Source organism: Piliocolobus tephrosceles, chromosome 5 (genome assembly GCF_002776525.5).
Source record: "Piliocolobus tephrosceles isolate RC106 chromosome 5, ASM277652v3, whole genome shotgun sequence".
Taxonomy (NCBI): Eukaryota; Metazoa; Chordata; class Mammalia; order Primates; family Cercopithecidae; genus Piliocolobus; species Piliocolobus tephrosceles.
This window is the reverse complement of record NC_045438.1, coordinates 5,401,849-5,546,027: the sequence shown is the minus strand read 5'-3', so window position 1 is coordinate 5,546,027 and position 144,179 is coordinate 5,401,849. Positions and strand designations below refer to the sequence as shown.

Here is a 144,179-nt window from a genome sequence, read left to right as displayed (position 1 = left end):
AGGAGGTGAAGATAAAATACATCTCTATTATCTTCAAGAGTAAGGCACTATGATAGAAATGCAGGTTATTTAAACACTGAAAGTGTCTATTTATAAAAGGAATAGGATTAAGAGCAATGAATAGAAATCTTTGCAACTTAAAACAAGGAAGGAAATGCGGAAAATGATGGTAGGAGAGTTTTTCTTGGATATGTGAGTTAGTACCTCCCATGGTTGAAAGGCGTTGGGTTTCTGACAGTCACGAGCTTGACACAGATCCCGAATGGCATAACCAAGGGCAAACACTGCAAGTTGAATACTATGAATGAGTCCTGGCTCAGCATAGTCCCGGAGGAAGTCATTTCTCATGAAGAAGTTCCTTTCTATAGCTGTGTTAGCCTTGTAGGCCAAAGTCCTTTGAGAATGATTGAAAATGCATTGACTCAAATCAGTGTCCTTGACATATGTGCAGGCAGATAAATGCATGGCATATTCATGTAAGAGTTTGTTACTGTCACCGGGAAGCAAGTGCAGATTTTGAAGAAAGGAATGGAAAGAGGATATATTCCCTCTTCTAAAGGTAAAGCCTACAACTTTGCCAATGTTTTTAACATTAGGAATGGTGGTAATCTTGGTGGCAGTTGACCAATTATCACTAGCAATCCACATCTTATTTATATTCATTTCAATGGCTTTATTGAAGAGATCGAAAACATGGAATTGCCTCAGAAATACCACAATGACATTAACCTGGGCTTCTAAAATGATTTTCTCCAGTATCTGATTGATTCTGACTTCAATGGTATTATCTGAAAGAAAGGCTGGAAGAACCTCTTTGAAGGCTATGCACACATTATTTGCTTCAGCCTGAATGATAAAAGTGTTAAGAGCCAATCGTCCATAGTCATCATCTGTGGTTATGATGCCAATCCAGTTCCAACCAGATTTCTGAATCAGGTGAGCCATTGCTTTAATTTGATGGAAGTCACTGGGCACAGTCCGTAAAAATGAAGGAAAGCGAATTTTGTCACTCAGGATTTCTGCAGTTGATTCATAACCCACCTGGAAATAGACAGAATATTTTAGTTATGGTGTTGATGAACTCCACGTGACTTCACGGTAGGTGCTCCTCTCTTTGATTGCTGTAAGTTTTCACGACTTTCCTTAAATTCTCTAGTCTTTTTCATCCTTCTTCTATGAATTACTACTTTATAAACAGCTTAAATCATGATACTTAGCCCTGATGATGGTTTAGAATCATGACTTTCTAATTATTTCATACTGTGTTTAGTACAGGCCTTTTGAGAATTCAGGCTCTATCTCATTTTTCCATTTACACCTCTATATTCCTCTATGTCTACCTTGTATCTCTGACAGGGGGTCAAGAGTGGATATTATTCAAATACTAAGAGGTAAATACAGGAAAAATGCAGTTCATCACATAAGCAAAATGCAGTTTGGAACATCAGTGTGTTCAAAATCTTGTCTAATGCATAATTTAGGTGATTTTATTCTAGGCAAAGTCAATCAGTCAAATAATCATCTTGTCCAGGGGTCTGCAAAATTTTCCTGTAAAGAACCAGATATAAAATATTTTAAGCTTTTTTGGTCATGTATAGTCTCTGTCATACCTTTTTTTTGTTGTTACAACGTTTTAGAAATGTAAAAACTATTTTTAGCTTGGAAGCTCAAGAGCATGAGAGCCACATTTGGTCCACAGGCTGTGGTTTTCTGACTCCTGATCTAGTCAAGTAAGTATCAGCATTTTTGGAAGACCTACTTAATGTACGCAAAGTTTTGCCTGATTCATAGCTTTGGTGAATTATTACCTTCTATAGATGCAATAGCAACATGTCACTTGTTCAGCATTTCTTTTTTTTCTTTCTTTCTTTCCTTCTTTTTTTTCTTTTTTTCTTTTTTTAACTACTTGCAGCTGCCATGTGGTGTGGTAGAAAGACAATAGGCTTGGGAACAAGATAAACTGTTAGAATCCCAACCCCAGTGAAGTTGGGAACATTATGTAATGTTTCTTTACTGTAAAGTTATAAGATTCTTGCTAAGATTAAAGGAGAAAAATTAAATAGATATGAGCACACTTTCAGTAAACCTAAGTTACCCTCCAAGTACCTGATGTTGCTATGCTCAGCCACATTAAGAGCTGAACTTTCTTAAAATTAGTGTTACCCATGGAATGTCCCCTTACCTTTTCTGCTGTCTATTACAGAAATTGCATTTTTGCATTAGCCAGTTGTTGTTAAGTCTGCTTTCCTTACTTATCACCTAACTAGTATCATACATAGTCTAGAAATTTTAAGCCAAAGCCTTATCTTTGATGTGTTTGATAAATAGTTCTTTTTGTTTAATCATTTTGGATTACATTTTTTTATTACCCATGTCACTATAATATAATGGAACTCTAAGAGTCTTTATATGTATATGCATTTATTTACTGTACCTCCAAAAAGTTATATATTTTGAATTCTTATACACATTCATTATGTTATATATATATTTTTTCTGTCTGCTCACTTCTATCAGATGGTCATTTCTTAATAATCTGAATATAAACCTTTTTCTTTTCTAACTTTTGGCTTCTCTTCTTCCTTAAGATTAGAAATCAGTGATGTAGAGAGTTACAAAGTAGTGTGATTTCAAAATGAAAGCCAAAGAGACTTAATTGACTCTGAGCAATGTTCAAGAACTTAGTACACAGTGCTCTGATATCTGATTTGTTTTTTTCAGAGAACTTTTTGCTACTTTCTGGTTATTGGCTTGCATTGCAGGGAAATAAATAGCTCTACAGTCTTTGCTCAATGCCTTCCCATCATATTCAGAACAACATGCAAACTGTCCCAGGGCTTACCAGATGCTACATGACCCAGGCTTTGCCCATCTCTAAAAAAGCATCTCTTACTATGTTTCCTTTTGCTTCAACTGATCTAGCCAGACTGGCCTTTTTGCTATTACTCAGGCATTCCAACTTCTTACTTGCTACTTTCTCAGATACTCTTTCTCCCTTCCCTCATCCTCTCTTCACACTCCTCACTCAAGCTTAAGACTAAATGTCACTTCCTCAAGAAGTCTTCCTTTGACCTCTCTGCCTCCTTACTCCTGAGTCTCTTTAGTTTCTTCATAGCATGTGACTGATGTTATTTTAGAAACAAGGCAGTTTAGACCCAAAGATGTTTGTGTCTTATACAAATCAAGCTGAAAACAGTCAGAAACTAGACCTGATAGATTGAGGGGTAATTACTCCCTTAGTACTTTTCCACTATATTCTCTGTAATGGTATGCAACCTTTCTTTAACTAAAAGAAAGAAAGGTTAAAGTAAAAGTGACTCCCTAGCTAGTTTCCTCAGGTTTCCCTGATCCTTTCATAATAACAAATGTGATCAAAATCAATGTATGGAGGTAGCACAAAACCTACCTGTGGCATGAGCTGTAAATTCAACATCCTGGAGACAGCCATTGTTATTTCTGAATACCCAGAACCTATTACAGCCTTAACTCTTGGCATGTAGCTGGAATAGTCACACTTAAACTCCACAGTTTCTTTGGAGCAGTTGAATTTAGAAAGAAACCTCAGAGTGGCTGCCATTGCCACTGTGACTTCTGTACAAGTGTCATAGATTTCATACCCCAGTTTGACTCCAGATAATAGTGTTGAATTGTTGATCATCTCAATGCTGTGTATCATGGCAAGAGTTTGAAGAAAGACTGATATTTCAAAGCTGTTGGGAAACAAGTTTTTTTTGAAATCAGAACATAACTCTTCTATGGACATGCCCATATTTCATTTTGCCTACATCTCTTCATAAAAATTTCTAGATGAGTGAATCTTATCTGTTAAAGGATCTAAATTTTATTTAAAAACAATTTTTCATGAAAGTATTTATAAAGGGTAATATAAGAACCCACAGTTTCTTAAAAGGAGTCTATGCTACAGGATTTAACCTTTTCTTGATGATTTTTTGATCATTTTGAACAATGCAATATGAAGATATGTTTGATTTTTGTTCCTTTTTGTAGTTAGAGATCAGCATTTTACTGTTGTCAATATGCTTGCTTTTTAGACTCATAAGCCTGTCTTTTAGTTTCTGATTCTAATCTGTGGGATTGGAAACCAGATAAATAAGACTCTTAAGAATTACATTTAGACAGCTTTGGTTAAAGCCTAACAGTCTGCTCCTAGATAAAGTGCCTTATTTTAGTTCTGAGGCATAGCTATTTCCACATTCAGAGGATATTTTTTATACATCTTGATCTGTGATTATTTCAGAGCATTGAATTGTCTGATTACTGATTTACTGTTAAGTTTATTTCATCCACCACTGTATACAAAATATTACAAATAGTGCCTAATATATAATAAGGGTTCAATACACTTTTTAAAAATGAATAAAAGGGGATATTATTGTTCAGGGTTTGATATTCTAGTTTCTTTTCAGTTAATTAAAGTTTTGATAATTAAACTATTGGAATATTACAATTTGTCATTGTGAACCATGTTTAGATGGTTCTATCTCTACAAATGCATCTCTTGCTATGTTTCCTTCTGCTTCACTGATCTAGCCAGATTAAATTTTTTGCTGTTCTTTGGACCTTCCAACTTTGCACTTGTTGCTCCTTGGCCAGATACTCTTCTCCCCTCCCTAAAATAATAAAGTAAGTAATAATAAAAATATATCAATAAGTTAAAGTATTTGAAGATTACTATTTGTCATTGTGAACCATGGCTTGCAATGACAAATAGTAATATTCAAATAGCTTAATTTAGCAAAATGTAATGAACTAAAAAGAAACTGTAATATCAAAACCCTGAATAATAATATCCCTCTTGATGTGAAGGACCTCTTCAAGGAAAACTACAAACCACTGCTCAATGAAATAAAAGAGGACACAAACAAATGGAACATTCCATGCTCATGGATAGGAAGAATCAATATCGTGAAAATGGCCATACTGCCCAAGGTAATTTATAGATTCAATACCATCCCCATTAAGCTACCAATGACTTTCTTCACAGAATTGGAAAAACTACTTTAAAGTTCATATGGAACCAAAAAAGAGCCCACATTGCCAAGACAGTCCTAAGCCAAAAGAACAAAGCTGGAGGCATCACGCTACCTGACTTCAAACTATACTTCAAGGCCACAGTAACCAAAACAGCGTGGTACTGTACCAAAACAGAGATCTAGACCAACGGAACAGAACAGAGCCCTCAGAAATAGTATCACACATATACAACCATCTGATCTTTGACAAACCTGACAAAAACAAGAAATGGGGAAAGGATTTCCTATTTAATAAATGGTGCTGGGAAAACTGACTAGCTATAAGTAGAAAGCTGAAACTGGATCCCTTCCTTACACCGTATACAAAAATTAATTCAGGATGGATTAGAGACTTAAATGTTAGACCTAAAACCATAAAAACCCTAGAATAAAACCTAGGCAATACAATTCAGGACACAGGCATGGGCAAGGACTTCATGTCTAAAACACCAAAAGCAATGGCAACAAAAGCCAAAGTTGACAAATGGGATCTAATTAAATGAAAGAGCTTCTGCACAGCAAAAGAAACTACCATCAGAGTGAACAGCAAACTTACAGAATGGGAGAAAATTTTTGCAATCTACTCATCTGACAAAGGGCTAATATCCAGAACGTACAAAGAACTAAAACAAATGTACAAGAAAAAAACAACCCCATCAAAAAGTGGGTAAAGGATATGAACAGACACTTCTCAGAAGACATTTATGCAACCAACAGACACATGAAAAAATGCTCATCATCACTAGCCATCAGAGAAATGCAAATCAAAACCATAATGAGATACCATCTCACACCAGTTAGAATGGCAATCATTAAAAAGTCAGGAAACAACAGGTGCCAGAGAGGATATGGAGAAATAGGAACACTTTTATACTGTTGGGAATGTAAACTAGTTCAACTGTTGTGGAAGACAGTGTGGTGATTCCTCAAGAATCTAGAACTAGAAATACCATCTGACCCAGCCATCCCATTACTGGGTATATACCCAAAGGATTATAAATCATGCTGCTATAAAGACACATGCACACGTATGTTTATTGCGGCACTACTCACAATAGCAAAGACTTGGAACCAACCCAAATGTCCAACGACAGGCTGGATTAAGAATGTGTGGCACATATACACCATGGAATACTATGCAGCCATAAAAAAGATGAGTTCATGTCCTTTGTAGGGACATGGATGCAGCTGGAAACTATCATTCTCAGCAAACTATCACAAGAACAGAAAACCAAACAATGCGTGTTCTCACTCATAGGCGGGAACTGAACAATGAGAACACTTGGACACAGGAAGGGAAACATCACACACCGAGACCTGTTGTGGGGTAGGAGGAGTGGGGAAGGATAGCATTAGGAGATATACCTAATGTAAATGACGAGTTAATGGGTGCAACACACAAACATGGCACATGTGTACATATGTAACAAACCTGCAAGTTGTGCACATGTACCCTAGAACTTAAAGCATAATAAAAAAAATTTAAAAAGAAACAAAACAAACAAAAATATCCCTCTTTACTAAAATTTTAAATTTAATTAAGAAATTTTAATTCCTTAATTAAAATTTTAATTTTAACATTACAATTTCAATTTAAAAAGAGAAGTAAGCCCAGCTTATCATTGGCACAACCAACATTAGCGAGCACCACTCAGGACTCAGAGGGTCATCCTGTCACTGCCATTGCCATCATGCATGCCACACAAGTGTCCCAAGAGCCCAATAAATCACCCACTTGCTGGTTCCATGGCTTCCACTACCAGTATTTGAGTAAGGCACCTGGATGCCCAAGAATTGGCTTGATTTGACCTAACACTGCTGCCAGGGTATGCTGTCCTGGGACACAAGGATGGGCATACTCAGCCCATTGCTAACACCACTGGGGCTCAAAGACTGGCTTACTTGGCATTCCAGTCACCAGCAAAACTGCATCATAGTCCTAAGAATAACTGTACCCTAGGCCACTGAGGAAATGTCAGATGGCACTTATGCTAGTCACAGCCAAAGAAGTCAAAGAAATTATACTACTACTGCAACCAGAATAAAAGTCAACCAAAACTATCTATTCATCCTTAGGAAACGTTCTCCCCCTACAAAAACAAATTTTTAAAAATTGGAAGAAGCAACTAAAACATCAGATGTACATATACTAACATAAGAACACAGGAAACATGAAAAAGCCAGAAAAGATGACACTTTTAAAGGAAGATATACTATAATAATGGTCTTTAAGAAAAAAAATTTAAATAACTTTTTAAAAAATGAAACACGATAATTCTCCAGAAACATATCTCAATCAAAAAGCAATTAATGAAATTCCAGAAAAAGAATCCAAATTACAGATTCTAAAGAAGAATAGTGAGATACAAGATAATTCTGAAAAACAATACAAAGAAATCTGAAAAACAATTCAGAATATGAATGAGAAATTTACCAAAGACATAGATGTTGTGAAAGAATCGAACAGAAATTCTGCAACTGAACAATTCATTGAATGAACAACATAAAACACTTGAAAGCTTCAACAATAGATTAGCTCAAGCAGATGAAAGAACCTCTGAACCTGAAGACAGTTCAGGTTCAACTTTTGAAATAATCCAGCCATGAAAAAGAATTTAAAAAAGCTAAACAGACCTGGCACAGTGTCTCACACTTGTAATCCTAGCACTTTGGGAGGCCGGGACGGGAGGATCACGAGGTCAGGAGATCGAGACAATCCTGGCTAACATAGTGAAACCCTGTCTCTACTGAATATACATAAAATTAGCCAGGCGTGGTGGCGGGCACCTGTAGTCCCAGCTACACGAGAGGCTGAGGCAGAAGAATGGCATGCACCTGAGAGGTGGAGCTTGCAGTGAACTGAGATCACACCACTGCATTCCAGCCTGGGCAACAGAGCAAGATTCCATCTTAAAAAAAAAAGCTAAACAAAGCCTTCGTAATATGTGGAACACCATAAAGTGATCAAATATACAAATTATTGATATCCCAGAAGGTAAAGAGATATTGAAATAGTTAAACATATATAACAAAATAATAGATAAAAATAATAGATAAAAACTTTCCACATCCAGTAAGAGGTTTAGACATCCAGATACAGGAGGCCCAGCAATCCCTAAACAGATACAATGAACAAACTCTGCACAGCACATTATAGTCAAAATGTCTAAAGTCAATGACAAAGAGAATTCTAAAAACAGAAAGAATTTAGTCACCTCTAAAGGAAATCCCATCATACTATTGGAAGATATGTCAGCAGAAACCTTATAGGCCAGAAGAGAAGGAGATGATATATTTAAAGTGCTGAGGAAAAAACCCTGCTAGTCAAGAATACTATATCCAGAAAAATAATCCTTCATAAATGGAGGAAAAATAAAGTTGCTCCTAGACAAGCAAAAACTGAGGAAATTCAGCACAGTTAGACTGGCCCTACAAATGTTCAAAGGAGTTCTATACCTGGAAGTGAATTAGAAATAATAACAAAAGGAACTTTGGAAACTATACAAATCAGCAGAAACCATGTGCTTCTGAATAACCATTGGTTTAATGAAGAAATTAAGATGGAAATCAGAAATCTTATTAAAAGAAATGAAAATGGAAACATGAATGTATTAGTTCCTTCTCACATTACTATAAGGCAATAGCTGAGACTGGGTAATTTATAAAGAAAAGAGGTTTAATTGGCTCATTGTCCTGCAGGCTGTACCAGAAGCATAATGCTGACATCTGCTCAGCTTCTTGGGAGGTCTCAGGACATATACAATCAAGATGGAAGGCAAAGGGGGGCCTTGGCATCTCACATGGCCAGAGCAAAAGGAAGAAAGAGGGAAGATGTAACACACTTTTATATCCTATCCCTGGCTCCTCCCAAATCTCATGTCCTTCTCACACTGCAAAATACAATCATTCCTTCTCAACAGTCTCCCAAAGTCTTAACTAATTCTAGCATTATCTCAAAAGTCAAAAGTTCAAAGTCTCATCTGAGTAGTCCCTTCTGCCTATGAGCCTGCAAAATAAAAAATAAGTTAGTTACTTCTAAGACACAATGGGAGTACAGGCATTTGGTAAATACTCCTATTTGAAAAGAGAGAAATTGGCTAAAGGAAAGGGCCTACAGGTCCCATGCAAATCCAAAACCCAGCAGGGCAATCATTACATCTTAAAGCTCCAAAATAATCTCTTTTAACTCCATGTCTCACACCCAGGGGACACTGGTACAAGCTGGAGCTGGAGTGGCTGGGACACAAGAAGCAGCAGGGCCCTGGTCTCAGCTCAAGAAATCATTCTGCCCTCCTAGGCCTCTGGGTCTGTGATCGGAGGGGCTGCTATGGAGGTCTCTGAAATTCCTTTGAAATCTTCTCATTGTCTTGGCTATTAACATTCAGCTTCTCTTTGCTTATGCAAATTTCTGCATCCAGCTTCAGTTCCTCCCCCAGAATTTTTATTTGTTTGTTTGTTTGTTTTGTTTTTTCTAACACGTGGCTGGGCTGCAAATTTTCCAAACTTTTACACTCTGTTTCTCTTTTAAATATAAGTTCCAGTTTTACATTATTTCCTTGCTCACACATATGAGCTAGGCTATTAAAAGCAGCCAGGCCACTTCTTGACTGCTTTACTGCTTAGAAATTTCTTCTGCCAGATACCCTAAATCATCACTCTCAAGTTCAAAATTCCACAGATACCTGGGCAGGGGCACAATGCCACCAGGTTCTTTGCTAACGCATAGCAAAGATAACTTTTACTCCAGTTCCTAATAAGTTCCTCATGTCCATTTGAGACCTCTTCAGCCTGAACTTCATTGTCCATATATATCACCATTATCATTTTGGCCACAACAATTTAACAAGTCTCTAGGAAGCTCCAAACTTTTCTTCATCTTTCTATCTTCTTTGGAGCCCTCCAAACTGTTCCAACCACTGGCCATTACCCAGTTCTAGAGCTGCTTCCACATTTTCAGGTATCTTTATAGCAATGCACCACCTCTCTGGTATCAATTTTCTGTATTAGCCCATTCTTGCATTGAATACAAAATACCGGAGAATGAGTAATTTATAAAGAAAAGAGGTTTAATTGGCTCATGGTTCTGTTGACTGTACAGGAAGCATGATGCTGTCATCTGCTTAGCAACTTGGGACTTGGGAAGCCTCAGAAAACTTATAACCATGGCAGAAGGCAAAGGGGGAGCTGGCACCTTACATGGCTAGATTAGGAGGAAGAAAAAGAGAGAGGAGATATGCTACACACTTTTAAACAACCAGATCTTATGAGAACTGTATCATAAGAACAGCACTAGGGGGATGGCGCTAAGCCATTCATAAGAAACTGTTCCCATGATCCAATTACCTCCTACCAGGTCCCACCTCCAACACTGGGGATTATAATTTGATATGAGATTTGGGCAAAGACACAGATCCAAACCATATCAACAACATACCAAAGCCAGTGGGATACAGCAAAAGCAGTACTAAGAAGGAAGTAAACAGCAACGAACATCTACAACAAAAAAGTGGAAAGATTTCAAATAACCTAAGAATGTACCTTAAGGAACTAGAAAAGCAAAAACACATGAAACCCAAAATTAGTAGAAAGAAAGCAATAATAAAGATCTAGCAGAACTAAATGAAAAGCAGACTAAAAAAAACACAAAGGATCAATAAAATGAAAAGTTGATTCTTCAAAATTTATAAATCACTAGACTAGACTAACTGAAAAAAGAAGAGAGAAGACCCAAATAAACAAAATCGGAGATGAAAAAGGAGACATTACAACGGATACCACAGAAATACAAAAGATTATCAGAGACTATTAGGAACAATTACATGCTAACAAATGGAAAAACCTAGAGGAAATGTGAAAATTCCTGGAAACATACAGTCTACCAAGATTAAATCAGGAAGAAATAGCAAACCTGAGCAGACCAATAACAAATAGCAAGATTAAATCATCAGTAATAAAAAGCCCCCAGTAAATAATAGCTCAGAACCACATGGATTGCTGCTGAATTCTACCAAACATATAAAGAAGAAATATTAGTAATCTTCCTTAACCTACTCCAAAAAATTCAAGAGGACGGAATTCTCTCTAACTCATTCTATGAGGCCAGCATTACCCTAATGCCAGAACCAGATAAGGACGCAATAAAAACGGAAAACCATAGACCAATATCTCTGATGAACATACATGCAAAAATCCTCAAAAATTACTAGCAAATAGAATTCAACAGTGCATCACAAAGATAATACATCATGATTAAGTGTAATATCAACCATGTAAGGATAGTTTAACATATACAAATCAGTAAAAGTAATACATCACATCAACAGGATGAAGGACAGAAACTCTGTGATCGTCTCAATAGATGTAGAAAAAGTATTTGATAAAATACAACACCTTTCATGATAAAACCTCTCAACAAACTAGGCACAGACGGAACATACTTCAAATTAATAAAGGCCATATATGACAAACCCATAGTTCACAACATACCGACTGGGTAAAGTGCAAAGCCTTTTCTCTAAGAAGTAGAGCAAGACAAGGATGCCCCCTTTCACCAGTCTTATTCAACATAGTATTGGAAGTCCTGGCCAAAGCAATCAGGCAAGAGAAAGAAACAAATGGCATACACATTGAAATAGAGGAAGTCAAATTGTCCCTCTTTGCAGTTGACATTATCTTATATTTAGAAATACCAAAAGACTCCACAAAAAAACCTCTTAGAGCTTATAAACAAATTCAGTAAAGTTTCAGGATGCAATATCAACATATAAAAATCAATAGCATTTTTGTACACCAGTAGTGAAATAGCTGAAAAACAAATCAAGAAAGCAATTCCATTTACAACAGCTACAAAAAAATACATAGGAATAAATTTAACCAAGGAGGTGAAAGATCTCTACAAGGAAAACTACGGAATGCTGATTGATGAAAGTAATTGAAAAGAACACAAATAAATGGAGAGATATCTCATGCTCAAGGATCAGAAAAAATAATAGTGTTAAAATGACCATAATGCCCAAAGCAACATACACAGTCAATGCAATCCCTATTAAATGTCAATATCATTTTTCACAAATATTAAATAATCCTAAAATTAATATGGAACAACAACAACAAAAAAGCCAGAATAGCCACAGCAATCCTGAGCAAAATGAACAGAGTTGGAGACATCAAACTACCTGACAAAATTATATAGTAACCAATTTATAGTAACCAAATTTATAGTAACCAAAACAGCATGGTGTAAAAATAGATACATAGACATGGGAAACAGAATAGACAACTAAAAAATAAATCTACATATTTATTACCAACTGATTTTTGACAAAGGAGCCAAGAACATATTCAGGGGAAAGGACTTCAATAAATTTTACAGGGAAAATTGGATATCCATATGCAGAAGAATAAAACTGGACTCTTGTCCCTCACTGTATACAAAGATCAACTCAAGGTGGATTAAGAACTTAAACATAAGATCCAAAATTATAAAACTATTAGAAGAAAACAGGGAAAACACTTAAGGACATCAGTCTAGGCAAAGATTTTATGGGTAAGACCTCAAAAGCACAGGCAACTAAAATAAAAATAGACAAATGTTACTATATTAAAATAAAAATCTCTGTACAGGAAAGGAAACCATCAAGAGTGAAGAGACAGCCATTGAATGGGAGAAGATATTTGCAAACTATTCATCCAACAAGACTAATATCCAGAATATACACGAAATTGAACAACTCAACAATAAGAAAGCAAAATCTCATTAAGAAGTGGTCAAAGAACACAAAGAGATGATTCTCAAAAGAAGACATATAAATGGCCAACTGGTATATAAAAAATGCTCAGCATCACTAATCATCAAAGAAATGCAAATTGAAACCACAATGAGATATTTTCTTATGCCAGTTAGAATAGCTATTACTAAAAAGACAAACCAAAACCAAAACCAAAAACAAAAACAGATGCTGACAAGGACATGTGGAAGACGGAACTCATCTACACTGTTGGAGAAAATGTAAATTAGTACAACCCCTATGGGAAACAGTATGGATATTTCTCAAAAATCTAAAAATGATAAATGTAATCCAGTAATCCTACTATTGGGTATCCAAAGAAAAGGAAACCAGTATACTAAAGGGATACCTGCACTCACATGCTTACCATAACTAACACTATTTGCAATAGCAAAGATATAGAATCAACTTGTGTCCATCAATAGAAGAACAGATAAAGAAAATGTGCTATACATACACAACAGAATACTACTCAGCCACAAAAAGAATAAAATCATATCATTTGCAGCAACATGGATGAAACTGGAGGCCATTATGTTAAGCGAAATAACTCAGGCACAGAAAGACGAATATCGTATGTTCTCACACATATGTGGGAGGTAAAAACATTGATATCATAAAGGTAGAGAGCTGACATTATAAAGGTACTAGAGGATGGGAAGGTGGGTGGATAAAGATGGGAAGGAGAGGGGATAAAGAGAGGTAGGTTAATGGGTATAAACATATAGTTAGATAAAAGAAGTTCAGTCGTTTGACAGCCCAGTTACTCTAGTTAACAACAATGTATTGTATATTTCAATGTAGCTAGAAGAGAGGACTTGAATTGTTTCCAATATATAGAAGTAACAGTACTCAAAGTGATGGATACCTCAAAAAGCCTGACTTGATCATTACACATTCTAGGCATATAACAGAATACCACATGTACCTCATAAATATGTAAACTAATATGTATCAATTAAAAGAAGAGAAACATAGAAGAGTAAAAGGGTAAACTAATAGGCTGTCTGACATTAAATTGTATAATATTTTCAGAGTCTACCACGTGTAAACTCCATTAGAGTTGGAACCTCCTTGGTGTATTCACGTTGGTGTGCCAGTGCCTATAATAGGGTACAGGTAATGCAGGCAATTAATAAGTAGTTGTGCAATGTTGAGTGAGTACCATTTCTCTTGATGAGTGACAAAAAGGTAAGAGATTTTCAACTGAGTGATTTTTTAAAATAGGAAATTTCCTTATTTGGTCAAATAACTATTCAGTGTTTTCCATCCTTAATTGTTTGCCTGCAACTGTGGGCCTCAACTCTGCAGTCATTCTTTGTGTGCAGACGTAGTGCTCTGAAAGTCTTCATTACTTATTATTATTATTTTTTTTACTATTCTCTGGTATTCCTGCTAATCAATGATTATGATGACAATAGCTAAAAGTGCCTAACTTTTAGGGAGAATGCCAAGAAATCTTAGTGTGACAGGGGATCATATTTTATCTAAAAGTATTCTTAGAGGGTTTGGGAAATACTTCGTTGATAAAGAAAGAAAGGTAAGAGAAAAAACAAGATTAAACTTAGACACAGAAACATAAAAATAGAATGATAATTTTAGAGTTGGAAGGAGGCACGAAGAGCACATTCCGTAGCAACAGCAGCTGATGCTGCCTGTGTCCTTAGATATTATCCAGGCCTTTGTTTTACAGATGAGAAAATATACATGACAGTGAAAGCGGAACTCAGAGTTTCAGTGATCTACCTAAGTTCACAAAATTAGCTTGTCTCAAAACTGAAATGAGAATTAGAATATCCTCTTCTCCTTAAGGAAAATCCATTTGCAACACCTTCCACCCAGCTTTACCTTTCCACATTATACTGTGCCAGTGAAATGTCTTTCTCATAGGTAAGCTCTCATGACACAAAGTTTCATCCAGGAGGAAGGAGCACTTTGAGTTGAGGAGGGTCTTAATTTATCAGGAAAGAGTTAGACTATTTTTGGAATGAAATGAATACAGTATTGAAAAAAAATGTTAGTAAGAAAAAATTCAACCACAGTCTATTTTAAACAAAGCATTAAATAATAGATCTGTGTTTAAAATAAAATACATGTTTTCTGTGATAGAAATACATGTGGGCTATGTATGCTTGTAGTGAAAAATAGGCCACAATGTCTTCTCAAGTGACTTCAGGCATTGTTTTATAGGCCAAAATCTAAATAAATATATTAATGAAAAGCATTCATATCCTCTGTACTTGGAGGTTGATTCATTATACATATAGGGCTGTTATAGTACTCTTTTAAAGAAGGATTGCAAGATTAACCATATGCAACTTAAAATATATATATGAGTTTATTTTTTAAAATCATTTAGATATTAATACAAGTCAACAGTTTATATGTCCTAGTCTCATGTCAGAGTCTTGAAATCTAAATGTATTTTTTGAGACTTTACTCACCCAACACACTTCTGGATTTGTGGTCGTCTGGGATAGTCTTCTGAGGACATTTTTTCATGAATAGCAAACAAACCTCCAATTATGATATGTCCTGGAGAAGTGGCAGCCACAAAGTCATCAGGGGTCTGGCAAGGCTGTGAAGTAGCAAGAATAATCATAAAGCAGGTAATTAGTATAATTAATAACGCCATGTTTCTATCTCATTTGCTCAGTTCATGTGAGTTCTTAAGTGCATGGAGTGCCAACAAGATTCCTGTTTCACCTGTAAACACCTTATAAGATATAGGACAGTGTCCAGGGCCACAAACGCTCAGTATTCAGATACTTGATGATAGTCAAAACAGTCATTTCACCAATAAGAACATAGACTTTTTAACACTGCAGTGTTAGAGATAATGTGATAGCAGTCGTGTGATGTAAAAGCTGATAGAATTATAAATACAAGTCTCACTGTAATGGTACTTTTTCACTCTAGTGATATGTCAAGGGCCCTGAGTCACGTTGGCATTTCTTATGAAGCAGAATGTAGAACTTTCAAGAAGAAGCAGTTTGGAAATGTTTTTCCACTTTAGAAATAGACAATTCTGCATTTCAAAAAGATATCATATTCAAGGCACAAATAATTCAATATAGTTTATCAGGTGTTTAGAAAAAAAATCCTACTTTTATTTTTCCTGAAAAGCTCTATTTAAAAAATGAAATTCAGTTAAATTTGGGTATTTGTCACTTCCACATTAGGTATTTGTCACTTCCAGTTTCTTTGTGTTAGAAATACATAGCTTTTGTGAAGATGGGTAAAACTAAAAACAAGGTGAAACTTGTCTGATACAGTATTTTGCTTTGAACAAGAAAGATCTGTTCATAGATCATTGCCATTTCCTCTATTGTGGGTGTTATATTTTAATAAATTTGGGACTAATTTCAGGCTATATATTCTTAAATACTTAGGAATCTGAACTAACATAATTTGATGGGTGTCTTTTGGAATTTAACAGAGAAACTTCAATGACATAGTCACCATTAAGAAAAAGTTCGAAGTTTTAAAATTTATTTAATAAAATCAGTCTTTTAAAAATATTTTATTAAAAATGAATATCTCATGGGCAAGCAGTTTCAAATCCAATACATCCAGTTTGTTTGATGGGTGGCAGATACATTTAAAGAAATTTCAAAAAATGAAAGAGTGCAATGGCCACTGTGGCATTTTTTCATTATCTAAATTAGCCTTAGATTCCATGGTCCAGTAGGGTTATGCCAGCTGAGGAGTGGAGAAGTCACAGCTCATCATGCAGCTTCAAATGTTTTCTTAAGTCTTAGCATTTTTACTAATGGCAGGATTTTCTTTTTTCTTTCTTTCTTTTTTTTTTTTTTTTTTTGAGATGGAGTCTCGCTCTGTCACCCAGGCTGGAGTGCAGTGGCCGGATCTCAGCTCACTGCAAGCTCCGCCTCCCGGGTTTACGCCATTCTCCTGCCTCAGCCTCCGGAGTAGCTGGGACTACAGGCGCCCACCACCTCGCCCAGCTAGTTCTTTGTATTTTTTAGTAGAGACGGGGTTTCACCGTGTTCGCCAGGATGGTCTGGATCTCCTGACCTCGTGATCCGCCCGTCTCGGCCTCCCAAAGTGCTTGGATTACAGGCTTGAGCCACCGTGCCCGGCCAGGATTTTCTATTAGAATGAAAACCAGTTAACTTCAGTTGCCCAGAAAGTTTAACAAACATACATGAGTCTGAAGACTCTTGAAATATTTAGCAATTACATTTTACTCATCTTAATCATTACTTATTGGTGTATGTATGTGTATGGTGTCGGATGGATTTATATTTTCATGAATTTAGTTATTTTGCTCAGATAACCTCAAATGTCTTATGTAATTACAAGTTCAAAAATGATTTCTGGAAAACTAAACCAAAAAATGAGAAATCCAGATAATTCCCAGCAAAATTATAGTAAGTATTAAGCAACTCAGAGTGATTCTGAAGATGCCTTGTTCAGATGACATTTATTTGAAAAATCAGTGACAAAAGTTATGCCAATAATGTCTTTTAGGTTGCAATTTCAACAATATTTAGGGTCTTCGTAATCTGATGAAATGAAAAGATAAGGCACTTTTTAAATTTTAATAAATATAATCTAAGTTTGAAGAACTATGTCTTTAAAGGAGCCTCCGAAGGTAAGAAAACAAAACATCTAAAAAGACTTTTGCGCTGTAAAATGAAGTATCACGTGGCAGAAAGGGTGCAAACTTTGGAATCAAATAGACCTGGGTTGCTCTGCCCACTACTTAGCTATGTGATGCTGAATGAGTCACCTACCTTCTCTGAAAAATAATTTTCTCATCTATAAAAGAGTTGAGGTACTCTAACGAATATGTTGTGAGACAAGCTAGTTTGATTTGCAAGGCTCCTGTATTCTAGCATGCACTGAATAATCAGTTCGTTTCCCTTCTTTCCCTTCCCAAAACTAAACTGAAAGTTATCATTTCCTAAATTCGTAGAGGTTTCTTTCTTTTTTTTTGAGATGGAGTTTCGCTCTTGTTGCCCAAGCTGGAGTGTAATGGCACGATCTCGGCTCACTGCAACCTCCACCTCCTGGGTTCAAGCTATTTTCCTGCCTCACCCTCCCGAGTAGCTGGGATTACAAGCGTGTTCCACCACGCCTGGCTGATTTTTTGTATTTTTAGTAGAGACAGGGTTTCACCACGTTGACTGGGCTGGTCTCGAACTCCTGACCTCAGGTGATCCATCCGCCTCGGCCTCCCAGAGTGCTGGGATTACAGGCACGAGCCACTGCACCCAGTCAAATTTGTAGTGCTTTCTACAGCTGGCTAAATCATTGTTCAAAGATTTTTCTCAAGCATTAAATGCATGGTAGAAATGACTTTTGTAACAGTACTACTAGCTGGTTGTTGTCACGTTGGAATGCAAATCCATTGTTAAGTTAAACTTGAAGGAAGGTATAGAATATGTTAATTACTTTAGAATTCCACTGGAAACATTATCGTCACTGTTGTAGTTTCCATTATTGGGAATAGAACTTTTAGCCATAATTTAGAATGTATAGTTACTATATTTTTTTCTATTTAAAAACTCATTATAAATGACAGCAATAACTACTTGTATTCCAAAAGATTTTGATTTTTATCTTAACTAACTATTTCTGGAGGGTAAAACCTCTTAAAAAATTTTGAGATATGAATTACTGATAGGACTAGCTTATTGCTCCTTTTGATCTCAAGAGTCTATATTTCTTTGTAACTAGTCTTACCTGGAGGGCTATCTGGTTAAAATAACTTAGAGGGAAGTAAGAAAGTATCACTCCCCAAGTAATTTTCATTAAGATACCATTATCCTGGTTGAACAAGCCTAGTAGGAAAACACCGTCAATGATTAAAGATACTTTATTCTAAAATGGTGAGATGGTAGCACTGAAGATGGGATGGCTTCCCAGTGATGAAAGGCTGTATGAAGAGGGAGTCAGGCTGGAAATGATACTCTGGGAGCAGGGGCAGGGAATACCACATTCGCACTCAAGAAAGACCTCAAGAGGGTGAGCTTTGACACACGTCTTATTTGATTTTAACATTTTATTTTTCCCTCCTGTTATTCCGGCTTCCCACTCACCCTCCTCTATTGCACACCTGTCTTTCATACTTCATTGAATTTCAACTTAACAATGACACTACAAAATTATTTTCAGTGCTATTTGCATCTGCAATAAGATTTTTAAAACAGAAACGTCTTCAAGATTAAAGGAATACATTTATAACAATGGAATTTCAGTTGTCTGCAAGAGGGGGTCAAGGGAGGTAGAGCGTGGCAGGGGCTCACGGGGGATCTTTAGTCCACACTAGGCAGGCAGCTGACTGTGCCCCTGCACACGGAGTCAGCCTGATGGAACAGGTCAGAGTGTGGCCGCTGGAAGGGAAGAAGCCCACACCAATGTTATGAGGGTAGATGCCAATATCTACAGCCTAGGGGGAAAATAAACAGAACTTAAGAATGACTTCTGACCCATCATTCCATATTGTCAAACTGCTTCAGTTTCCTTTTGTTTTTCAGGGCAGCATGAACAAAAATATATTTAGCCAAAACAAGCAGGTATTCAAAACACAATTCTCCAATTCCGTTTTATTTCATCAACATTAAATTTGAATGCATTTTTTTCTGCTTGTGGTGTGCCTGTCTTTCTCAATAATTCCTTATCAAGAAGTCACAACAGGAGAGATTTTGCCCTTAAAAACACAACCATAAGCCCTGAGCCATGAATCCCACAATTAGGCACGTTCAACTGGCATCTCTTGTGTTACTAGCTTACAAGCTTATTTAATCCTCCCATTATTTTCTAATTTTTCACGTGCTTACTATTACCTCTTCAACTAGATTGAAGCTTTTTGAAGATTGAGATAAAAGTTTTATACTTCTTTGTGTATCTCATAGTTCAAATGGCAGGCTTTTTTATTAGGACAACTTTAGTTGTCCAGAAAGTTTAACAAACATATATGAGTTTGAAGACTCTTTAAATGTCTTGCAATTACATTACTTATTATAATGTTATTATTTACTTGTGTATGTATGCATTTAATTACATTACAAATATATTGATCAGTTTGCTCATCTTAACAGATCATCAATGAGCTCATAGTAGATAGATGAACCCCTGAAAATGAATCCAAGCTATAGCTCTCACTAGATATGATCAGCAACTTTTACAGTCTATTGCTATTATCATTTATTTACCCAAGAAAATAAAAATATCAATTCATATTGCTTAATAAGTATTGAATGCTAGAGGGATATCACTGCACCTTAAATAAAGAGTTCAATAAAACCTCTTCTAGAGGTAAAATTACAAGCAAAAGCCTAAATCCCCACTGGGCCCCACTGGATGCATAGCTAAGAAAGTTATTTCATTTAGCTGAATTTCAAATATGTAAAAAAGGGAAAGATTGGTCCTTAACAAGGTCATAAAATAACCAAGTCAGATTTTGTTTCTCTCGTATCCTTTCCCTCACCAGGTGCCCTGTTTCCCTGTACTTGCCCAGCTGCCTTATTATTCCATCACTGCACTATTTAATATTGAACTATCACTGATCACTGCCACATTCTACTTCATCCTGCTCCATTTTCTTCTCCTGCTGTACCTGGTCTGTAACTGAAATCCCCCCTAGCATTTCTTATTTAACATGTAGTTTTAACATTAGGTAATTAATTTTCTTTAATGGGCAACATACAGCATTTTATCTTACTTAGGGTACCCTAGGAGGTCTATGGAGGGACTTCATGAGAGTCTGTGAATCTTTTGAAATTGTATAAAAGTTTTGAGTGAATATGCATATGTAGATTTTTCTGGGGAGAACATTCAGTGCTGTCATCAGATTATCAAAGGGAAATTTAGCCCCAGAAATGTGAAGAACCACTGTCTGTTTTATTAGAACACTGTCAAATCTATTAGAACAGATTTGAAGCCTGCTTTCCAGGAAACACAGGAATGTTTTCTGAGATAACGATCCTGCCTTTGTTGTTACCTGTTTGTAACTCAAATAATCCTCACTAATCTCCCACCAACAACTTCATGTGCCTGATACACAACACTATTTAATACCATCAGCGAAAAGATTGTTAACAATGTATTATCGTCCACAAATCCCTTCTCATTCATCCAAGTGTAGAACTCAGCTAGATCACTACCCTAAGACCAGACCTGCTTACCTTACCATGAAATAGTGAAGGTGGCAATTTTCTGGTGAAGTTAAGCAGTAGTAATAATCCATAAGGTTTTATTAGTACAGAAGAAGTCAAGTGTTCACTTTTCAAAGCTATTTTCTATTTTTTAAAATTTTATTTTTAATTCCAGGATACATGTGCAGGACATGCAGGTTTGTTACATAGGTAAACGTGTGCCATGGTGGTTTGCTGCACCTATCAACACATCACCTAGGTATTAAACCCAGCATACATTAACTATTTATCCTGATGCTCTCCCCTCCCCTGATCCGTCCTATAGGCCCCAGTGTGTGTAGTTCCCCTCTCTGTGCCCATGTGTTCTCATTGTTTAGCTCCCACTTATAAGTGAGAACATGCAGTGTTTGGTTTCCTGTTCCTGTGTTAGTTTGCTGAGGATAATGGCTTCCAGCTCCATCCATGCCCCTACAAATAACATTATCTCGTTCCTTTTTATGGCTACATAGTATTCTGTGGTGTATATGTATCACATTTTCTTTATGCAGTCTATCATTGATGGGCATTTGGGTTGATTCCATGTCTTTGCTATTGTAAATAGTGCTGCAACAAAAAATTATTTTCTAACAATCATACAAAAAATCAATTGTTATTAAAATACTTTGTTATAAATTGAAGATATATATATATACATATATAAATATATGTGTGCGTGTATATATATATGTATATAATTGTGTGTGTATATATACATATATACACACACAATTCACCCTTGGACAACATGGGTTTGAACTACATGGATACATGAATTTTCTTCTGCTTCTGCTATACCTGAGACAGTAAGACCAACCTTTTCCTCCTTCTTCTCAGCCTACTCAAAGTGAAGGTGACAAGAATGAAGGCCTTTATGATGATTCATTTCCACTTAATGAACAGAAATATATTTTTTCTTCCTTATGATTTTCTTAATAACATTTTATTTATTTTATTGTAAGAATATAGCACATAATACATATAACATATGAAATATGTGTTAATCGATTGCTTAGGTTATTGGTAAGGCTTCTGGTCAACAACAGGTTATTACTAGTTAAGTTCTGGGATGCTTTGTACAGGGAAGGTGCAGCACCTCTAACCCCTGCATTGTCCAAGGGTCAACTGTATGATTTTAATATACACATATATACACATATATGTTCCCACCACTTCAGGGAAGAGCTCTAATCTTTTAGGGTACTATCCAGCTCTTTCGTTGTCTCATATAGAATGGCAACATGGTATTCCATCATCCTCTTTCTTAGCCCCGATATTACACTACTAGTCATAAAAATTACTTCTTTCATCCAACTCAGCACTAATTGTAAAACAAGCAACCCTCCACCACCCAAATCCCAAAGTATCTACCAGTTACTCAGCTTAGTGTTTAATCATTGCCTCATCTTCTTTTTGGGTACTGACTGAATCATTCATATTGCAACTGTATTTTCAGTAGTCAGTAAAAAAATACCAAAAGATTTCAGTCTTTTTGTATAGCAAGTTGCATAAGCTTAAAAACCATTTTGATATCAAGCTAAAGTATACATTCAATGAAAAATAAATCTGCCAAATTACTACTTTAGTGCCGTTGATACAAAAATTAGCTGATTGAATTTCTCTTTTCAATTTTCTGATGTATATACACATAGTCCAATTCAACAACTAACTAACTTAGTTGTCTTTTCTATGTAGTAAATAAATAATATAGGATATATAAAATAAACTTTCTTCAGAAATCACAAACTGTGCCCCTAGATCCCCACAATCTGTGATAGAACATTCCACACACAACAAATGCTTAAATTGGCAAGAAACCCAGATTACCGTGTTGGACTCAAAGTTGAGGACACATAAATCCTGCAAATGTTAATACCAGAGTATTTTCACCCTTCTTGGGTTTGATTTTGGCTTCAATGTGACTTTCCTCAGAAAACGTGCTCATTTTCTTCACAGCATTTATCAATATCTATCATTGTTAGTTTTTTGTGTATTGTCTACCTCCTCCATTATTTTAAAGCTCTATAAGGACAGATATTATATGCACATATTTACTAAAATATATCCAGCATCTTAAACAGAACTTATGAATGGTAGACATTCAATAACTAGTTGTCAGATGAATGAACGAGTACATTGAAATAGCACAGGCATGAGTGATTACAGCTTAGACTGCTTTTCTTAGCCGGGTGGATGTAGCTTTAGGAAACCTGCAATACCTGGAACAGCTCTGAAAGCTGAATGTTGGTGAGGAACACTCAGAAGCTAAAAGCAGAAACTCCAAGTTCACACTGGTTTTCTCCAGTCTGTGATGTCAGAATGAGGATTTGTTTGGGAGAATCGGTAACACCTGCTTTCCTATTTATCCATTCTTTGTGCTCCTCTCCTAATGAGACAATATAGTCAGCACCTGCCTGGTTGTAAGCCCAAAAGACTTCCCACTACTTACTTGTTATTTGTTTTCAGCAGACATATCCCATCATCCATCAGGTTCACAGTTCATGTTGTGAGTGTGGCATGTTTATGTTTTAAGGATAAATAACCTTTTATATGTGCTACACATGCCACTTTAGGCTCTGTTCAGTAGCAAGAAACAGGTCAACTCAAATGAAAAGTAATTAGACAACAGATTCAGAAATTCTTTCATAAGGAATAGGCTATCAGTGAAAAGATTGTAAGAGATTGTTCAGGAATAGGAGTACTTGCCATTATAGATTTCTACTTAATGTAAGGAAAAATATGAGGTTGGTAATTTTGAGTGGGCAATAGGACATTGTGTGAGAGACAATATCAGGTCTTCTTCTTTGAGATTTTAGACAACCAACAGATTTAATCCCTTAAACAAATGCAGACAACTATGGTTAGACCAGTTTGGTGAATTATTGATGATCTAGCTGCTTCAGTTGACCAGCAATCATCGAGAGTTTCCTTCGAAAGCTTACTTGTAGGACGAGATACTAGAACTCTTAAAAAAAAAAAAAAAAAAAAACAGGTAGAAAACCCTCTCTATTATGATTGGAAAAGACAGTGTAACAGATAACCAATTTAAAAAGATAACAAATTTACCTGGGATTGCTGTATAGAATTCTGGTTGATTAGATCCTTCAATCAACAGTAGTTTTGTTTAACTGAATCCATCGATTTGTCCTCAAATACTGTAGAAATAAATGTGTATAATCCTTTAAATTGGTAAAGTAGAAAATGCAAGTTGGAAACAAGAAATGAGGTTGAATCATAGATATACTTGTGCTATTATCAAATTTCTTGTGGTACAGTCACAGGTAAACTGATTATGTAGCAATTCAACACTTTAGGAATGTATAGAGAGAACTTGGATCATTTATATCAGCAATTCTGTTGTGAGAATTGCTTACTTTATCTAAATTAGCCTCAGATAATTACCTAGCAGTTGATCAAAGTTACTTTTCATTTGCCTATAGATGCTTTCTTTCCTTGTTGAACAGGCATATTAAACCATGCCTATGATATATTCATTTATTCATCAAATACTGAGTGTCTACTACCTTTTAGGCATTGTTCTTAGTGCTGGAGAAACAGAAGTGAATGAAATAGGATGGAAAAAACTCATAAAGTTTACATCCTAATAGGGAAGGCAGGCAATGACAAAAATATATATTTTGTAACATCTTAGAAGGTATTAAGAAGATTTTGAAAAATAATAAAGCAGTGAAGGGCATAGGAAGTTCTAGAGTAGAGTTGACATTTTAGTCAGGCAAGTTGGTCAGTAAAGGCCTTGTTAAGAAGATGATATATAAGCAAAGACTTAGAGCAGTTCAGGGAGGGAAGCATGTGGATGTGGGAAGTAAAAGTGATCCAGGCAGAGGTGAGTGCAACAACCTGAAGAGGGAGCCCAGCAGAATAGCACAGGGATGGGTGATTTGGAGTAAAGGGAACAAGGGGAGCATAGAGTGAGAAATATTAGAGAGCTGACAGCCATATCATAAGGGCTTTTTCAGAACTTTGTTTTTTACTCTGAAATTGGAAGTCGCTGGAAGGATTTGACTAGCAGAGTGATATATTGTGATTTAGATTTTTATTTTATTTATTTTTTAAATTTATTTTCATTATTATTTTTTTATTTTTTGAGACGGAGTCTTGCTCTGTCGCCCAGGCTGGAGTGCAGTGGCCGGATCTCAGCTCACTGCATGCTCCGCCTCCCGGGTTTACGCCATTCTCCTGCCTCAGCCTCCCCAGTAGCTGGGACTACAGGCGCCCCCACGTCGCCCGGCTAGTTTTTTGTAGTTTTTAGTAGAGACGGGGTTTCACCGTGTTAGCCAGGATGGTCTTGATCTCCTGACCTCGTGATCCGCCCGTCTCGGCCTCCCAAAGTGCTGGGATTACAGGCTTGAGCCACCGCGCCCGGCTGATTTAGATTTTTAAAGATCATTTTGTCTCTGTTGAGAATAGATTGCAGGCTACTTGGTAACTCTTGCAATAATTCAGGCAAGATGATGTTGGCTCTAATAAGGCTGGTAGTAGTAAAGGAAGTGAAAAGTAGGCAAAATCTGGATATATTTTAAAAAGTGGAGCCAACAGGATTTGCTCACATAATGCACATGGGATATAAGAAAAAAATGAGGAGTCAAGGATGACTACAAATTTTCATTCTGAGCAACTGGAAGCACCAAGTTGCAATTACTTCAGAAGAATAGAATGCAGGAGTAGCAGATTTAGAGTGAGAAATACCAGAATTTCAACATTGGATATTTCAGTTTGAAATATTTATAATTCATATTTAAATAAAGGTGTCAAGGCAATAGAATATATGAGTGCAATATTCAGAAGTGATATTTGGGTGAGAAATATAATATGAAAAATCATCATCATGTATATGGTGTTAAGGCCATGGAACTAGAAGAGATCTTCTCATCAAATATTAGTGAAGATGTTAAAGAGATGAGGTCCAAAGTCTGACTCCTGAGACACTCCAGTGTCGAGGATAGAAAAGGCAGAAGAATGAGCCGAAGCGACCAGTGAGGTAGGAGAAGACTCAGGAGGTAAAGAACAGTTTCGAGGATTGATCTATATTGTCAAATGCTGCTTAGGTGAAATAAGATGAGGACTAAAAATTGAGCACTGGGTTTAGTAATGTTAAGGACATTGATGACCTTGACAAGAGTAGTTTTGGTGAAGTAGTGGGGGATAAACTAAATATTTGTTAGTTAGTTAAATGGCCACCTTCAGACTGATGCTTGGGTCACTGTGGATTTATCAGGTTAATATGGTGACGTTTGAAATATTCCAGAGGCTTACCTTTTAGTTCAGTTATTCGGACATCTAAATCTAATTGTTTGCCAATAATGTAGAATGAACAATATTATGTTTCAATCACTATGCTAAAAATCCAAAAGATAGGTTATATTAATAAATGCATTTTAAATAAGAGAAATCCTAGGCTGAAGGAATTTTGTTGCTTGCTGAGAATGGCATGCCCTAAATGCTGAAGCTGGGATTCAGATCCACATCTAATTGGATCCAGAGACTGGGTTTTTTATGTTTTCTACCCCATAGCCCTCTCCTAATAGCCCTCTCCTGAAGTCATAAATGTCACACTGACTTCTGTGCTAGATGACTCCATATGGCCTTCTAGAGAATAGAGTTAGTGGAGCTCATGGGTGAATTTATCATACATCCTAGGAATGCATTAAGAAAAAACACCAGACAACCTCTGGTGAGATTCTTTCTTGTCTATTTCATTTAGCCAATGTGACTCTCATGGTTATTTATACCCATTGAGAAAAATTAATGGCAATTAAGTAATATAATTTTGTTTTCAGAAGTGGGAGAATGGAATGATTTACAATTGTATTCTATCTCTTAAATAATACATGATACTAAAATGTTCACAGAACTTTTCATAATAACTATCATAGTTTTGACAGCTTAACAGTCTTCAAAAGTTTTGAGATATTGAACTTTACAAGCATTTGGAAGTATTTAAAAATTTTTAGTCATCATTTTTATGATTAAATACCTCTATCTAGTACATTAGAATAGAGGGATACAGATTCTACAAAGAAAAAGAAAGAAAGCAGAAAGCAAGGAAATCAGGAAGGAAGAACAGCAGAAGAAAGGAAGGAAAAAAAGGAAAGAAAAGAAGATTATAGGTTTTGAATTTTCTACTCTTTATAATTTTTGCAATATTCATAAAAGAATGTACTGTCGAATATTTAAATTACCTGAGGGCAGGAATTTTTGTCCGTTTTTTTTCTTCCTCGTAACACTGTCACCTGAGTGGCTAAATCAGAGACTTTCATATAGAAGGCTCTCCATAAATATTTGTGGAATGAAGCAATGAACATAAGTATTTCTGAAATTTATTAAATTTAGATCCTAAAAACATAATGTATAGTAATAATGTTTATATTGTTACCACATATAAAGCTATTAGTATCATCCCATCAGAATAAACCTAAAATATAAATTTCAGCACATATTTCTTCTGCATGATTCATTACCCATTGTTTGGACATCTTCAGCCACAAAACTCCTAACTTTCAGTTCCTTAGTGACTCATGCATGACTCCTCACAACCTGACCCCAATCCTCCTCCAGCTTACCCGTGACGATCTCCCTTTGCCTCCCTATTCTGAAGCCAAATCGAATGTGCTTCATACTTGCTGTGCCGTTTTACACATTGTCCCCTGCTTTAGCTACTTATTTTGCATGTTCAAGAAATGAAATACAGTCATGCACAGAATAATGCTTCTGTCAACAATGGACTATATATATGACAGTGACAGTCTCCTAATATTGTGATAAATTATTTTCACTGTATCTTTTCTATCTTTAGATATCTTTAGATAAACAAATACTTCCGATTGTGTTACAATTGCCTTCAGCATTGTAGCTCAGAAGCAATAGGCTGTACTGTATAGCCTAGGTGTGTAGTAGGCTATACCATCTAGGTTTGTGTGAATACACTCTATGATGTTCACACCACAACAAAATCACCTAATGGTGCATTTCTCAGAATATATCCCTGTCATTAAATGATGCATGACTGTACTTAGTGTAAATGTTACAAAACATGCACAGGGCTTGGGGCTTGTATAACAAAACATGCACAGGGCTTGTATACTTCACAGCAGCCTGTGTTATAATTTTTGCTTCATCTGTCAATTGTAATTTGGGGAACTCAAAACAAAAATGATGATGTGTTTTATTTACCCATATGTTTACTCTCCATTGTCCTTTCTTCTTTCCTAGTGTTTCAGGGTTTCTTCTTGTGTTAATTATATATTTTTTTATCTTGATTTTTGTACATTGATATCTTGGGGCCTTGTTGACCCTGGAGAGACTGCCCCTCCCAGGGCTAGGTGATTCCTAAAGATAGCAAAAAATTCACCGTTCACATCCAAACCAACCAAACCAGAGCCCATATCCCCAACAACGTACTTTGTCAGCCTCTCACACTCTGGGCCATTATCCGGTTTCCCTAATCATTCCAATGCCAGGTAACAGACAGCTAGCAATAGATAGCTCCAATTCTCTAGAGCCCACTGAAATTCTGCAAACTAGACAATTCTATACCCATCATCTTACCCATCATCTCCCGTTCCTTCTCTTGGAATCCAGAACAAAGGCCCCAGCTCCTGTTCTGCTCACCCCTAGTCGACCTCCCCCTGCTTACTGATGGACCGCATTACTTCCTCTTGTGGCCCTGCATAGCACGCCAAGCCTCCTGTTTCTAGGAATCTGTTAGTATAAAAAACTTCTTCCTTCATGACAGTCATTTCTGTATCTGTGTGTCTTACCATATCTAATTAAAACAAATCCTGGGTTCCTTTAAAACACTTTTAAAACCACTCCTTTCTATTTGGAGAATTTCCTTCCAGTCATTTTAGGATAGGCCTGCTGTGATAAATTCTGTTTTCCTTCAATTTTGAATGTCTTGATTTTCCTTTCATTCTTGAAAAATATTTTCACTGGTAGATGATTCTGGCTTGACAGTTCTTTTCTTTCAGCACTTGAAAAAAATTATACCACTTTCTTCCCAGAAGTGGAAGCCAAGGCCCTTGTGTTAATAACTGTTGCATATTGTTGTGTCCATTTGCCATCCATCTGTGCTTTCCACTACATTTGAATACCTTGAAGTTTTTATTCAAGTACAACTCCAGTGCCAAACACCCTGCCTGGCCATTAGTAGATGTGCCACAAAGACTTGTAGAACAAATTGATCTTGAAAAAATAATATTCTAATAATTAAAGCAATATTTAATAATTATTCTGTCCAAATAATTTCAAATTGTTAACTTCCTGGGAATAAGCACTTATGATTTGTAAATCACTTTTCTACTAGGATGTACCTTTCTATGAGATGAACAAAATTTACACTTTACCAAAGGTAAGGAGTGAAACTTTAGTTCTGCTTTTATTGAGATCAAGTGTCTATCCTGCCAAAATTACTAGAAAAATTGTCAGCTCTAACATTTATAGATATTTTTTCCTTTCTTAATTTTCATCTACAGATACAATAAGGATTCTGGAGCAAATTCAGGAAGTCAAATTAGTTGCCTATGTATACTGCAACTTTAAGTAGACATAATTTCAAGAAAACTGTGTACTATTTCTCAATATTTTATACTATTAATATATTTATCCTAGAATATTAAGCTAAAATAGCATAAAAGATAAAATGCAAATTGTTTTTCTTTTCTCCTACTAAGTATGTAAATATTGTTTTTAATGAGGTGTTGTTGAAACATTCGGTTTGAACTTCATAGTTCGGCTTTTGTGTTTATCTAATAGTAACAGAAAATATGTATGTTGGAAAACACAGATGATCAAAGGCTTCCCCCATTTGTCTTCAAAGACAGTAAAGGAAAAAACAGGAAAAGAGTAATAATTAACATTTTCCAACTTTGGAACTTTGTTACTATCTTTTAGTGTATTTTTACATTTAACTTTCATAGTTTAAAACCATTATACTTTGCTTAGTAAACAACAGATGATGAAAGCATTTTCTCGTGATCATAAAGTAAGCAAAAAATCCCTAACTTCACTTTAAAAATCCTCCAGGAGATACAAGAAAAACAAAACATTTATGAGTTACAGAGTCAAAGAATGATAGAATGCTAGCAAAAGTCTTCTGATGACTTCAGGTTTGGGTACCAGGAAAATCAGTTAAAGCATTTTATGTGAGCTACAAGAGGAAGAGAAAAATAATTAAAATCTCTAGGTTAGTTTTTCCAAACTGTCCCTTAAGATGTTAATAGCTGTTGTTTGATAAAAGAATTTTTATGTATGAATAAAATGTGAAACACTGGGTTGAATTAAGAACAGTGATCGGATTATTTATTTATTTATTTATTTATTTTCTCTTGCGCTCTCACATCTCAACCTTTATTCAGCCTAGAGAGACACAGCCTGCAGCATTTTCCAAACCTGGAAAATGGATGTGCTGCCACTGATTTTCCGCTAGTTACTTTTGGTCTTCCCACATGCTTCCTCTCACAAAGCCATAATCATGATGGGTAAACCTTTTATAGTCCTAATTTCCAAAGTAGCTTCAAGTCCAGTCATTTATTACACAGCACTAAGGGAGCATTTTTAAAAAACGGGTGTGTTATTGTTGATTTATATTTTAATAGCTAGAAAATATGATCTGATTTCGTTATATGCTGATAACGAGTATAAATCAGTATTGTATAATACTGGCTTTTTAAGCTATTAGGACTTTCTTTGTGACGTGGTCAATTTTTATAAACAGCCTATGTATGCTTAAAAAGGATGCAAATTCTCTGTCAGGCTTAAAAATATATATAATGACGCTCCTAAATATTATTTATTCTTACTGTTTTTGCTCTTTTGCTTGAGATATCAATCTCCCATAGCTAGATGTATCCTACAAAGTATTCATATCTAGAATAAAATTTAAAAAACTCTTATAAATCCATAAAGAAAAAGCAGATAACCCAGGAGGAAAATGGACGAAAGACCTTAAAGAAACTTCACGTAAGAGGATACTCAAAGAACCAATAGACATATGAAAAGAGGTGCAACTTCATTTACTGAAATAAAAGTTAAAGCAAATACCAGTGCTTGCTTCAGAATGGTTAAAAAGAAAACATACTGGGGCCGGGCATGGTGGCTCACGCCTGTAATCCTAGCACTTTGGGAGGTCGAGGTGGGTGGATCACCCGAGGTCAGGAGTTCCAGACAAGCCTGGCCAACATGGTGAAACCCCGTCTTTACTAAAAATACAAAAAGTAGCCCGGTGCAGTGGCGGGCACCTGTAATCCCAGCTACTCGGGAGGCTGAGGTGGGAGAATCGCTTGAACCTGGGAGGCGGAGGTTTCAGTGAACCGAGATCGCGCCACTGCACTCCAGCCTGGGTGATAGAGGGAGACTCTGTCTCAAAACAAGCAAACAAAAAAACAAAAAAGAAAAGAAAAAAAAAAAAAAACAAAAAGAAAAAAAATAAAGAAGAGAAGGAAAAGAATAAAAAAGAAAGAAAAACTGTTGGTAAGGATTCAAAGCAACCAGACTTCTCATTCACTTCTGGGGAAAATATAAATTACTACAACATTACAAAGTTGTTTGCCAGTATGTACTAACGTTAAACACATGCATACACACATTACCCAGGAATTTCACTCCTAGGAAAGCCTCCCAACAGAACTATACATGTAACTTCACCAAAAGGCACTTATAATAATCTTTATAGTAGCTCGGTTTGTGAGATGCAAAACTAAAAACAACTGCAATGTCCACCAACAGTAGAATGTAAACACAAATTTTGGCATATTCACCCATACAAACTGTATCTACATGCAACAATTGGATACAGCTCCCAAACGTAATGCTGCAGGAAAGAAGCTAAACAAAAAAAAAAAAATGCTTAGTATATTATTCTACTTATGTAATGTTAAAAAGCAATCAAAATCATCCTATAGTGTTAGAATTTGAATAATGTTTACCCTTGAGTTCTAGTAATTGGAAGGGGAACAAAGGTATTCTGGAATGCTGATGATCTGTCTCTCAATCTGGATGCCAGGTACAGAATTTGATAAATGAAAATTAATTGAACTGTGCACTTATAATTTCTTTACATCTATGCAGGTATATCATATGTATAAAAATGATGCTAAAAATAAAGCTATCCACCAATGGGAATTTGTTAATGTCATTGTGAAATTCGGCCAGTTTTGCTGTACATATTTCAAGCTACATTACTAGGCGTACATACACATGTTTATGATAGTTGTGTTCTCTTTTTGGGTTTTTCATTTTATCCCTAGTAACATGTTTTGTCTTAAATCCTATTTTGTCTGATACTAAAATTATACTGCCAGCTTTCTTCTGACTAGCACTTACCTGGTATATATTACTCCATAATTTTTGACTTTTGTGTTCTATTTTGTTTTAGGATTGTCTTGTAAGCACATACAGTTAGAGATTTTTTTTTAAATCTACCTGATTTCAAAATTCTCTGATTTTAAGAGGTAATTAATCCATTTACCTGTAGTGTGATTCCCACTACATTTGAAATTACTTCCATCTCTTCTTTTCCTTTGCTTGCCACCCTCCTTTACTGCCTCATATTGAAATGATAAAGTTTTCTTTATTTTTTCACTTTTACTCTGTTGGTTTGAAAGCTTTCAATTGCATATTGAAGAGAAGTTTACCATTAGTCTTTCTGGTTTCTTTGTAGCTAAACAGTGCTTCTCTCAGGTTACATTTCATATTTTCCATTCATCTTATTTTCCATTTTTACTATATTATGCTGAACTGGGGATGTATTTAACTATTTTTATCATAGTGTGATATATGTACAGGTAACAGCACAAAATCTTGATTAATTTTTACAAATTAAGCGTATGTATACCTACTCACATCAACATACAGAATATTGCCATCACTCTAGAAGACTCCCTATGCCTACTGCCAGTCATTACCTTCCAGTAAAGATGGCTACTCTTCTGACTTTTATCACATAGAGTTTTATCTGGATTTAAATTACATATAAATAGACTCATACAGTGTTTGGCTTCTTTTGCTTAGCAATATGCTTGTGAGGTTTATCTATTTTGTCATATAAACTGTAATTAATTTTTTTCAGTGCTATATGGAATTCCATTGTAAAAATATATCACATTAATTTATCCATTCTACTATTGGCTGATATTTGGATTGTTCCTAGGTTGGGATACTAAAAATAATCCTCCTGTGAATATTCTTGTAATATTTACAACATATTTTCGAGGGATAAAATTTAATTGATGGGTCGAAAGGTAAATGTATGTTGAGCTTTAGTAGAAAGTGCTAATCGGTTTTCAACATAGTTGTATAAATTTTCAGTCTCTCTAGTAATGTATGCGAGTCCCAATTGTTTCTTTTCCTTTTTAGTACTTGGTATCATCATCTTTTTCATTTTAGCCATTTTAGTGGGTGTCTCATAAGTTTAATGTGCATTTTACTGGTGAACAAAATGTTGAACAACTTTCTAATGCTGATTAGCAATTTGGAAATATTTTTCATGAAGTGCCTTTTCTAAGTGTTTTACCTTAAAAACAGAGTTTGTCTCTTTTTCTTACCAACTTAAAGGAGACTTTTGTAATTTTGGATGCAAGTTCTTCGTTAGAGACATGTTTAAAAATATTTTCTAGCACTCTGTATCTTGTTTTCTCAGATTCCTCTCCATCGTTATTCCCTAAAACATCAGGGAACAATAGTGTGTCTTTAGGTGAGAATGACTTGTCCAAGAATATAACTTCACGGATAAGTTAGGAAAGCATAGTTCTTTTGTTGCTAAACTGGAAACTTCCATAAATGCTAGTAAAACTTCACAATGAGACTGAAGCTGCATTTGGAGAGGGGTGAGCAAATGCTATAGTTTCGGCACTGAGGGAGATATTTGCTAGTTTTACTTAATCCCTAGGCTCCTGAGTTAGAATTAACTCCTAGGACAAAACATAGGCTGGCCATCAGTTGGATACCTTAATTCAGGTATGTTTGGCTTTAGTATAAAGTGCTAAACCAGCAATGCACATTTTTAAATTAGTTCCTCCTTTAAAACTTAGAAAATGCGTTTTGATATTAGGCAGATAAGCATCAAAACATGAGTTAGCCAAGGCCGGGCTCAAATTCTGTCTTTATTACTTACTAGTCAAATGAACATAGTCAAGTAACTTAATGTGTCAGTTCCCTTATCTGTAAAATATAGTTGATAATGCTGACTTCTTAGAGCTGCTATGAAAATTAAATGAGGCCTCGTATGGAAAGCACCTATTTCAGCACCAGACATCCATCAGTAGTTGCTTAATAACTTTATTAATAGTAGGAGAATAAGTAGAATCAGCCTCTCCCTCATACTTGAAGTGTGTGGGTCAGGCACTCCCCCACCATTTATAATCTGTAGTTCACTCTGAAAGCATTGGGTCCAAAGTTTAGATGAGATTTAAAGCCCCCTAAGCAGCTCAGAAGCAAAATGCTGCAGTGTTGACCCTGTGTGGTGAGAAGACCTCTCTCCAAAAGTTCTAGATTTCACATTCTAGGCTGAATCCAATCATTTTTTCAGTTATTTTGAAACATTTAAAAAGTTATTTATGATATTTGAAAAAATTTTCTATTAAAAAAGAGATTATATAATGGGACAGATGTTTGCTTACAGGCCCACATTTTTTTCTTGTTGTTAGGAACAAGGCTTGTGAAAATCGAGAAAAATATTATTCAACATCCCCACCTACTGGTAACTGGAAATAATATATTCCATTTTCTAGCACTCTGTGCTTCTGCATAGCCACTTGGTGAACCCCTTCACCTCCCTCAGTATTTGCTCAAATGTCACCTTCTCAAAGAGGCCTACGCTGATGACCTTCATTAACACTGTTATCCTAGCCTCCTGGCATTCCCACCCCCAAGCACTCTTGATCCCACTTATCCTGTACAATTTTGACTTTATTCCATATTCATGTCCTTTTAAACTGTTGTATAATTTATTCATTCATAATGTTATCTAATTGTCTTGGCTAAAATATCAGCTCTCCAAAGGCCGGAATTTTTTGTTTTGTTCAATGAATCCTAAGTGCTGACACATACTAAGTGCTCAGTAATATTTGTTGAATATTTGAATAACTGCATTTACCTTGAATTAATAAGGTTGCATTATCACTCCTGAGTAGATATGGGGTCTCGAGGAGTCAGTTTACTTCAGTTTTAGAGAAAATTATGTTCAACCTTAGCTCACCTGAATTCTATAAATGTGAAATTTCTTCTTTGCTGTATTCATTTGGACCAGACATTCTAATCAAGTCATTGAATCCTGAGAACAAACGAATTTTCTAAACAAAATGCAGTCACCATCATTGTTGTTGTTATTGTCCTTGTCATCAACAACATCATCTTTGTGACTGTTTGTAAACCCAAACTGAAAGGCAAGAATAAACTTCACCAATGCAATTTTTGGAGTGAGGCAATAGACAAAGCATTATTTCAGCTTATTTTCATTCATTAATTTTGTAACAGTTTTCCTTTTTGAGACTGATATAGTTTAAATATTTGTCCCCACCCAAATCTCATGCTTAATTGTAATCCCCAATGCTGGAGGCGGGGTCTGGTGGGAGATGTTTGGATCATTGGGGTGGATCTCTCATGTCTTGGTGCTGTCTTTATGATAGTGAGCTCTTGCAAGATCTGGTCATTTAAAAGTGTGTGGCACCTCCCCCTGCTCCACTCTCTCTCCTTGCTTTTGCTTTTGCCGTGTGACATTCCTGCTTTCCACCATGATTATAAGCTTCCTGAGGCCTCTTTAGAAGCTGAGCAAATGCCAGCACCATGCTTCCTGTAAAGCCTGAAGAACCTTGAGCCAATTAAACCTCATTTCTGTATAAATTACCCTGTCTCTGGTATTTCTTTATAGCAGTGCAAGAGCAGCCTGACACAGAGCCCAATTAAGTTTCCTTCTTTTTCTAGTCTGCTGAGTGCTTTTACATGAGTGGGTGCTGAATTATGTCAAATGCCTTTTCTCTGTTTATTGAGGTGCTGATTTTTCTTTATTGTATTAATGTGATACATGATATTGATTAATTTTAGAAAATTATGGTATTCTTGCTTTCCTGGAATAACCCCCTTTGCATAATGTATTATCCTTTTAATATATTGTTGAATCCATTTTGTTGAGATTTTTGCATCTATGCTTGCTTATAAGTGATATTCTGTAATTTGCTTTTCTTGTAATGTCTTTGTCAGTTTTTGACAGGTGGGTTATGCTGACTTTATAAAATGAGTTGGAAAGTGATATGGTTTGGCTCTGTGTCCCCACCCAAGTCTCGTGTCAAATTGTAATCCCCATATGTCATGGGAGAGACCTGATAGGAGGTGACTGTATCTTATAAGAATGAGAGTTCTTACAAGATCGGATGATTTAAAAGTGTGTAGTAGTTCCCCCCTGCTCTCTCTCTCCTATGCCATTGTAAGATGTGCCTTGCTTCCTCTTTGCCTTTTGCCATGATTGTAAGTTTCCTGAGGCTTAGAAATTTCTCCCAGCCATGCTTCCTGTTAAACCTGCAGAACTCTGAGTCAATTAAACCTCTTTTCTTCATAAATTACCTAGACTCAGGTAGTTCTTTATAGCAGTGTGATAATGGACTAATACATAAAATTGGTACTGGGAGTGGGTCACTGCTCTAAAGGCAACTGAAAATGTGGAAGGAGCTCTGGAACTGGGTAATGGGTAGAGGTTGGAATAGTTTGGTGGGCTCAGAAGAAGACAGGAAAATGTGGGAAAGTTCAGAACTTTCTAGAGACTTGTTGAATGGCTTTGACCAAAATGTTGATAGTGATAAGGACAAAGAAGTCCAGGATTAGGTGGCCTCAGATAGAGATGAGGAACTTATTGGGAACTGGAGTTAAGGTCACTCTTGCTATGCTTCAGCAAAGAGACTGGTGGCATTTTGCCCCTATACTAGATCTGTGGAACTTTGAACTTGAGAGGGATGATTTAGGGTATCTGACTGTGATGGTTAATATTAAGTGTCAACTTGATTGGATTGAAGGATGCAAAGTATTATTTCTGAATGTGTCTGTGAGAGTGTTGTCAGAGGAGATTAACATTTGGGTTAGTGGACTGGGAGAGGAAGACTCACTCTCAGTGTGGGTGGGCACTATCCAATTGGCTGCCAGCTTGGCTAGAAAAAGCAGGTGGAAGAAGGTGGAGTAAGCTGGTTTACTGAGTCTTCCAGTTTTCATCTTTCTCTTATGCTGGATGTCTCCTGTCTTTGAACATCAGATTCCAGGTTCTTTGGCCTTTGGAGTCTTGGGCTGATACCAGTGGTTTGCCAGGGGATCTCAGTCTGTGGCTGAAGGCTGCACTGTTGGCTTTCCTACTTTTGAGGCTTTGGGAGTCAGACTGAGCCACTACTGGCTTCCTTGCTCCTCACCTTGCAGATGGCCTAATGTGCGACTTCACTATGTGATCATGTGTGTCAATTCACCTTAATAAACTCTAGTTCATATATACATACATCCTATTCATTCTCTCCCTCTGGGAACCCTGACTAATATACTGGTGGAAGAAAACACTATAAACGGCAAAGCATTCAAGGGTGACCTGGCTGTTTGTAACAGCATACAGTTATATGGGTTTACAAAATGATGGCCTGAAATTGGAACTTATGTTTTAAAAGGAAGCATAAAAGTCTGGAAAATTTGTAGCCTGACCACGTAATAGAATAGAAAATAACATTTTCTGAAAGAAATTAAAGCTGCTGGCTGCAGAAATTTGCATAAGTAAAGAAGAGCCAAAACTTAATCACTAAGACAGTGGGGAATATGTCTTCAGGACACTTCAGAGATCTTCATGGCACCCCCTCCTCTCACAGACCTGGAGGCCTTAGGAGGAAAAACTGGTCTTGTGGGCCAAGTCCCTGAACCTACTGTTTTGTGCAGCCTTGGGACACGGTGCTCTGTGTCCCAGCTGCTCCAACTCCAGCTGTGGCTACGAGGGGCCAAAGAACAGCTAAGGCTGTTGCTTCAGAAAGTGCAAGCTCCAAGCCTTGGTGACTTTCATATGGTGTTGGGCCTGCAAGTGCAGAAAAAGCAAGAGTTTGGGAGCCTCCACCTAGATTTTAGAAGATGTATGGAAATGCCTGGATATCCAGGAATAAGTCTGCTACAGAGGCAGAGCCCTCATGGAGAACCTTTACTAAGGCAATGAGGAGAAGAAATGTGGGGTTGGAGCCCCCACACAGAGTCCCCAATGGGACACTGCCTCGTGTACCTGTGAGAAAAGGGCCACCATCTTCCAGATCCTAGAATGGTAGATCCACCAACAGCTTGCACCATGTGCCTAGAAAAGCTGTAGGCACTCAATGCCAGCCCATGAAAGCAGCTATGAGGGCTGTACCCTGCAGAGCCACAGGGGTGGAACTGCCCAAGGCATTGGAAGCCCAACCCTTGCATCAACATGCCCTGGATGTGAGACATGCTGTCAAAGCATATTATTTCAGAGCTTTGGGACTTAATGATTGCCCTGCTGGATTTTGGACTTGCATGGAGCCCATAGCCCCTTTGTTTTGGCCAATTTCTCCCATTTGGAACAGGAACAGGAGCATTTAGAGAATTTATCCAATGCCTGTACCCTCATTGTATCTTGGAAGTAACTAACTTGTTTTTGATTTTACAGGCTCATAGGTAGAAGGGACTTCCCTTGTCTCATATGAGACTTTGGACTTGGACTTTTAAGTTAATGCTGGAATGAGTTAAGACTTTGGGAGATTGTTGCAAAGGCATAATTTACTTTGGAACATGAGAAGGACATGAGCTTCGAAAGGGGCCAGAGGCTGAATGATATGGTTCATTCAGCTCTGTGTCCCAACTCAATTCTCATGTCAAATTGTAATCCCCATGTGTTAGGAGAGGGACTTAGTGGCAGGTGATTGGATCATGGGTCAGTTTCTCCTATGCTGTTTTTGTGATAGTGGGTGAGATCTCATGAGATATGATGGTTTAAAAGTATGTGGCAGTTCTCCCCTTGCTCTCTCTTTCCTGCTCCACTGTGGTAAGACATGATTGCTGAAATAACAAGTTAGCATCATTATGATAGGAAAAATTCCACACATGACAATACTAACCTTAAATGTAAATGGGCAAAATACCCTAGTTAAAAGGCACAGAATGGCAAACTGGATAAAGAACGAAGACTGACTAGTATGTTGTCTTCAAGAGATCCATCTCATATGCAAAGACACACATAGGGTCGAAATAAAAGGATGGAAGAAAACTTACCAAGCAAATGGCAAACAGCAAAAAACAGGGGTTTCAAGCCTAGTTTCTGACAAAACAGACTTTAAATAAACAAATATAAAAAAAGACAAAGAAGGGCATTACATAATGACAAATGGTACAATTCAACAAGAAGAGCTAACTATCCTAAATATATATGCACCTAGTACTGGAGCACCCAGATTCATAAAGCAAGTTTGTAGAGACCTTTAAAAAGACTTAGACTCACATGCAATAATAGTGGGAGACTTTAACACCCCACTGATAATATTAGACAGATCATAAAGACAGAAAATTAACAAAGATATTCAGGACCTGAATTCAGCACTGGATCAAGTGGACCTGATAGACATCTACAGAATTCTCCATCCCAAAACAACAAAACATAGATTCTTCTCATTGCCACATGGCACTTACTCTAAAACTGACCACATAATCACTAGTACAACACTCCTCAGCAAATGTGAAAGAACTGAAATCATAACAGTCTCTCAGACCACAGTGCAATCAAATTAGAACTCAAGATTAAGAAGGTTACTAAAAACCACACAACTACATGAAAATTGAACAACCTGCTCCTGAATGACTTGGGTAAATAATAAAATTAAGGCAGAAATCAAGAAATTATTTGAAACTAATGAGAACAAAGATACAACATACCAGAATCTCTGGGATGCACGTGAACTAAAAAAAATCTAGGAAAAAAAGGCTAAATTCCTAGGCACACACACCCTCCCAAGACTGAACCAGGAAGAAATTGAATCCCTGAATAGATGAATAATGAGTTCTGAAATTGAGGCAGTAATAAATAGCTTACTAAGAAAAAAATGCATAGGACCAAATGGATTCACAGTTGAATTCTACCAGAGGTACAAAGAAAAGCTGGTATAATTACAAAGAAAAGCTGGTATAATTTCTACTGAAACAATTACAAAAAACCGAAGAGAAGGAATTTCTCCCTAACTCATTCTATGAGGCCAGCATCATCCTGATATCAAAACCTAGCAGAGATAAAACAGTAAAATAAAACTTTCGGCCAGTATTGCTGATGGACATTGATGCAAAAATCCTCAATAAAGGATGGGTGTAGTGGCTCACATCTGTAATCCCAGCACTTTTAGAGACCAAAGCATGTGGATTTCTTGAGGTCAGGAGTTCGAGACCAGCTTGGCCAACATGTTGAAACCCCATTTCTACTAAAAATACAAAAATAATTAGCCAGGCATGGTGGGGAGTACCTATTATCCCAGCTACTCAGGAGGCTGAGGCAGAAGAATCACTTGAACCTGGGAGGTAGAGGTTGCAGCGAGCTGAGATCATGCCACTGCACACCAGCCTGGGTGACAGAGTGAGACTCCATGTCAAAAAAAATCCTCAATAAAATACTAGCAAACCAAATCCAGCAGCACATCAAAAATCTTATCCACCATGATCAAGTAAGCTTTATCCCCTTAGTATGTAAGGTTGGTTCAACATATCAAAATCAATAAATGTGATTCATCCCATAAACAGAACTAAAGACAAAAACCACATGATTATTTCAATATATGCAGAAAAGTTCTTCAATAAATATCAATATCTCTTATGTTAAAAACTCTCAGTAAGCTAGGTATTGAAGGAACATACCTCAAAATAATAAGAACCATATATGACAAACCCACAGCCAATAAAAGCTGAAAACTTTCCCCTTGAATACAGGCACAAGACAAGGATTCCCTCTCTCACCACTCCTATTTAACATAGTTTTGGAAGTTCTGGCCAGGGCAATCAGGCAAGAGAACAAAATAAAGGGTATTCAGATAGGAAGAGAGGAAGTCAAACTACCTTTGTTTGCAGATGACATGATCTTATATCTAGAAAACCCCATTGTCTTAGCCCAAAGGCCTCTAAAGCTGATAAACACTTCAGCAAAGTCTCAGGATACAAAATCAATGTGCAAAGATCACTAATATTTCTATACACAAACAACAGGCAAGCCAAGAGCCAAATTATAAATGAGCTCCCATTCACAATTGCTAGAAAGAGAATAAAATACCTAGAAATGCAGCTAACAAGAGAAGTGAAAGACCTCTTCAAGGAAAACTACAAACCACTAATCCAGGAAATCAGAGTGGACACAAACAAATGGAAAAACATTCCATGCTCATGGATAGAAAGAATCAATATTGTGAAAATGGCCATGCTGCCCAAAGTAATTTATAGAGTCAATGCTATTCCCATTAAACTACCATTGACATTCTTCACAGAATTAGAAGAAACTATTTTGAATTTCATATGGAACCAAAAAAGAGCCTGAATAACCAAGATAAACCTAAGCCAGAAAAAACAACAACAACAACAAAACTGGAGGCATCACACTACCCAACTTCAAACTATACTACAATGCTACAGCAATTAAAACAGCATGGTACTGGTACAAAAACAGACACATAGACCAATAGAACAGAATAGAGAACTCAGAAGTAAGACTGCACACCTACAACCATCTTATTTTCAATACCTGACAGAAACAAACAATGGGGAAAGGATTTCTTATTTAATAAATGGTGCTGGGAGAACTGGCTAGCCACATACAGAAAATTGAAACTGGACCCTTTCCTTACACACTATACAAAAATTAACTCAAGATGGATTAAAGACTTAAATGTAAATCCCTAAACTATAAAAACCCTAGAGGAAAATCTAGGTAATACTATTCAGGACACAGTCATGGGCAAAGATTTCATGATGAAAACACCAAAAGCAGTTGTAACAAAAGCCAAAATTAACAAATAGGACCTAATTAAGCTAAAGAGCTTCTGCACAGCAAAAGAAACTACAATCAGAGTGAACAGACAACCTACAGAGTGGGAGAAAGTTTTTACAATCTATTCATCTGACAAAGGTCTAACATCTAGCATCCACAGGTACTTAAACAAATTTACAAGAAAAACACAAACAACCACATTAAAAAGTGGCCAAAGGACATGAACAGACACTTCTCAAAAGAGGACATATGTGGCCATTGAACATATGAAAAAAAGCTCAACACTGCTCATTAGAGAAATGCAAATCAAAATTATAACAAGATATCATCTCACACCAGCGGAATGGCTGTTACTAAAAAGTCAAAAAAACAACAGATGCTAGTGAGGTTGTAGAGAAAAAGGAATACTTTTGAACCGTTGGTGAGAATGTAAATTAGTTCACCTATTGTGGAAGAGAGTGTGGTGATTCCTCAAAGACCTAGAGGTAGAAATACCGTTTGACCCAGCAATCCCATTACTGGGTATATCCCCAAAGGAATAGAAACTATTCTAACAAAAAGACACATGCATGTGTATGTTCACTGCAGCACTATTCACAATAGGAAAGACACAGAATCAACCTAAATGGCCATCAATGATAGACTGGATAAAGGAAATGTGGTACATATATACCATGGAATACTATGCAGACATAAAAAGGAAATGAGATTATTTTCTTTGCAGGGATGCAGATGGAGCTGGAAACCATTACCCTCAGCAAACTCACACAGGAATAGAAAACCAAATATCACATGTTCTCACTTATAAGTGGGAGCTGAATGATTAGAATGCAGGGACACATGGCAGGAAACAACACACTAGGGCCTGTCAGAGGATGTGAGGAAGGAGGAGAGCACCAGGAAGAACAACTAATGGATGCTGGGCTTAATCCATAGGTGATGGGATGATCTATGCAGCAAACCACCATGGCTCATGTTTACCTATGTAACAAACCTGTGCATTATACACATGTACCCCTGAACCTAAAATAAAAGTTGGGAAAAAAAAAAGATGTGCTTGCTTGCCCTTTACCTTCTGCCATGATTGTAAGTTTCCTGAGGTCTCCCAGTCATGTTTCCTGCTAAGCCTGTAGAACTGTGAGTCAGTTAAGCCTCTTCATAAATTACCCAGTCTCAGGTAGTTCTTTATATCAGTATGAGAACAGACTAATATAGAACGTATTCCCATGTTCTTTTTCTGAAAATTTGTGTAAGAATGGTATTATTTATTTCTGAAATATTTAGTAGAAGTCACTAATGAAACCACTCAGACCTGATGTTTTCTTCATAGACAAGTTTTGATTGTGATTTTAATTTTTAAAAATAAAATAAGGCTATTTTTATTTTTGATATTTTTTATCAAATCAGTGTTAATAAGTTATGTTTTGATGAAATTATTCTTTTCATCCAGGTTTTTAAATGTATTGGCCAAAAGTTGTTCATTAATTGTCCTTATTCACCCTTTCTTATATCTAGAATCTATAATGACATCCTCTCTTTTATACTTGATACTAATAATTTATGTTTTAGCTTACTCATTAAAATAATTCTTGCCTTGCTAGAAGTTTATAAATTTTACTCTTTTCAAAGAACCAACATTTTGACTATTCTTTAATTTTTTATTGAAATGATTTTTTCTCTTCTCTTTATTATGTTTTTCCTTTCACTTGCTTGGCTTTAATCTGCTTTTCTTTTGCTAACTTCTTTTTTTTTTATTATTATTGTACTTTAAGTTCTGGGGTACAAGTGCAGAATGTGCAGGTTTGTTACATAGGTGTACACATCCCATGGTGATTTGCTGCACCCATCAACCTGTCACCTAGTATTTCTCCTAATTCTATCCCTCCCTTAGCCCCCAACCCATCGACAGGCCCTGGTGTGTAATGTTCCCCTTCCTGTGTCCATGTGTTTGCATTGTTCAATTCCCATTTATGAGTGAGAACATGTGGTGGTTTTCTGTTCTAGTGTTTATGAGAATGATGGTTTCCAGCTCCATCCATGTCCCTGCAAAGGACATGAACGCATCCTTTTCGATGGCTGCATAGTATTCCTGGTTTATATGTGTCACATTTTCTTTTTCCAGTCTATCATTGATGGGCATTTTGATTGGTTCCAAGTCTTCACAATTATGACCAGTGCTGCAATAAGCCACGTGTGTAATGTGTCTTTATAGTAGAATAATTTATAATCCTTTGGGTGTATATCCAGTAATGGGATTGTTGGGTCAAATAGTATTTCTAGTTCTAGATCCTTGAGGAATCGCCACACTGTCTTCCACAATGGTTGAACTAATTTATCCTCCCACCAACGGTGTAAAAGTGTTCCTATTTCTCCACATCCTCCCCAGCATCTGTTGTTTCCTGACTTTTTAATGATTGCCATTCTGACTGGTGTGAGATGGTATCTCATTGTGATTTTGACTTGCATTTCTTAATGATCAGTGATGCTGAGCTTTTTTTCATATGTTTGCTGGCTGTGTAAATGTCTTCTTTTGAGAAGTGTCTGTTCACATCCGTCACCCACTTTTTGATGGGATTGTTTGTTTTTTCTTATAAATTAGTTTAAATTCTTTGTAGATTCTGGATATTGGCCCTTTGTCAGACAGATAGATTGCAAAAAGTTCCTCCCTTTCTATAGGTTGCCTGTTCACTCTGATGATAGTTTCTTTTGCTGTGCAGAAGCTCTTTAATTAGATTCCACTTGTCAATTTTGGCTTTTGTTGCCATTGCTTTTGGTGTTTTAATCATGAAGTCTTTGCCCATGCCTATGTCCTGAATGGTACTGCCTAGGTTTTCTTCTAGGGTTTTTATGGTTTTAGGTCTTACATTTAAGTCTTTAATGCATCTTGAGTTAATTTGTGCTAACTTCTTAAGATGGTAACTTAGATCACTGATTTTAAACATTTTTTTTTCTTAACTAGTTTAATTACTTAAAGCTACAAATCTGCTTTCAAGTACTGCTTTAACTGAATACCTCAAATTTGGATCCAAATCAAATTTTAATAGCATATGTTTTTATCATCATTCAGTTCAAAATATTTTTTCTTGTAATTATTTTCCTTTGACCCACATTAGAAGTATATTGTTTAATTATCAAATACATGATAATTTGCATAACTTGCTGTTTTCAAATTTAAATTTAATTTCCTTGAGAGAACATAATCTGTAGGATTTCAGTCTTTTAAAATATACTGAGATTTGTTTCTTAATAACTCAGCATATTTGATAAATGTTACATATGCACTTGAAAAGAGTGTGTTTGTAGTTGTTGGGTGTAGTGTTTGTAAATATCAGTTAGGTCAAGTTGCCTAATAGTTTTGTTCAGACCACCTATATCTGTAATAACTTTTTGTCTACTTATTCTTCCAACCATAAAGACATGAATGTCAAAATCTCTAACTTTGATGATTGATTTTCTGCTTTTTCCTTTAATTTTCAAAGTTTTTGCTTCATAAATTTTTTTTTTTTTTTTTTTTTTTTTTTTTTTTTTTTTTTTTTTTTTTGAGACGGAGTCTAGCTCTGTCGCCCAGGCTGGAGTGCAGTGGCCGGATCTCAGCTCACTGCAAGCTCCGCCTCCCGGGTTCCCGCCATTCTCCTGCCTCAGCCTCCCGAGGAGCTGGGACTACAGGCGCCCGCCACCTCGCCCGGCTAGTTTTTTGTATTGTTAGTAGAGACGGGGTTTCACCGTGTTAGCCAGGATGGTCTCGATCTCCTGACCTCGTGATCCGCCCGTCTCGGCCTCCCAAAGTGCTGGGATTACAGGCTTGAGCCACCGCGCCCGGCCTGCTTCATAAATTTTAAAGTTTTCTATTAAATGCATACATATTAAATCTTAAATAATTGACCTTTTTATCAATATGAAATGTCTATCTTTATCTCTCATAATATTCCATCCTAAAGTCTCCTCTGTTTTAATCTAAAGTTCTTCACCGCCTTATGATTTGTGTTTATATGATAAATGTTTTAGTTTTCTTATTTATCCTGAGTTTTATAGCACTTCTTGAATTTGTGGTTTTGTATCTTTTATCACTGTTAGAAAGTACTCAAACCATTATATTTTTAAGTATTACTTTTGATTTATTTTTTCTCTTTCTTCCTCTTGGATAATAATATTTCTAACTATGTTCCCTAGATCTCTGTGGGGAGATTTTATGTCAACTTCACTGGGAGATAGGTGCTTAGATATTTGGTCAAGTATTATTTTGGGTATGTCTGAGAGGATGTTTATAGATGAGACTAACATTTGAATTGGTAGACAGAGTAAAGTAGATTGCCCTCCCTAATGTGAGTAGCCTTAATCTACTCAGTCGAGGACCTGAGCAAAACAAAAAGGCTTAGCTTTTGAGAATAAGAGGGAACTCTTCCTGTTCGGCTTCCTTGAGCTGGAACATTTTTTTTTTTCCCTATCTCAGATTCAAACTGAAACAGTGGCTCTTTCTAAGTCTCGAGACTGCTAGCATTTGGTCCGTAACTATACCCTTGGCTTTTCTGGTTCTCAGGCCTTTGGTCTTGGACTGGAATTACAATATAATCTTTCCTGGTTTACCAGCTTGCTGACTGCAGATCTTGAGACTTGTCAGCCTCCACAGTTGTGTGAGACTTGTCAGCCTCCATAATTGTGTGAGCCCAGTCAATTTCTTTCCAAGTTACCAATCTTGTATTTTACTTATTAAGTATATTAAACATGATAATTTTAAGTGTCTGATAAACCTCTTCTTGCATATTCTGTGAATTTGTTTCAGTTGCCTTTGTTCTTGTGGTTTTTAAAATTATACTTTCTTATTTCCTGTGGTATCCAGATTTATTTTGGTGGAATGCCAGTTATTATATAAGAAAATTTTATTTTAGAAATAATGGAGGCTGAGGGTAATGTTTTCTTCCCCCAGAAGGGATTTAACTTTGTCTTTGGTAGTTGGATAGGAATAAATAGCAGCAATTCAAATAATTCAAATTTATGGTCTGAGAATATCTGAAATTGACCTTCAGTTTCTTCTGGGGCCAGTCGATATTCAGTTTACCATTTCTTTAGGGTAAATGGATCTTCTACTGTACCTCAACAAGCCTCTTGGTCAGGAACTTCTTTCTTCAGTAGGATCTGAACTTTAGTTTTTGTTCACTGAGTTTTGTGATACTGTCAGTACATTATCCAGCTTCTTAGACTGTCAGGCATCTCTTCTTCAACCATTAGACATTCCTGGGGAAGAAGCAGCTCTAAAAGTTGAGCTTTCTTCTCTGGGTTGCTTCTTCCCTTGAATCTTATTCAAATTATCTTCACTATATTGTAAGGTCTCCAATGTATTTAAAGAGATTTTTCTAAAGCTTTAAAAATTTTGTTTTGTCTTGTTTTAGCTTTTCCACTTGTTCTCAGTGGAAAGGTTTATTTGAATTACCTAATTCATCATCCCTGGAATAAGTTCTTCCTATTTGATTTTTTAGTTTTTGGTGTAATTCTGTATTTTTTCACTTTAGTCTGTTGTTATTCCTTTCATGAAGAAAATAGTTGGAAAATTTGATACTCAAGGAAGAATTATAGGACCCTCCCTCCCATTGCCTTACTCCCTGAATTAAGACATTTTTTTGGTATGTACATTCTTATGCAAAAAAAGAAAGAGAACTGTGGCTGTTCTTTGATTTTCCTTCCCCATTTTTCTTATGTTCCTTTCTTCCTTGATAATACATAGTAAACTGAATAATTAATCCCAAGTAAGATAAACAGCTGATTTACCTAGTAAAGTATTAACAAAATACCTAAACTGTAGTCATAAATTCGTTTAACCATAAGGATATGCAAAAGTGTATCAGAACCTTAATATAGTTGATGGGTTATTCTTCTGAAAGTCTTTCAATCTAAAACCCTGATATCCTGCAGGCCAGATTTATTTTTCTTGCCCTTTCTAAATAAGGAGAATATGCAACTGTTTGTAAAATTAAACCTCTATTAATTATCTCATTAAGGGCTTAGCAGCACCCCTTTATTATTATTATTATTATACTTTAAGTTCTAGGGTACATGTGCATAACGTGCAGGTTTGTTACATATGTATACTTGTGCCATGTTGGTGTGCTGCACCCATTAACTCGTCAGCACCCATCAACTCGTCATTTACATCAGGTATAACTCCCAATGCAATTCCTCCCCCCTCCCCCCTCCCCATGATAGGCCCCAGTGTGTGATGTTCCCCTTCCCGAGTCCAAGTGATCTCATTGTTCAGTTGCCACCTATGAGTGAGAACATGCGGTGTTTGGTTTTCTGTTCTTGCGATAGTTTGCTGAGAATGATGGTTTCCAGCTGCATCCATGTCCCTACAAAGGACACAAACTCATCCTTTTTTATGGCTGCATAGTATTCCATGATGTATATGTGCCACATTTTCTTAATCCAGTCTGTCACTGATGGACATTTAGGTTGATTCCAAGTCTTTGCTATTGTGAATAGTGCCGCAATAAACATACGTGTGCAAGTGTCTTTATAGCAGCATGATTTATAGCACCTTTTCTTAAAGCCTACTTTTCTAAAATTAAATTACTTTACTGATATTTTTTTCCATGAGACCTTATAGCCAAGCACTATGGGGGATGCTATACATATTTTCTGTAATTTATTATTCAAATCAGATATTATTTTCATGATCCCCATTTTGTAGAAGAGAAAAATGAGGCTTAGAGAGGTTAAAACATGTGAACAAAGTCACATGGGTACTCAGCGGTAGATTGTGGATTATCATCCAGGTCTACCTGAAAACAAAAACCTTACCCTTAACTTTTATACCATATTGCTTTCATTTCATGGCTTAGTAGAGTGTATACTTCATTTGAGCAGGGCTAAGTAAATTAATTCTGTTGTAATAATAGCAAATACACCTTAGTAGGTACATAGCATTTGGTAAAAACATACTTACTGATAGCTTTACTGACTAATACTGACTAACTTTACTAAATAATATTTTATGATTTTTATTAAGACACTGGACTAATTTTCTTGCTATCAAGAACCTGTCTATCAGAGACTAGTCAGAAAAATGAACCAATGATAGGTAGGTTCAAAGAGGAAATTTAATATAGGAAATGAATTATAAAGATACTGGAAAAGTTAAAAAGCCAAATAGAATCGTAAATTAACTTAGAGATCAGCAACAGGAGGAAGCTGCTATTGTCTCCCGGGGTGGAAGAACCAAGTGGGGAGAGGATGTTACAGAGCCTAGAGCCATGCCATTTAGTGAAAACTGGGCCCATGAAGAGAGGGCTGCCTGCCAGGAGCTGAATCCTGGCAGAAAATGTAGAAATGGCAGACACACTCCCTGAGGAAGAAAGGGTGTATACTTTGGCTTCTCTTTTCCCCACTTGTGTTAGTTTCCCCTTGGTTAATTCTAAACAAGGTTTATCCTGTATTTACATGACCTTTTTCCTGTTGGTTTTTACATTTTCCATATGAGTATTTTACTCCTGGCTAGTTTCATTATCTTAATCCAAATATCCCCAGTTCCTGAAATTGTCACAGAGCCTAGTTTAAATGTTTAAATTTTACATGCATTTAATGTGTGTAGTTGAATTAATTTGTTATTTTTGCTTATAGTAGTGAATCTTGTTTAAAGGTTTGAATGAATGGTTTTCATTGGGAGCAATTTGTAGCACTATCAGTGGGGTTTTTGGTTTTCATTATGATTGGGAGGAGAGATGCTATCAGTATTTAGTGGGTGGGACCAAGATGCTTAACATCCTATAAAGATATTCCACAAATGTTTTTCGCATGACTTTTAAATACCCCGCTATACATCAGGTAGGTGAAACAGCTGTGTATAATTCTTTAAGCCTAGAAGCTATTTCACATATAAACACAAAGCAGTTTTTGGTATGGTTATAATATATAATAACCTTTTTAGGAATGTGATACAGTTTGGATATTTGTCCCCGCCCAAACCTCATGTGGAATTGTAATTCCCAGTGCTGGAGGTGGGGGCCTGATGGGAGGTGTTTGGGTCATGAGGGTGGCTCTCTCATAGCTTGGTGCTGTCTTTGCGATAGTAAGTGAGTTCTCATGAGATCTGGCTGTTTAAAAGTGTGTGGCCATTCACTCCCTACTCTTTCTTCCTCCTGTTGTCACCATGTGATGAGCCTGCTCCCCCTTTGCCTTCCACCATAATTGGAAGCTTCCTGAGACCTCCCCAGAAGTAGATGCTGCCATGCTTCCTATACAACCTTCAGAACCACGAGTCAATTAAATCTATTTTCTTATGAATTACTCAGTCTTAGGTATTTCTTCATAGCAGTGCAATAACAGATTAATACAGAATGCAACTACTATTTAAATTAGGAAAGATTATATTTTATTTTGAATGTAACTTTACCAAGATTTGTTTACCATTTCAGAAAACCATATTACCAATGGCAAGTCTCAAAAAACCCCAAAAAACTTCACCAATATTAATATGCTTGTATAATGTATATGTGCCTAAGCATGTATCCATTGAAATACATGTTATTTATTATTAATTTTGTTGCTTATTACAGTTAGTACATCACATTGATTAAAAACATATGTATGTCATCTATACATTTCATTTTGGTGTAGTAAAGAGTGTATATGAGATTGATTATAAAAAGGGGTGTGTGGCTATGAGTTGTTAGGGATGGGAACCACTGGTCCAAGCAAGTAGAAGACAGAGACTTGGCCCTTATATTGGGTGGGAAGTCTAATAAGGTTGGCATTATACTGGATAAGGACAGGAAACTTTAAATCAAGCAAGGTTGGGTTTGGTTTTGGCTCTTTATTTCCTAACCATGGAACATTGGGCAAGTTACTTAAATTTTTGGAGCATCAGTTTCTTCATCAGTAAAAAGGTCATATCCACATCTACCTCATAGAATCAGTGAGAAAAAAATACTGTAATATATAAAATACTTAACATAGTATCTAGCACATAATAAATGTTTCCTATATATTATTAAAATCTAATAGAGTCATTAATTCCTATATTGAATATTGAGCACCACTTATGAGCAAAGTGTTACATACTATTAATGACATAGAAATTGATAAATGCAAAGCATTTATCCTTTCATTTCTGAAGAACTTACACCTCCATTCTAGCTGTCATAAGATTCAATGTGCTTTTATTCCACCATGTGTTTTTTCCGATTATGCTAAATTAGACTTTTTTCAGTTTGTCTTGGTTATATCCTCTGGGTCTTAAGTTTGCATTCAAATATATCAAATGCTTAGTTTTTGTTTATTCTATTTACTTTTCTCTCATTCTCCATATTCTCTTCAGCATTTCTTGTTTTCCTGCTGGAACACAGGACTATACACAGGTAAATATGAGTTTCCAGGTCTCTTTGGATATCGTGAAGCCGTTGTACAGAAGCGATTGCTTGTTTGGGTGAGACGAGGCAGCCTGCTTCCTCAGCAAGTTTGCATGTGTCCTTTCACTGTAAATGTTAAAGTGTATCCCTGACAGGGAGAGAGAGTTTTACTTCTTCTGGGGTTTTCTACAAAGCTACCCACCAGGGGAGTATGTCATGCCTGCTGCTTACTGAGTGAAGCAATGGAGATATCATATCCTTCCATTCCCTGATGGAGTGATCTTGATAAAATATGGGAAAGTCATGAGTTTGAAAAGGACATTTTACAATTATAACTCTAAAACTCAGAATTTTATTATATATGACATGGATTCATATTTCCACAAGCTTTCATGATCAGTAATTACTCTAGCTTAAACCATTTGGATTCATTCACATCAAGGTGGATGAAGAAATTATTGGAATTCTAACATACGCCTTTTGTTGCAGTACAGACTTACTTTTTATCTTCATAGGCTTGTAATTATCATTACACTGGAACAGGGTCAAAACAGAAATTATCCTTACCATGATCACTACCCTACTAAAATCCTCATTTTTACCTTAATCACTTCCTGCATCAACCACTATAATTTCCTTATTTTGTTATGATTTTCCTGAGTCCTTTTGTATCTACTAGTAAGTGAATGTTGAAGGCAGCTGGCAATCCATAGACTATTTAATGGAAACTCCTCATAGGAGAATTTTCAATTAGTTTAATTTTCCTTATGTGATCAACCAGTAAGTTATATAACCTTTATAATTTACATATTATTTCTAGAGGGACCAATTGACATATATCTCTTTCATGTGTTCCTTCAAAATTAACTCATGGTTATAAACAAATAATCAGCTACATATTTTATGTGATTTAAGTAATAAATCGGTAGTGATAATAGATAAGCTTTAAGGATGAAGTGTTGCACCTCATAAAATTGAAGCTTAGTTTACATTTACTGCAAGTTTGTGAATAGACTTAATATGTACTTTGGTTTTACATCTGATTTTATGGTTTCCTATTTATCAGTGATTGAAGTTTCTGGAAATGTGAGTAAATAGAAATTACAAATAGATCAACCCAAAATGTGTAATCAAATGTAATTATTTGCTTCCCATGTTAGTATAAATGTTGTTACAGTTTACTTTTAGCTCTGCGTGCCATTTAATTTTTTTTAAAGTTGACATATGGTTTTCAAAGTTATATATTTTCTGATTTGTAATATTTTGATGCACCCAATTAATACTGAAAGACATATTGCTAAAATCATCATACTTTGAGTTATATATGGAAACCCACATTTTTAGTTCTTCAGAATTTGGGAAAATAATCAAGAAGCCTTTTTATTTGAAATATTAATTACCTGGTGATGTGGTTTGGCTGTGCCCTCACCCAAATCTCATCTGGAATTGTAGTTTCCTTAATCCCCACATGTCATGGGAGAGAACAGTGGGAGATAATTGAATCATGGGCAGTTACCCCCATGATGTTCTCGTGATAGTGAGTGAGTTCTCATGAGAGCTTATGGTTTTATAAGGGGCTTTTCCCCCTTTGCTTTACACTTCTCCTTCCTGCTGCCATGTGAAGAAAGATGTGTTTGTTTCGCCTTCCAGCATGATTTTAAGTTCCTGAGGCTTCTCCAGCTATGCTGAACTGTGAATCAATTAAACCTCTTTTCTTTATAAATTATCCAGTCTTGGGTATGTCTTTATTAGCAGTGTGAAAACGGACTACTACACTTGGTATTTTTGGTGGTTTTGATTTTGTAAAATTTAGTGTCAAAGCCATCTTTTGACTTCTCTAATTGCCATCATCTTTATTTTATTTTATTTTTACCTGGAATGCATGTTTGCTTGTTTTTCTTCTTTTTTCTCTTTCTTTCTTTCCTTTCTCTCTCTCTGTCTCTCTCTTTCTCTCTTCCTTTCTTTCTTTGTCAGAGTCTTGCTCTGTCACCCAGGCTGGGGTGCAGTGGCATGATCTCAGCTCACTGCTGCAACCTCTGCCTCCAGGGCTCAAGCAATTCTCCTGCCTCAGTCTCCGAGCAGCTGAGATTACAGGCGCCCACCACAACATCCGGCTAATTTTTGTATTTTTAATAGAGATAGGTTTTCACCATGTTGCCCAGGCTGGTCTTGCACTCCTGAGCTCAAGTGATCTGCCTGCCTAGGCCTCTGAAAGTGCTGGGATTACAGATGTGAGCCACCTCGCCCAGCCTGCTTGTTTTTTTTTTTTTTTTTTTTTAAATGTAAACATGATTAGCAAACAATTGTCATCTAAGGATAAATAAAAGTGGATTCTATCTATCACTGTTCTATTTATTTTGCACTTACACTTTTTCTTATTTTATGTGGAGTCGTCAAAATTGAAATTTCACTTCACAACATCGCAGATTGTTAACTGAAAAGACAACACAGGTGAATTGCATGTGCTTTCTGATACAAGAATCAAGAAAAAATTCTACATGCAATATCATATTCATTAAATCGTGCTCACTATTTGTCTGCGGAAATGATAAGAAACTATCTCCTGTTCTTTAAAAGAATCTGGAGAATGACTCGGCAATTTCCTGGTACTAGCCCCTCCACTCTACAAAGTAGAGAAAGTAAAACCCAGGCAATTCTGAAAGCATTTAGTGATAAACACATTCACAGAGTGATGGATGTTGCCTGGTGAAATTTCCCAACAGGTGTCCCCAAGGGGATGGTATTGATCCCCTTAGTCTCTTTCTGGCATAGAAAGTATCTGGTGTACTTGCTTGTATTTGTGAACAGACATCTGCTTGTCCCAGGGTGCTGATATAACATTGTCGTTTTCTGCATGTTGTGATCTGAAACACCAGGGAAGTCCTGCTGAGACAACAGAGGGATTGTGATTACTGTCTCCTTCTTCAACCTGCTCCTCCTTAGCCAACCCCCCAACTCTCTTCTTTACACTGCCCTTCTGAAGGAGCCAGTGCTAAATTATAATCTTGCTGAAGTCCAACTTTATTATGCCTCTTAAGATTTTAGACCATGGCTTAGGCTGGGATATTCTCTTCCCTCACATATTCTAAAGGACAATTTTCCTTGTACAAATGTGAGAAATTTATAAAATATGATACTCTATTGCTAATATTCATTTCACATATTTGATGAACTGCTTCTGAGGTGGGAACATGCATATTTCACAATGATTTCAGGTAATTCTGATGCAAGTGGCTCAGCTTCAAAAAGCACTGCTCTAATCCTTGGGTTGGGTATAGCCAATAATCTCTTCTCTTGACCTAATGTTTACTTACTTATTATGTTATTCTATTGTTATTTATCCTCTGCAGGCACCCAAAAGTAATGTTATGGAAAGAACAGCATTTACTCAGTTCTTCCATTTGATAAATAGCCCAGCAAAGATGATATATTGGGTTCAAAAGCTTTCAAACAGAGTGAGGAATGAGAAATAAATGCATTGTACACACCGTCTTGGAACCACAGCCTTGAGTTAATAGACAGAGTTATCCATTCCACTCAGTGACACAGTACCAAACTAGTAATTTAAACAAAACTGATTTGTTTAGCTTGGGGAAATTACATGAGTTCTGAAAAGAGTTATTGATTTCAATATTGTATTTTTAAAGCAGTGTATTTCATCAAAATTGCTAATGATTACTAGATACTATTGTGGTATACCAGCAAAGTGATTAAAATCAGCATATGAACACCTAATTTTATAACATGCAAAAAAAATTGGAAGGCTAAGAAAAAATAAAAGCTATAATCCTAAATATTAATGGAGGAGGGATTCTAAGTAAAGGAGCCATTTAGAGTGTATTTCACAACTGAGCAATGACGGAGAAGTACACTGAGAAGAAAAACAGGTTTGAAGTCAGCTATTGATTACAAAAAATTCAGGACAAATTTGTGAAAAATCATGTGTGCTGCCCTAAATTTTAGATAATTTAATTGCTTTTGTGTTGTTCATGACAGTAGATTAAAATATGCCTAAAAATTCACTCTATAAGACATTTAATTTTAATTACTTGCCCTGTTATAGGAATATTAGGACTGAAAGCCATCTGATTTGGCCCATTCATCTCAAATGAGCACTGATAAGACAATGAGCAGTTAATTTCCTTCATCTTATAGGCTACACATTACATTCTGAAATTAAATGCTCGATAAAATGTCATATCTTGTCACATAATTTATTTTCTGAAGTAATAGACACTTCTGAAGTAATAGCCCCAAAACTACTAGGAAAATGTGTGGCAAATAGAATATATTAACTGAAATTTTAAAAGTAAAGAAGAGTTTGCTTAGCCCTCAAACATGCTTAATTTATTATAAGGGTTTAGGGTTCACACTTGGAATATCTTATTCTGTTTACACCTGTAGAGTGTGTCTTTTTGTAGACACTTCATTTCAAAGAAGCAGCTGCATAATTCTCTGGATTTGAGGGTAGAAGGAGAGATCTGCTTGCAAAATTACATTCTACCTATGACCAGAAACTTTAGGAAGCTGTTTTAGAGTGTAATATGGAACCCAAGTTATTTCTCCCCAAAATAGGACATGTGTATATGTCCGTATGTATGCATCCACTTGTGTGAGTTCTGTAGAAGTAAACTTGAAAATAAAGTACATATAATTTACATATACACAGACTTATAAAGTAAAAATTATTTTTCATTTGGTGTATTTGTGTGTATTAGTACATTTGATCTTTATATGATCCCTTTGAAGTAAGTTTTATTATTCAAAATCTCTCTCACCTTTGAGTTCCTCTGTTCCCCTTTAAAAAAATAAAAAGCACACAAAACGCCCTCAAAAGCAAAAGATAAAAAATCGCTTCACACTTACTCTCCAAACAGCTTCTCTACTAGCTGCTACTTCATCATCTCTAAAGTTCAATCAACTTTTTGCGACATGCGAAGCAAAAGCCAATCTGTTACTGTATCAGTTAGTTTTTGCTTCAAATTTTAGTGACTTTAAACAATATTTATTAGGACACTATTCTATGGGTCACCAATTTAAGCCAGGTTTGGCTAAGCTGAGCTTCACCAAGGTTCACTCCTGAGGCTGTAGTCAACTGGCAGGTCAGCTAGAAATTGGTTATTTAAAAATGGCTTTGTTTACATCACATACATGTCTGGCAGTGGGGTCTTTCTGGCTAGCACTTTTCAATAGCTAGCCAGACCAACTGGATATCAGCTGAAGTAATGGGCTTAACATGTCTACAGCAAGCTAGCCTGGTCTTAGCCTCCTGGTGATGGTCTCAAGGTATCCAGAATCAGCAACAGAGGTGAAACCTCAATGCATGAGTTCTTTCCAAGCCTCTGCTTGTATGGTTGCTAATAGCTAAGTTCAGAGGCAAGATAGGAGAGTATTACCCAAAAGCACAGATAGAAGATGCATGAATCATTAGGGGCCAATATTATAACAATCTACCACAATCACCCTGTGTATATCCTCAAAATGTTCTTGAATCACTCCTTTCTTTTCTGTCTTCCCTGTCATAGCCTAATCCAAGTCTTCATTTTACCATTTGGTCTTCCTAACTTTCCTCCTCCACAATCCACTTACTTTTTATGATATTTTTCTTCCTAAACTCCTCAATGATTTGTTATTGTCAGTTATGATAAAGTTGTACACATTTCTTAGCTTGATCAAGTCCTCTCAAGTTCTGACCTTAACTCATGGTCTTTCATGTCTCATGATGATCCTCTTCTCCAACTGGACCCAAATACTAACTCCTCCAACCAGGTGTACTTTTTCTTGCCACTGTGCCTCTGTACATTCTATTCCCTCTGTGTGGAATGTATTTTCCCCACAGTTCCACCTGTGAATGCAAACAAATCCTTCATGGCTGATTAAATGTGACATTTTCTGTGAAGTCTTCTGCCTGCCCTTCATCTACTCTTGTTTCTGTGTTCCTAGAGGACTTTGTACACACCATCACGTTGTGCTTAACAGGTTGTATTCTAAAATATCAACCTCCTCCATTAGACTGAGTATTGAAAATGAAATAAAATGTCTTATTTATATTTGAATCACCAGGTCATGATAAATTATTTTTGGTTGATGAATGTAAGGATGAAGGGTGCCACCAATTTCCATTCACTTTTGTAACAAATATTTAATAGGTATCCACTACGTGCCAGCTGCTATTTAACACACACATTTAATATTAAATTTGACTTGCAACTTATATTTTTGCCATTTACTATGTGTGCTTATTACAACAGTATGTGTAAGGAGCAGTTCTTGAATACACATACGGCAATAAATTATTTACTTTTGTACACGGACTAATATAATCTGTTTTCTTTCTTCACTATTGCAAACAAACAAGTAGTCTTACATTAATCTAAAAAAGAGCATTAGACTATCTTTTATTGGAAATGGAAAGAAATGAAAGTTATATAATAACAAAGGTTATTGAAGACACTAGAATTTAAGGCTTAACAAAATAACTTTCAATAAAAAATAGTAATTTTACATTAATTTAAAGAAGTGAATATTGAAATATTTTAGATGTATTTTCTCTATATTTTAACAGTAACATTATAATAAACATATATTTTCCAAGCTTTAACATGTTTTATGATTAGAATAACTTTTTCTTTCCATGCAAGACCTTCCCATTTGTCACCAGGAAATACTTATTCTTCCTTTCAATAACATTAGTACCTATCACTCTCCTCATTTCCAACTACATGCTACCTTCCTGACCCTGATCCCTGACCAACAGGAATTCATTTCCTGGAATTTCCCTAAATTAATTTATTTTTTACATTGGTATGCAGTTAGAGAAAAACGAATGGTTCTGCCAACACAGAAATTGGACCCATCAACTTGGTCTCCTAGATCATAACCAACTGAATATATTTTATTTATCTTTCTCTCTTTTTAAATTGACTCCCTTGATCCTCTCAGTCTTTTATTGATCCTTCCTTTTCTTCATCTCTCTTCTTCATTTTCCATTTCCCCTGTTACTTCTCTATTATTCTACATGCAATAAGGAAAACCATATGGCACAACCAAGATTGCAAGAGGAAGAAATTAGACTTGAGGAAGGAACGTAGACCTAATCCATTGATGTTTATAGGATAACAACAAAACTGATAGTTCATATTTTAAGAATAAGCCAGGGAAATTTGTCCAAATTTTATCAATTTCTTCCACAGCAAAGCCTTGGACTAAGTAGTAATTCTTATCTGGTAAGAACATAGCAGATTCTTAATTTTTAAAAATAATCTGGCTGGGTGCAGTGGTTCATGACTGTAATCCCAGTACTTTGGGAGGCCAAGCCGGGTGGATCACTTGAGGTTAGGAGGTCAAAACCAGCCTGGCCAAAAGGATGAAACCCCGTCTCTACTAAAAATACTAAATTAGCTGGGTGCGGTGGTGTGTGCCTGTAGTCCCAGCTACTTGGGAGGCTGAAGCAGGAGAATCGCTTGAACCCAGGAAGCAGAGGTTTCAGTGAGCTGAGATGTCACCACTGCATTCCAGCTTGGGCAGCAGAGCGAGACTCCGTTGCAAAAAAAAGTCTGACCTTTCTTATTTAAAAAAAATTACTTTATTGAGACAAAATTCACACAGAAGTCATCATTATAACCATCTTGAAGAGTACAATTCTGTGGCTTTTAGTATCATCATAATATTGTACAATCATCATCACTATCCAGAACATTTTTGTCATCCAAAAAAGAAACCTCATACACATTAGGGAGTCACACCTCATTTCCACTACTTCTAACCCCTGGCAAACCCATTAATCTATTCTGTCTCTATGGATTTGCTTATTCTGGACATTACATGTAAATGGATCATACAATATGTAGCCTTTTATATCTGGCTTATTTCACTTGACATGATGTTTTTCGGTTCATACATATTGAAGCATGTATCATTGCTTCACTGTTTTGTTTCATTTTATTTTTTTGAGACAAGGTCTTGCTCTGTTGCCCAGGCTAGAGTGCAATGGCTGTGATCTCAGCTCAGCCACCTGAGTAGCTGGGATTACAGGCATGCACCACCATGCCTGGCTAATTTTTGTATGTTTCAGTAGAGATGGGGTTTTGACACGTTGCCCAGGCTGGTCTCAAACTCCCGAGCTCAAGCAATCCACCAGCCTCTGCTTCACTGTTTTTTAATGACTGCATAAGATTCCCTTGTATGTATATACCACATTGTGTTTATGTATATAACAGGTGATGAACATTTGGGTTGTGTTAACTTTTTAACTTTTATGCATAATGTTGTTATAAACAGTTTTACACAAGCTTTGTGTATGAGCTTATGTTTCAATTCTCTTGAGTATCTATCTACCTAGGAACAGAGTTACTGAATCATATGTTTAACTTTTTGAGGAACTGCGAAACTATTTTCCACAGTGGTGGTGTCATTTTACATTCCTACCAGCAATGTATGAAGGTCCCAATTTCTCCACAACCTCACTATGATTTTAAAAAATTATAGTGGGTGTGAAGTGATATCTTATTGTGGTTCTGATTTGCATTTTCCTAATGAAAATGATATTGAGCATTTTGTGTGCTTATTAGCCATTTATAGATCTTATCTGGAGAAATGTCTATTTGAATCTTTTACATGTTTTTACATTGGGCTATTGTCTTTTGATTGTTGAGTTGTAAGAGTTATTTATAAATTCTGATAGACGATTTTCAAATATTTTTCCACTGTGTGTTGTCTTTTCATTTTCTTGATAGTGTTTTTGATGCACGCATTTTGGTGGAGTTCAGTTTATTTTTTTTATTACTTATACTTTTTGTATCACATTCAATAAACCTTTGCCTTATCCCAGGTGATGAAGACTTACACCAAGGTTTTATTCCAAGAGTTGTACAGTTTTAGCTCTTGTACTTAGGTCTTTGAACCATATTTATTTTTGCATACAGTGTGAAGTAGGGTTCCAAACTTATTATTTTAGATGTGATTATCTAATTGAAAAGGCTATATATCCTTTTCCATTGAATGGTGTTAGTACTTCTGTCAAAAAACAGTATTTGTTGCTTCATGTATTTTGGGGCTCTGTTGTTAGGTCCATAACCTCATTTTACTTTTTTTTTTTTTTTTTTTTTTTTTGATGCGGAGTCTCTCTCTGTTGCCCAGGCTGGAGTGCAGTGGCCGGATCTCGGCTCACTGCAAGCTCCGCCTCCCAGGTTCAAGCCATTCTCCTGCCTCAGCCTCCCGAGGAGCTGGGACTACAGGTGCCTGCCGCCACGCCTGGCTAATTTTTTTGTATTTTTAGTAGAGTTGGGGTTTCACCGTGTTAGCCAGGATGGTCTCCATCTCCTGACCTCGTGATCCACCCACCTCGGCCTCCCAAAGTGCTGGGATTACAGGCTTGAGCCACCGCGCCCGGCCTTTACTTTTATTTGAAAGAAACAAAATGAAAGTCATTAACAGAAAGCAAAGTACTTGCTGTATTTATAAAATAATTTTGGTGAACAGAAAAACAAATTAGGAGAGACATGAACTTTCACAGAAGAAAATTTCATAGTATATGATTACTCCAGATAATATTATGCCCAGAAATAACCTAGGCAAGGAGAAGGATGTTCCTCAAAATTCTTCTGCAATGAAAGACCAAAAATTTTTTCATTGCTTATGTGAGCTAAAAGAGATCTAAAGTTTCAGAATAAAAAGATTAGATATGTTTTATTGAAGGCTTATTCTGTTTCAGGCATTGTACTAGTTTCCTATTTATAATGTTTCATTTGATGCTTATATCAACTCTATAATGTGATGTCTTATGTCAGCAGGACCTGAGTCAAGCATTTTTTTACAAAAGTAATTTAAAGAAAGTGTTGCCAGGAGAAACAGGAAAGGGAGCAGGGGTAGCAGGACAGAGGAGGGGAAGAAGCCAAACACGGATGGGATTTTAGGAATGGTCTGGTGGGAGACGCTTTCAGCCCGATTCCATAGAGGAGCTCTGGGTTTAAGTTGTACCTCAGATTTATCCAACATGAGGTCAAGGTTCTTAACCATCAGTCATTGGCTAAGTGCTAGCCAGGGGCACCTAGGCTGTCTCTGCCTATGAGCAGTGGTGATCTGGTAGCTAAGGGCAGTCCCTCCAAAGAAAAGTCCCAGGAGCTCTCAGGTGGTGGTCTTGGTGCTGGTATTGGAATCCAAAGGAGGCAAAAACGGGGTGAGGAGTGCTCAGAAATGTGGAAGAAATCCAAGGGGATCTGAGCAGAACACCCACAAAACCTACTATAGATATGTACTATTTTTTCCAATTTTGAGAGAAGGAAACAGGCACAGAAAGGTTAAATGTCCAGAAGCACAAAGAGAATGAGTGCAAATGTACCTGCCTCCAAATTCTTTTTCCTTTCCCCTTTACTCTTGTGCCTCCAGTCATGAAGACACTGTAATTTGGGAACTTCAAAGAATCTTCTCTTTCAGGCATCATGTGTTTTTTTTTCCCCTTAAAACAGAATAAACTTTTTCAGGTATTTTTTACTTACATTCTGTCAAACTGTAAGCAGAATTTTGTTCATTATTGTATTCATGGGCATTTTTTCCCCTGGGAGACAGTTGATAGCTTACAACAATTTTTTAAAGAGTATGTAAAACATAAAAATCTTACAAATCTCTATTTTAAAAGATCATTCTCCATTTTTATCTATTTTCCTGCCTAGGACTTTATGAGGTGTTTATCACTAATGCTTTTCTAAAACACTAGTCTCATAAGCTCAGATTTGTTATAATAATTACAAATAGCAAATTAGGATATTGACAGCTTTTCGCCATCCTCTGCTTTCACCACATACCATACATTTGAGAAGGATGGCATTGATTCTTCTTTAAACATTTGGTATAAATCACTCGTGAAGGGCCTTTTTTATGTTGGAAGTTTTTTGATTACTGATTACATTTATTTACTTGCTATAGGCCTATTTAGACTTCCTATTTTTGAATAGAAGCACAAATAACTTTCACATCATTTTGTTAGGCAAACAGATTTACTTAAAATTAAGGCAAAAAGTTCACTTAGGGCCTTAAGTGATCATGGTTTTTGTTTCCATTGATCTGTTCAATTGGATAATTGCCAGATTTTCACGTAGTGTCTGTATGACTTGCGCGCGCACGCGCGCACACACACACACAGACACACACACACACAAACACGTTATCATGTGGTCAGTATTTTTAAAAAAGAAATTCCAGTAATTTTCCTGAACATTTTTCTTCTTATCATTTCATATAAGTAGACACAGTTAACCACTAGGACTCCCTTTACAGAATGAATCTGAGGGTATCTCTGTAAAGAGGCAATATTCTCAACTTTAGTACTGTACAGCTAAGCCCTCTGGCCTGAGCAGGCTCTGAGGCTTTCAGAGGACTGGGTAGAGAAAACTGGCAAAGTTGTCCTGAGGCACTGGAGGGGTGTACCCTCTTTAGGATTTTTAGGAGTGTGGAGGGGTGAATAGCCCCATCCTGGATCTAGCTGCTGGAGGTACCAGGTAAGGTGAAAACCTTTGACAAAGAGTTGCTGCCTTTCCCAACAAGTGGTACTAAAAATGGGGGAGATTCAAATCCACTCATAAGCTTAGCTGCTTTTGCTGTATTACTTAGACTGCATCACTCCTTCCCATAATTCACCCTTCAGTCACCCACCACCTTGGATCCCCATTTTGTTTGTTCTATGTTAAATTTCAATGTAATGTAGTTTAATATTGTCAAAGTCGAAGGTTGATTTCTCTCTCTAGTGCTGCAAGAGAGGATGACAGGCTGTAGGTTGTGATGAAGCAATGTGAGTCAAAGCAGAATCCTTGCTTTTTTTGGAGAGCACTGGGCATATAAAGACTCCGGATGTATTTGTCAAAAGAACAGAGGGTGGAAGGAAAGGAAGATGATCTGGCAGTCAGGTAACACCAACCCCAAGTCTCCACTGACCGCTCCCACCTAAAGAGAGCACAGATTATAGTTTGCCCCCATGAGATTGCCATTTTGGGTTGGAAGATTGTCGCAATTTCATTTTTCACTTAAACAAACAAACTTCTGTTGCCCTACTGCTAGGTATGAGATGAGTAATCGTCAGGGACGCGTTTAAATTACAAAATAAAGGTAAACGGGAGAGAAAGAATCTTTCCTCGGGGTTGAGGCCAGATCCTCCAGGGCTGGGAGACCCAGGAGTGCGGGCCGCTGTGCGTCCACAAGCAGAGGGCGGTGATGAGATGGGATCTTTCCTCAAATGCTGAGAAGAGCCCTCACCAATCCCTCGGACGGTTCCCGGAATAAAAAGCCCGGCCCCTGCTGTGCAAAGACTCCGGGATACTTTTTCCCTGTTTCGGGGGTGCAGAGTCCAGGCCGCGCGGCCGGGTGCCCCAATAGTGTACCTTGAAAGCAGGGATGGGGCCAGTTACTGCTGCACTTTCCCTGCAGAAGAGAGTGAGCTTCCCAGGATCTTTCTGGGAGCTCTGAGTGTGAAAACGGTCCTCCGACCAGCCCAGGTTGAGAGAACGGGAGGGAGGGGGAAGCTGTGGGGGGTCCAGGGCGTGACGGGCGCAGGTGAGAAAGTGAGTTCCGAGGGAGCATCTGCCCGGACCGCAGACAGGTGGAGAAACGCAGCCCCACCGCGCCCGCCGCGGCCCCCGGGCGGTCTAGGCTGTGCCTGTGCGCGGCGTCCCTTCTCCGCCGAGCCGCGGCACTCCGGGGCGTGCGGCCTCCTTCCCCGCCCCTGCGGCCCCGGGTCCCAGCCCCGCCCCGCCCCGCCCCGGGCTGGGGCTCCGCTGGGGAAGCGGCCGAGCCGCGCGCGCGGCGGTGTCCGGCGGCCGGGAGGATGGCCAAGGTCCCGGAGCTAGAAGACACCTTCCTGCAGGCGCAGCCTGCGCCCCGGCTGTCCCCGGGGATCCAGGAAGACTGCTGTGTGCAGCTCCTGGGCAAGGGCTTGCTGGTCTATCCGGAGGAAAGAGTGTACCTGGCGGCCGAAGCGCAACCCGGGGGCGAGCAGGGCGGCGGGGAGCAAGGCGAAGACCTGGAGCTGCCGGGGGCAGTGAAATCAGGTGAGTGCTCTGCCGCATCCGAGCTGGGAAGGGGACGAGAACGTGTGCTAAGAAGGGCACCCAATAATAATAACGCATCCCAAACATAAGGCAGAGGTAGAATGTTCTGTCCAAATCTTTGTATTTCCTCAGTAAAATGTCAAGTAGAGACTGTCAACTCTAAGGGATTTTGCATAACTCCCCTTTCCTCCCCTCCGCCACCACCCCAGTAGGCTACTGCTTTGAAGTTAAGGTACACTTAGAGGCTACTTAGTTGATTTTATATTCTGTTTTTCTTTATCATCCCTTCAACTGGCAATCAGAAATGCACTTAAACAATGGTAACTTTTCCTCTGAAGAAGACGATGCCGACAACCACGACAGCAAAACCAAAGCAGCGGATCAATACCTGTCTCAGAAGAAAACCATCACGCAGATTGTGAAGGATAAAAAGAAGCAGACACAGCTCACGCTGCAGTGGTGAGACTCGCCCGCAGGGTACACTGAAGCACCTGTTGACGTTTGAACAGCTAGCGTCTTCAGGATCTTTGTTTTTCACAATTTACTTCTTCCTCAAACTTTTTGGGAAAGTTTAAAAAACCAATTAGAATTTAACCCAGATTTTTTTTCACTGAATTTTTAGTATAGAGACTGATACAAGTGCTGATGAAGGATTTGCATTACAAATAAAAACCACATTACGTTGTTCCTTATTGACTAAAACCATATTTTCTTCAAATGTAAGCATTAATGAACGTTTTTTATGATGTATTGGCTTAACATGCAATCAGTTCAGTCCTTACATGTTTGTTATTTGATAGTTTTTGAGTTTATAAAATACGATTCTTAAAAACAACTTAAAACAAGGAAGGATCTTGACACTGCCTTTATTCATAAGAGGGCAAATTAAAAATAGTGTATACTCTATAAGACGAAATGTGTTTGAAGTAGAAGACATAGAAAAATCGCTTAAGATATCACTACTAATTTAAATAGATGTTCAACTATTTTTATAGCATCTGTCATATATGATTATAATAATAAAATATTACAAATTGGTTTTGTGGAAAATATTTTAAAACCAAGAATTTATCAGTAGGATTTCCACATAAAGTGAACATTTTGTAATACCTATCTAAAAGAAAGAGGGCTCTAAAGTAAAAACATTATATTAAACTTCCCTACATAGTAGGAAGAAATAGGAGCATACATTTCCTCACAAATTCCATGTAAAAAGCAAACTAATAAAAAGGATTACATATTTACTGATTAGTTACATAACCTAATTTTATGTAGAGTATGACCTAAGGAGCCTTAGAAAAATACAATATAAAGAACTAGTAAATTTTATTTTTATTATTTATTTAAAGATTAAATTACAATTTACATGTAGTAGTTTTTTTGTGATTATATGCTTGAACCCTTTCAAATATTTGAAATATAAGCCAAGTATTCATCTAAAGTTGGAGTTTAACTATTGAAGTTGACGTCGTGTTTACTAGTTATGAATATACTAGAGCAGTTAAGTAATTGAGTTAAATATCAGGGATATTTAGGATACAACTATTTGCAGCAGGATAACTGGGGCAAAAGTATTTTGATTTCAGATATATTATTGAGCTGTTTTGAATGATAACTCTCATTTTTTCCATTTAAATTGAGTGTGTGGAAAATACATGTTTCTTTTATGAATAAATGTATACATAAATATGGATACGTTAAGATCAAAGAAAAAGTTGTACCCCAAATGAACATCATACTTATGTCTAGGATGATTCAATATTTTGAAGACAAGGACAGTGCCTACTACAACTATCTCAAAATAGCAAAATGAAATGTGAACATTGTGTACATGTAATTAAAATATAATTTTTAAATAGGTAAACATTTCTTATAAAAGTTTTCAAAGTTTTGAAATTATCACACATCATTTTTGTTTGAATTTTTCACATTCTGTTCTAAAAATGAATATTATACATTTTTAAAAAGTGAGTTTACTCATATTTTGAGAATTTTTTTAAGGTTATAGATTATTTCAGGGATGTTAAAAACTAGAACTGAAAATCAAAGTGAAAAAGGTGGCTGATTAATTCCAGTTTTCTCTATCAACTAGTATGTCATCTGATTTTATGTACATATATTGATTTCATATTTTGAAACACTAGATCTTAGTTTTTTTTTTTCTTCATTTAAAAAAATGGGTGACTGATATTTTACCTGTTCAGGGAATACTTTCTTTAGCCTTTATCTTATATACATTAGGATATTTTAAATCAAGTCTTTGAAGGGTTTCATCCAATTTTAACCTGCAGACTCTATATTACATCATTTCTGCATTATAATAAATATTATCTTGCTATACATAAAATTGGTATAAGTAAATTTTAGTCAAAATCACCTACTGAACTGTTAGGAAAACTGGGAATGGAATCTAAAAGTTTAATTTGTACATTGCTGTTTAGAAAGTTGTAACACAAATATGTATTTATTACATTTATATAAGTTATGCTTAGTTGCAAATTAAATGGAATTATTCCAAATTTTCAAAGGTTATATAGTTATTTTTATAATATAAAGTTGGAGGTGTATATGTTATGTTTGGAGATATCTATAGAGAATTACATTATCTTTTAAGCGTATAGGATGTTTTAGATAATTATAGTACTGATCACAGTAGTAAAAAGTATAGGAATAGAAATATATCAATGTCATTTGAGACTTAAGTAAAATGGTTGATTCTCCTGTGTTTTGCAAGTAAATGCATCATTGTCCTTCCCTAATTATTCAGGGCTCAGAACTAGGTTTTAAATGAAAGTGAGAGAATGTAAGCATTTGCCAGCCTGAAGCTTGGCAGCCCTTTAGTACTAAGAATGTTTTTTAAAATACCCATCATCTTCAATTTCACCATTCATATTTATATGTCACAGAGCAAATCATGATGAACCATGAGGTTTATTATTTATTTATTTATTTATTTATTTATTTATTTATTTATTTATTTGAGACGGAGTCTCGCTCTGTCGCCCAGGCTGGAGTGCAGTGGCCGGATCTCAGCTCACTGCAAGCTCCGCCTCCCGGGTTCCCGCCATTCTCCTGCCTCAGCCTCCCGAGTAGCTGGGACTACAGGCGCCCGCCACCTCGCCCGGCTAGTTTTTTGTATTTTTTAGTAGAGACGGGGTTTCACCGTGTTAGCCAGGATGGTCTCGATCTCCTGACCTCGTGATCTGCCCGTCTCGGCCTTCCAAAGTGCTGGGATTACAGGCTTGAGCCACTGCGCCCGGCCTGAACCATGAGGTTTATATAGAAGACCTAATATTTGTGATGTGGACCAGGCATGGTTTTATGTTGACCATGGTATTTTAACTGTACTAGCAGATTTTTCACTGGGGTTTTTGTACTTCTAACATTAATCCTTATAATTTGATTTTTAAAAATATCCAGAATAAAGGAAGTCTACTTATGTCTACTCATTACCTCATTTGTATAGAGTCCGCATTGAGAATGGGTAATAAGTCAATGAGAAAGTTGAAAGAAAAATAAATAAAATATTTGACCTAATTTTTGTTCCTTTTTCTTAGGCTTGAAGAGAATTACATTGTATGTGAAGGAGTTTGCTTACCACGGTGCATTCTTTATGCACACTACTTAGATTTCTGTAGGAAAGAGAAATTAGAGCCAGCCTGTGCGGCCACCTTTGGAAAGGTAAACGACACATATTGGCTATAGTGACTTATAACTAAAGTCATGTCAGGCAGATAGCATGAAAACAAATTCATCTGTGTAAGTTCTCTTAGAGAATATTGAGACATTTGTTTTGCAGGCAGAAATTGTCTTAAGGACTCTGTTTGGAATTGCTATATGTTTATAACTTGATTTTGAATATTAGAACCCTAACTATTAGAAGATCTAATGTGAATTTAAGTCAAGCTTCGTTTAAGCAGTAGCATTTCCCTTCAAAGAGGGATGCATTAAAGTGTATAGTGGCCTGTGTTAAGAAGCAAAATTAAATGGAAGTGACAAGTCTCTTGCTAATGCAATTAGTGGTTAGTGGTTATCCTTATTTAGCTAGTCCAAATATATGAGTTTTTAAATAGGTTTTAAAATGTATTAAAAGTTCTCCTAAATCTCCATTTCTATATTTACATCCCAAACCCCAAGATTTTATGATGGGATGGGTTAGAATTCTCTCATTTAAAAATAATTCTTTCTACTCAACTAGTATGGTTAGGATGGGAATCTGTATAACTGACATTACTATGCTTATATATATATAGAGAGAGAGAGACATCATTTTAAGAATCAATATCAATCTCCTAAGAAAGCCTTGTTCTTTAAGATTCATGTCATACTGTGTTTGAGAACCTAGGATATCCCAGAAAAACTTTAGGAAGCTTGGGTCTCAAATACTGTCTTTTACAAATTGAAATCCAGATTCTAACCTGTAGAGGGACTCATTGTCCAGAAAATAATGAATACTATGGTCCAGCTTCTCATTTAAAAAAATAATAGTTTATTTTAACCTATCTATTTACAGAGCGAGTGTGATATTATACATTGTAATGAGGTAATCTAGGTTCTAGCCTAGACTGGACTAATTTATTGTGAGACCTTCTGAAAAGTGCTTAATCTCTTTAAAATTCTGTTTACTCATTCTATTAAATGAGGAGTTTGGATAAGACAACTTCTAATATCCATATCAACATTACCATTTTGTGAGTCCACCTTATGGGAATAATTCTTAACTGTTTGGCAGTCATGAAGCACCTTGAAAACCTGCTAAAACTATAGACCCAGCCTCCAATAAATTAACACATACATAGTTTGCCATCGAGCTCTCTAAAGTTCATGTATGGATCTTCAAATATTGAGTTTGAAATGGTTTTCCGCAGAAGACTTTTTAAACAATTTTTCATCAGATCCTAATTTTAGCAAATTTAGAGAAAGGAACATACAAACCAAAAATTTTATAACATTACAATGGAGATACAGTAAGGCAGAGAAAGTTTTATATGTCCTTTTGGGTTGGGAATAGATTTTAAATTCTGGGTACATCTCTGTATGGAATTATATGAAGAGGCCCAAATCTTCTCACTCCATACATTAATCAAGTAATAATTGCTTTGGTAGTACCATCCAGCAAAAGCAGATATTAGTATCATCTGCCTTGGAAATCGAGACAAGGTCAGTAGAGCACTTCAATAAAAAAAGTATCTCCCTGCCTCTGCTGATGTATTGCTTATCAATATGTGTAAGTTATTACTTTTTCCAGACTAAGTATTCACTCACAGTTCATTCAGAGGTCAACATTTACTTTCCCCAAGTAATTGGCTATGAGTGGCTCGCATTAGAACCATATACTTTCTAAAACCTAAAGTAATCGTTTTTCTTTTTAGACAATTCGCCAGAAGTTTCCCCTCCTAACAACAAGGCGGCTTGGAACAAGAGGCCATTCAAAGTAAGATACTAATGAACATATGTCAGATTCTGCTCTTGCGCATGAAGACTGACATAAATGTAAAATAAGTATTGTCTTTGTCAGTACAAAGAGAACCAGGCATTCTCTTGATGAAACAGACTTTTATCAACTGTGAGAACTTAAAAAAAAAAAACAAAAAGTAGATTTTAGAATAATGTTTAAAAGGCAAATTTTACATATGAAAATCATAATATATTATTATTTCTGCTGAAATAATTTAAATGAGTCATTTTCATAATCTTGAAGTCATTACTGAAGGCACCAGTGTCACGAAGGAGGAATGTATGAGACTAACTATAGTGAACCAAGCAGATTCCACAAGGCTCCCAAAGAGCAAGGCCCAAACCAGGGGTTAAAGAGCTTCGAGCAGGAAGGAAGTGCCTTAGCAAGCTTCGGGTTCTTCCTCTAGTTTTCTTTCCCAGAAAATAATTTCTTGATATCTTCTTCTTTTCTCTTCAAGACAAATGACATACACAAATGACCTGTTTGGTCATCTCTTAATGTAAATACAAACATAAAATAAGCTGTCACACATTATCTTTAAATTTTCCTCTGTGTTGGGGCAGTCTCTGGAGAACTCCCAGGTACAGTTTCTCATTCAACAGCTCTTTTCTCTGTGTGCTGTGTTTTCAGTTTCTCCTTTCCTTCTGCCTAAAAGCATGTCCAGATCTCCTTCATGCTGAGAAGGAAAAAAGCTCCAACCTTCATGATTGCTCTAGTATTTCCCCCTTTAAATTGTTGCTGCCCTTACCACTGATCACATCCCTCTGACCTAGTCCATTTCTCTACCTGGGCAAAAATCCAATGGCTGGTTTTTACTGTTACCCATCTTCCTTGGCTCCTGCCTAGCATTTGAACCAACTGATAATGCCCTCTTAAAATAAATAAATACAGAAAACTACTTCTCTAGCTTCTCTGTCATAGTATTATCCAGGCCCTCTTCCCTCTTCTACTGCTCTTTTTCTAGCTTGTCCGCTGCCTCCTTCTGCCCTGACATCACATCCAGCACTGACAAATGAAAGTATAATGTGGCCACATATTCAATTCAAAAAATTCTTGAAGCCACATTTAAAAAGTGAAAAGGAAAAAGCAAAGTTAATTTTAATGTTTTATGTAATCCAATTTATTCAAAACATTATTATCTCACTATGGAATCAATATAAAAATCATTAATCGGATATTTTACATTCTTCCTTCTGTACTACGTTTTTGAAATCTAGTGTGTATTTTACACTTACATTACATCTCACTTTAGACTAGCCACATTTCCTGTGCTTACACCCACATATGGCCAGTGGCTTTATTGCTTTATTGGATAGCTCAGCTTTAGACACTTGCCAAAAAATAGGTCCTACTTTTTGAATTCTTTTGAATATGCCTCTCCTCATTGCTACTTTCATAGCCCGGCCTTGACTCTGTCTTTCTTGTCCATTCATGCAATTTTTTCAGACTGACCTTTTAAAGTTCAGATTCAATCATATCTCTTCTATGTTCAAAACCTCTGCTGGCTCATAATTTCTATTATTAATGACACACTTTCCTCAACTTGACATTCAAGGTCCGTCAGGATTTAGTCCAAGTTCATTTTACTATGTCACCTATTTCTCACTTTCTAGCATGTAGCCTATGTGCTCACCAAACAATCATCCCAGTAACCTTTGATTCACTCCAACTGTCAGTCTTTTGTTTAAGTTTATGCTGTCTTCCCCTGGAGAATGCCTTTCCCCCTATATGTGTGTTGAAATTTTACCCATTTGAAAGAATGTCTCTTGAACTTCTTCCTTTAGATCTTTTCTGAGTCCACTGATTTATTGTAGGCTCCTTCTCTGCACCCTATGGCAGTTTGTTGGTACCTATCTTAATGTGAAATTAACTTATCTCCTCCTCTAAACAGATAATACATATTTTGAGGACAGAAACTTTGTCTCATTCGCTTTTATATCCTTTCTGTTGGCCAATACATGATAGAGTACCAATGAATACTTATTTAATTGATTGCAATTAATGTTAACATTATCGTGGCCTGGAAAGAGGAAATAAAATGTCAGATTCAAAAAGGCAAAACTGGTCCCTTCTTTCTAACCAAGTCAACTTTATTTCAAAGTTTGATCAGTTTAACTGACTGGTGTCTACTCAATTTGATTCCTACTGAATTGTGTAGGTTGGGGAAAGATCAGATAGTGTTTAAAGTAAATAGGGGGAAAAGAGGCAAAGCAATGAAGAGAAACCCTCTTGACAGGATCTACAAGAGGGTGGGCTGGCAGGCTGCAGGGAAAGTCAATTAATCCTAGAAGGAGCCTTCAGGATTAGGGATGAATCATTAACCCTGTCCTTTGTGTCACAGTGGGGCTCTAGTACTTAGGTTGATGTAACAACATGGGGTGACTTTGGGCAATTTATTCAAATCCAAGAGCCATAGATGTGCCCAACAGCAAGGCATTAACAATTTGAATTTTTTTTCCTGCTGTGCTGATATGCCATTTGATTTTTGTGACATGACTTTTTTGATATCTTTATATCATAGAGAAAAATTAATTTTCCATATTTAAACTACATATGGTAAAAAAATATAGCAAAATGTAGTTCGTATATCTTGTAAATAATAATTTTTTTGGATATAATTATTCTTAGCTAGGTATGTTTCTGCCTTTATTTCCAAGAAATATGCTTAGCTTTTATCTTGGAAGATAGAATATCAAAAGGCAGTATAGCCTAATGGTTAGGGACATAAGCTTTAAAGTTGGACAACTTTAAACATGAATCTGATGTTTCCATGTAGAGCTGTGTGACACCAGCTTTCCAGCTGGTGATTTATTGTAGGATTATTCAGCTTTTCACCAGTAAAGTAGATATGCAGTACCTTATAGGATTGTTGTGAGAGTTAAATGAGATAAAGTACAGGAATGAACATAGGAGTGAATATACTTCCAACCCCACTATCCTTAATCATGAAAGATTAATGACTCAATCTAAAAACATCTGCAATACAATTAAAAGTTATTATTTATTGAGTACTACACACACACACAGATACATGCACTCATCTCTAATCCTTGCAATAATGATAGAAGCTAGGAATTCCTGTATTACAAATGAGTAAATTGCATTTCAAAAGTTATTGGCTTGCCCAAGGCCACACAGATAATACACAATAACAGTGTTGGCATTTGAATCAAAGTTTACCTGATTCTAAAGTTTATGTTTTATCTACTGGTAAAAGTTGGGAAGCCTACTACCTTTTTTCCAATATCAATCGTATCAACAAATAATTGTTTAATTGAATGTTTGATTTCTGATATATAAGTTTTATTAAGTTTTTTTTTTTTTTTTACAGATTTAACAGTTCTTAAACTTTATTAATACATTAGATTCTTCTTCAGAGAACAAACACTTTACCACGCCACAATCATAAGGTGCTTACTTTAGAGGTGTTTGTGTTTCATCTAACAGCAAATTTGTAGCACAAACACAATTTTATTTTCTGCCTTTTAATGTTAGTTCTAAACATTTCTTGGTTACATATTATCTTTGGAAACATTTCTAATGGCTGTTTATTATTTCATAAACACATTTTATAAAAAATATTTTTATGTCTATGGAAATACAAACAATTGAATGAAAAACAGAAATATAAAGTAAGTATACCTTAGAAAATCAGGGAATCATAATTTCTCCAAATTTTACTAGTAATTTTGCAAAATGTATTTTATTGTTACTGTAGTGTTTAATACAGTACTTTTAGCATAGTATTACTAAACATTCATTGAATTATTTAAAAAATATAAATAAATGTGATATTTATTTTAACTTCCTTGGATTGCATACTAACATATACAAACATTGTGAAACTGTTCTGATGATGATTACTTAAAAAATGAGTTTTCAATTTGTGCCAAATTATTATAGGATAGCTAGAGTATGTCCAGTCATCTCACTGGGGACTATCAGACAGAATTTATTTTAGATTATGATTGACTCAAAAAGTTCTCCTGTACTCTGGGCATGAGATAGCACCTCCTTTTTAAAAATTGTTCTTAGATGTCTTTAAGGTTCATGAAGCAATGTCACTCTCCAAATTTTACTGGTCCCTATATAAAACCCAAAGTTTGAAAAACACTAATCTATGTGACAAAGAGACGATTAGTAGGGCCTAAAAATCTTGAATGAATGTGGTGTCTATTTTCAAGTTCTATTTTCCTAAGTTTTGAAATAACTGGCTATTAATTACAGTAATGTCTTCACAACTCTTACATTTGTGCATGTGCTACTTCTTTCCCTCACTAAAAGTGAAAGATGAAAAAGTTTGACTGTATAAAATGAGCCCAGAATTTATTCAATTGAATGGAAGAGATAAAATATTTAAAACAGGTACATTAAAACAAAAAAATAGGCCAGATGTGGTGGCTCACTCCTGTAATCCCAGCACTTTGGGAGCCGAGGCAGGAGGATCATGAAGTCAAGAGATTAAGACCATCCTGGCCAACATGGTGAAACCCTGTCTCTACTAAAAATATAAAAATTAGCTGGGTGTGATGGTGCGCACCTGTAGTCCCAGCTACTCAGGAAGCTGAGGCAGGAGAATCACTTGAACCTGAGAGGCGGAGCTTGCAGTGAGCTGAGATCGGACCACTGCACTCCAGCCTGGAGACAGAGACAGACTCCATCTCAAAACAAAACAAAACAAAAATAAAAAAATAATAAAACAAGAAAATCTAAACACACAGGATCACTATGTAGGCCCAGATTTCATCCAGTGTCAACATTAGGAACAATTAAAAATGGAATAATTTGTTTTCAGTGGCAAGTTCAATGTTCCACGTGGGAGGCCACTGCTCTGATGGTTATGGAAAAAAAATCTCTGAAGATGAACCTGAGGGCTCAGGAAGCCTCACTCTAGCGCACCTAACGAGTGCTTTAGGGACAAAGCCAGTCAGTTTGCAGGCAGATTAGCAGCTCAGCTCTCTATCCAGTTCCTTCACACTTACCATCCCCTGCCAGCCAAGAAAACCAGCAACCCCAACAGTGGACACTCTACATTCCCAATACCAAGATAAAAACTGATTTTACTTTCATGTTTCTTCTTTTCTTCCCTTTAATTTTGCTACCAACCCCAAAAATACATACCTGGTTTTATTATCTGTAATATTTTTTAATTCAGGTTTTAAATAAATAAAAATGAAACAAAGTTCTGTAAGTATAATAAGGAAGAATAATTCATGCATCTTTTATGGTTATGAATGCATTGAGAATAATCAGTCTATTCCTACTGACATTAATGTACAAAGTGTGATGCTAAAGAGTTTTTGAGATGCAAAGAATTGTAAAATAGGGTGCCTGCTGGCAAAGAACTTTCACTATTCATCTTAATTGTTTAATAAGCATTTTACTGAGGGTCCCGTTACTAACTAGGCCCTCGTATACAATGATAAGCAAAAACCTTGTATCCTCCCCTTGCTCAGAATGGCTTGGCTAAGTAAGGGAGAACATAATGGAGCCCACAAATAGATTTTACCCACATGGTAGACTGTTTGATTTTAAGTTACATTTTAATTTTTTGTAGACTTTGATCAGCCAAATCTTGGTTTTCAGACATGATAGACAAAAGCTATTATCTTATTTATTAGTAGTGATTTAGTGGGTTAATAAAACTGATATGGCAGCTGCTCTTATCGTAGCAAGTTATTGCAAGTCCCTGAACAGCTTAATCCCATCATTTCCTTATCAGTTATCATTTGTGTAGTGTAAACTAACATCAGGGCTACTAGCTTAGTGGGAACATATGTTTCAGGAATTCTATATAAAGACTGAAATGGAAAAGAAGAAATATAGATGCAGGTACAAATTGCTCAGCAAATGAAGAAAAGTATTAGACACGAGGTAAATATTTTAGTAGTAAAAAAGAACAGCAATAATTTCATTTGTCATATTAAAAGTCTGTTATATTTTAATAACATGTTCATATTAAAATGTGGCTACAAGCATTAATTATTATTCTTTATTCATAAATTTTAAATCAGATCTGTCATTTGACATAAGATTGAGGAAAGTTGCTAATAAATGAACACACTTTTCTTAGATAATCATAGAAGCTGCTTTTGTGACACATTTTCTTGGAAAAATTAGCTAATCATCCCCAGGATTTTTTGAGCATTTATCATATATTTTCTTTAATAGAAATGGATAATAATCATATAGGGAGAAGGAACTGTGAAATGTTTGGGAATCTTTATTCAGAGTAACCTACAGGATAAGCATTAGGTAGTGTTACATAAATTTAAACAACTATTTCTTCCACAGTGAGACAAACCTCACTTTTTATTTAACATACACCAGCATATCTTCATGTTATATTACAGTATGCATGGTAAATACTCCCTAGCAAGATTTATTTTAGGGTCGTCTATTAACCACAAAATAATGCTATAAAATATTGCAAGTGAGATGAAAAATTTATGTACACTTTGCATGAACTGTCTCTCCCCAGTTTTATGAGGTTTATCTTTAGTGACTAGGAAGACAGAAAGCTGCTCATTTATTATCTCTTCTCTGTTCTCAAAGACACTAAATCATTCGGATGACAACATGTACCTAGTTAGACTTAAAGGAAGATTAAAGGGAAAAGGTTATTTTGTTGGCTCCAGAAGAAACAGGGTATGAAATGTGCTAAAGCATTACAGTGGTCATTGCAAAATACTGAGGTTTGTATTGCTAGCAACAGTCTTTCCACCAAAGTACACCAATTTCATGCCCTTTATATATATTGTTTAGGTACGCAACTTTTGTTCAATCTCAGTGTTTTACTGATGACCTGGAAATGCAGTGTCAGAAGGTGGTTATTGAAAACACTCAGCTTTAAGAAAATTTGTTTTATTGATTTCTAAATTCCTAGAGGAACAGATTGATTTAACCAGTAAATGTGTGAGGGTTTTTCTTCATAGTAATTTTTCATGAAGAATATAGTGAAGGGAAAGATAAAATTCTCATCCTCTAAATCTTAGAGTTTAGTATGGGAGGTAAGCCATGTATCATTAGAGATATGCCAATGATACAAGGACAAAGTTGTATAGGGTAAATGACCAAGAGAGGAGTTCAGGGAGTTCAGGAGTTTTCCCTGAGATACCAAGCAAAGCTTCCTGTGTTAAAAATATGCCTTAAAGTATGATTCCAGAAACGAGGACCTGATGGAAGAAGGGCTGTCCCAATGGAGAGTTAAAAAAACCAAAGGCAACACTATGGCTATGGCAAGCTATTTATGAAAAGCCAGTCATCCTGATAGTAATGGTCAAGTTTATATAGTACTTGTGATAGGGATAAAGGAGTTAGTAGACTTCCTTACATCATGTTAGATAAGAGATTCTTTAATTTCTACCAAATTTTAAATTGTGGTGATATGTTTAAGTATACGATATTATACGAATTCTCTTAATGGGCAAAATTTTATGGTTTTGTGACACATTGTTATTTTTAATTTTTCAAGTTATTCATTCATTTATCTAACAAATGTTTATTAATTTCCTATTATAGGGAGCTTACATTCTGGGAGTTTATATGTGGAATGTCAAATATGAAACATCCAGATCAGTGGTGTGGGTCTTAATAATTCATATTAGTTATCTATGCTTACATTACTCCTGCCAAACAAGAATAAAGAGTGTGTGTGCGTGAAGGCAGACATATTTGAACTACATTTCACTAGAACTTTCTAATTGTAAATAAAATTGCAATACAAAAGAGAGTATCTTTTGCATCTTGAGTGTGGAGGCAATATGGTTTGTGGAATCATGGGTTTAAATTTTGCCTTCAAACCTGTAACATTTTTAAACAAATCACATAATTTTTGAACGTCTGTTTTGGATTGGGGATATTGCTCTACTTGCAGGCTGCTGTGAAAATTTGAGATCATGTATACATACAATTCTTTGCATGTAATAGATGTTCAAAAATGGTAACTATTTCTATCATGACTCATTATCACCTGCTTCAATGGTAGCAAATATTAATTTGGTATTACAATTCTCTTTCTGCGTTATTTGTTCCCTCAATAGACTGTCAACTCCTCCAGAGACTCTCCTCCACCTCTCTTTGAATCCTCAGCACATAGCACACAGTAAGCACTGAATATATGTAGGAAAAAAAAGAGTGTGCTCTTTCACTGGTTCTCTATCTCCTGTCATGTATATAAGATTGTATTGATAGTATATGCTCAGCTACATCAACATATCATTGCTAATAGGAAAAGGATATGCCGTTTCTCTCTTGTAGAGCCGAATGTCGCTGACCAAGTCATTTTCTTCAGGTGTCAGTTTGTGTGTGGGTTTATGGTGTTATTTACATTTGACTTATACATAAAATACATACATTACTTAAAAAGCACTTTTTTAAGGTATATATAAAATAGTTACTTTTGGAATATAAGTATTTTGGATATAGGTAGAGGCAGTAAATATTTCTATTTGTAAAGATATTCTGTCCTAATGACTGGGGACAGAAATAAGGGGGCCAAATAATATAGTCATTTATAACAATAAGAAACATGTTGCATAATAAAACATTCTATCCTTAAAAGTCATAAGAAAAAAGTTACACATCTGTATTAGTTAGAATTTATTTGGTCTTAAAATGTAGCAATTTTTTAAAAATGTGAATATCAGGTGGTTTTAAAAACTGCAAGTAAAATGTGCCTCAGTGCTGGTCAGTGTAGTCACTTTTCCATGACAGCAGGTATCAGGAGGCCATAGACTTGGGAAGGATTTGGAAACATGAACATTCCTGATCAGATTTTCAATGTCTGTTTTGTTCATCATTGTCCTAACAACCAGCACAGTGGTCAGGGCACAGTATCTACTCTAATATTTATTGAACTCATGGTCATCCCTTTGACTTGTCTTGTGATTTTTGTGTACCACCTGTGAAGACAGTGTAGTTTGTTCTCAATCTACATGGCAAACCATTTTACCACACTGAAAAGAGGATCAGAGTTGAGAAGCAAGAAAATTGAAGTTATAATAAAAGAAGCTTATACATTTTTAAGCCAATGTTTAACATGTATTGCCTTAGCAAGTGGCTAAAATGCAGTTATTTAAGCTATAAAGCTTATGAACAAACAGTAAGCTTTGCAAAAAGAACATGAAATTACAACATCTTTCCATTCTAATGGATCCCTGTTTTCAAACATTACTTGATTTATTTCTTCTAATATATAAACATTTCTTTTGGTATCTTAGTTCTAAAATCCAACAAATGAAATATTAGTAATTATTTCAGATTCTGGCTTATTAACTAATTCTACTAATATATGTGACTATCATCTAAATCTGCTGTTTATTTTCACAGTTCTAAATATTTCCCTTATCTATATCTATTAATATGGCTCCTTCGGTAAAGTCTTTATGACTTAAGTAAGCTTCTTTCTTCTCATTTTTAATTAGAGACATAACTCAGTTCAGTATTTTGAAGTTTCCATTAAGTTTTCTATTTCCTTCATTTCTCCCTTTGTTCCATTATACCTTAGAGGTTCTTTATTTCCATCTACCATAGGATTTATTTTTCTGTACTGTAAAAATGAGCAGTTATGAGGCTCCTTTTTTTCAGGTTAGCAGACTATAATTATACGTCTACCAAAATTGAGGACTTGAAAACATCTTCCCAGTCTTCCAGAATCATAAAATATCCTCATTTACCTTGACCACCATATATTACTGTTTCCCAAATATAACAACTCTTTCTGAAAACATTTGTTATAATATTTGTTGCTGCTGTTGTTGTTTTGATGTTTAAAAATCCTTTTTCCTTCATCTCAAATGACCCTGAATTAATAGAGGCAAGTTTGCTGCCGCAGTCCTGCCCTTAGAACCTGAGAAGAGAGAAGCCATTTCTGGGCCTCCCACTTGGGAGGGCTCATTCTGGCTGTCCTCCAGCTGCTGTCTTCGTACGAGGCAGGAGCCCAAAGCCTGAGTAAATGTGTCCATCCAAAAACCACATCCCACTTCTGGGTCCCTGGGGCCCTGGAATTCCCTGTCCAAACTGCCCCAGGCCCATTTCTTGGGCCTGTATTGGGCATGTCCCAAGTCCATCCTCAGAAGGCCACCTGCTCCACTAGTGTTCATAACCCTAGACTGAGGTGTGGCCAGGGGGTAGCTGTTAGTGGGTGATGCAGATGCAGCTGGATCTTGAATGTGCAGTCCAGTTCCCTCACAGTGAACAAAGGAGGCAGAGCTGAAAAATGGGGTGAAGGTGTGGGTCTTCCCCCACCACCATGTTCCCATATGGAACTCCAGGAGTCTAAGAATGCTAAATTCATATATACCTACCGGATCATTATGGAGGTAAATGGTCAATGTAAGAGAACAGGAATATTTTTGTTAGCAGTTCGTTAGCTCGCTTTATAGTTTTCAAATAGCTATTCATATGGTATGTAGGCTTTCATTTGTACTCCTGTCCTGGATCCTGAAAATGTTTAGGAGTGGAACTTCTTGGCCAGTAGTTCTTTCCTGCTGAGGCCAGAGATGGGGACCTTGATGGATGAACTGAGGATTCATCCATTCAACCAGATGGATGAACTGTGGATTCAGATGGTGGATCCTCAGATTAAAGGATCCACTTTAAACTCAGATGGTGATGTTCAGAAACAATGTTTTAAAATATAATTAGGCTGAAGTCCACTGGAAAGCCCCTCATTCTCTTTTTTTTCATTCCTTTCCTGATGTTAGATGAATGCAAATTGAAGGAGTTGGTAAACAGTAGGTAGTTATGGGGGACGGATGGCAGAGAGTAGGGACTGACCACATAAAGCAGATGCTAGAGGATTCTGGCTATCCTCACTAAATGTCCACTATTCCACTAGCATGTGTATAATATTTGTAGTGTTTATATATGGATGTGTAATATGTCAAGAGTTTGTGGCTTCGGAGAATGAGCTATAATTTGAGAATCAGTGAGCTGCTATACTTGTATTGTGACTCACGATCCATTGGCATATTTATAATAAATTATCTATGGTACTGTTACTTTCCACATGTCATTTTCATTGATTTACACCATAGCCTTCTCCCCATTGTTGCACGAAAATTTGAAGTGAAAATAATGAATTGGACTTTTGAGCCCTCATGAGGAGAATAATGTGTAAAGGGTCACATGCTTCAAACATATTCCCATGCATGAGATTGATCTTCCCCACACATAATGTCATACTCTTTTTTCCACTCAATAGATATGGTAAAGAAAACCATAGCATTTTCTTGTGCAATTGACTAAATTCATGCTGAATCACTCAATTTGTAAATACATAGAGTACATATACTTAGAGCCAATGCCTACATTTATACATTCTTGGGATTTGGAACCTAATGTTTTGGGGGACGTAAGAGGATTGTCAGTAGGTAATTCTCCTATCCTTTTCAAGCCTAGAGTCAGAAATAACAACAATGAGTAGGAGTAGTGGCTATCAAAGAGGGATATAGCACATTAAGATGCTACCTACCTGAAAAATGTCAGAAAAGAAAGGTCATCAGGGTTTGCAGTTCTTATTCATGGTTACTTCAGTTACACCTTAGTCTCTTTTTCCTCTTCAAAAATCTCCTTCATTAACACAGAGCTTGTTCCTGTCTTTGCTCTAGGTATCATTACTATGGGATTGGCATCAAAGAGAGCAGTGCATATTACCACTCCGTTTATTCTGGAAAAGGCTTGACAAGGTAGAGTTACACCATCTTCAAGACAAATTCTCTGTGTTTCTTTAAATATGCGTGATACCTATTGAATAAAATGACTTCTTAATTTTCCTTATCAAAATGTTTCCATTTAAGCATCGGACCTTAATGTCCACTTTGTAAGGATGATTATATAATCTAGCTTCCTGGGCAAATTATATAACTTGTCATAATTAGTGAGAAATTAATTGTGTACTAGGAGTTCCAGAGAGATGAAGAGGAGAAATCAAGTAAGCAGAATTGCTTTTAAATTAGTATTTACTAATAAAGCAAAGTCTATTTTCAGATTGGATTCAATAAAATAAAGGCAGTAAATGTAAATATAATTTTTTTTCTGAGACAACCTGTTTTAAAGATCTATGGGCTTGACTAGCACCTTACCAAGATAGAAAGTGTATTGTAATAATCTCTAATCACATATACTTTGACCATGATCTTACCTTACGAAGGTGAAACTACTGACCTGTTTGGGTTTCTATGAAAGGTAAAACATGAATGAAGATAAAAAGCACATTGCTCTAAGCCACTGTTAACTATCATGGGGATATTAGTAAGTGAGATTACATCTAATGAAGCCAGTGATAACACATCATTCGTTTTTTAAACTGAAACTCAGAATAACTAGATCTGTATCTGAGATTGCCTTGTGGTATAATTTACCAATAACTGCTCTTAGCTCTTAAAAGAAGAAATTATTTTTAAAAGTAAAGTATCTTGTGGAAAAAAAACGTTTAGTCACTGAGTCATACTAAGATAAATTTAGATATTACAAGGAACATAAGGCTGCTTACTAGCCACCACCCCACTATAAAATGTAAATATAGGCTGGAACACACACATGTTTAATAGCGAGTGTCCTTTACTTGTCTCAAATCTCACCTGACTTTTAAAAATATTATTCATTTTACTTTTTTTCTAAAGAACTTATTTTGTTTTAGTAAGTTGAAAAAGATGCTTGAATTCTTTTAAAAAAGCAAATTTCTCCAGCTTATTTCCCTAATCATGGTATGAAATTACTGCTTCTTTAGGTTGTCTACATATCACTGAATGCTATAGCTGTAATTTTGTTTGAACTGAACTAATGGAAAATATTCTAATCTTTAAAGGTTTTCTGGAAGCAAGCTAAAGAATGAGGTAAGAATTCTTTTCATCGCAATTTTACATCTGCTATAATATGTCTCACAAGCTGAGCAATACATGTTAATTATTCCCTTTGGCAAATGTAGAAATAAATGTTATTTTTTAGGAATCCCTTGACAAAGGACTTCAGATACAGCTCAATTAGATTTGTGACAACAAATGAATCTTTGCCTGTATCTACCAAACAACTTTCAGTTAACCTAGGAGAGATACATTTTTAATTATCTTTACCTAATATCAGATACTTACAAGACTGTAAAAAAAAAGACTATCATTTATCATTAGCTGCCAAGCTAAGGACACATGACCATGTGTTGTGTAGTAAATCTGGACCTGAGGCAAAGTGTAACTCCATTAGTTTGGTGAAATGATGCAAGCATATTTTAAGAAATAATATGAGGCCCCCAACCCACTAAATGGCCATTTATTTATCATTATCCAGAAAGTTTTCACTTAAATATAAACTTTATAAATTTTCCTTATCAAATTTTATTACTAAAATTAAAATAAAATATTCTGATTAAACTCTATAGCCTAACCATTTTCTATGGATACCTGAAGGCAATAATAGTGTACCATTACTTTGATGATTATAGAAATTAACACAACTAAGAGCTTTCTAAAGGCTCAGAACTACTCTAAATATGTAAAAGCTAAAGCTGAGGATATGGAAAGAATTGGTCTTTGCACTGTACCCATTTAGACAAAACATTTATTAGTTATCAAGGAGCCCAAATGCTATGCTACACTATGGTTTGTTTTACTACCTTGTGTACACACACATACACACACACGCGCACACACACGTACACATGTGTATACAATCTTTCTCCCTAGGCTTCCTCTCCACCCCCTCCTTCAAGAACAGACTTTATCTAAATGAGTTAGACTACCATCAGGGACTGCATGGCTAATTAGACACATGATAAGGCCTTCATTATCCTCAAGTTAACTAATCATTAAGAAGAGATGCTGCCAAGCTAAGGACACATGACCATGTGTTGTGTAGTAAATCTGGACCTGAGGTAAAGTGTAACTCCATTAGTTTGGTGAAATGATGCAAGCATATTTTAAGAAATAATATGAGGCCCCCAACCCACTAAATGGCCAATTTCTTTCCACCAGTGCTTTTAATACAGTTAATGGCTAATTACATAATAAAAATCTTCCAGATTGCTCTTTGTATCAATGAAATAATAGCTCTTTATTAGATAAACAATTGTGAAACTGCAAAAATATTGACTTAGAGATACACTTTGGTTGAGTAAAGTTTATGTCAATAGGGAATTTAAATAATTTCTCTCAGGTGTTCTTTCTACTAGTTTGATGAGGTTGGTGGTATTAGCAAGCCCTCAGCCGATAAATGGCAAGTCTTGTTTCATGGAACAAAAGAAAAATATTTCTCAGGTCTACTTTTTCCTTCTTAGAAGAGGATGCTACAAATACTGTTGTAGATTTTATTACTAAAATTAAAATAAAATATTCTGATTAAACTCTATAGTCTAACCATTTTCTATGGATACCTGAAGGCAATAATAGTGTACCATTACTTTGATGATTATAGAAATTAACACAACTAAGAGCTTTCTAAAGGCTCAGAACTACTCTAAATATGTTTAAAATGCTAATAAAATATTTTCATAACCAATTGAAATTTTTTAAAAATTATTTTCTTTGGAAGGCCAAGGTGGGTGGATCACTTGAGCCCAAGAATTCAAGACCAGCCTGGCCAACATAGTAAAATGCTGTCTGTACTAAAAATACAAAAAATTAGTTGGGCATGGTGGTACACGCCTGTAATCCCAGCTACTGAGGAGGCTGAGGCAGCAGAATCACTTGAGCCAAAGAGGTGGGGAGGTTGCAGTGAGCCATGATTGTGCCACTGTACTCTAGCCTAGGCAACAGTGTGAGACCCTATCTCAAAAAAAAAAAATGGTATTTAGGATGACCAACCATCATTGGTGTGCTCAGACACAAGATTTTCAGTGCAAATCTTCATATACATCAGTTCATTTGAACATTCATAACTGTGAGGTGTGGTGTCAGCATATTTACAGCTAAGAAAAATGAGGCTGAGAGATGTATTTGCTTTTCTAAGAGGTCAGAGAAAGATTCTATTTTTTTTAAACCCATGGTCAAGATATTAATTAACAGACATATGATATTACAGGTACTAGGGGACAAAATGGTGAATGAAGAGATTTGGTCCTGCCCTTCCAGAGCTTTACAGTATAGCAGGGAAGTATATCTTGAACAAGTAATTATAAGAAATTCTAAAGGATGTCATGGGAGTAACTAGGTTTAGGGAGTTAAGGACATTCTTCACAGGAAGTGATATTAAGGAAATAACTGAGAATATAGTGGTAGTTTGGAGGAGGAGTGGAGTAGGGGAAAAGGGAAGAAGAGTGGTTAAGACAGATGGAATAGCATAGGCCAGGGTTTCTCAGCCTCCATACTATGGAAATTGTGGTTCAGATAATAATATTTATGGAATATATCAAGTATGTTGTAGGATGCTTAGTAGTATCACAGCACCTCTGGCCTCTACCCATTACATTCCAGTAGCAGGCCCCCAACCCCTTGTGACAACCAAAAATGTCTCTGACATTGCCAAATGTCAACCACTGGCATATGTGAAGGCAAGCAGAGGTGCATCACGTTGTAGCAAAAATTAAAAAAATTTATGCATAGTTAAAGTATAGAATGAGGTAGAGAGTAATATACTAGGTAGAGGCTGGATTGTATGTAGTCTCATTAGGTTAAGAATTCTGTAATGGGAAGCCACTAAAGGAGAGTTACGCCATCAGACTTGTAAAACTCATTCTGACCATGACATGGAGAATACATTAGAAGAGTGTAAGGCAGGAATCCAGTAGATCCATTGGAGGCTATCTGGATAGTCTGTGAAAGAGAAGATCTGGACAGAATAGTAATCCGAGGGATGGAGAGAAGTAACTGATTTTAGTTGGGAAATATTGAAGGAGAAGCAGGTAGAAAGAGTAAAAAGATAATGTGTTTAATTTGGGACTTGTCATATTTGATGTGTTTGTGAAACATTTAACACAAATTTTAAGTGGGCAGTTGGATATATGTGATTGGAAAGGAGGACTTCAAGATTTAGTTTGATGGTGATTGAAGCCATGGTAATGGATAAAAACACTTAGGGAAAAAATGAATGAGAAGACAAGAGGTTACCAAAAAAGAGTTGTGAAAAATGAGAGGAAGAGTGTCAGCGAGATAACAGAAGAGAGTCTAGAATGGTGAGAAGAGAAGGAGGAGAATACAGTGTCACAGGAGTCAGGAGCAAAAATGCTCCCTATGGAAAGGAATGCTCAGAAGTGCTGAAAAGTCATCAAGATAAGGAGTGGAAAGGATCCATGGAATTAGTTAAGTGGAGATAACTAATGATTTCAGGGAAAGCCTTTTCAGTGGTGAGCTGGGGTTTGGTTTGTGAAATGAGTGGGAAGTAGCATTGAATGTAGAACATTTAGTCAAGTTCAGGGTGCTAATTGGAAAAGGACTTGGGATCTGGGACTTTTTTGGTTTTGTTTTTGAGACAGGGTCTCACTCTGTCACCCAGGCTGGTGTGCAGTGGCACAATCTTGACTCACTGCAGCCTTAACCTCCTGGGCTCAAGTGATCCTCCCACCTCAGCTTCCCAAGTAGCTGGGACTACAGGCACACGCCACCACATCCAGCTAATTTTTTGGAATTTAGTTTTGAAGGATGATTAGACTAATGTCTAATGCTAATAAAACAGATACAGTAAAGAGTGAAGACTGAAAATATTAAAGAAAGGGAAGTTGAGAGCACAAGGTCACTGAGGAGGTCAGATTAGAGGAACTGGCCCTAGAGAGGAGGAGCAGTGCTGCCATGAAAACTGGAAAGAGAAAGGGTAAGTTCGGATGCAAGCAGATTTGTAGATTTTTTTGGTAGAAAGTTGTGGTAGCTTCTGTTTGGTAGTTTCGCATTTCTCTCAGGAATGGTAGTGTCGGTCATGTGCTGTGGCAAAAGTCAGGGAAAGAAAGTAGGAGTTTGAGGAACTTAAAAGAAAGTCCTAGCTATTCTCAAGCAGGTTTCCTAGAGAGACTGTAGCCCTAATGCCCTAAGACACCCACTGAATATAAGGAATAAACTCTTTTATGCATGAGTGTTTAGAATGGTATTGATTAAGCACCATCCTTGAGAGAATTGACAAAATGGTGGTTCAAATCATTTTCTGTAGGACTTAATTTTCTCACAGATTTATTGAGATAGGTAGCAACAGTCTTTGTGGAAGACAAGAAAGGTAGAAGATTGTAAAATTCTGGTATGAGCCAGAAGAAATGCAAAATATTCAGGAGCAGTTATAATAAGAGAAGCATACTGCCTTCTTGGAAAAAAAGTACAGGTGTAAAAGAAAACTACAAATGAAATGACATACCATGTGCCTGGATAGGAATGCTAGATTATAAATACTCCAATTCTTCCTAAATTAATTTAGACATTTTATATTCTAATGAAAATTTGAGTGGGTGATTAATTTTTGGAAATGAATATGGTTATGAGCTTAATCTAGAAGAATATACAGGAAGTAATAGTTAAGAGAAATGTAAACAAGAAGAGTGAAAAGGGGATTTGTCTGCCACATATCAAAATATTATGACATTATGATACTGAGTCAACTGTAGATGGAACAAATCTGCAGCAGAGATATGGTACCTGACAAAAGACCCTAGTGTTTATAAGGTTTTAGCATATGACCAAGGAGAAATTACAACAAATGAAGAAAGAAAATATTTTTCCGTGTCCTTTTCAGAGAAAGGTGGGGTACTATATACATAAAATTATTCAGGGGATAATGTTAGAAAAATTGACTATTTTGCAAAAAAATTTCTATACCTCACAACTTAACAACTTATGTGAATTTCATATAAACAACTAAATATAAAAATAATACTTAGGAGGAAATATATATATCTATCCCACGTCTGGAAGGAGTTATTCACTTTCTAAGTATAAAAGCAGTTTAAGAAATTTCATAGGAAAAAGAAAAACACAGAGTTGGAAAATTCTTCATATCAAAAGCATCATATACAAAATTTGAAGTCAAAGGAAAAACTGGGGGAAATACCTTCAGCAAATATGACAATAAAATTATATCCATAGTACATAAAAATCCTATAAAAATATGAAGAGCACAATAAGTAGTAGAAGATGTGAATAGATGATTCACAGGAGAAAGAAAAAGCTGATAAATGCATGAGGAAAGGATTACCAAATGAACAAAAATTAAGATAACATTTTACAATATGAAACTATCAAATATTTAAAAATTATTGTGAAGTTGGTGAAGGCAGAATGAGGTAACTCTTTCATATCTTGCTGAAGGCAGAATGAAATTTTGGAAAATGTTTGGAAGATCTTCACCAAGAGTCTTTAAAGTATTTATATCCTTTTCCTACTAATTCTACTTTTGTATGGATTTTGTATGAAATTTTTTTTTTTTTTTTGAGATGGAGTCTCACTCTGTCACCCAGGTTGGAGTGCCGTGGCGTGATCTCGGCTCATTGCAACCTGGGTCTCCAGTGTTCAGGTGATTCTCCTACCTCAGCTTCCCGAGTAGCTGGGATTACAGGCGTGTCCTGCCATGCCTGGCTAATTTTTGTATTTTTAGTAGAGCCGGGGTTTTGCCATGTTGGCCAGGTTGGACTCGAACTCCTGACCTCAGGTGATCTGCCCACCTCGGCCTTCCAAAGTGTTGGCATTACAGGCGTGAGCCACCACGCCCCCCAAAAATAGGAAATGCAGACAGAAAATTATGCACAAAATTTTTATTGATTACAGTGAAAAACTATATGTAACCTAAATGACTAATATCAAAGAAATGGTTACATAATTTATTGTACTTTTGTGTGGCTAAATATTATTTATTAAAAGGCTCTTTTAATGATATAGAGAAATGTTAATTATGAAAAACGGACACAAAAGCAAATATATGTAAAATATGTAAAACATAACTGGATATTTATAAATTATATACAGTTGGTCCTTGGCTTAAAATGGTTTGACTTAAAATTTTTCGACTTTGTGATGGTGTGAAAGGGGTATGCATTCAGTAGAAACTGTACTTCAAGTACCTATACAACCATTCCGCTTCTCACTTTCAATATAGTATTTAATACATTACATGACTTATTTAACACTTCATTGTAAAATAAGCTTTGTGTTACATGATTTTGCCCTACTGTAACCTAATGTAAATATTCCAAGCACGTTTAAGGTAGGTTAGGCAAAGTTATAATGTTCAGTAAGTTAGGTATATTAAATGCATTTTTGACTTACAATATTTTCCAATTGTAATGGTTTTATTGGGATGTAACCCCATTGTAAATTGAGAAGCACTGAATGACAGATAATAAATATCTATTACTATGTTGTAAAATATGGTAGCTGCTAGCCACATGTGACTATTAATTAAGTAAAGTAAAAAATTTAGTTTATCAGTCACATTAGCTATATTTCAAGTGCCTAAGAGTTATATGTGGCTAGTGGTTACTGTATTGGACAGGAAAGATACAGAACATTTCCATCATAACAGAAAGCTGTACTGGCCAGCTCTGTTCTAGAATATGTATAGAATTCAAGTCAATATGAAAAGACAACCCAACAGAAATATAGCAAAGTATATGAAGAAGCAATTAATTCAGGGTAAACAAAGAATGACTAACAGTGCTAGCTGGTGTTCTGGTTGACCTGTGTCCATAACATATGTTGAATACCACCCCTTGCCAGTAAAAAAATGCTCAATCTAAATATTAATTAGGGAAATGAAAATTAAAACCCTAATGTGTGATTGTCTCATAAATATTACATTAACAACAATTAAAATGTCTAAAGACACACTGTTGACAGGAATATGGACCAAAGGAACTCTCATATAGAGTGGAAGGGACAATACCTAGTGAAGTTGAAGATTTACACACTTTATGACTGCATTCCTAAAGAAACCTTCACATTGTACACAAGGAGGTGTGTATGAGGATGTTCACTGTGACATGGTTTATAATTGCAGAATGCTCGAAAATAATCTAAATGTTCATTATGATATAATGGGAAATAAGTTTTTATACATTTATACAATGGAGTGCTATACTGCTTTGGGTATGAGCGAATGAATGACGGTTATAATAGTCAAATTAGGGTCATCTCAAAAACCTAAAGTTGAGTGGAAAAAACATATTGAAAGTACAAGGATACATACTGTATAGTACCAGTTTTAAAGAACAGTATAATATTAAGAACATTTACATACTAGGTAAATTTTTAAATGTTTGAGTAGAAATGATCTAAACCAAGCCCAGAACATTATTTCTTGTGGGGGAAGAAGGGAACGAGATTAGGCAAGGCTGCTTTAGTATTGGAAATGTCTCATGTCTTAATCAGGATGGTAAGTGGGTATTTATTATTTTTTTCTCTGTATCTTTTAAAAATTTTTAAATAGTTCAAAATATAAAAGCAAACAAAAACAACAGCAGCAAAAAACAACAAAAACAAAATAAAAAACAGGAAAAAGATGTTAAGAGCAGTTACTACTCAGTATTAATAATTGTTATTGTTTAAAATTTTTTATTCATAAATGGAGTGGTTTAAATTTCAGAAATGCCTTAGAGATTGTCTCAGAATGTGTTAATTCACAGGAATGAAACAAATGAACAAAACTTAATTATAATATTTTCTCCCCATCAAAGAAAGCTTTTCTTTTCCTGTGGGTCTTCTAGTGTGGGCCAAATTTTTGCTTCAAGCAGCTACTGAAGTTGACATTATTTCTTAGGGAATGGGTCCATTGATTTCATACACTTCTACCAGGAAGTTTCCTTGATAGCCTGAGTTTTCTTCTCTTTAACATCAACCATTCACAGCCAGTTGAACAACCTTGTACCAAGATAAATATCAAATCCTCCCTCCTTGGTATATGCTTTTCAAATATTTGTAGACTGTTATCATACTCTCCTTTGTCATCACTTAGCCAAGCTGTGCAGCTTAAGTCCTTTAATCTTTCCTCATAAATCAGACCCTCTTGCATTCTAGTCATATTTGTTTCTTTTCTGTAGGGTCCTTCTTGTTTTCTTTTAGAAATACAATTCTTAATAGTTCACCCAAGAGTACCAAAATTATCAGTTGAGAAAGAAAAAAACAAAACAAACCCAGACCTCTATAGCTGGCCTATGATCTGGCACCTCTTTTAGTACGATTGTAATAGCAAGCATATTAGTGAAATTAAAATGAGTGTATTTTACTATTTTAAAGATAATCACTCCTCCCTTTCTTTTTGTGTTACACTTACTGGATATTATTTGATTTATGCAACTTACATCATCTTTGTATCCAGTTGTTAACATATCCAAAACAAAATTAATTTTAAGGTTTTTTGAGGCCCTTTTGCTCCTTGTTGATGTTGCACATATTGCTAGCTTTGATTACACAAAACGATTATTTACCAATATGAGAGTTTTTAAAAGTATTAGAATTAAAGTTACATACTTTACTTCTTAATATGTGTTTCTTTAGCATGCTAACATTTTTTATTGGGAAATGTATTATTCACAACACCCATACTCACCCAAATACACAAACACATGCATAGAATTTAAAAAATAATCATAATTTGAGAACTCAAGCCCTTTCTCATAACTGAAAAGAGAGAAGTCCTCTGTGCACCCACTTCAATCACTTGTTCATTCCTACTCATCAGAAGTTACCACTCTCCAGAACATGGTGTTACTGTTTGTTTTTCTATAAAGTTTGCCACTTACAAATAGATCTCTCAACAACATATTGTTTATTATTGGCCCAGTTATATCCTACATAAAAAGAGGTTCCTTGTTTTCCCTGTGACTTCCTGCTTTCATTCAATGCTTGGTTTTGTGATTCTTTAATGCCAATATATGAAGTTCTAATTTATTTGTACTCCTGTATAATATTCCATTGTAGGAAACTATCCCAATGCATTTATCCATTCCATTGGAGATGGGGCCTTTTTTTTTTTTTTTTTGCCTGAAAAACAATGGTGACACAAACAGTTCTCCAGGTACACATCTATAGGAGTGGAATTCCAGGTCCTAAGATATACTCATCTTTAACTTTGCTAGTAAAGTTGAAATTATTTTCCAGAGTGGTAGTATCAACTTCTGTCTCTCCAGCTGTGTGTGATCATTACTTTTGTACCTATTCTTACGCTTAGTATTAAATGACATTTTAGTTTTTGCCAGTCTTGTAGGTGTAAAATCGTGTCTGTGTTTTTTATTTGGAAATTGTTTTTAACAACTGATGAACTAGAATATATTTTTGGATTTTTATTGGCCAATTCTCTTCTGTGAAATGTTTGCTCAAATCATATCATTTTTTAGTTTGAATTTTTAATCCTTAAGAGTTCTTTATATGTTCTGGATACTAATATTCTGTAAGTTATGTGTTGTAAATAACTTCTTCCTGTTAGTGACATGACTCCATACTCTATTGTATCTTTTGATGAAGATTTTTTTAATTTTATGGTTAGTGCTTTTTATATCTTGTTTTTTAAAAAGTTATGTGTACTCTAAGATTATAATAATATTCTCTATAAACTTGAAAGCATAAAGTTGCTCTGAACATTTAAGTTATTTCATTTGTAATTGGTTTTTATTCATATTTTTTATTGTGGTAAACTACATGTAAAATATACTATCTCAGCCATTTTTGAGTTTACAGCTTTGTGGTATTAAGTACATTGGTATCATTGTGTAACCATCACCACCAACCACCTTCAGAACTCTTTCATCTTGCAAGACTGAAACTCTCTACTCATTGAACATAACTCCCATTTTCCCTCTACCATGTGCCTGGCCACTACCGTTCTGCTTTCTGTCTCTATGATTTCTACTACGCTAGAATCCTCTTTAAGTAGAGTCATACGGTATTTGTCTTCTGGTGACTGACTTATTTCACTTACCATAATGTCCTCAAGGTTCATCCATGTTGTAGCATATATGTCAGAACATCATTCCCTTTTAAGGCTGAATGACATTCCATTGTATGTATATACAGTACCACATTTTGCTAATCCATTCATCTGTCGATGGATATGTGGCTCGCTTCGACGTTTAAGCTATAGTGACTGATGCTGCTATGAACGTGGATGTACAAATATCTCTTTGTGAACCTGCTATAATTTTTTTGGCTATATACCCAGAAGTAGAATTACTGGGTCATATAGTAATTCTATTTTTAATTTTGATTAAATTTTTTGATTAAATTTAATTATTAAAATTAAATTTTAATTTAATTAAAAATTTTAATTTAATTTTGCTATGTAAAACCAAACTGTTTTACACAGCAGCTGTACTAGGTTACATTCTCACCAACAATGCACAAGGATTCCAATTTTTTCACATCCTTGACATTTGTTATTTTTGCTGTGTGTGTTTATGTGTGTTTTTGTGTTTATAGTAGCCATCCCAGTGGGTGTGATGTGGTATCTCATTTAGGGTTTGATCTGCATTTCCCTAATAATGGTAACATTGAGCATATTTTAATGCATTTGCTAGTCATTCATATATCTTCTCTGGAGAAGTGTATATCAAGTCCTTTGCCCAGTATGAATCATTTTGTTTACTTTTATGTTGTTAAGTTTTAGGAGTTCTCAATATATTCTATATATTAATCCCTTATGAAACATGATTTGCAAATATTTTCTCTCATTCCATATATTGCCTTTCTATTCTGATCATAGTGTCATGTACAGTTATATGCATAACTTTTATGAACAAAAGTGTTTCTTTTTTTTTTTTTTTTGGGACAGAGTCTCACTCTGTCACCAGGCTGGAGTGCAGTGGTGCAGTCTTGGCTCACTGCAACCTCTGCCTCCCAGGTTCAAGCGATTCTCCTGCCTTAGCCTCTCAAGTAGCTGGGACTACAGGTGCGTGCCACCATGCCCAGCTAATTTTTGTATTTTTAGTAGAGATGGGGTTTCACCATGTTGGCTAGGATGGTCTCGATCTCTTGACCTCATGATCTGCCCACCTCAGCCTCCCAAAGTGCTGGGATTATAGGCGTGAGCCTTTTTTATGAAGTACAATTTGTCTATTTTTTTGTTGTTGCCTGTGTTTTAGTGTCATATACAAAATTTTTTTTCCAAATCACATGTCATGAATCTTTTACTCTATGTTTCCTTCTAAAATTTTTATAGTTTTAGCTCCTACATTTAGATACTTGATTCATTTTTGGTTAATTTTTGTATGTGGTGTTAGGTAAAGGTCTGACTTTATTCCTTTGAATGTGGACATCCAGTTTTCCCAGCACCCTTTGTTAATAGGACTGTTCTTTCCCCATTGAATGGTTTGGCACCCCTATCAAAAATTATTTTACCATATCTATGAGAGTTTGTTACTGGCCTCTCTATTCTATTCCATTGGTCTATGTGTCTGTCTTCATGACAGTACCATATTGTTTTGATTACTGTAACTTTATAGTACGTTTTGAAATCAGGAAGTCTTCTCTGACTTTGCTCTTTTTTTTCAAGATTGTTTGGCTACCCAGGGTCCCTTGAGATTCCACAGATACTTTTAGGATGGATTTTTCTTTTTCTGAAAAAACTGTCACTAGAATTGCATTGAATCTGTATCTCACTCTAGGCAGTATTGCTATCTTTTTTTTTTTTTTTTTTTTTTTGAGAAGGAGTCTCGCTCTGTCACCCAGGCTGGAGTGCAGTGGCCAGATCTCAGCTGACTGCAAGCTCTGCCTCCCAGGTTTACGCCATTCTCCTGCCTCAGCCTCCCGAGTAGCTGGGACTACAGGTGGCCCGCCACCTTGCCCGGCTAGTTTTTTGTATTTTTTTTAGTAGAGACGGGGTTTCACCGTGTTAGCCAGGATGGTCTCGATCTCCTGACCTCGTGATCTGCCCGTCTTGGCCTCCCAAAGTGCTGGGATTACAGGCTTGAGCCACCACACCCAGCCTAGTATTGCTATCTTAAATATTAATTCTTCTAATCCATGAAAATGGAATGTCTCTTTATTTATTTATGTCTTCTTTAATTTCTTTCAGCTCTTTTATGTAGTTTTTGTTGTACAAGTCTTTCACTTCCTTGGTTAAATTAGTTTTAAAGTATTTTATTCTTTATGATGCTATTGTAGATGAAATTGTTTTCTTAATTTTCTTTTCAGGCTGTTCACTATTAGTGAATAGAAATGCAACGAGTTTTTGCATGCTGACTTTGAATCCTGCTACTTTGTTGAATCCATTTATTAGTTGTGTGGGTGTGTGTGTGTGTGTGTCATTTTTAGGGTTTTCTACATATAAAATTATATCATCTGTGAACAGAGATTTTTTACTTCTTCCTTTTCAATTTGGATGCCTTGTTTTTTTAATTTTAATTTTCTTTTTGCCTAACTACTCTAGCTAAGACTTCTAGTACCATGTTGAGTAGAAGTGATGAAAGCAGACTTGCTTTGTTCCTGATCTTAGAGGAAAAGCTTTTGGTTTTTCACCATTAAGTATGATGTTTTCTATAGACTTTTCATAAATAACTTTTATTATATTGAGGAGGTTTTCCTATATGGCTGGTTTGTTGAGTATTATTATCATGAAAGGATATGGAATTTTTTCAAATACTTTTTCTGTACCTAATGAGATTATCATTTTTTTATTCCATTAATGTGATGTAATACATTTATTGATTTTTATATATTGAACCATCCTTGCATTCCAGAAATAAATCTCACTTATTTATGGTGTATAATCCTATTAATATGCTGTGAAATTTGGATTACTAATATTTTGTGGAGAGTTTTTGCATCAAAGTCCATAAGGGATATTGGTCTGCAGTTTTCTTGCCTTGCAATATCTTTGTCAGACTTTGGTATCAAGGCAATATTGGCCTCATAGAATAAGTTATAAAGTACTCCTTCCTCTTCAATTCCTGGGAAAACTTTGAGATGTACTGGTATTAGTTCCTCTTTAAATGTTTGGTGCAATTCACTGCTGAAGCCAACTCTGGGGCTTTTCTTTGAGTATGTTGGTTAATTACCACAAATTTGTAAAATTTCCAGTTTTTTTGCTGTTATTTATTTCTAAGTTCATCCCATGTTGGTTGAAGAAGATACATTGTATGACATCTAACTTTTCAAATTCACTGAGACTTAGTTTGTGGCCTAACATATGGTGTATCCTGGAAGATGTCCATGTGTCCTTGAAAAGAATGTGTATTCTGTATACGTTTGTTCAATCTAGTTGGTTTATTGTGCCGCCACGTCCTCTACATTCTTACTTAACTTCTGTCTGGTTGTTCTGTCCATTATTGAGAATGAGGTGTTAAAGTCTCCAACTATTATTGTAAAACTATTCATTTCTCCCTTTAATTTTGTCAATTTTTCTTCATATATTTTGATTATCTGTTATTATCTGTTATCTGTACATACCTGTTATTAGGTACATAAACGGTTATGATTGTTAGACTTTTTGGCTTTATCAAAATTTTGTTAATATATAATGTCCTTGTCTCTTGCACACCTTTTAAAATTTAGAGTCTATTTTGTCTAACTCCATTCTACCAATATCTGTCCTCCAATTGGAGAGATTGATTCATTTACATTTAAAGTAATTACCATTAATCAACTCCTCATTATCCTCCATTATCCACTACACTTCCTAGCATTTTGTAACCACTATTCTATTTTCTAACTTCATGTGATCAAATTTTTTATCTCCCATATATGAGTGAGAACATGTGATATTTGTCTTTCTGTGCCTGGCTTATTTCACTTGCCACAGTATTTTCCAGTTTCATCCATGTTGTTGCAATTGACTTTTAAATTGATCTTGTATTCAGCAACTTTGCTAAAAAAAACTTTATTGTTAACCATAATTTTTGTGTAATTAGTTTTAGTTTTTCAGTGAAATCAGTTACATCAGTAGCAAATAGTGCTAATATTGTCTCTTCCTTTTTGGTACTTAATCTGTCATTACTTTTTTGAGTTCATTATTATTCTAGCTATAAACTCTGGTATAGTGTTGAGTAAAAAAGGTGAGAGCAGGCAACTTTATCTTGTTTGTGATTTTCCCGGGAATTTTTATAGTATTTTGCCACTAAGTAAGATATTTGCTGTGGGCTTCTGATAGATAGATAATTAAGTTTTCCTCTGTCTCTAGCACACACACACACGGGGGGTGGGGGTGGGGAGAGAGAAAGAAAGAAAGAGAACGACAGAGAGAGGCTAATGAATGGTAGTGGATTTTAAACAAACTGTTTTTCCTGCATCCGTTGAGATGATTGTATAATATACAGCATTCTCCTGTTTGTTGTTAATATGATGAATTTAAACCTAACTTGAGTATGATCGTACTTATATACTACTGAATTTTGTTTGTTAATATTTTGTTTAATATTGTCTTAAGTGTAGTAATAAGTGAGATTGAAATAGGATTTTTCTTTTTCTGTTCTTGTCTAGTTTTGATATATATGTTTTCAAGTGAATTGGGAAGTTATCCTTTTTTCTGTTGTCAGAAAAAAATCTGTTAAGCTTGAAATTGTCTGTTTCCTGAATGCTTGATAAAAGGTCACCTGTTAAAATCTTTTGAGTCTATTTTTTCTTTGTAAAAATATTTTTGATTACTAATTATATTTCTTTAATGGGAATAAGAGTATTCTTTTATTCCTACTTTAATTTAGTATCATACTGTGTATTGTCATTTTTGGGGTTTATATTTCTCTGTTTCTCTTTTCCTATATCACCAAATCACATATCGAGATGAAAAAACTTGACTTTCCACACAAGAGAAAAAATATATGAAGAGTGCAAACTTTTCTAAAATTAATATTTGGGTAAATTTTTGTTATGCTTATCCAACAAATGTTAGTTTTCTATTTTGTCATATAACTTCCTTCCTTTAAGGATTAAATTATTTATTTTCTTGTTTTCTATATTTTTTCCTATTTTTATTGACAGTAATATTCCTTGACAGTGCAATGATAATTGGTGCTCATAAGTGGAAAACCAAAGCATTGAAAGTTTTTGAAGCATTTCTTAAGATAGATTAGTAAATAGAGTGGATTGGGATTAACTGTGCTATTATATCAGTTTATGATAATTATTAAATAAGTTATTAATTAAAAAATTAATAACTATACTTGAAAAGAGATAAATAAAGCTAAAAATTTAAACCTAATTTTTAAAAATGAATTTCTACTATATTTTAAATATAAAGCTTATTTAAAGCTTATATCAAATAAGTCAACAAGAAATCAGGGCTTCTAAAATATCTAGTGTTAAAGGACTCAAAAGTGCTCCCAGTTCCTTTGACTCTACCAATATAAGTTCTAGAAAGACAGGATGGGAACCCAATCTGTCTATGACGGTAATTAAGTTTTTGTCTACTAAACATCTTCAATATGACAGAGATAAAGAAATACAGTCTAGAATAAATGTGAGAAAATGATGAGAAAGAACAAAATTTTGTCCTTGCCAGGGACACTTTATGTCCTTTATTATATTCATAATTTCATTATTTCCCCAAACTTTTGATTACAATCTGGTTTGTTAAAATTTTGTTTGGGGAGGAGGAACAATCAGTTATGGCCTGGGAGACTGATTTGCTGAGGCTCTAGTTCTGTCATGAATATACATTTGTTCTTTCTGTGTGGGTTTCTTGTAAGTATACCAGCACAGTAGCATTGTAAGTTATTTGTCACTTTTCTAATTTTCTGAAAATGGCTTGAGTATGCTTTCCCCAAGAGATATGAAAGAACAATACATGCCTGAATTTAGGGTAGAAGAAACTTTTGTGGGACAGTCCAGTGCACTAGCTTGAGAATCGAAAGTTAGACTCCAATAAAAATTTTAGCAGTACTTACCTCTGAAACTGAATAAATTAATTTATGTTCAATTATCTCATTTACTTAATTTGTAAAAAGGAAGGTTGGATTTGACAATTCCTGATCCTCTTGTAGTTAAAATAATTTCAATAGTTCCAAAGGCAGATCTTCCTAAACTTATGCCATTAGCAAATGTGTACTTAAATTTCTGAAAGTTGTGAAAACTGACAAATATTCAAAACTAAAATTTGAAGTGATAGGAAAAATATTCTAACTATGAAACTGTTTATTGAAGGTTTGAAAACCATTTGGCTGACATGTCTCGTTTATTCAGTTACACAATTGAAACAGTTTACTCAAATCTCATAAGTTCTCATGGTTTGCAGGATGAAGAAGAATTAAATTTTATGGATTTGTATTTTACTAGAATAGTATTTTGGAAGCATACAGTTGATAATGATGTATTTGTTTTCATTTTTCTAAATTATAGGGTGGCTTCACTCGTAAATATTCGCTTAGCTCAAAAACTGGAACACTTCTTCCAGAATTCCCCAGCGCTCAACACCTTGTATACCAAGGATGCATTTCTAAGGACAAGGTATCAATTACAGATACTTCTCTATTGATTTTCTGATATGTTGGCTCCATATGTCAGTTTGCTGGGAATTTCATGGCACTGCAGGAAGCAATCAGAAATCTGCATAATCAAACATAATTGACTGATTTATAGGAGAGGCAAACTTTTGTTAACATTAATTAACACTTCCAATTAATTATTTACCATCTCCATGATAGTGTGTAATCAGAAGGTGGTAAAATAAACCTTAAAGATTAAACATTATTTTTTATTTAAAGCTCTCTTGAGGAAGAAAATACTAGAATGTGTCTGTCACATACACTTTCTTCAATTAAAAGTTTTATGTTTTCAATTATCTCCATTTTATTTCAGTAAATGGTAATCAAGCATTTCTCTGGGACAGACTCTGTCCCTAGCACTGATGGACATGCTAGATGAATGCAAGGACTATGCTAGATGAGCACCAACTTTCCTTACTTCTAAAATTCTGTGTTCTCTTATATTTGCATTTTTTTAAAAGTTAAGAAAGAATCATTTTCATTGGGATTCAGTTTATAAATAATTCTTAATATGACTTTTCAATGTTTATGTAATAGAGTGTAAACTAAATCTTCTATTTCTGTACTTCTAAAGTCATTTGTCGGGGATCTGTTGGCTGTTTAGTAGCAGAGACCATTATTAAATTAGAGCATAATTATTTCTACATTTTTGTTTCAACCAACGTACATATTTCATTAGCATTTGAAGAAGACATCTCTTATAGTATATTGAGTCAGTTCATATTTCTGAGATACAAAGATAGAGGAATGCGATTAACGTCCAGATGCTTTACTTTAGTGATGGGCTTTTTGTAGAAATAAAGATAACACATTGATTTAAAAAAATGTTTATCGGCATGTAAGTAGAGATGCATAGTAACTTACAGGGTTCATTTTGATGACAGCCATACTCTGTTAGTTAAGGATAGGCAAAATATTCTTTAAAAAGAATGAAAACATGTCTTTTGCAGCAACATGGATGCAACTGGAGGCCATTAACATAAGCAAATTAATGCAGGAGAAGAAAACTAAATATTACATGTTCTCACTTATAAGTGAGAGCTAAGCACTGGGTATTCCTAGTCATAAAATGGCGACAGTAGACACTGGGGACTACTGCTGGGGAAGGGGCAAGAAGGAAATGGGTTGAAAAACTGTTGGGTACTATGCTTAGTATCTGGGTAATTGGATCATCTGTATTCCAAACCTCAGCATCTCTTGGTATACTTATGTAACAAACATGTGTGTGTACCCTGTAAATCTAAAATAAAAGTTGGAAAAAAAATAAAGTAAAATATACCCTTAAAAAAAGAATAGGCAAAGTATTGAAGATAATTCTCAAGTGCCAAATCCAAGGAAGTCTCTCAAACTACGTTCACTTCTGACTGTTCTCTCCCATTACATTTCTCAAGTTTATCACATACTTTTTACCTTATAGATGTAATGTGTGATATGATGACTTCATATTTGAAAATCCCCCAGTGAATATTAACATGTGGCAGTTTGTGAGGATTCCTGTGGAAATCAGGGGGATCCAGTCTTCTGAGGGAGGGTTTTATTGGGTTACTTTTGTGGAGAGGATTGCTTCCATGCAGACTTATCGTGAAGATGTTTATGGTGTAAGTATACCTGGTGAGAGAGAGGGAGGGGGACCAAAAAGGCAAGCAACAAAGAAGAAAGGAGAGGTGAGAAACAGGCTCCAATAGTTTACCGGGAATTTCATGTTTCTCTGCTGGCCTCCAAGGAAGTTCATACCTGCCAATTTGAAAGTCTAGTCTGTAGATCATTTCTCAGGTATCAAGGTGCTTTTATAACCCCTGGTTTCTAAGTTCATTCCCAGTGGACTCCATCATGAAAGCCAGGGACTGACACTCTTTTGTGAGGACAATTTAGCTCTGTCACCTTCTTTGCCATTAGCCAGGCTCCTCAGGTAACTTACCAGTTCCTAGAAAGTGTGGTGGGGCTAAAATCAAGCACTTAAGGCACCTGCTTCTTTTTCTTTTTCCTTTTGAGACAGTGTCTTGCTCTGTTGCCCAGGCTGGAGTACAGTGGCGCGATCTCGGCTCACGGCAACCTTTGCCTCCCGGGTTCAGCGCTTCTCCTGCCTCAGCTTCTGTAGGTGGAATTACAAGTGCCTGCCACCAGGCCTGGCTAACTTTTGTATTTTTAGTAGAGACGGGATTCCCTATGTTGGCCAGGCTCGTCTCGAACTCCTGACCTAAAGTAATCCACCTACCTCAGCCTCCCAAAGTATTGAGATTACAGGCGTGAGCCACCGCGCCAAGCCGGCACCTGCTTCTTTAAGGCTGAAAGAATGGAGACTGCCCAGTGAAAAGCTGACCCCAGGAGGGTACTGACTGAAGCCGGGGGCCTGCTGCTCATAGTGTCTCTCCAGGCAGTTGTCTCCTCCACCATGTGCTCACTGTCTTTAGTGGAGCTAAGCCTTGTCTCTGCTCCTGCTCACTCTAATACAATGTCTATTCTCAGAAAATTGACTAAGATTATGTTTACAAAGAATGCAAAGTACACTGGAATTAAAATTTATTGCCCTAAGACTATGTAAGTATTAAATAAACAAATTAAGTATTATACTAACAGTAAGTTTTAAAAATTTTGATGATTTGTATATAAAGCAATAAATTTTGTAACAAATAGAAATACTTGTGAAGATAAAGGCTTACTTGTACTTTAATAGGTTTCAGGGCTCAAAGGATTAATTTTAAAGAATTTATTGATACAGAATAGATGTACATATTTTGGGGGCACATGTGATAATTTAATATGCTCATATAATTTGTACGGATAAATCAGTGTAATTTGGGTTATTGATCACCTTAAATATTTATCTTCTCTTTTTGCTAGAAACATTTGAATTGTTCTCTTCTAGCTACTTTGAATATACAATAGATTATTGTAAGCTATAATCACCCTACAGATCTGTCAAACACCAGATCTTATTTCTCCTATCAAACTGTGTATTTGTACCCATTAATCAACTTCTCATTATTTTCCTCTCCCCGTCCTCTTTCCGACCTCTGGTAACCTCCAGTCTACTCTCTACCTTCATGAGATCCACTTGTTTAGGTCCCACATATGAGTGAGAGCATGTGACATTTGTCTTTCTCTGCTTGGCTTATTTTACTTAACATAATGCCCTCCAGTTCTATCCATGTTGCTGCAAATGACAGGGTTTTATCTTTTATGGATGAATTATATTCCCTTGTGTATATACCACATTTTCTTTATCCATTCATCCATTGATGAGCACTTAGGTTGATTCCATATGTTGGCTATTGTGAATAGTGCTGCCATAAACATGGGAGAGCGGATATCTCTCTTTGATATATTCATTTCCTTTTTTTGGATATATACAGAAAGGGTTAATTTTTGACAACAGTTATGATTTCCCTTCCATCTTTCATGTCTTACTCATCCTCATTTTAAACATATGACTTGGAATAATCTGAAAATATAATAGCATTGCCTGAAATATAGAGCAAGTCTCACTTGCATTGATGGTGACATATCCTGCTAGAGGTATTCTACAATCAGCACAGCTCCTTCAAATGGACCAATAATGCTCATGTTATGGTTATACTGCTCTGAGCTAAACCACAGAGATATGTGTATTGGGTTGTGGGAATAAAGGGAAATGCAAAGGCTTAGGATAGGACACCTCCATCACCACCACTACTCTAGATGCTATTGGAATCAAAATAGCTGACATCCATCAGTTTCTTAATATGTACTATGGATTATTCCAAACACTTTATATTTGTAATTCATTTAGTCTTCCTAGCAACCCTATTTTATAGCTACGGTTATTATCATGTCCATTTTAGATATGAAGACATTAAAGCACATAAATATCAAGTAGTGTGCCTAATGTTACGTAACTAGTAATAACTAGTAAGTGGCAAATTAGAGCTGAGATTGAAATCCAGGTAATCTGAAGGCAAAGCTCACACATTCAACCTCTAAACATTGCTTTTTTCACATAGAGTTCACAACTGGCAACAGGTAGGGAAATTTCTAACATGTAAAATAAAAGTTTTAGTTTGAATGTTATTAAGTTGCCAGAATATTATCTAGTTTTAGCCTATTGCAAATTTTAGAATATATTTAAAACTTTTTAAACTATGCTATGCAAATATCCATGGTAACTTGAAAATACAGACTTTTCATAATAGACATTCAATGTTTGAAACTTTTTTTGAAAATGCATCATTTGGTATTATTACTAATTCCAGATAATGTTTAGTAAGGTCTTACTGGGTGCCAGGCACTGTTCCATATGTATCACATCTTATTTTATTTGATTTTCTTAACACCATGTAAGCCATATGTTATTACTACTTACTTAAAAAGCTTGGGGGCTCAGAGACAAAACCACTTTTGCCATCGTACCTGGTAAGTAGTGCAGTGAAGGTGGGCACCCAAGTTGAGCTGACTCCAGAGCCAAAATTTGAAACCGTTATGCCATACTGCTGCAAGCGTCCACTTCATAAAACTGTGTGAAGATTTGATGTATTTTACTACTTTATGTTTATTTACCCGAATCTTTGTTACTAGTTTTACTACTTTATGTTTATTTACCCAAAAATTAATTGAAAAAAATTTAAATTTAAATTAAAAATTAAATTTTAAAATTTAATATTTTAGTAGGCATAAAACTAGGATGTTGCTTTGGTCCATAGTACTCTGAAAAATTACCTTTTTCATACTATACTGTAGTTGTCCATTTGTTTGCTTTTCTCCCTTCACAAGGCACTAAGCTCCTTGAAATAAGAATTTTGCCTTAATGTTTGAGTCCTCAACATTGAGCATACTGCTTGGTACATAATAGAATCTTTTAAAAAATGTGTGTTGAACAAATTAACAAGTAAAGGCAGTGTTAAAAGGATGCTTTGGTTAAGCTTTTTCTTCCTTGAAATAGGTTGATACGCTCATAATGATGTACAAAACTCACTGCCAGTGTATCCTGGACAATGCAATTAATGGAAACTTTGAAGAGGTAAGAATGGCAAAGAATGCTTTATTGACCTATTATATATACTTTCATGTTCTGTTCTTAATGAGTTCATGTTAAAGAAAAAAATCTTAACATACTTTTTACTCTGCAATTAGATCCAGCATTTTTTATTACACTTTTGGCAAGGAATGCCTGACCATCTTCTTCCCTTACTTGAAAATCCTGTTATCATTGACATTTTCTGTGTTTGTGACTCAATTCTTTATAAGGTAAGCACTTTGATATGTCTTGAACATGAGCCATTTATTTCTTTACATAGCATTCTATCTAAATTCTTGCAATATATTTTCAGTAAATGTATTATTTATGGCTGGAGATACACTATCTTTTTTTTTTCTGATGAGAAAGCAAGCAATTTAATAGTGCATGTTTAATAGTGTATGTGTTTTAATTGAAGTTTACATTAAGTAAAACAAACTCAATTTGTTTTTACAGCTAATAATGAATCTGTATGTGACACACTTATTAATATGTGAAAAATTAGTTAAATTTTATTAACTCTCTAAGGTGTTTTCAGATTAAAATAACACAATGGATTTTTTTCACAATGCCAGTGTTTTGGCAGAAAGCAGAATTAGGCACCCTCATGAGATTAATAACTTGAAAATCTCAAAAACTTCTAACTTTAATGCACTGATGTCTAATTCTCTTCTCAAACCAAATCAGAGTTCCTAAGTGTCTACAGAAGGATCTCGAAGACATCCTAAATAAGGACAAACTGATTTTCCTTCTAGCCAGATATTTAATGGGAGATGGAAAGAGGCTAATTCCTGACAGTCTCTTCCCTAGTGGCTACAGGTTCTAAGCTGACGGAGAAAACTATATTGCAATGTGGATACTTTAAAGTGAGTTTGCCTACATTTGCCTGCTAACTTATCATAAGGAAAAACAAAAGCTTTCCTTTTAAAAAATAATCTGAGTTGGCAAGAAAACCCAAGCTGGAAGCTGTTAACATTTAGGAAATAAAATCCTTCTAAGTTAGTTGTCACTATCAGATTCTCAGCTTTGCAGAAAAGTAAAACAAAAGCTATTTATAGATAACTAAGTCCAGAAGCCCCTCTGCAGACCAAGAACTAATGAGACAGCTTGAATAAGACAGCTCATATTTTTGTCCTCTATCCAGTACTTACTCATCTTAGGAGAAAGGAGGAATAAAGTACAATATATTTTCTGCCTTTAGTTCAAGTTAAAGTTGAAACAATTTCAAAGAAGAGTAAGGATTGTCTTTTTTTTTTTTTTTTCTGGATTGAATATGAATGCCATTCTTTAGAGAAAAACAGTTTAATTTGCATTAGTTTGTAATACTTAACACTTGAAAAGGCTCCCAAAAGGGGAGAGGAGGCAGCTCCATGAGTGAGTATAAGAAAAGACCTGGGTCTCATCCACACGCATTTCCATCAGAGCAAAGCTTTTTGGACTGTCATTCAGTTTGTCCAGGAAATACTTTTAAAACATATTTTTCCCTTTAAGTGATCTATTTTTTTAGTCTGGTGTAAAAAATCCTGACTTTAAATATCTTTAAATGAACCCAGTTTCTCCCCATCATGATGGACCCAGGCAGGCACAGTGAGCTCTGTAAGTAGAACGATGTAAGATGAGTTTCTAAAAAATCTTCCTCCCACCTCTAGAAAGTGGTCAGCTTTTCATCATAAAACAGTATATGATTACCATGGACCAATCCATTGGTAATTAACATACCGAGTATATACATATACAGTGCTATCTCTTGTTTTTATTGTCGTACACGCTCACACACAACTCATACATACATTCATGTTAGAGATAAAATTCTAACTTTCAGAAAGGAGTTAACATGTTATTCTCTAGGAAGCTAGGAATAAAAAGTAGTTGGCCAATAATATGTCTTTCTATAGAAATACTACATGAAGATTTGTATTAACCTCTTTTGCTATGATTAAGGTTCTTACAGATGTACTAATTCCTGCAACAATGCAAGAAATGCCTGAAAGGTATGTTCAGTTAATAAAACATGAGCATTCCTAGTATAGGATTTAACTTTATACATTATATTAGAAGAAAACATTAGGTAGTAATTTATTCATTTTTCAAGAAGACTGTTTTCTACTTGTGTCCCTTTGTATTTGCTGGAAGCGATGTGTCTTATAGTTGGGCCTCAATAAACAAAATGGGTGAAACAATCCTTCAATCCCTTTAATTTCAGAATGGCTAAAGTGAAAAATAGATTTAAGCACTGCTGACCTTCGAGAAAGTTTTCAATGGAAACTAGCTGGAGTATGATAAAAGAGATAATTAATGGAAAATAACCACAAGAATAAAAACTATAGGATACATTATTATATCTTATTATTAACGTTTGTCTTAATTACAAAAGCAGAAAGTGGCATGATGAAATCACTGCCTTCTTTTAACAAAGGAATAAAATCTCAAATAGTTTATTGAAACAATACCAGAAGATTTTTCAAAAAAACTTTTCAATATAAGAACAATAGAATTCTGAAAACAAAAACCCAACTTTTTCTCTGAAAACAAAATCTAATGAAATAATAAAATTTATTTTAATACTTTGGGGGTACAAATTCATACAGGACTGGACATAGTTGGTGCTCCAAAAATAGATGTTGCTTGATAAAACAAATTTTACTTTTTATTTACCTTTTCCTCTAGATTATTTCATCTATATGATAGTTGGTATTAGCCTGACCAATAATGTCTTTTAATTATCAATTGTAGTCTTTAAATATCTATTCTGTACTCTGAATTGGGTACTTGAAGTGGAGTTTGAAGAGCTTGAGTGTTTTGACCAAGATGATAACAAAACATCTCATGTACCCCATAAATATATACACCTACTATGCATCCACAAACATTTAAAAAATATATCATCGAAAAGATGATAAACGGCAGACCCAGGCTGTCTGACTTCAAAAGTACTGCTCATGAAATCATAGAATAATAATATACCTCAATTAAAATATAATTGTTTAGTGCACTTTTTAACAATGAAGCATTTAACACATAGCCTTCTTTGTAGCTTATTAGCAGACATAAGAAATTTTGCTAAAAATTGGGAACAGTGGGTTGTTTCATCCTTGGAAAACTTGCCAGAAGCCCTAACTGACAAGAAAATACCTATTGTGCGAAGATTTGTATCTTCTCTGAAACGACAAACATCTTTCTTACATCTTGCTCAGGTATGTTGATTGCTAAGCTGAGAGCATTTGAATTACCATATAAAAAATGAATATTCTGATAAGGACAGATTGAGGAACTTTCACAGATTGAAGGGAGCTAAGTAGACAACAACTAAATGCAACATGAGACCCAAAAATGAATGCTATGATAGAAAAATCATATTAGTGGGAAAGCTGGTGAAATTCAAATTATGTCTGTAGTTACTAGTGTTGTACCATTGTTAATTCCTGATTTGGGTAATATACAATAGTTACAGAAGATGATAAGAAGCTGGATGGAGAGTATATGGAAATACTCTGCACTACCTTTGCAACTTCTCTGTGATTTGAAATTTAAAAAACTTGAATGCAATTTAACATTTATTTGCCATGTGAATCTAATTGCTACAAATAAGGTTGTGAGAAATTAGCCTATGTGATACTTAATACTGTGAAACCACAAACTTAACACATTTTAAATTGCTGACTAATCATAGCTCTTTTAAGTAGGGAGAACAAAAGTCATTCATAAATTAAGAATTACACATTTGTATATTGTTACAATCTACTTCTCTTTCTCTAAAATGATTATTTGCTTTATGAAGATTTCTTGCCTTCTAAATTTTAAAAGACAAGCTTGAGATAATTTCAGATAGGAACTGTAACATTTAAAAATTCTTATTTTATGATCATGGACAAAGAAAATCCATTTATATTTTCTAAGTTAAAAATAATTTTCAAACTTTTAACAGAGATGATCATGAGTGTCAGCTACTGTTTTTATCTTTAAAACAAGAAAAAAGTTATTTATGATACTTTTATCTCAAGGAACTATTTTTCTGATAGCTAAAAATTTCTTCTAGATACATGAGAAATGATAATAGTGTAGTGTCTTCTTTACTTTCTCTCTGCAGATTGCCAGGCCAGCTCTCTTTGACCAGCATGTCGTTAATTCTATGGTATCTGATATTGAAAGGGTTGATTTGAACAGCATTGGCTCTCAAGCCCTTCTTACCATTTCAGGCAGCACAGACACTGAATCTGGTATCTACACTGAACGTAAGTCCATTCTCTTGTTTAGAACAAGGTTTCCCAAGCTCAGGAAATTGACATCTCGAGCTGGGTACCTCTGTTGGAGGAGCCTGTTCAGTGCGTCGTAGGATGTCTAGCAGCATCCCTGACCTCCACCCATTAGATGGCAGTAGCAGCCTCCCCCAAGCTGAGACAACCAAACCATGTTTCCCCACATCATCAAAGGTGTGCTGGGCTGAAAAATCACATCTGATAAAAAAAAAAAAAACCTGGTTTGTAAAAATATTTTTAATTAAAAAAATTATCTTCTAATAAAAATAGTTATAATTACTCACTGTGAAAATACAGAAAATATTGAGTAAAATAAAAGTCATCTATAATCTCATTACCTAGAAATAAATGAAATGGAAATAATCTGAAAATAATCAAAATGGTTTTGAGTTTTGTAAGTTTTCTTTCAGTTTTACATTACATGTGTGCAAATTTGCATGTGTTTTATAGTCTTGTCATGCTGTGTTGTATGATACATATCAAAATGGTATCTCAGCACAATACTGCTTTTCAAAGCAGACTCTCTACTCAGGTTTAGACCATCTGACAGAGACTACGAAGCCAATATGTGTGGCTAGACAACTAGTCTTGAATTCCAAGGGATAACAGTCACTATTTTTTCCTCCCACTGTCTTTGAAAAGACAAAACCTGCAGCCTCCCATACACTGGTGCACAAACTATGGACTGCTCTCTGGGGCCCAACATCAACTCCAATTTTTATTTCCTAACTTAAAATAGTATTACCGTTTGAGATTCAGTAAACCTTAAACCCTTTAATAGAAGAATTATCTTAAACTGTCCTTTTAAATATTACATGATAAAACGTTATTCGGGTAAATGGCTCAATTCTGCAGTGAAGAACTTAACTTTTACTAAAGATAAAGGATATTTTGGAAAGCAGGAAATCACCAAGCTTAGGTTCATTCATTAGCTTTTAACTAATCTGTTCCATTTAATGAAAACACTAGATTCAAAATGAATATTTAACTACATAAACAACTTAATCTTCCCTAGTATATGCATACATATATATGTAATATTTAAACCTATATTTCAATATATACCAAGATATATACACTTATTAAAATTTTGGGCACACTTCTAGAGGTTGAGGTGGGAAGATTACTTGATCCTAAGAGTTCAAGACCAGCCTGGGCAACATAGCAAGACCTTTCTCTACAATTTTTTAAAAAAATTTAGCCAGGCTTGTTGGTGCATGCTTGGAGTCCCAGCTGCTTGGGAGGCTGAGGCAGGAGGATCACTTGAGCCCAGGAGTCTGAGGCTGCAGTAAGCCATGATCATGTCATTGCACTCCGGTCTGGGCAACAAAACAAGATCCTTTCTTTCTCTCTCTCTCTCTCTCTCTCTCTCTCTCTCTCTCAATCACACACACACACACACACCATTGAAGAGTACAGTACTAAGGATTTTTTTGTTACTGTTTTCAATATATGATATTAATTCTTTTCACTATTTATCTGTCTTTCCCTTTCATGCTATCAAAGTATTGATGATTCCTAGTTTTAGGTTTTCTCTTGGATTCCAAGTAGAGTACAATATTCTGTTTTCTTTTCTTTCTTTCTTTTTTTTTTTTTCCTGGGTAGATGACTCTATCACTGTGTTCCAAGAACTGAAGGATCTCCTTAAGAAGAATGCCACCGTGGAGGCTTTTATTGAATGGTTGGATACTGTGGTGGAACAGAGAGTTATTAAGGTACTTTTTAATGACAGAGTCAGAAAATCAGTTTCTTGTTAAGAGTAAATGCTAAACTGGCTATAATTTTTTGACTGGGGGGGAGAAGGGTGGAAGGCTGTGTGTGTGAAGGCTTTGAAAAGCTTTTGATGCTCTACAAATAAATCAGGCCAAATATTGAAATTAGGAATATGTCAAGATTTGAGAGCACTGGACATGGATTCCATTATATTTCTCCTTTCTCGCCCAAAGATTACAAGATGCTCTGCCTTCCCTATCAATCAATAACATTACAGCTGAATAACATCAGTAGAGAAAGATAAACTTAGAAACTGGAATGATCTGGCCCATTTATAAAAAGCAAGAGTTCATAAATGCTGATGGAAAACATGGTTCTAAGCATTTGCATTTCTGAATCCCAAAAGCTCAGTATTTTGTGTTTTCTCTGTGGTTTCTTCATTTTCTTCAGTTAACCTAGTCATCCATCATGAAACAAGCAATAAGAACAAATATATCCATCACTAGTTGGTGTTAGCTATTCCATATCAAGGAAAGTAGTTATAGTTTGGAGACTTTTTTCCTTCTGGAAGGAAAATAGATTACCATTCAGTACCAAAGAAGCCAATCATTCACAAAAATATATAGTCCTTCCTTCACACCTCACTTTCTGTTCTTTTTAAAGCTCTGTCAAAGAAAAATTAAAAATAAAAATATTTTGAAAATTATTTCATTTTGCTAATTCTGTTAGGAAACAGAGCCATATTGAATACAGACTTATTACCCTTAGAACATCAGCAAAGACAGGCTAACATTAAACTCCCAGGACAGATAGTTTTATTTGATGAAATAAATGCCATGCCATCTGTCCATTTGTTAGACAATATATTTACCTCTTGATCTAACATAGGATGCATGTAGTACTGAGAGGACAGATTTTATAGTTTCATTTTGTTCCTTTACTTTTAGACCAGCAAACAAAATGGAAGGTCATTAAAGAAGAGAGCTCAAGACTTTCTGTTAAAGTGGAGTTTTTTTGGTGCTCGAGTAATGCATAATCTCACCTTGAACAATGCATCCAGTTTTGGTAACATACGTGCATTATAAAACTGTTCTTACATGAATTATATCATTTGTTCCCCAGTCACATCTCCTGTCAATTTTTAAACATGTTACATTGTCACTTCTTAAACTGTATCTGAATATCGAGCTATGAGAAAATGGTAGTTATGAGCCTGGGTTTTGGAGTCAGACCATAAGCAGGATTAAATCCTAACAATGATCCTCTCTGGCTGTGGGCCAATCTGCTCACTGAAGAAGGGGAAGAATATTCTCTTCAAAGGGTTATGCAGGTACTTTGGTGAGATGATGTGTATAAAAACAAATTGCCTAGCACTCAGGAAATGCTTAATGTATAGCAGCTATTATCATTACATTCCATCAGTGCTTGGATAAATTTTCTTTGTTAAACGATAATTAAGACATTATTTTACAAAATTATTATTCATTGCAATATGGCAAATTTTTGCATCTTTTCTGAGCACCCATATAGCCGCACTCCAGGAATCAATAAACAGCTTAGAAGACACACTCTCATGGCTCTGACCCATCTTTCCTGTTCTATATGACTTGGGAGACACAGAGGGTTAAGTTAGCTTTTTTATAAAATTGAATACCTTCTTTTTCCTTAAAATTCCTGAGACTCCTGTTTTATAGTTATAATGGTAAACTCATGGGGAGGAACTCTGCATTTGGTAGCTGCATTTCAGGAAATCTTCACATTATGAAAGAGATTACAATTAACTAAATTGTTTGTATTTAATGTTCTGTAGAATTAAATAAAATCAGTGAATTTGTATTGAAGAATAAACAAAATGCATTGTCTATTATTTGAAATAGACTTCCCATATTTAAAGTTTTATAAAATATACAGCATTGAAGTCTGGCCTTACTACAAAAAATACTTTTGTTGTAAAATCTATTGAATAGTTTTTAATAATAAAAGAAGTTTTCGTTTTCCAGAACATATTTCACTTCACTTGAAAATTACTCTTTTAGTTTTTGCCAAATCTAAGAATATGTTGTTTCAGGCTAGAAAGATAACTCTTTACTTGCCTTTTTTCAGACTGTGTTCGCCATTGTCTAATTATTTAGTACAAAGTAAACAGAAATAGAGCAGAGTCGAGTCATTCTCCCCAAGTTAAAGCTTATCACACTCCAATGTGTGCCCTCTTAAAGCATAAAGCATGTCTCACTTTCATCCGTATTTTCCTTTGATGTAATTAGTGGCCAAAGAGCTGGCAGGACAGTACACACAGAGAGCAGGGCAGGCAATACACAGAAAGATCAGAGATCCAAGTTAAGCATGTTGGTCTTAGCAGGTCATTTAAAGTCCAACAAGTATTTGTTTATTTCAGTTGCTCCTTGTAAAGTGTTGCGAGATGGCCACAAAGATAACTGACTTCTCTTTCCCTTTCCTTCTCTTTCTCTCCCCTTTTCACATTTCACACTGTCCTCTCTTCATTCTCCATCCATAAACAAGGTTCTTTTCATTTGATTCGAATGCTTCTTGATGAATACATTCTCCTGGCCATGGAGACCCAGTTTAATAATGACAAAGAGCAGGAGTTACAGAATTTATTGGACAAGTATATGAAGAATTCAGGTAACTTAAAATAACTATTTTGTTTTGCATATTTCTTTGTTTAAATCTGAAGTTCAAGAATTTGTAAGTGCAAATATTAAGTGAGTTTATCATAATCTCAGAGTTTTTCTCCAAACTAATTCTCACCATGTAGTCACACTATTGGAGCACTATTTTTCTTTCATTCATTGATATGTACATAGTCAACAGTACTTTACTGGAAACTCTGAAGTATACAAAATTAGTGATCTTAATTTCTGGGAATTAAGGTGAAGTTGGAGAAGTGACTATAATACAAAAAATAACTGTAATTCAAGACACATATGGTATACTACATATGTAAGCGGTATAAAAATAGGTTCTATAGGAGTTTAGAGAAGGAAGGAAACACATCTATTTGGGATGGGGCAACTTTCATTTTGAAGACTTCACTCCAAGGTGGATTATTTACTGCTCCTCATCTACATCCACATCCACAAATATGCAGCTAAAAAAAACCTAGCATCACTGCCAAGAGCAAAGGTCTGCCAGCCTCACTTCCCATGGGAAACATTGCTTAGTAGTTTCCAGATTAAATACTCAACAATGAAACATTTTCATTTTCTTTGACTTGGGTGTATCTACTAGGAATATGAGGAAAAAATCTCAAATTTCGCATTTTAAAAACTCTTTACAGATGCGAGTAAAGCTGCTTTCACTGCTTCTCCGAGTTCATGCTTTCTGGCCAACCGTAATAAAGGGAGCCTGGTTCCCAGCGACTCTGTGAAGAATGAAAGCCATGTGGAGACAACCTATCTCCCTCTGCCATCCAGTCAATCTGGAGGCCTAGGCCCTGCTCTGCACCCGTTCCCTGCTGGGAATACAGACAACATGCCGCTCACAGGTACGCTAAAGGGCACTGCTTAGGTTCCAGCGCATCTCAGAGAAGCCTGTTCCTTCGTTTTTCTTAAAACTCATAACCTCTACTCCAGGAATTCCAACCTTAAAAATATTTTTGTGATTTTCAGCCATGGTAATAATACTGTTATTAACACAGGTATCATGTTTTGACACACTCCATAAATTATATTAGAAGTATGAATAATTAGTTAATTTAGTGAAAGAAATAATTAGATGAGGAGGTATACATAAAATTCTTAAGATGCTTTGAAGATAAAAAAAATGGGTTGCTTAGTTTTGGATTTTGAGGAGACTTTATTTCTCCTCCCCTAAAAAGACGATTTGGGCTGGGTGCGGTGGCTCATGCCTGTAATCCCAGCATTTTGGGAGAACGAGGTGAGCAGATCACCTGAGGTCAGGAGTTCGAGACCAGCCTGCCCAACATGGCGAAACTCCATCTCTACTAAACGTACAAAAAATTAGCTGGGTGTGGTGGCAGGTGCCTGTAATCTCTCTTGAACCCGGGAGGCGGAGCTTGCAGTAAGCTGAGATCAGGCCACTGCACTCCAGCCTGGGCAACAAGAGTGAAACTCCGTATCAAAGAAAAAAAAAACTGGATTCTGCCAGTTTAATTGTTACAATAATTCTCCCTTTTGATCTAAGGTTCTTTTTGTGTCAAAATGAATATTTGGTGGCTTGAACTAGCTACTAGGCAGTATTTTAAATCTGCTTATTGCCTTGTGTCTTTTTTGAAATCTTTTTTATACATTACTTCATTTGATATACAGAATTTTAAACCTAGAAGAGCCTTATAGTTCAGGGGTCCGATTCTACCAGTGAAACATCGGAGGACCAGAGAGTTGGTGGCATTCATAAATCACATTACTTATCAGAAGTGTTTGCATGACACTTTGAATTGACTGCTTTGAAGCCATGCCCATTTTGACATTAGAGACTTTTTCTTTTTACCCTAAAAATCAAACAGTTTAGCAATCAGCTAATTTTTTACTTATGGGGAAATATGAGCAGCAGACACCTATGCCCTCCTCATGCTACCTGTGGAGAGACCATGAAGCCATCCCAGACTTTCCTCTACAGTCACCAAATCCGTCTCCGCTGTTGTGATACATACATGTGTTGTGATTATATTTTTTAAATTCTGGAGTTTTGGTGCTTTTCAGTTTAGTTGTTTTTGGAGGGCAGGAATGAAGCAAGTTGGAAAACAATACATTAGTGAATCTTTTGAATATTTTTTAAAGATGTGAGCTCATGTACTTTAATATGACACTAAAGGAATGTTCTGGTAATTTTTTCCAGGTCAAATGGAGCTTTCACAGAATGCTGGTCATATGATGACACCACCCATTTCTCCAGCCATGGCAAGCCGAGGAAGTGTCATTAACCAAGGACCAATGGCAGGGAGACCCCCAAGTGTGGGCCCAGTACTGTCAGCTCCATCACACTGCTCCACATACCCAGAGCCCATTTATCCTACTCTCCCTCAAGCCAACCATGACTTTTACAGCACCAGCTCTAATTACCAGACCGTGTTTAGGGCACAGCCCCACCCCACATCAGGACTCTATCCTCATCACACCGAGCATAGTCGATGCATGGCTTGGACTGAACAGCAGCTTTCAAGAGACTTCTTCAGTGGTAGCTGTGCGGGGTCTCCATATAACTCCCGGCCACCATCCAGCTATGGCCCATCCCTGCAAGCCCAGGATTCACACAATATGCAGTTTTTAAACACAGGAAGCTTCAATTTCTTGAGCAACACAGGAGCTGCCAGCTGCCAAGGAGCAACACTGCCTCCTAATTCACCAAATGGTATTGATACGTAAAAGAATTTTTCTTGGTTTTTGAGATGGCAATGAGGCAAAATCAGACATTGCATTCCACCTCTGCTGACTAGCATGTCCTTTCACTTAAGGCTTCCAAAGATCATGGAACTTAGACATTTGGAGCTGATTTCTGTCACATACACATATATTTCCTAATTTTTGTGGCTTTCCTAAAGTCGCCCTTCTTCCTTCTTTTTTTTTTTTTCTGATACAGGGTCTTGCGCTGTAGCCCAGGCTGGAGTGTATTGGCAGGATCATGATTCACTGCAGCCTCAAACCCCTGAGCTCAAGCAATCCCTCTATCTCAGCTTCCCAAGTAGCTGAGATTACAGGCATGCATCACCATCCCTGTCTAAATTTTAAATTTTTTCTGAAGATGAAGTCTTGCTATGTTTGTCCAGGCTGGTCTCAAACTACCACCTTTAAGCAGTCCTCTCTCCTTGGCTTCCCAAAATGCTGAGGTGCCTCCCAAAGGTGCGAGCCACCACCCCTGGCCTGAAGTTGTCTTCCTATATACCACACATGTTAAAAAAAAAACAAACAAAAAAAAAATTGGTAACATCATATGTTTGAGATTTACCTTAATAGCCCCAAAGAAGAATGTTCTGTCTTTTGAAAACATTTTTAGTGGATAATGTTTCTTCCTGATAACTAAAAGCAGATTTTAAAGATTGGGACCAAAACAGGCCAATAAAAATTGGAAGTTAAGGGAACTAGAGAGACCTGTGATTTTGAGTCACCAAAATAGGCTTTGTGTGTAGACTTCTTTGGTATCTTTCTCCTAAGTGTAGGCCAGTCTTTGTCTCCCCTAAACATGCATCTATATGTGAAAGTAGTATTTTTGTGACAGGTGATAGTGCCTTTTTCTTCATAGGTAGCTCTTGTTAATTTAGATAAGGGAAATCTGACAGAGGTGTAATCTGGTCTTAAAGTTAATACAATTATTATGTAATAAATTATGTATGATGCTATAATTATTATATTAAATTATGTATGATGCTACAACTCTTATGTATTAAAAACAAAAAAACAGCACAGTAAACCTTATCCACATACAAGCGCAAATCCAGTTCTGTAGCATATATAGATACACATGTAATACTTGCAGTTTGATATCTTTAGCACGTCACCTAATTACTTTGTCACTTTTTTCTTTTCTGAAAGTTCTTTGTAGTAAGTTAACAGCAAATTCTCAACATTTTCTGTTACAGGATACTATGGAAGCAACATAAACTACCCAGAGTCTCATAGGCTCGGATCAATGGTGAATCAGCACGTTTCTGTCATCAGCAGTGTTCGCTCACTGCCCCCTTACAGTGACATCCACGATCCACTTAACATTTTAGATGACAGTGGTAGAAAACAGACCAGCTCGTTTTACACAGACACATCATCTCCAGCTGCATGTCGAACTCCAGTCCTAGGTAAATTATTTTAGTAGTTCTTGGAAACATTTTAAGAAGTCGTTGACCTCAGGTATGCAGCATTACTTGAGGGAGATATGCTGAGGTGAATTGAGCAAGCATGTTCCCATGGTTGATTTATTATTATTACTTTGGATCTAAAGTTATGTATTTTGTATCTGACTACACAGTAACAGTTTTTCATTTCTTATTGTGTATATCTCTATTATGCAACCTACTGCTAGATCTGTTACTTTTTACAAAAAAATAGCTGGTATCTATTAAGGAGGCAAAAAATTAATATGACCTGTCAAATGCAGTCTAAAACTGTAAGTTTTAAAAGGGCAGTAATAATATCTTTTTCTCACTCTTGATTAGTGTTGGACCCAGTTGTAGTGCCAAGAGGTATCTTTAGGTCTCTTGATCTCCATAAGTATCCAAAAATCACTCCAAGATTTAAACAAACTGGTGTCTTGTGATGGGTGCTACTAGCATTCTCTCATTCTTATTTAAAGTGTGATTCAACACCTCGAGAAAATGTTGCTATTTTTATTGCTCTCTGACATATCATGTAAGTAAAAATAAGAAAAATAATGTGCTTGCCATGAAGCCTCCTGGAATCTTCTTCCAACCAGGTTACCTTTCTTAATCCTCGTCTATGAAGAAATTCTGCAACTGGTACTAGTTGCATCACCAGCACCTAGCAAAATGTCTGCCACACAGTAGAAACTCAATAAGTGAATGAGTGAAAAAAGGAATAAAAACTATGTATATATATATGTATAGTCTCTAAATAATTAGTATAATCAGTATGTTATTAGTAATAACATAGATTTAGTCACTATAGATTTAGTTTCTAAAATTACTAATAAGATTTCACAGGGCAAGTATATATTCACTAAGTATCAAGGCAGAGTGTTAATATTTATATGAGATGGTTAAAATCTTCCAATGAAATTGATTTCAGACTAGCATAAGTAAAGGGCATTGACACACAACTAGAGCGTAAGGGAAAATGAAATCAATTTCATCTCTCCTCACTCAGTGTACCTTTCCAATCATTCAATAGGAAGTACTACTTCTCTTCCTGTCACTGTCACACATGCTCCCTGAGCAGAATCTAGCAGCTCATCTCCTGCTATCTGCAAACGGTCATTGCTTCTAGGTTACTCTAATGAAGCAGAAAATTCCACTTCAGGAAGTTTTCTCACCATGAGACTAATATGTACTGTGTTGCTATTGTTACTATTAGTTCTGTTTACTTGAAGAGATAGTGGAAGCTTTGACGAAACATAGGTTTAAGAGTAGGGTGGAGTCTAAGCTTTAGTTGATCAGAGCTGGCTTACAAGTAGATTGCAAAGTGTGATGCAGAGTAAAATGAGGGGATAGAATAAGTGGATAGGTAGTGCAAGCAGACTGGAGTTCAACTCTTTCTTAATTATAAAGCCTGGTTCTTAGACAGAGAGCATGTCATGTCAGCAATAAGAAAGCAGCAACCATATATGAGGGAAATACAGAGTTAGTGAGCCAGTTAGTGAATTTTATTGAGAACCTACTAGGAGCCAGACTCCATTCTAGATGTGAGGATATGGTGGTGATCAGGCCATAGTTCTTGCCTGTAAGAAGTTTACATTATAGTAGAGGGACAGTAAGGCAATAAATATATGAGCAAATCCATTAAAAAGATAATGCCAAGTACTCTGAACTTGATTAAATAGGGTAAAATGACAGATAGTAAAGGAGGAGCTGCTTTCTGTAGAACAGCTGAGAAAGGAATCCTGAGGCAGAAACGTTTGAATTGAAAGCTGAGTGATGAGAAGGAGGCAAAGATGTGAAGATCTGAGGGAGGAGTTCCAGGCAGAAGCAGCAGTGAATACAGAACTGCTGAAATCACAATAAATTTGAAAAAAATCAACGGGCAGAGAGCAGGCCAGTGTGTCTTAAGCATGTTGAATGAAGGAGAGAGTAGAGCAAAATAAAACAAAAAGCAGGGGCGCATCTACATAGAGTAAGATGCTTGGATCATGTTCCACGGGTATGGGAAGCCACTATGGCATTTGAAATGAGTGAAAGTTTGATCTGCTCTTCAGCAATATCATTCTGGCTGCTCTCAGGAGGGAGAGTGGGTGAGACAAAGGTGGAGATCATGGGCCCAGTCAGGAGGCTGCTGTGTTGGCACAGGAGAGAAAAGATGGTGATTTGAACTACAACCGCGAAAGTGCAGATTTTGGAAAGAGAAGGTAGATTGGGGGATATATTTTGTGATAGCACTTAAGTTGAAATTGAGTTTTCTTTGTGAAATATGTAGAGGAAATAATTTCTGGGAGACTAGCAAGTGGGAAAAAATGGAAGAAAAGATGATAGATCTGGTAAACCACACAGACTCAAATTTAGAATAGGTATGTGTGCTAAGTGCAAAAATAAATACAGGGAATTAAAATGAGTGGCATTTGCAGAGAAAAGGAAATGTCGATCAGTTTTCAATTGCTGATTATATTTTCCCTTACAGCTTCCAGTTTGCAAACCCCAATTCCTTCTTCCTCATCCCAATGTATGTATGGAACTTCCAACCAGTATCCAGCTCAAGAAACCCTGGACTCCCATGGAACAAGCAGTAGAGAAATGGTGTCCTGTTTACCACCGATCAACACTGTGTTCATGGGAACAGCAGCTGGAGGCACTTAAACCACCAATGTGGGAGGGGGCGCTACAACTTAAAAAAAAATCTCTACTGTGCAAATGTCATTATTCACTCAGACTTCTATAAGAGTAAAGAAAAATGAATATGCAGTGGCTGACATTGTTTTTAAGTCACTGGTACTACGGACAACTCCATAGTGAATGGAGTTACTTGTAGAGTTTGCCCTGCACACTAAGAGTTTAAAATGTGAGCTCATTATTAATCATAGTTTCAAAAATTATCAAATAAAACCAGTGAAGATTTGAAGATGCAAACATTTCAGCTATGAAGACTTACATTTCACTGTCTAATTTATTAAACATCTGTGTGCCCTTTTATCTTTGGTTTCTTTTAAAAGTATATTTAATGCCTTTACAATACCTTTAATTTATTGGGATCTCAGAATCATTGTTTACTATCCCTTATTTGACAAAAAGTCAAATGTGTACGTTCTACCTCCAATGGAAATGTTTACAAGGTCAAGACTTAATTCAATTCAACCAATACCAAAGTTGCTTGACTTTCAATTTCTGTGCATTAGTGTGATGATTTCTGTCACATAGCAGCATTCCGAGTCTATGTAACTGAATGGAGATGATAAGTGCTTTCCCCTCTTTATTTAAAAAAGATTAAAAGGAGTAAAAGAAATAATGTACGGAAATATTTTTAAAGGTGTGGTGCTCTTGGGGCTGGTACTGTTTCTGAAGAATGCTGGGGATTTACTCTTTAATCTCAACTCCTTTGGATATGAGATTAAGGAGTAAAGTTGTTTGGTTAAACTCTATAATTTTAAAACATTTGCATATCATATCCTTGCCTATAAATATAAAGAAATTGTGAATTGTAGACTATTTGAAACTTTTCAGATTTAGAAGCAGTCTTTTACCAAGTACTTTCTTATACATTGAAAGTAAATGAGTGTTCAGGGATTAGCTTGATGCAAAGCCTAATTCAGAAGTGAAGGAATCATTACATATAAATTAATACAATTTGATAATACTATCTTTCTAGCTCTGTTTCTTTTTCTTTTCCATATATCTTCACTGAAAGGTCTATTGGAAAGTTCATGGCCTGTGGTAGGAGACTTCCATTAGCTTTACAGGCTTCTCCTATAGTCTTATGACAAGTCTCATATTATTTGTTTTAAGGATTAGGTTATACTATAAACCCCAGGTACATCATAAAAGGATCTATAAGCCCCAGATACTCATTATACATCACGATGGAATTTGGTAAAACAAACTGTAGAATTTTTTTCAGCAAGCAACAAACAATTATCTGTGGACCTGTCAGAGTATGGCTACCATTTGCTTAGTTGTATGTTCAACGGTGTGCAGTTTATAATCTAATTAATTGAACAGAAAAAGATTGCAACAGTAACAAATCATGAAGAATAGCAAATTAAATGTTCTATTCTTTGTTCTAGAAATATTGTAGAAATACAGAGGAGAAAAGTAATAAAGACTTGGAATTAAGTAGTAAACAAAACAGCTTTAAAAGGCTTTTGGCCATAAGTCTTGAAAATTAACCAAAATTTTAACATATACTAATTAAATATACGTTCAGCATCTATGTGTCAGACACTTCGTCATATAACAACATGGAAGATGCAAAGACGGGAAAGACACTGTCATACCTTATACATTTTTGTGTAACAACGAAGGGGTAATGTGATAGAAAATAGAAGCTCCCAGAGGATTTTTGAGTAGAAAGGCAACGTGGGGAAAGTGATATTTAGGGAATATCTAACACTAGTTGGAGAGAGGGACTGAACCGGATAGGGGAGGAATTAGCCTGAAAAGGGGGCTATTTGGAGGTTGTTTCTCTCATCTAGATGTCCGGTGGATAAACACAGAGAATACTTGGAAGCAGAGGGAATAAGATCCGGGAGACAGAAAGAAGCAGCATTTCAAAAGTATGTATTTAAGAATTTTCTCTAACCCTGTTTGCAAAGGATTTCCCTACCCTATTTGTAAAGCATTGCAGTGTAAATAATTTGCCATATATCGATACCCTCTTTGTAAATGAGAGAAAATGACCCGGAGCAGGGGGAAGCTTACAAGACAAGTGAACAGCATCTCCGGGTCTCATCTGCACCTGGCTGATAACAAGGTGCTCAATCTTGATGCCAAGAGACAGATGACTAACTTGCTGTTTTTGTCAGGCAGTGGGACTTGAGTTTATCTCTGTTAAATGCATAACCGTGTTTCTCCATGCAGGCAGTATTGGCTTTCAGGCAGGACAGTTCTTTTATCTCACTGTTCTGCATATTGGACAAGATTTATATCCCAGGCTCTCAAACACCAAATCTCAATAGAACTCCCTTTCCCAGTCATTGTGACAACCAAAAACACCTCACAGTTTTTCAAATGTCTCTGGAGAGGCAGTGCTAGTTCTGCATGAATTAAAGGTGACAGCATCTTTAATTTTACCTAGAAGGAGCATGAGACAACATAACACCTCTCTGCCCTTCAGTTACACTCATCGTTTTAAAATGGTTTCCTTCATGGATCTAAGCCTGAGTGTTCAAGGCATTTTCTGATATTCTTGTTAATTTTAATAGGTTAAAGGATCTTGCCTAGCATTTTAGTGTTTCTGTTTCCAAAAGTAAGTATATTATTCCTCAAGTAGTTTTTAGAAGTTGTGAAGTATCAATTATAAAGTGACCTGTTTCTGCTAATGCTTATGTGAAATGTGAAATTAAGGTTAGAAATCAGAATTCAAAAAATGCTTGGTTTATAATCCATTTTTTTAAATTTTCTTTTTCAATTTTTTAACTTTTTGTAGAGATGGGGGTCTCTCTATGTTACCCAGATGGGTCCTGATCTCCTGGGCTCAAGTGATCCTCCTGCCACACAAAGTGCTAGAATTATAGGCATAAGCCACCGTACCAGACCTATAACTCAATCCTTGAGTAGTATTTTTCAAATCTTATGTTATGGTGTGGTGGCTGCTGTAGATAAAAGACCTAATGACAAATGAATGTTTCAATTAACTCAGTAGATTTTTCTTTTCTTTTTTTTTTTTTTTTTTAGACGGGGTCTCACTGTCGCCCAGCTCTAGTGCAGTGTGTGATCACAGCTCACTGCAACCTAGACTTCCTAGGCTCGAGTGATCCTCCCAAAACTCCTGAGCTCAAGTGACCCCCCCTGCCTCAGCCTCCTGAAGTTCTGGGATTACAGGAATGAGCCACTTCAATCCTGGCTTCAGTAAATTCTTAATAGAATTTAGAGACCAGGAACCTGTTTTACAACAACTTAAAACCCAGCTATATCATTCACATAGAATCACATATCACAATGGACCTGGTTTATTTTCCTCTCTGCAGGTAGTGTTGCACTAATAAAAATTAGAGCTCTCATCAGTTATATGCTCCCAAGTATGCTTTCAGGTCAGAACGTTTAAACAAAAATGTAAGCTAAATTCTCATTATAGTTGTGGATGTAAAAGCCTTTCTCTTTGTTCCCCTTTCAAAGAAGAATCCAGGAGACCCTCAAGGTCTAACATGCCCAGAGCCTATTTTGGAGATGGAGAGGGGATGGTTATCACAATACCTACACAGGGAAGGCACACTGGCATTTAGTACCACAACCATCCATGTCAATGTCCTACAATGTATGGGTCAGATTTGCACAATGAGGAATTGTCCTACTTCAAAAGCCAGTAACACTTCTATAAGGAAATGAAGGCCGACCAGCATGCTACGAGGTGGTTTCCACAAAACTTTGCCCAATAATGACACTTCATATTATTTAACATCTAACTAATCCAATCAGATAATCTCAGATGCTGGTGAGGTTGCAGAGAAATGCAACACTTTTATACTGTTGGGAAATAAGTTCGTCCATTGTGGAAGACAGTGTGGTGATTCCTCAGAGACTTAGAACCAGAAACACCGTCTGACCCAGCAATCCTATTACTGGGTATATACCCAAAGGAATATAAATCATTCTATTATAAAGATACATGCATATGTTCATTGCAGCACTATTCACAATAGCAAAGACATGGAATCAACCCAAATGCCCATCAGTCATAGATTGATTAAAGAAAATGTGGTACATATACACCGTGGAATACTATGCAGCCATAAAAAGGAACGAGATCATGTCCTTTGCAGGGACACGGATGAAGCTGGAAACCATTATACTTAGCAAACTAAAGCAGGAAGAGAAAACCAAACACTGCATGTTATCATGTATAAGTGGGAGTTGAACAATGAGAACATACTTTCTGGGGCCTGTTGGGTGGAGGGCAAGGAGGGTAGCATTAGGGAGAGCATTAGGGAAAAGAGCTAATGCATGCGGGGCTTAATACCTAGGTGATGGGTTCATAGGTGCAGCAAACCACCATGACACATGTTTACCTATGTAACAAAACTGCATGTCCTGCAAATGTACCCAGCAACTTAAAAAAATAATAATTATTATAAAAAAAATCTCCTCAGGAACTGTGACTGCAAAACTCACACACACACAGTCTAGAGAAAAAAACAGGCAGAAGAGTAAGGCTGGGAGAGGGAGACAGAGAGAAGCAGAGGTAGAGAGAAGCTGAGTTGTGAGTAGGGCCCCGGGCAGCAATGGTTGGCCCCCTCTCATGGGACACTGAAATGACAGCTTCCCAGACCTGCAGTAGAAACCAGAGCTGCAGCTATGCTATCTTGACCAGTGATAAATAATGCCCAGTTCTCTTCTGCCCACTTACTCGCGTTTGCCCTTGGAAACTTGAACGGACTTGGTCTTCGTATAGTCACTCAAAGTACAGCTGCTTTAACTATACTACTAGGTATACTACAGTATGTTTCCTCTTCTGCAGAAAATCTTGATAAATAATACATTAGTGGTTCACTGATTTTATTTTTCAACAAAAAAATCTCCTCTCGTACAAATGCAGTCCATTAAAATATGACAAAAATACTGCCAATTCTTGAAAGTCAACCTAGGTAATGCATTTTCCTTCCTTACCCCTCCAAAAGGGAAAGGGGGGGGGGGGGGGGGGGGGAGAGAGAGACAGAGGAGGCAAGAGAAGGAGGGGAGGGGAATGAAAAAGAGGGGAGTGGAGATAAGCGGGAGGGGAGGAAAACCTTTGAGATACATCTTGTGAAACTCAAACCCAAAGTTCCAACTTTTTTATAAAGCAGGAGGCAAATGAGAGTGATATGTCTGAACTCCCCGGAAAGGGATATTACAGGGACTTCAGTTGCTTTATAACAGGGAGTGGAATTAATTGCCATACAAATGTTACAATAGCAGCTATGAGCTCTTGTAAGGCCTGGAGTAGTAAACTGTTCACGCTGTATTTTGAGGACAGATTTACAATCCAGGGTGAGATATAGAAATTTATACAAAACCTTCCAGAAAAGTAAACAGTAGTGATTATGGCATACAGGACACTTTGTTCTTTGGGAAAGATAAGAAATGATGAATTTATATAAAAGGTTATTATACCATCTCATTCAATTATTGAATTTTAAATTAAATCCTTGAGTTGAGTTTGTAAATGGCAGAGAACACAACCTGTCTGTTCCAAAAGCACACTGATTAAATGAAAAGAAAATAAATTGTAGTTATTCCTTGATTATAGGCATTAGCAATGACTGGAAAAGACTGGTAGTTGTAAGCAGACTCTGAGGAATGATCTATTCACTAATTTTGAGACATTTAACCACAAAACAAGGTCTCTCTGTTCTTACTGATAAAAGGATTTAATTAGTTCTCTAATATCAAAACCCTATAAATAGAGTTTGCTTTTTACTGATCTTGGCTATATAATACCATCATATAAATGTTTTCTATTATAAAAAGAATATATTTTCCAGAACAAGCAAAATCGGTTTTTATTTAGTTTTTTAAAGAATCTAATCCAGTTGGAGAGATGTCTGATTTTTCCCAAATATCTTTAAAAAACTCTATATTTTCAAAAATATTCATATGAAGTTTATGAGGATAAAATTGACCCCTTGTTAGTTTGAGCCTTTTACTTGTCAGAAGATGAGGTTGTAGTAGAAGACTGTCCATCCAACGGCATGGGAAGCTTTGGACATATAAATGTAAAATAACTCTAGATTCTTGTTCCTATTAAAAACATTATCTCACTCTTTACAAATATTTCATTTGATACCAATATTTAAAGTCTATCAGTTGCTTGAGTATTATTTTCTTTCTTTTTAAAAAACTAAATTAGGCTGGACACAGCAGCTCACGCCTGTAATCCTATCATATTGTGAGGCTGAGGCAGGAGGATTGCTTGAGGCCAGAAGTTTGAGACCAGCCTGGGCAATATAGTGAGACCTTGTCTCTACAAAAAAATAAAAAAAGTCAGCCACATGCATACCTGTAGTTGAGCTACTCAGGAGGATGAGTCAGGATGATCACTTGAGCCCAGGAGGTCAAGGCTGCAGTGAGCCAACATTATGCCACTACACTCCAGCCTGGGTGACAGAGCAAGACCCTTTCTCAAAATTAAATAAATAGTCGGGTGTGGTGGTTCACACCTGTAATCCCAGCACTTTGGGAGGCTGAAGCAGGTGAACCACTTGAGGTTAGGAGTTCAAGACCAGTCTGGCAAACATGGTGAAACATGGTCCCTACTAAAATTACAAAAATTACCCGGCCCCAGTGGCACCTGTAATCCTAGCTGCTCGGGAGGCTGAGGTGGGCGGATCTCTTGAGCCGAGGAGGCAGAGGTTGCAGTGAGCCAGGATTGTGTCACTTCACTCCAGCCTGGGCTTCAGAGTGAGCCTGTCTCAAAAAATAATAAATAAATAACAGAATTAGAAAAGCCAATGTGTGAATATTGTAATGAGATAACACTGCAGTGATCTCAGGCTTGGTTAAGTTTCGTTAAGAAATTAATGTGTTGAAAGTTCCAAGAAATAGTCTCTTTCATCACACATTTTAATGAACATGTCTGCTCATACTGGTGATAACAAGAACAGACAAGATTTCTTCCCTCATGAAGCTAATAGTTATGAGGAAGGGCAGACAATAAGCTCAACATTTACACAATTGATTACAATTAAGCAATAATTAATTGAAAGTGTGAAAAGTGAAGGCTGCTCAGAGAAATGATAACAAGAGTTAGGCTCATGGAGGTGTGTGCAGGGCAAGGTATAGGGCGGGGATAGCTGGTCAGGGAAGCTTCTTGGAAGAAGCAATGTCCAATCTGAGACCTGAAGCATGAGTAGGAAGTGGCTGGTGATGGGGAGAAATTTTTGGTGGAGAGAGAATGGTGGTGAGCAGCAGAACCACTTGTTCAGGACAAGAATCCAACATATGAGGAACTAAAGACTGGTCATCAAAGTTGAAAAGATGTGGCAGATCACAGAGAGCGGCCAGAATGAGTCGGGAGAGCAACTACAGAGGCTTTCAAACTTTAACGGTGATCTTGGTGATTTATTGTTAAATGTGAGAAACTTGTGTGATTGTGAAGATCAATAAAGAATCAGAAGAGGCTGGTAAGAATGCTTAACTGAGATTTTTATAAACTCTGAAATGGTGAAACATTTTCATGATGAGAACAGCCTTGCTCTCCTAGATTTCACAGTTAACAATTATTTAATAGGCTGTAAGTTCCTTATATGTGTCCAAAGACCACACATAATCAAGAAAATTAATCTCATGAGTTTTTTTTGGAGGTTTCAAATTGGATCTCTTTTTAAATTGATTTCAGCCAATATAAAGTTTTAGTAGAATTTTCTATTCTTTCCCCCGACAAACTTAATCCCAGACATCCTTTCTTGAAAAACACACTTAGATAACAAGAAAAGGAAAAAAAGCATGTGAATTCTTTTAAATGGTGTTTTCCTGTATTTCTGGCATGATTGATTTTAACCCTAAAATTGAGGAGAACTAAAGGTGAAGAGGTCAAAACCAAGATTTTTCAGTGTGATGTGGTGACTTGACCTCCTTTCTCAAAATAGATGTCATAGAGCCTCCAAGTAAGATTCGGGTGAGAAACACATTTGCAAAAGTGAAAAATTAACTACCCAATATGATACCTGCTCTAAAGTAAAGAGAAACCATTGTTTTTATTAGTTAAAAACAAGGGTGGAGTTCTTACCAATCAATAGTCAGAATGAGGGTCAGAGATTTACAGCCTGCAAGCATCTTTAAACACACCGAAGCAAATATGAGCTTTGTGGGCAGTTTGTTAATCAAGCTTTGTCATTTGGCTTTGTGTACTTTAGCTTATTAATGCTTTACACATGGCCTCTATGAAAAAATAAAACTTTTCATGTTTTTTGCTGTAATATTTTTACATTAAAAACGGCAACATTTCTTGCCTGTGAATTTCAGGGGTAATATATTTGTACTATCTGCTGCCCCTCCCTGCCACACACATGCTGTCTTCCACTTGTTTCTTATTGTCTGGACCCCTGTACAATGTAGTGTGCCCATTTTGACCTTCTACTCCCCGAGGGAAGATTCACCTAGAAGATGTGCCTGAAGGTGATACCTGATGTCAACATTTTTACAGGAAGTGGGGTTTTCAGTTGGCTGGGGAATTACAGACACTCGGACATCAAGCAAGCAGAATGAAGCCCTCCGGGGGAACATTGAACCTCGGAGGAAAGATAAGCCCTTAGCATATCAGTGGTTCTCTTACATACTGATGTTCCCCGGGGAGTAAAAGGGAACAGTGGCCACGAACTAACTAATTAATCCTAGAAACTAGAAAGAATTGCTTGTCTTTGGCACATGCTCCAGTGCTAGATGGCTTGACCTGGTTAAAGTCTAGTATAGCTTTTCTTGGGCTCCTTGATTTGAGAGTCAGATGGGGGTGCAGCAGGCACTAAGATGTGTCAGGATGATGTAGGCAAGTCTCAAGCTTTCCCAGGAAAGATATCTCTCCAAGATTCCCGTACTCATCTCTGTGTCATAGCTTTGAAGTGGCTGTTGAAGTTTCTATTAAAATATAAAGGCAGAATTAGCTAAAATATGATTTTAAAGTAGAGACCAAATATGTATCATTTTAAAACTCTTACCACAGAGTCAGACAGATCTGTCTGACATGATATTTGTGGGACGATTTAGAAAACTTCTCAGAGAACCATTTTTCTCATCTGTAAAATGGGTTTAATAGTAGTATTTATCAAAGAAGGTTTTTGTAAGAATTAATTAAGCCATATAGCATGATGGTTCTTGACACATTGTACAGGCTCAATAAATAGCAATGGTTGCTAATTATCATTATTACTATCCAAATCCCATGAAATCAGTAGCAGTGGTAAAAGCAATGCGGACTGTTCTTTTATGTCTTTATGTGTAACATGAACTGCTGTATTGCTAGAGTTGTCTAGTAAGATAACCTAGGCCAGTGCCAATTAAATAAGAATTCATTATGCAAAAGTAAAGGGAAAAAAGAAAAATGTAGTAAATCATTAACTACTCCAATGTGGTTTCATAGAGGTAATACTCATGGGGTAACAATATGGTCTGAATTGTTAGATATGAAAACAAGATTACATGCAATATTTTAAAACAATTTATTTTTATACATATATTTTTACTGATTTCATACAATCATCCAAATTCTCTCTATGAATCAGTAATTCTAGATGGAGAATTGTCAATATTTATTTCAGTCTAATTGTATTTGTTTTCATAGACCTGCAATAAAGTCATAAAAATATGAAATTTGTCTGTGAAAATTTCTATTATAAAAAAATATTTTTCATGGATTAATTTTTCTTCCTTAAAAGTCATTTAAATTCATAGTTCTACAAGCATATGTGATTAAATTTATAATAAAACATTTTAATGAATTGGACATTTCTAATACCTTCATAACTGCTTAGGGACGAGATGCTATCTTATCTCTTCCTTATTATTATAAGAGAAACATTTACCCTAGTCAAAAGGCCAGTCTCCCAAGCCACTAAGCTGTACATCCAACTGTCAATTGAAAATCTCCCCCAAAGTGTCCCCCAGGCCCATGAAGCTCAGTGTGTACAGACTTGGAGTCATTTGCTTCATTCTTGTTGCATTCTGACCATGTATTTCTCTCCTTGTTACAGTGCTACAAAAGCCATAAACCTGGAAGTTATCCTAAACGCTTCCTCACTGCCCCTTCTTCTGGTCAGTCTTTTCCTTCTAATTATCTTCCTGAGCCCTCTCACTCTCTTTATCTTTGTGTATAACCCAGTGCAAACTCTTCTTGTTAGGACTGTGATATTAGCCCGATTCGATCAGTTTCTCCATCGTATATGGAGAGAGCTTTCTTAAATACAAACTACACCTCTGCTCAAGATTGCTCACCTGCTCCTCTTTGACCTCGAAACAAGGCCCACTCTCATCTGTATGAGTCTAAGGTTTTTCACTTTTCCTGCCTGGAGCTAGTATTAATCATTATAATGTATATGCTTTTGAGGACTTCATCTGAAACTGGAAGGCTTACAGAATTTTTGGATGGCAAAAATAATCACTGTAGGTACTGGGATTTCCTTTATGTTTTGTGGTCAGAGTGGAAAGTGTAGGAATATAATGATAAAGGATCAATAGAGATGAAATTGCTTATAAAAATCAATAGCTTTAATGGCTTTAAGTATTTCAGGACATTAGCATTTGACACAAACAACGTCGAAAGAAACCTTATTTAATGGACGTTTTTGGCTCAATTCTCAGTCTCTTAAATGTGTGACAAAGTGATATTGAAAAGCTGAGGAAATACCCTGATAGACCCCCATGACATAAAGGCATATCGAGATCTAATTGAGGCAAAGGCTGAGATAAGAAAATTAATACACGGGAATTTAATAAACTCTCTCTTCTGCCCCTCTTGTTCTTGGCTGATTTTTTAATCTTCCGGTATCGGTGTCTTGTTCCCAAAGAAGTCTCTCCTGAAACTCTAAAGTCCAGGTTAGTGTTCCTCCCATAAGCTCCCATTAGGTCCTTCCCCAACATAGCACTTATGATATTTTTCTGTATCCTGAACTAGACTATACGCTCTGGGATGGCTGAGGCAATTTTCATGTTTATTGATACAATCCCACAATAAATACATGATTAATTAAAATTGCAAGTAAATACCTTTAAACTCAGAATAAGAGTAGTCGCCTTTGGGTTCATCACTCAAGATGCTGTGCACCAAATAACATCTTGAGGCCAGAGACAATCTGGACAACAATCATTGTCATCTAACGGGACCAGAATTGCGCAAAGTATAGAAACTTACGGAGGCTGGACTTGCCATGGCATAATTACCACTCTAACACTTTTCTTAGGGAAGAAAGTTGTGTTATATATGCACATACATTTTTGTTTACCTATGTTTTGTCTTTAGATTTGATTTTATTTTGAACGAAGGGCAAGGTTGAAACACAAGGGGTTCTAAGAACTAATGTCTAGTTATTTATTTTCATAGACTAGGCTCTCAGAAAATACTGATCAATGCACTAATTGTTTGATTGATTGGGGAGGCCTGGAAGATGTCTTTGTAAGTCACCAAACCCAGGTGTACATCCTAAATAAGTGATTGTACTTTTGCTCAAGGAGACAGATGATAGGAGGTTCACTGTGGCATTATTTCTCATAGCAAAAAATTAGAACATCTTAAATAACCATCAACGGATGTATTTGCAAAATGGTAAGTATTCATACAATGGAATACTATACTTGAGGCAAAATTAATGAAATCTCTACATATTAGGAATAAATTTTGAAAAGTTCATGTTGAGTGGAAGTCAAGTTCAAAAGATTAAAGTCCAGTATTTTTATGAATTTAAAAATAAAACCATAAAATAAAACTATTGTTTATAAACATACATATGTGGTGACACCAAGTCAGTATATGATTACCTTTGGGAAAGGAGGCAGTGGGGTGAGATTTGTATGTCAAAGACTTGGTTTCATTTTTAAAAAGATACAAAGATACAAACATATAATAAAATGTTACATATTTGTTCAAGCACAGTGATGGATACATTGATGTCTATTATATTTTTCTGTGTACTTTTGGTAACAAAATACTTCATAATTATTTATTAAGATAAAATAAAAATAAGCTGTAAGAAAAGAGATCCTATTCAGTTTCAAAAATTCAAACGTAATTTACCCATTGATATTAGTTGAACAGGACAGCAGTAAGTGGAGTAAAATATATGTTATTGAGAGTTAAGGGGTTATTTAAGTCTCATTAGCAAACGTTTATATCTCCAGGGAGGCTGATTAAGCAGTAATAAATGTTTCGTTAGAGAAGATGGAGACAACTGTTTTTCCTTTGACAAAATAAATATTTTTTCTAACTATAATACAAAAGCAAAAGATGCTCAGAAATGCATAAACTGACCTCTCATAAGTAAAGACTATAAAACATAATTTTACATACATACACATATAAGCTTATGTGCACATATGATTTAACAACATGATTCTATGCATATTGGTTTACCTTTATGTATTCTATGTGAACCTTTTTTTCTATATTAACTAGCTTCCTTTGACAGAAAATTTTGGTAGCTGTGTAGAGTTTCTAAATATGGATATTTATAACTTACTTAACCAATTCCCTACTGTTGGATATTTAAGTGATTTCTAGACTTAAAAATATATAAATGTAGTGATTTCCTGGTTCATTGGAAATAATATGGTCTAGAAGATCCTTCAATCCCTGCATTTTATTTATTGAGCCCCAACATATAAATACACAGAGTTGATTTTTTTTTAACATAAGGAGTTATCCAGGTGATGAGCTAAATTTTTCATGTATTTTCAGCATGTCTTACGTCCAGGAGACAAAACCACTATAACACTCCGGCCACCTATTGGCATGCCTGGAAGTTGGCATCCCTAGGGTGAGACTACATTCCCACAGTGAGTTTTATCTGCCTACTTTGGAGATGGGGAAAAGGGTTGCCACACTAAAACTGTTCCGAGTGAAATTCTTAGGGGATGATTAAATTGTTTAAATATTCTTAAATGGGAATTCTTTCCAAAATAATAATATTGATCAATGGATATATTCTTTTAGTCTTCACAACAACTCTATTAATATATTTCTGTTCATGATGAATGTCAGGAGAACCTACTTTGTGATAGTTTTAGGGTAGATATAGCAAAATAACCTTTTCGGCCTAAATTCCAAAAAAAAAAAAAAGACCTTTTGAAAGGTGACATTCATTTGCACTCAAATTAACTATGGGCATATCTTTGGAGATGGGGGATGCATGAGAATATGGCAACAGTCTAGGTAAGAGAAGATGAAATCAATGCACAATGGAGAACATGAACAAGTAAAATTTAAGTGAGGGGAAATACCATTAAGCAATCATGCTTAGTGAAATTCAGACACTAGGAGGTCATGATTTGATCCACTATCAAGGGCAATGTCATACAATTCATTCTTTCAAGTTCAGTTAATATTGATGAGGTATAAACACATGGCTTCCTCCCTTGAAATTATTTCTCCATGTAAACACACCTCTCAATAGCCTAGCAACTCATCTGCCTTCTGTTTCAAAGCTAGATTTATCATGCATTCCCTTAGATAAAAGGAATGGTTCAGACACATCTTCAACATCCCTTCCCAAGGTATAAAATCCAAATTTCTGCTCACGGTCAGTGCAAATAACCTCCAACAAGCAAATACTTTTTAGAGTTATATTAAGGAGAAAACCTACAGAAAAACCTACTTGAACTGGTTTTTCTGAGGCAGGTTCTTGTGTTTGTGCTTCTGCTGAAGTACAAATAACTCATGGGAGGACACCCTATGTGATACATAAAATCTGTGTGTATTGCCTGGAATCCCTTGGGCTATAATAATTTTTATAATCAGTGAAGATGATACTGCAATACTGCAGGTAAAAGATGGTTAAGGCTTCAACTCTTGTGATGAATTTGATAGGTTTAAAACACTTACTAATTGAATGCTGGGGAGGGAAATGGTAGTAAGAGAGATGGGAGCAAAAAGGACTGATCTGGAGAAAAGGTATGTGGTGAGGCCAATAATTGAGTAAGAAGTATAGGAAGTGTAGCCCTTATGTTGGAGACATTCTGGTGAAGAGTGACAAGAGACATAATGATTTCACACAGTTTTGTGGTTTCTTTGAGGTCATGCCTGGACTGGCTTATTTCCAGTCTAAACTCAGGGGAACTCTAAAAGTTGAAAGTATGCACTTGATGGTCATTAAGATAAGGTGTTAGTTAAAACTATAAGTGGTAAAGTTCTTTGCCTAGGGAGAGTACACAGACTGGCCAGAGCAGTGAACAAAAAGAAGATCCCTGAGAAACTTTCCTCTTTAAAGAGGAGAAACAGAGAAGGCATCCTTATAGAGACTGAGGGTTGGAACTGGGAGAAGAAAAAGAGGACGGTTGTAACTTAAAGTCAAGGATGTGAAGAGTTTCAAAAATATGGGCTGGTCAATAGTGGTAAACAAAGCATAGATGCTCCATTAAAGGTTTGAAAAATATCTATTGGGCTTGGCAATAGAATGATTGACGGGCTTTGGGAGGGCAGTTTGAGCAAAAGCCAGTTTGTATGAGTTTGGATTACTTAATGCAACTGTCTGCAAATTTAAATGTAAATAGGAAGTGAGAAAAGGTAGACAAATGAGTATAGAACACTCGTTAAAAAGTTTTTCTGAACTTCTTGCACTTGAGAACATGGGGCTACGGGGTTAAGAGAGGGATGCTTTATTTTGTTCTTTGACTGGAAGAAATTTAAGCATGCTTATGAACTACAGAGAAACAACTGGCAGAGGAAGGCATTGAAGGTATAAGAGAGACAGAGGTAGTGCATGTAGTGACAGACGGGAAGCAGTATCCTTGGTTGCATCAGCAGGACTTGCTAATATTTTTCTTCTCACTGCCTTCCCATGGCACTCTCTATCCACATGCTATTCAACATCTATTCCATCAGATTCCTTGGCAGCATCTGCCACATTACTTATCCGTTTATGAGTCTTATTCTTCCAAGCCCTCCCTGAAAATCCTCGAAGAAAAAAATGGCATAGCCTTGGTGATTGGTGAGTGAAAGCAGAATCTACACCAGAAGTATTTCTCTATTTGGTTGTGTGCTTCTTAATTGCTATATCAGCAATCAAATGACCTAAACAGTTATGTATCCCTCTTATGATTTGGTATTCCTTGTCCAAAAGCAAGCCCTATCAAAGTGACACAATCACAGAAATCTTTATAAGGTGGGGATTTCTACAAAATTCAAGTTATGCACATATCTCATAAAATTTTCTGACTGCCTGCATTGAAATAGGGTAGGTTTAATGCCACTGTACTATACACACATATACAGAGAACACACAAAGATATATTACTCTTCTGGTGAAGCAGGAAGTTCTGATATAGCAATAAGGCACATACATATTTAGGCTAGTCTAAAAGTAGATCTTACATTTTTGACTTTTTAATTACTTAGTGAAATGTACAGTAGATACACTTCCTCCATTGCTAACCCACAGCCCATCTCTCAGATTCACTCCTATACCCCCAGGAGTGACCTGGAGGATGGAGTGAGGTTTAGAAATGCATGAAGGTGTCCTGATATTACATGATTGTCTTTATAAGCTGAAAGTTTAATGCTTTGTTATTTTAATTTCATTAACGTATGTGAAACTTAAAATGGTCACAATGTGAAAATTGCATGAAAGCAGCCTTGTCAGAAGGACATGAGACTTCCTTAGATTACTCTGTTCTAGCTTTTCCTCATTCTTCAAATAATCACACTTTCTATCAACGACCATCTCCGTTTTTTGCTTTTCCCATCTTTTCCTCTTGAAGTTTATGGCTGATGTGACAATTCTTTATCCTCTGCCCCCACCCCACAGCCAACTATCACTACCTTTCAACAGTGGTTCTAGAAGCCTTTTCTGAAATGATCCATCAAAATGTCAACCAACAAGTATTGTTAAGCACTAGGGACTATTATTCTGAGGGGTGGGAACATATTTTCTAGAGCCAACAGTCACTGGCAGCTTTGCTTCATTTAATTTTCTGGCACTTTTCTGTACAGAGAGCACTACTAACATTTAAAATCTGAGTCCTGAGCCTCAGAAACAGTGCAAAGAATGAGACATGGCCAAGAAAGGTGCTTGTAGCATCAAAATGACCTGGAAGTTCATTGTTGTTTATAGTTTTTCACATCAGAAACTTGGATCTGATGTATTAACATCATTTGAATGACTTGTATTTGAAAAATAGGATTCATAAAGACTCTAAGACACTGTAAAAATTTTCTTCAAGTGAAAAAAGAAAGATATTAGTAGAGCAAACACCTATGGAACCCTGCAATGAACTTCCCCTCTTGTTGTTTCTCTTCACAAATGAAGAACCTTTGTCCTGGAAACTATGATTAGCATATATCTACTGCAAAGTATATGTGCATGTTTTGGAGTTTCTTGGAATAAAATTGAGATTTGTGTCCTCTCTTAAAATTTAAAGAAGAAAAAAAGAGAAATAAAACAACAAAAATACAGTAGTAGGACAAGAAAATAAAAAATAAAATAAGCAAACAAACAGCAAAAAGACAAGCTGCGGCTCTTTAGATGAAAAGAAATCAACTAAGCACACATTTCCATTCACAGAATGGCAGTTCCTATACATGCATATTCAAAGCAACTTTAAATGTTCAGTTCCTATTGTAGCTAGTCCCTTTATTTCTGTAGACTTTTTTTTCTTGATGGTGGCACAGATGGACTCACAATTGGAGAGAATGTAAAAAGATTCTATTTAGCAGGTGAACTAGGAAAGCTGACCTACCTTCCTCTGGCTTGGTTGATCATTACCTTTGATCAAATAAAAGACCACATGTTCCAGCTGCCCTTATGCCCTGCTTCCTGCAGTGAGAGAAAGAAGGGAGAGAAAGACAGAAAAATAGAAAGAAGACTTAGACAAGATAGATATTATATAAATTTGCATATCATCTGAATGCATGCATGTTTCATGTGTCCACATTCTTCATTAAAGAAACACTTAGATGAGTTGAAAACAGCTCACAATAAATTTGTTTACTCTTACTGTAGAGTAAATGATAATCTCTTGCAACAAATTCAAACTTCTAACATTAAAAATGTCATGCAATATGTTCATAGAAAAAAAAAGTTGGACGCAAAGACAGGCATGAGGAAGAAAAGAGTGAGGGGTGAAAAGAATGGATGTAGAAAGAGAGCTAGAGAACAATTATTCTTCATGACTTCATATTGAAACCTTGAGGATTCAGATATGCAGAGATCCATATAACCATCTCTGCCGTCTGGCCATGTGTAGTAATGATAGAATTTGTGGATTTCTTGATGTACTTTGAGACTTTGGAAAATGCTATGCTTTAAGGAGCATTAGATACTCAACAATATCTTCTTGTTTTCTGTTTGAGCTTACTACAATTGGTAGATATTTGGATTTACACAAGATATTACTAAAAGCAAACATTCAAAAAATGAGTTTTTTGTTTTCCCAAAATGAATTTTAGAACTTAGTTCTCTTCTGAAACACATAGAAAGATATCTAAGTGTGATAGAATATGAGGAGACAGATAACAAATTAGAATACATATCACATTTTTCTTAAAAATACTGTATGTAGTTTTTTTCTTGTTATAAGTATAAGTAAGAATATGTTGAGGGGGTGATTTGGTATCAAACTATTGATAATGATTTTCCAGGGTGGGAAAATTACAGGGAACTTTCTGTGTAATGATTTCCTGTAATCATTAAATTTTGTTGACTACTATTGTAATTAGAAAAAAAATCTAAAACATTTTGTCTTATAAATTGTATTAGGAGTTGGTAATGAAAGCATAATAACAGTGGCTATCCTAATAAATGTTGGATAATTTGCTAGTGACTAGAGGCTAATCTGCGTTTTCTGGAGAATTCTGCTACTGAGTAGGCCCTCAGTAGCAGACCTACTGAACTTGATGGCCCATTTGAACTTGATGAATCACATTTGAGAACAGATCTAACCTGAACACTTGCCTTGTTTTTAAGGAACTTCTTTGAATTACCCCAATTTATTGGTTTTAAATCAAGCAGGAAATGATAGGCCTATATTAAATGGTGACAGATATGCACTCAGTAAATTCAGGAGTTACTGTTGTAATTGGCCAAAGCAAGATGAAAGTCAAAATATAGCAGACTATTCGTACTTTTCCAAACCAGAATTAAAACTATAGCTGTTTAATTTGGACAAGAAAAGGGTTTTGGAGACTGTATCTAATGGAGGTAAATAAATAAACTTGGAATGTGGGAAGCTCTCAAGTCTGAATGACAAGAGGAGTGTTTGGAATGATGAAAGGTCATGAGAAGCCTGAAGACAGCCCGAGAATGACTTCACTCTGAGTATGAGATTGTCTGGGTCTCAAAGATAAGTATATCTTCTTTCAGTTTTTAAAGGAAAGTAAAGCTGAGTAAGAGATTTCATTTTATTCATTAACTTTAAGAGACAAAGACTAAGATTTTCAAGTCTAAGCCTGAAAAAAAATGTGACTGGACAGCAATGTCATTTTATTTGATGTTTCCAGGGCTGCTGAGACAGAGGGACTTGACCAGTGTGCAGTGTCCCGACAGAAACATGAGGATAAAACTCAAAGTCTATTCTTCTGACATCAATAAAGTCATTGGCTGAATTCTGATAGTATAATTTCAAATTGTAAAGAGAAGAACGTTGTGCCTTATGGTAACCTGAAACCATATGTGTCTAGTAGTAAAGATTACTTTAAGCTAAATTTGTTAAAATGGCATTTAATGGCCATAGGTATTCACCAAAGTGAAATCAGAATCTCTTTCTTAGGTCACAGGGATAACAAAGATCAAAATGTGTTTTTAAGATTTGTATCGCATCCTTGAAGGTTAACAATGTGATTATATTATTGCTGCTCACCTTCAAAAGCTGAAAATGTTCTGGGGGAAAGTGGAGCATATTTGGCTGCTGCAATACATCATTAGTGTCTCCAGCTACACCTAAAAAATGAATCAATAAGACTTTCACATCATATACAATTGTTACTTAGTTGTTGCTAATAAATTTTGTCTTTCTCAGGGAGATTTTGTAACTTGGATAAATAGGTGCCTTTCATTCATTCATTCCACAGTTGCCTCATTTCTGTGACTTCCTGAAAGAAGCATATCCCATGTATACACTGAGATAGCTTTCAGTGTGTACATGGCTAGGCGATAGCATTTCTTTAGCATGTATTGTCTGTAATCTGCTGTCTCCAGGAAGAGCATCTGCAACTGGCTTTGTCAAACAGTCAGACTGACATCAAAGCTGGGGCCTTTGTGAGTCGGCAGACTGGCAAGATGAGCATAGCCAGAGGAGAACAATCGGTGGCTGAGGCACAGATGATGGGTTCCCGTGCTTTCTCTCACATCTGATTTACTTCATCTTATCAGTGCTGATAAGAGCAAGACAACTATCTGAACTGGACAAAGGCTAATAATAGAATATTATTAATGTATTCATATAACATCTAAAAGAATACTTAGAACTTTCTGAGCAGTATCAGGTTGATCTTTTAACTATGAATTGTGTTGGCCACGGTTTTTCCTCCCGAAGGATTTTAAGACTTTTCCACCTCCCATGTCACTGATTATGGAATGTGAAGTAGGAGTTTTAAAATTATTACTTTAGTGGAGTCGGGGTCCTACTATGTTGCTCAAGCTGGTCTTGAACTCCTGGACTCAAACAACCTTCTTGCGTTAGCCTTCCCAGTAGCTAGGATTACAGGTGAGAGCCACAGCACCCAGCAAAATTCTTTGTTGTGTAGAATGTGTAAGCAGGAATACCTGCATTGCCAAAATAATTTTCATTTCTTTGGAATTCTTTTTCTCATGTTAACTTTAGTCCTTTTCAAATCTACATATTTTACATTTTTCACTGATTTTCTATAAATTTTCTACCAATTAGGATAGTTATATACCCTAATTTGCCCCTAATTTGTGAGTTTATATGATGCTTTTTAAACAGAATTTTTATAAACACTTATAAACTCATTGTATTAAAAATAAAATTATATATATATATAGTTTTCCTAAATATAAACAGGACAAAATTTTATGAAGTTTTTGTTTGTCTTTTCATATCAATTTAATCAGAACCACCACATATGTATTCTGTCACATCCATGGTTTCAAGGTAACATACATCACTGATGCAACTCAATTGAATGCATACTTTTTTAGTAATTTGTATGTGCCCAGCAGTGTGCTTTTTTTTGAGATGGCGTCTCCTTCTGTCACCCTGACTAGAGTACTGTGGTAGGATTTCGGCTCACTGCAACCTCCGCTTCCCGGGTTCAAGTGATTCTCCAGCCTCAGCCTCCCCAGTAGCTGGGACTACAAGCGTATGCCACCACGCCTGGCTAATTTTTGTATTTTTAGTAGGGACGAGGTTTCACCATGTTGCCCAGGCTGGTCTCGAACTCCTGACCTCAGGTGATCTGCCCACATTGGCCTCCCAAAGTGCTGGGATTATAAGCATGAGCCGCCACGCCTGGCCCCTTTTAACTATTTCTGTACCTTCATAACATCAATTAGCAACTCTCCTCTCTTGAATTCCAATATACAATAAGCAGTCATCACATATTAATTATAGCACTCTTTTAATAAATAATACATCTACATGTGTCTGCTATGTGCTAGGCACTGTGCTAAGTGTGTTATACACATGACTTGAGTAAACCTTCCCATTGGCCTTATGAGGTAAGGTGCCATTGCTATCTCCTTTTTACAGATGATGAAACTGTGTATGGAAGACAGGCAGGTTTCCCCAGGCTCCCCAGCTAGTAGGTGGTGGAAGCTAAAAGTTAAAGCTAGGCACCTTGAATAAAGGTTACATTCTGAGCTATGACAATTCTGCCTTAGATGGACACTGTGGTCTCTCTACTCCTCACTCCCATCACATCCCTATTCAAGTTTTATGGTCAATTATTGTTGGCTTGGCATGAACTATTTCAGATGAATCTCTGAATTTCACCTTTTGCTCAAAGTCTTCAAATTATTTTTTAAAAAGGGAAGGAAGGAAGGAAGGAAGAAGGAAAAGAGAGAGAAAGAAAGAAAGAGAAAGGAAGAAAGGAAAAGTCTTAACTAATAATGAATTTTGTGATAGTTGGCAATTATTTCCCAGTTTTTTTTCCTCTCCCTGAAGAGACATAGTATATAATGTCACAGATGTCAACCAAAGAGAACTAGGAAGTTGATTTAAGTCCACTATTAAACCACATATTCAGTTACTTTTTATTGATGAACTATATTGGATTTAAAGGTAAAATGCCTCAAGAATTTGTTTTCAGATAGAGCAACTGATTGTGATAGAAGTAAAAATTTTATTATACTTCTTAACTGTACCAGGTACTTAAATACATTATCTTATAAAGCCCACACACAACCCTGTTATGGAAGTAATTTTATTTTCACTACCTTATAGATGACGGGACCTCAGCTTATGAAGATTAAGTGACTCCCCCAAGTCCATGAACTAAAAAGTGTCAGGGCCATGACTTGCGCCCTGGTATGACTCCAAAGTTTATATTATCGAACTCTTTTTGCTGCAGCTCTCAAATTGCAAAAGATGCAATTTATGGTAGTTCAGACATTCTCATGTCCACAGCGTGGGGATGGGTGATGGGACTGATTCTATGCCCTTTAAGAAGGTTTAACAGTGCAAATTTGGTCACTCTTCTGCCTCTTCTTTCTAGGAATGAAAGGCAGGGCCTACAGTCTTTACATCAATGCAAGGCAATATATTTCATAAGCCATTTATCTTAAAAATATTTTACCTTTCCCCAAACATTCTACTGTGCTCCATGAGCCCTCTCTATGATACGCACTATAGTACTCTTAGATTCCTGACAGTGTCATGACAAGTTAGCAAGAAAAGTCTCCAATACTCTGGGTCATAATAAAACTTGTCTTCTTAAAAAATAAATTCTAAAAATTGTGAGTACATACGAGGTATATATATTTACAGAGAATATAAGATATTTTGATACCGGCATGCAATGCGTAATAATCACATTATGGAAATGGAGTATCCACCCCCTCAAGCATTTATCCTTCATGTTATAAACCATCCAATTATACTCTTTTAATTATTTTTAAATGTACAGTTAAACTATCTTGACTATAATCTCTCTGTCATACTATCAAATACTGGGTCTTATTAATTCTTTCAAACTATTGTTTTCGTACCCATTAACCATCTCCACCTCCCCTTCACCTCTCCTCGCTACACTTGCAAGCCTCTGGTAACCCTCTTTCTACTCTCTATCCCCATGAGTTCAGTTGTGTAGTAAAAACCCGTCTTTACCCAGCGCTGACTAAAGAGACCTCTGCTAGGCAGTGTCTGGGAAATAACGTTCTTTTTAAAAAGAGACGGGTGAAGAGAGGACCTATCCTCCCCTTCCTTCCTGCTTGGTATGTTTGATGTCAGGACACACCACATGGGACTGCTGCAACTATTTTGGGACCATGAAGAAGAGGCCAAGAGAATTCTAGAGAAGGCAATCCCGTTATCTAGCTGCATTGAGCTTCTGAACCGGCCTGGGGATGCACATTTCCAACCTTCCTGTTATCTAAGCAATAAAATATCCGTTTTGACCAAAACACACACACAAAAACCAAAACTTGCCTTTAACATCACATTCATTCTCTAATCAATTAATAATAACTCTGCATGTACAAGAGGAAACAAAACACCTTTGAAAAACAGCAGCAGGTAAGAAGGTACTTTCACTTCCATTTATTTTGAATTCTATGACAGTCTTTCTTTTCTATCTCTCAGATAAATTTTTTCCTTTTTTTTTTTTTTAACTGATGTTAAGCAAATCAAAGCCCTAAAATCAGAACTCCGACGTTTAAGAAAAAAAAGCCACTGTAGTTTTTTTTTCTGTACTTTGAAGGGAAAAATAGTTTACTTTCTCACTACAACAGATGGTTTTAAATGCAGTGATTACAAAATTCTGAAGGTAAAATGGTTTAATTACAAAGTCAATACTGCCTCTAACCTGGGCTGAGTCTTTAGCGTAAAAACAACAGACGGAGCAGTGCAAACGCTGGGACAATGTTTAACCAGAACTTTGCATAGCTACTGCAGTAGGGCTTTCCATGGGGCTTTAGTAAACCACAGAACTCACGATTCTGGGTTTCTATTCATTGAATTATCTCAAGGTGAAGAATCATATACATGTGTATATATTTCACTGTGCAATATACGCATGCACACACACAAGTCTGATGGGTTCTATTCCTGGAACCTGAACCCCAATAGTATGAGATAGGGTTCAATTTCAGCACAAATGAGTGATAAGAAAAAATTAAGGATACACAAAAAAGGAGTTCGTCACAGGGATAAATTTTCAGTTCGTTTAAAAAGGACATTATTCTGAAATCATATGTTAGTAAACCTGATTTCTAAACGTTAAATTGTCAGTTTTTGCTTAAAACCCAAAGGAAAATTAATGACATAGTAGAAAATGAGTCAGTTGCTAGATGTTTGTAAAGAGGTTTTAAAAACACACAAGAGGAAAACAAAAGCTAAGTTTGCTTTTTTTTAAATAAAAAATTATCTTTTTCCAAATAGAAAGATGGGTGGTTACAAAAATTATTCAAGGATTAAACCCTAATTCTTATTAAACTTGTAATACTGAAAAACCACTTTGAGTGCCTCTTGAAAACTTCCCTACATGCTTAATTGCAATATACTTTTATATCAAATGACCCGGTTAGTGATTTTTTTTTTTCATTTTATACATTTAATAGAATGAGAACCATTCATGAAAAGTGATGTAAGAGAAAAGTGCAAACATTCTCCCTAAGGTGGCATATTCTTGCCTCACATCCACTAAACATTTAATACAGGCAATTACAAGATAGTTTGGGTCATTGGACTAAGCAGATGTGGGAGGTACTAAATAGTTAAGTAAAATAAACATTTCTGATGGTCTTATCTCTGAGTCTTCTGATCTTAATAAATGTCACCAGAATAATCTAAAACAACTCTTTAGTAACTCTGCAGGGAATTAAAATCACAAACATTTTGCAATTTCTAATCTGTTTAGGTTGCTCTGAAAGGAAAAATGCCTCATTCCAGCAGGAAGTGTATGGAATTATATTCAACAAAACTTGGAAACGTTGGTGTTGAGGTTAAAATGTGGAGAAAAGTAAAAAATAAATAGTATGTTCTGAAAATAAAATAAAAATGACTTAAAAGTAGAATTTTTAAAACATTACATTAAGACAAAGTAAGTAAACTGAATCATAATGACCACACCTTAATATCTCTTTTGGAGAAGTGTCAAAATTTAATTACCCAAATTCTTAGTGACAGGACATAGCTAACTACCTGCCTAATTTCATTCTCTGCTACATGTTTTCTAAAAAGTCCTGAAGCAAAGGATGAACTATCCTAATTTTAAAAACTCACTTAGAATTAAGAAATTCTTTGTAATTCCTCAGTGAGAAATTCTTGAAAACCATTCATTTGAAATTCATTTACTCAATCTTTCATTTCCCACTCTCATGCCCCACTTAATAGGCAACCATTCTGATGTATTTAATGTACAGCTTTTTAAATTTTGCACTGAATTAGAAATAGGTATACACTTAGAATTAAGGCATAGAATTCACTGAGTGTATACCTAGGATAAGTAGGTATTCGTGAAAATTCACTGAGTGTATACCTAGGATAAGTAGGTATACTGTGCAACTAGTCCCAAAATCAAGAGACAGACATTGC

General features: G+C 36.0%; 2 protein-coding genes across 4 annotated transcripts in view; one reads left to right on the top strand and one right to left on the bottom strand.

Moving 5' to 3' along the window:
- GPRC6A (G protein-coupled receptor class C group 6 member A) overlaps positions 1–15,515 on the bottom strand; it is a 29,989-nt gene extending 14,474 nt beyond the window's left edge. The window contains exons 1-3 of one of the 3 annotated variants that reach the window (XM_023218994.3): positions 15,265–15,515; positions 3,407–3,710; positions 205–1,041 (exon numbers count right to left, since the gene is read on the bottom strand). In XM_023218994.3, the coding sequence (XP_023074762.1) occupies positions 205–1,041; positions 3,407–3,710; positions 15,265–15,455 (1,332 nt within the window). In that variant the 5' untranslated portion in view covers positions 15,456–15,515. The remainder of the gene's footprint in view (positions 1–204; positions 1,042–3,406; positions 3,711–15,264) is intronic. The other 2 variants (XM_023218995.2, XM_023218996.2) reach the window with 2 other exon arrangements.
- A 48,551-nt stretch (positions 15,516–64,066) lies between these two features.
- Positions 64,067–120,150, top strand: RFX6 (regulatory factor X6). Its single transcript, XM_023219083.3, has 19 exons — positions 64,067–64,346; positions 64,649–64,805; positions 67,904–68,027; positions 69,719–69,780; positions 81,417–81,494; positions 82,616–82,643; positions 98,967–99,074; positions 104,028–104,105; positions 104,219–104,332; positions 106,044–106,093; positions 107,137–107,296; positions 108,190–108,334; positions 109,964–110,073; positions 111,019–111,136; positions 112,592–112,714; positions 113,370–113,576; positions 114,890–115,402; positions 116,628–116,840; positions 119,329–120,150. The coding sequence occupies exons 1-19, from the start codon at positions 64,124–64,126 to the stop codon at positions 119,502–119,504; spliced, it is 2,787 nt and encodes a 928-aa protein (XP_023074851.1). The 5' UTR covers positions 64,067–64,123; the 3' UTR covers positions 119,505–120,150.
- The last annotated feature ends 24,029 nt before the right edge of the window (positions 120,151–144,179 follow it).

Excerpts from the sequence above, each read along its gene's own strand:
- RFX6 (XM_023219083.3), top strand. The coding sequence starts at position 64,124 with ATGGCCAAGGTCCCGGAGCTAGAAGACACCTTCCTGCAGGCGCAGCCT. Across the intron at positions 104,106-104,218 it reads TTAATGGAAACTTTGAAGAG|ATCCAGCATTTTTTATTACA; the intron begins GTAAGAATGGCA and ends CTCTGCAATTAG. Across the intron at positions 112,715-113,369 it reads CAAGTATATGAAGAATTCAG|ATGCGAGTAAAGCTGCTTTC; the intron begins GTAACTTAAAAT and ends AACTCTTTACAG.